Raw genomic sequence first — 144179 nt, forward strand, 5'->3', positions numbered from 1 at the left:
CATGTCCTCCTTTAATAGGATACTGTTTAGTAAATACTGGTGGAGTATGGGGCAATTTTACTGGATCAATCTTTACTTGACTTAAAATTTTTGTTTCAAAACACTTCAATCTCTTCAAAGGTAACCATTCACCATATAATAACCTGAGTTCCTGAATTCCTAATACTCCATGTGGAACTTTGCCTACCAATACTTGTATTGTATAATCCAAATCATATATTTTAAATGTTACCCATTCTTTTCTCATTTCTGCACTATGTCCAGATACTCCTTGTACTATAACTTTTTCCTTAGCTGGTTTATTATTTACAAAATCATCTCTGACTATTGTTACCTCGCTTCCCGTATCTATCAGGAAGGAGTCTGTATATTCTTGATTATCAACTATAAATTTTAATTGTATGAACGGCCGGGTGTCTGGCCGTTTTGCCATCTGGGTGTTCCAAACCTCTGCATTGTTAAACCAAACCTTCTTCTTTGGCCCTGCACCTGACTTCCTCGCGGTACCGGCCTTTGTGGGTTCATTCTCCTTCCTATCTGTCTGTTGTTTACAGCAACATTTCCTTGTGTCCAGGCTTGTCCTGGTCGCACCTTTCTCCAGTCTTTGCCATTTCCCAACATATTTCTGTTTCTTGGGAGGCTCCGCTGGCCAGGCGGGCCTCCCAAACGGAAGTTTTTTGTCTGGTAACATTTAATATTTCCGTTACCATTTGTTGGAAAACAGACTGGGTTTCGGGCTTTAGCTTGAAATGTCATTGCAGCTTGAAATGACATTTTGTGCTCTTGTTGTAATTCTCGATGTTGCTTTAAGAACTCAACTACATCCCATAGGGTGTTGGCTCCAGCTAGCATGGTTGCCAACATCATTCTATGCTGTTCTGGTGCCCCTTTTATAATTATTCTCCTAAGCGCGGCTGTTAAGTGAGCACTTAAAGGGGATCCTTGAAACTGATTATAAATTTTGCTAAAAATAGCTAACTTCTTTACTATCTTAATCCCTTCACTGGGATTCTTCCACTGTACCTGGCCTTCAAAGGCACCCCAATCTATATGTGGGATGGCCTCTGCCCAGGCTATTGCAATCCAATCCCAAAGTGTGCGTACCCTGTCAGGTTCCTCTTGTATAATCTTTGCTAAAGTGTCCGCAACACTCGGATTGTCTATCTGGATATTAACCACCTGCATCTCCTTGCCTGCGAGTCTTATAGACTCGCCTCCCTTACTATGAATTGTAAACAAAAAGTCTCCGTCGGTCTGACCTTTCTGTGAAAAATCTTGCCTTAACTGAACCATTTCAGGTCTAGTTAAGTCCCTAGTTTCAATAACTTGTTCCAACCCATCTGGGCGTCCCCGTCCGGGTGTGGATGTTTTAATTACTGAAACTGGCATGCTGGCCTTATCAGGAGCTTCCAGTTGGTTCAATATATCTTTCAAAAATGGGTTATTACTTCCATTTTTAAGGGCTTCTTTTACTAACCTTTTGCCTCTTAGCCTGTCATCATCTATATCATCTATAATTTTACATAATATTCCCGGGATTTCTTTCTTGTCAGCCCGTTCCATTATGGGCTCGACGATCTGAGGATTACTTAATGTTACCTCAACTGTGGTTCCTTTCTGGAACTCAGGCATCTTTGCCTGAACAATTCTTTCAATACCTCGCCATGGCGATTGAGATTTTAATTCCTTTTGCTCGAGCTTTAGTTCTCCTATTCTACATTTCTGCCTAAATCTTTTTATTACTTCCTTGAAGCCCATGTTGCTATTTTTAAGAGGATCCTCAGTTTAGCTATATGAATTTTCCAAGCAATAAACCCGTTTGTTTCTATCTTATAAGGTATCTGACTTATTCCCTGATGCCAGCTATATAGTGCCCAATTTTCTATCCTTTCCTTAAGCCACCCCATGCACAGGGACCACCGTCCTCCTAAGGATTTTGGTGGGGGCACTCCCCTTTCATTCCACCTTCAGCCTAGACGCCGGACGATCACGGTCATTCTAGGTTTTCAGTAGAAGAAATTGTGCATTGCCATGTGGGTTATATTTACCTGCTCCGGAGCTCTTCTTCCGTATCCTGCCGACTACGCCAACTGTCACGAGCAGCTTCTCAGCCTTGTCTGGTTACCAGGAGTTCCCTTCCGGATATCTGCACTGGACCCCGGACCGCGACGTACGCGAACACCAAGCACGAACTCGATTGCCTTTTGAAATGCTGGTTTATTCGCACACCACACAAAGCAATACACGAGGTGGCTGGCTCACACTGCACGATCTTACTCTCAGGCGATGAGAGTTGATTGTGAGCAAATACATGGAGTTTCCCTCGCGCTTATATACTCTATATGTTTACAACAAACTTGTTTGTGTCTAACTTATCTAACATAAGCACACTACCTAGTTACATCATCAACTTATCTAACATGGGCATACTATCTAGTCATCCTATAACCAAAAACATGTTTACAACTAAAAAGTCACTTAGTCACTGCAAAGTCCAAAACAAGTCCAAAACAAGTCCTTTTGCTGATTCATGTTGTTTGTTCATCCTTGATGTTTACTCCTGTCAGGGGTCCAGCATGCTGGGGCTCCAAGCCTACCTCAAAGAGGTAAAGAGCAAAGAGCCCGGAGAACAGCTTGAGCAGAGCTTATATACATTCTTTGAAAAGGGCAGGGACTTCACATACAGCATAACAAATCACCTCACGACGAGGGAAAATCAAACAACTCTAAAACATGATTAGCACATTCACTGGCGGGAACAAGTTAGGTAGGGGTGATTGGTCAGTACAAAAGGGGTATTCGTTTGAACTGATTGGTTTAAGCCAAGAGGGGTGTACATGCTGAACTACATGGTTTCCCAACACGTTATCAACCACCATAAACTACTGGGAGGGTTATCTGGCATCCCAGGTATTTCCCTGTCTCATGCTGATTGGTGGCTGCTAGGGGGCTGCTATGGATCCCCACCTAGCCTGACTGAGTCAGGGACACCTGGCGCAGCAGATCTCTCCTGTAGATAAACAACTTAGCAGGGTGGGAATGTCCCTAGGAGTGCTCTGTGGGTTTTTTCAAGGACAAAGGCCATGTCCCTTCCTTGGACAGGCTTTGCTCTGAGATGGAGGCTGGTTTTTCAGCAATAGAGCCAAGTGATCATGAACTGAAACCTCTGAAACTGTGAGCCAAAAATCAACGTTTTCTCTGTTATATCTCAGGTATTTTGTCACAGTAATGGAAAGCTGAATAACAAACTTCCTTTCCTTTGATTTCTTTTGGATACAATCTTAATATTTCATTCCCATCAAAATGGATTCCCCCAAGTTTTAGGTCTTCAACCTGAAACTGCCACTTAACAGTAGATACTTTGTCTCCAAATGTTAACCCCTTCCCTCTATCTAATCTCCCAGTTTATCTTCTGCCTGGCAGCTTCCTGCCCCATCTTCTTAGCTCTACCTGCCTTGTGCAAAGACGAGGTAAAAATGAGAATTTGTAATCACAATGTCCTTCAAAGAAGGGTAGAGCCTTGTAAGTAAAAGCCTTTTTGTCCTCTTGAACATTTGAATGGGTTTGAATATGCAAAAATGGGTCCTGATCTTAGCTTGGAATTAGAGGCCAGTGAGAACTGCTGTGTTCCATATAAAGAATAAGAATTTGAATTTAGGGTCTGCAATACAGGAAAAAAAGGATACTAAGGTAATATGGAATCCAGAAAAGAGGAAGAGAAACAAGCAAGCTACTGTGTTGCTGAACCCCTATACATTTAAGAAGCCAATAGAGTAATTCTTGGAAACAGGACTCGTAAAATATTCCAGATATTTAAGGAGTTCATATTCTTGAGCTGTGAATATCCATATCCCATTCATCTTCCTCAGTTTTCACTAAAGTAAGATTTAAAAAAACTTTATGTTTACAGATACTCCTGTGTGGGTCAGGGTGGGGTAGGGGTGTTATGCATATGTATCAGTTGAGAGCCCCAATAGAATTGACCAATGGATTCAGGTGGTGCAGAATGAGACAGCCTGTGGAAAACACAATGAGACAATCTATTAACTAACCATGTCCAGTGGAAGCAGGAATCAGAGTCAGAGGTCATAACAAAGACAAGAAGGAGAAGGAGGAAATAAAAGAGGAACAGGAAGAATATCCGAGCGGCTCAGGAGGCTGAGACAGGAGGACCAAGAGTTCAAAGTCAGCCTCAGCAACAGGTGCTAAGCAACTCAGTGAGACCCTATCTCTAAATAAAATATAAAATACAAAATAGGGCTGGGGATGTGTCTCAGTGGTTGAGTGCCCCTGAGATCAATCCCCAGTATGAAAAAAATAAAATAAAATAAAGGAGGGGGAATAGATGATATAAGGCATCCAGGATTTGTTTTATATGTAAGGATGGCTGGGAGAAGGCCATACCTACCCCCAAGAATGCACCTGCCTCCCCGCATTAGAGATTCACAGAAATCCTAGGGAGGGCTTTGGACTTCCTACAGTAAAGCAATTTGTATCCAACTCAATCCTTTCTAGAGCTTATAACATAGGAGACTTAAGCCAACATTTAGATAGTTTTTGTTATTTTTATATTTTAGAAAGAAAAAAATTATTTTTGTTTCTTTATTTGCAGCCAAATTTAAACGTTAAAATATTGCATTTTCTTGTCAAGTTTCATGTTTTATAGTTTTCTTGCTATTAACATTAAAATATGTAAACAGATACTTATGTATTCTGAAACCTGTAAAAAAAAAATTTATTGTGTACTAGTTAATCAAACTGCTCTAGTGGTCACCAGTGAAGAACCAAAGACTAACTGTAAATACTGCATAGTTATGAAAATATTGAGGACAACAAACCATTCTTGTTTTCTTTTTCTTGGTATGTGTTCATATAGTCAACTGTTCTCCCTACAGACAGCTTTAATCATTAGCCCTTACTCCCAAACAGGGAGGCTAGGCCATGGTATAAAAGTGTATCCTAATTTCCTTCCAGCTTCTAGTCCTAAAAGTACCCTCAAATTCATCATGAGACCATATTTTTATGGTGTTTTTCATGAATATCATAATCATTATAAATATTTTAAAAGGAAAAATGAGGTTTACCAGTCAAAATGTTTCTTCTGTGACCTTGAGTTTTGTATCATCTCTTTCTAATCCCTGACTTGGACACTTACCAGCAACATTCTTCTTTTCCTTAATCGTACACTACAGTGCTGCATTGTTACTTAGCTTCCTCACTAACTTTCATTGCTGGTCTTTGCAAGTTTGAGCTCATCAGTCCCCAAACTGGTCTTACACCTCTCTAGGACTTTCCACAATGGACAAGAAACAGTTTTATAATTATCCTTCAAGGACTCATCTGATTATTTCCTCAATAGTTAAGGCAGCTCTTGGCTGCCCTCTTCTGGGATCAGGTCCCCAAGCCACCCATTCCTGTTGACCAGCAAACCTTTAAGTCCAAGGTGCCCTAGGAGATGGATGGGACAGGTGTAACAGTCATTTGGCTATATGTTTTGATTTTCTTCTGCTGCTGCCATAGGATCTGAGTAATGCTATTTTACATATATGTATCTATTTTTCATTTCTTAAATACCATAGCTATTTTACCAACAAGAAATATTATAGATGTGTACTATTGCTCGCAGCTAAGACATTTTTTAAAACTCTGTGTGTGTGTGTGTGTGTGTGTGTGTGTGTTGCTGGGGATTGAACCCAGAGCCTCACATCTGCTAGGCATTCATTGTATCACTAAGATACATTCTCAGACTCTTGTAAATTTTTCTAAAAGATAACTTCTCACATTATTCTGGGATGGCTATTTTTGTTTGTTTGTTTGTTTGTTTGTTTGTTTTTGGTACTAGAGATTGAACCCAGAGATACTTAACCACTGAGCCACATCCCAGCCTGTTTTTATTTTTTCTTTTGAGACAGGGTCTCTCAAAGCTGCTTAGGGCCTTATTAAGTTGCTGAGGCCATCCTTGAACTTGCAGTCCTCCTGTCTCAGCCTTCTGAGCTGCTGGGAGAGGTGTAAGCCACTGTGCCTTGCTGGGATGAATAATTTTTAAAGATTAAAAAAAAAAAAAAGAATATGCTTCTTTTCTTTTTTTTTTTAAAGAGAGAATTTTTTAAATATTTATTTATTTATTTTTTAATTATCGGCGGGCACAACATCTTTGTTTGTATGTGGTGCTGAGGATCGAACCCTGGCCGCACGCATGCCAGGCGAGCACGCTACCGCTTGAGCCACATCCCCAGCCCCAAGAATATGCTTCTTAAAGTTTCCAGTTTCTAAGTTGGCCCAACTAATCATCTAAGAACATAAAAGGCGTGCGCGCGCGCGCGCACACACACACACACTTTTCTTTGAGATATAATTAATAATTAGATTGCATAGGATCTTTAGACTTTTACTTTCATCTATTCTTAAGTTAAGGACATAGTTTTTTCCTAAATTAAGAGCTCTCTTCTTGGTTATGTCAAGGCTATTTTGAGGTTGGAGAAGTGCAACAACAAAACAAAAAGAAAAGAGAATTCTCATACATTGCTGGTGAGAGTATAAAATTACATAATTAGCAAACTCTGTGGCAGTTTCCACTACAGGGACATGTTTGCCATTCTATAACGCAGCATGTATACTCCTCAGTATTCACTCAAGAGTAATGAAAATGTCTACATAAAGCCCTATAAGAGAATGTTCATAGCAGCTCAATTTATAATTGCTCCAAGCTAGAAACAACTCAATGTCTACTAACCTTTAAACAAATAAACAAATTCTGATACACTCGAAGAGTAGAATACTAGTAACAGTAAAAAGAATAGCAAGGCATGGTGGCCCAGTCCTGTAATCCCAGTCATTCATAAGGCTGAGCAGGAGGATTGCATGTTCAAGTCCAGCCTCAGCAATCTAGCCAGATCCTGTCTCAAATTTTTTCAAAAATGAGAGAGGAGAGGCCTAGGGAATGTAGCTATGGTAAACTATTTGCTTACCATATGTGAATATGTGAGACTTGGGTTCAATCCCCAGTGCCACAGGAAAAAAAAAGAAAAGAAAAGAAAAAAAAAAAAAAAAAAAAATATATATATATATATATATATACACACACACACTCTTTGACCCTATTTAGTATAATGTTCTAGAAAAGGCAAATAGGCAAAACTTCTAGGGTATAGTGGCAACCTTTGGTAGGGATTTGATAGTTACTGATGGGAATCAGCAGAGAAGAACTTTCTGAGAAGATGGAAATATTCTATATCACAGGTAGGAACCCATTTGGTACCTCAAAATTGGTATAAAGATTATTTTGAATTAAGACATTTGAGATTCAAAAAATGCAGAAAGAAGTTTTCTTTGAATATGCCTTATCTAATTAAAGGCCAAAACTTCTGAGAAATGAGACCCACCATCAATTTCCTCTTCAGGGAAGTTTCTACTACTAGAAAAGAGACCAAGGGAAAAAAAATCTACCATAAATCCCCTCTCCAAGGGAGTTTTGTGGTCCTGAAAAAGACAGAAAGACATGCTCATACCGGTGTCTTTTTGCTTAAAGACACCAAGTTTTAGCATGGTTTGTTATGAAGAAATAGATAACTGATAGACTCTTGGAATGACCATGAAGAAATTCTACTCCGGGAAAGGCAGGCTTGAGTTGGGCTGGGGTTGGAGAATTTCTGCCTGTGGGAGGTCAGTAGAGTACAGTGGTTAAAACAGATGAACTCTGCAGCCAAACTTCTCTGGTTAATAATCCCTGATCCACTACCCACCTGTTGCATGACTGTTGGCAAGTCACTAATCCTCTCTGTACCTATGTCTTCTCATCCAAAAAATAGGAAAGGCTGGGCACAGTGATGCACATCTATGATCCCAGGAACTCAGGAGGCTGAAACAGGAGGATCACAGAGCCCCTGAGCAACTTAATGAGACCCTGTCTCAAAATTGAAAAAAAAAAAAAATTGAAAAGGGGTTGGGGATGTGACTCAGTGACTAAGCACCCCTGGGTTCAATCCCCTTTACCAAAAACAAACAAAAACTAAAATGGTGGAGGGAAGGTGCGAAATAATGGTAACGATTGTTGGGGTGGCAGCCTTCCCTTCCCTCTCCCCTTCCATGGTGGCCATGGGCGGGGACTTTCCACCTGGCTGAGGAGACAGGAACTGGCCAATCAGAAGCTGACATGACAACCGACCTCCACCACCACGGGTTCCTGCTGGCTGAAACAATTGCCCTGTCAACTCATATCAGCCCTGACCAACCAGCGACAGACAGATACCCCGTACTCGGCTAGGCCAACTTGCTGTCGGTAGCTGCAATTTAGATGGCATAGGCCTCCTACCTCCAGCTTCCCTATTAGCATTGTTCTTGCCTTTCCTGCCTATGACTTACCCAGCCCTCACCCTTTCGCAGACCAGTGAACCTCACCTGGGAGTGCCCCCCAATAAACCTTCTTATTCTTATCCCTTCTTATTCCTGTTCTGTGGTTCCTGATCTCACGCACTCTTTCTGCTTTACAGTGATAACGTTCCTCCCACATTATTGTTGTGGTTAAGTAAGTTAACATATATAAAGTAATTAGAGTAGTGTTTGGCATAGAGTAGGGTTTGGGGTTTTTTTTTGTTTGTTTGTTATTTGTTGTTCTGTTTGTTTGTTGGCTGGTACTGGGGATTGAACCTGGAGGTGCTTTACCACTGAACTAAATCCCCAGCCTTTTTATTTTTTTTTATTTTGAGACAGGCTTTCACTAAGCTACTTAGGGCCTCACTGAGTTGCTGAGGCTGTCTTTGAACTTGTGATTCTCCTGTGTCAGCCTCCTGAGCCACTGGAATTACAGGCAGCATATGGTAGGTTTTATCTTTTTTTTTTTTTTTTTTTTTTTTTTCAGAGCAAAGGTATCTTCATCATCTTTTAAAATTATCAACTGTGATTTACTCTCTATAGAGTATCTAGGCTTATGAAAATACTGTTTTGCCCTTCACATACTTAGTAATATTAAAAGGGTCTGGTAGTGTGGCTCAGTGGTACACAGGGCCCTGGATTCAAACCCTAACGCAGCTAAAAGAAAGTAAAGTAAAACATGTATGAAAACATAAAATTACACCAAGTTTAGTTTAAAAATCTAGTTGATTTTTATTTGCAATTCTGGAATCAGGCAATACCTTTTTCAATAAAAGAGAATGAAAGTTTCAATCGGCTGAGCACAGGAGGCTGGTGTTGTAGGCAGAATAGTGATGAAGAAAGCAGAAACACAACAAAAAGAGATTGTCATTGAACTCAGGGGTGCGTTACCGTTGAGCAACATTCCCAGTCCTTTTTATTTTAATTTTGAGACAGGTTTTCACTAAGTTGCTGAGGGTCTTGCTAAAATGCTGTCCCTGGCCTGAAACTTGTGACTTCCCACTTCAGCCTCCTGGGTTGCTGGGATTATGGGCGTGGGCCATCATGCCAGATTGGTCCTTTCAAGGTTATTTTCTTTATAAAGCTTAAAACAGGTGACTTTCTTATCATGCTAAAACTGGCCTATTGGGGGACTTGGCTATTCTCTCCTTCTCAATATTAGATAAACAACTTAGTCTTAGCTTGGTGGCATGGAATTTTAGCATGAGTGACTCCATTTTGGTTTGATCTGTTGGGCCTAGTACAGGATTTCAGTCCAATCCAATAGTCTCCTTATAATTTTATTTAACACATTGCATGTGAAAAAAAAATGATATCAGGTCCTTCCAAATAAGTCAGTTATCAAAAAGGAATACTTGGTTTAAAGGCAGAAAGGTAAAATTTGAAGACAATCAGAATATTATAATGCAATGGTAGAAAACATACACTACACTTTTAATTCTATATGAATATTTCATAACTTTGAAATTCTCTTTTCTTTTTTCCTTCTTTTCTTTTTCTCTCTATTTTCTTTCTCTTTCTTTTTTTCTTTTTTTTTTTTGTGGTACTAGGGACCAAGGGACCTCTCACATGCTAGTCAAGTGCATCATATGCACTGCCAGCTCTTTTTATTTTATTCTGAGGCAGGGTTTAGCTAAGTTGCTGAGGCTGGCCTCAAATCTGTAATCCTCCTGCATCAACCTCCCAAGTAGCTGGGATTTCTGGTAAATGCCACCACACCTGTCCAGAATTTTGCCATTCTAATTAGCAGAACCATTCACTTCATGAAATATCCGTTCTCATAAAACAATTTTTCACTTTTTCTTTTTTAGTCTATAGACAGAATATTTTTTAATTTTTTATTTGTTTTAATTAGTTGATGGTAGAATGTATTTATACACTTTGATATACATAAATGAGGTATAATTTCTCATTTTTCTGATTGTACAGGTTGTTCGGTAGGCAGAATTTTTTTATAAATTTATTTCTTTACTCATTTTATGAGTAATAAAGTTATCTCTATAGGTATTTTTACCAGTTTATTTCCTTCAATCCAAGTGGATCTTTTGGGTGTTTAACATTATAATTATAATTCTGTTTCTCTCTAGATGGGAAAAATGGTGTGGAGATTTCACTGGAAGAGTGGTTTGGCTACCTAGCTTGCAGCAGAGGCAGAAGGAAGACAGGCTACTGAGGCGGTGTTGCTGAAAGCTCCATTCTTGTCCCCCAGGACAATCCAATAATGAGGACATGATTTTAAGAAAAAAGAAAAATGTTTATTGCTTTGCTAGCAAAGGAGAAATACAGGGGACTCCTGTCCCAAAAGCTGTGATTCTACTCATCAGCAGGAACAGGGAACTTTTGAAGAGGTGACTCAAAGGCTACATTCCTCCTATTCTCTGTCTGAAGTTGTAATTCACTTGTTAATTTGGGGGATAGTCATTTCTGAGATCTTCTGGTACCATCCCCAAAGTCTGGATTACTTCATTCCCATGGTGGGACAAATAACTATGCCTAGGTTGGGGAATAAAGGGAACACTGTTTCCCCAGAAATTAGGGAGGGGGAGAGATTAGGGAGAAGCAGAGAAAGGAAGAGAAAGAAACACATTCATTTAAAAAGTAAGTTGTAGGGGTTAGGGTGGTGGCTCAGTGGTAGAGCGCTTGCCTAGCACGTGTGAGGCACTGGGTTCAATCCTCAGCTCCATGTAAAAATAAATAAATAAAATAAAGGTATGTATCCATCTAAAACTAAATAAAATTTTAAAAAAAAGTTGCAGTGGCAGAGCAGCAAGGGCTTTATTCAAAACATAAAGTGGACCACTGTTAGGTCAGGACCCAGACAAACAGATGACACACAGATGGAATAGACCACCTCTACCCCTAATCAAGCCCCAGATACTGCCAGCTCACCAGCAACACTGTCCTAATAATACACGGTTAGAGACAGTGTCTCTAACCATGTATTATTAGGACAGTGTATGATTTTGTGGTGTTTTTTGTTTGTTTGTTTTGTTTTTTGCTTTAAAATACTATGCCAGCCTGGCGCAGTAGCACTCATCTATAATCCCAGTGGCTCAGGAGGCAGAGTGAAAAACCAGCCTCTACCTCAGAGCAAAGCCTATCCAAGGAAGGGGCATGACCTTTGTCCTTGAAAAGACCCACAGAGCACTACTAGGCACATTCCCACCCTGCTAAGTTGTTTATCTACAAATAACAGGAGAGATCTGCTGCACCAGGTGTCCCTGACTCAGTCAGGCTAGGTGGGGACCCATAGCAACCCCCTAGTAGCCACCAATCAGCATGAGATAGGGAAATACCCGGGATGCTAGATGACCCTCCCAGTAGTTTATGGTGGTTGATAACGTGTTGGGAAACCATGTAGTTCAGCACATACTCCCCTCATGGCTTAAGCCAATCAGTTCAAAGGAATCTCCCTCTTGTAGTAACCAATCACCCCTACCCAACTTGTTCCCTCCAGTGAATGTGCTAATCATGTTTTAGAGTTGTTTTATGATTTTCCCGCAGTGTGTGATGATTTACTAAGAGATGCTAAGATGTATGTGAAATCCCTCCCCTCCCCAAAGAGTGTATAAAACTGAGGCAAACCCTGGGCTCGGGGCCTCTCAGCGTCACCAGTTGCTGTGTGCGCGCTCGGAGGACCGAGCTAGCTCACAATAAACACCTCTTTGCTGCTTACATCGATCTTGGTCTCTGGTGGTGTTTTGGGGGTCCCAAATTTGAGCATAACAAGAGTCAGGAGGATCTCAAGTTCAAAGCCAGCCTCAGCAACAGCAAGGTGCTTAGCAACTCAGTGAGAACCTATCTCTAAATAAAATAGAGCTAGGGATGTGGCTCAGTGGTTAAGTGTCCCTGAGTTCAATCCCCAGTACCTCCCTGCCAAAAAAATACTATGCCATTTTCTTTCTTCCCAAATCTCATTTCCCAAAGACCAGATTCAGCTAGATGGGGATCACCCTGCTTATGTGAAATCTTTTTCATTTTGCATTCCATCTTTGGTCTTTTAATTTCCTTGACAGAATACAAGGATGCATGTTGATACAGAAAGTTGTTTTGGTGAGACAAGGAAATGGATTATCTCAGTGAGGTAGGACTTGAGTTTTTCCTTTGTTATGATGGATTAGCTAGAAGGGCTGAAAACAGGGGTAAGGGGTAGGAAGGATAAGGGTGAGGAAAATGGAAGAAAATGACTCAAGAAAAGAACACAGATCCATGAGAACTGAAATTAGAGGCTGGAAATTTGTAATAGGGACAGTTAGCATGGTTCTGGAATTTTTCTACAGAAAAGTCCCCAAATTTTGTCCCCAAACCATCAAGAAATGGTTGAAAACAGTCATTTATAATGATGAGTATGTGAGTGTGTGAGGACTGGAGAGTTTTACAACCTCCAAAATTCAATTTAGTTTTATGAGATAATTATATCTAGTGATCTCAGCTCATTAGCATTTAAAAAAAAAGTAGCATTCTCCTCAGCCCAAGGCATTCTTCAGAATGAGGAAAGGTGGGAGGGAGAGGTAGGCTGAATTGAGAAACCTGAGGGAGAAGTGGGAATGCCCTTCTCCACAGACCCACCCAGAGATTAGTGGTTGGACTGTCCCCTCAGGGTGATTTGGAAATTTATGAGAGTGTTTTTGATTGTTACAGGGACAGCATTCAGTGAACCTAAATTGAACAGCATTTCTTATGTGACTTTAACATACACTGAATTTTCTAAGAATGTAATACTGAATAAACCGAAGAAAATGTGCTCCACACTTTCTTATATGAGAAACTTTACCAAGAAACATTGAGAACTTGAGAAAATGATACCACTAATAACATGTCAGCTAGTTTAAGTCAATATAATACACTGTTTATTTCTGCATTTGTTGCTTTTCAGTCAATGATTTCCAAGTATGGGTACAGATGGATGACTATCCCAGTATGTATTCAAGTGAAACTGTGACTAAGCCTAAACACACGTGTGGAATTGTGTATTTTCTTATCCATCACTTCCAGTTTATTTATTATGATAAAGGGAACAATATCTATGTATGAGCTGGGTGTGGTGGCACACGTGTGCAGTCCCAGCTAATCTGGAGGCTGAGGGAGAAGGGTGGCAAGTTCAAGGCCAGTTTCGCAATTTAGAGAGAAACTATCTCAAAATGAAAAGGGAGGGGGATGTAGTTCAATGGTAAAGTACCTCTGATTCACTCCTCTGTACAAAAAAATACACACACCTCATACGAAAAAAAGAAGGGTAACACACACACACACACATTATATTTATATATAATACAATAAAGAGCAGGAGGTGTAAGATCTACAGAGTTGAAACCCATTGGCCTAGAGAAAGAACTTTTCACTTTGGGATCATCGTTTCATTTTGACAGTATGAAAATCAGGAACCCATCCATTTACACAGAAGCATAAACATTTGCATAAACAGCCTGTGCTGTAGTATATAAAAATACATGCACTTTTTTTTTTCCTAGTGCTGGTGATTGAACCTAGGGCTTCATGCATGCTAGGTAAATAATCTAAAGCTGAGCCATGTACCCAACCTGAAAGTAATGTCACACTTAGGAGGGATATTTGGAAGATAGGGTCACAAGAAGAGCATATGAATAGTTCAATAGCTATTTTAATAGCTAAACTTCATAGGGTACAAACAAACAAACTTTATTCCTTCCCACTCCTGTGCATTCTTGTCTGTCCCAGGACAAATTTTTAGGCATATTCTATAGTATTTTTACTTCTGGGGCATGCCCCATGGTATTCAGATAATAAATCTAGTTCAGTCCAATAATCTATATTCCAAGCTCTCACCAATTCAAGTTCTCCTCTCCTTCAAGCTCAAACCTGTTTTCAGGTTTAAAGCTTTGATGGGGAAAGAATATGGCTAGTGTTGTTATTGCTGTTTACCGTTGATAAGTCCTTGCTTCCCCGAATGCTGAAGGATAACACCAGAGAAGCACGAGAGGCAAATGAAAAGTAGAAAGTGGAAGGCTTTATTAAAGGATAGCAGAGAAGACTTCTCCCAGAGGAAGAATGGGACCTGAAAGGTGGAATCCATGGAAGGGGGAGGTCTTCCCATTTTTGATAGCTAAGGTCTTCTTTCAGCTTTCCCACACTCCTGTCCTTTGTTTCCCATTATCTTGCAGTAACAGAATGCAGGTAGGAAGGTCTAAAAGGTGGGGGATAGGTGGGCTGAAGGAGATATCTGGGCAGGAAGGGCCTGGTACGGTTTTGGATTAGCACTTTCCTGTTTGCAGGTAGCTGCTTCATTAACAGTTCCTTAGGATGGGTTCTGGGCCTTGGGGACATTAACATTTCAATTTCCCAAGTGCTGCTCTGGTTTCCTGGACTCTATTCTCTATAAAGGCCTCCATTTTATTTATCTTACTCGATATTAGACCTGATTTACCTAACTACACTAACTACCTATCTGTAAATCTGGCTTCAGTGTCGTCCCAATTTTCCACTTCAACCCCATCCCAATTTCAAGGTTGCATTGACTCCTTATATTTTCTTGGGGATGGGGGTAAAGAGAGGAAGCAGAAGTAAGGGATGGGAGGGTTTACATAGTTGAATCTGGTTTTGGTGCCCTTCAGATTGGACAGTCTTAATGCTGATTCTCTCCTGTGATGAGCTTTCCTAGATACTTTCCTACTTTCCCACTTGGAGAATTTCTCACATTACAAAAAAACCCCCCTAAAACGGTTTTCTAGGGCAATGGCTCCTCTAGCTGGTCACTTGTGGTCTTCTCTTGGCTCCTGGTTTCCAGTGTCCCATATCTATACCGAAATCACCATTTCTTCCAAGCCATCTTTTTGGACCACATCCAATTCTCTTCACTACTGAGTTTACACCTGGCTCATCAGTAACTACTAAATTTTCTACTCCAAGAACTTTTAGGTGCAGGTAACTCTGTTGTCAGAAAAGTGGGTCACCACAGCCTCCAGAATTTCAAGTGTCTTGTGCTCTTCAAGCTCCAAGGGCAAATGTGAAGCTGAGTTTTTTTTTTTTGTTTGTTTGTTTTGTTTTGTTTTTGTGGTGGTGGGGATTGAACCCAGGGCCTTGTGCATGCAAAGCAAGCACTTTACCAACTGAGCTATATCCCCAGCCCCTAAAGTCCTTTTTATTGGCTTGAGGAAACTAAGCACCTTCCATCCCTTTCCCACTGCCAAGGGTAATGCCTGTCTATCACACGATCATGTAGTGGATGTTTAACATTCATCCTTCTTTCCTTCCTAGAATCAAATTTGCCTTTTGTAACTACAGATGGAGCCATAGGTATCTCTCTCCCTGTTGTACTCATAGCATTTATCCTAGTTCCTGGGCCACAGTAGGCAATAGCTGACTCTGTTTAAAGGATGAATGACGACTTCATTGGTAAAAATGTTTTCTGCATGTAATTTAAAGGAAAGACCAACACAGAAAATCCTAAATAAGGTTATTTTATGATTTTAATTTTCTTTATTTCTAATCCTCCAATTTTATCTTTTTATTCCAATTCTACTTTTCTCTCAACCTTTGATTCTTTTCAACTTCTTTTTCCTCAGGGCATATTCTATGGTACTTTTACATTTCACCTATTCATTTTACACTTTTGGAAGTTTGGCTGAATTTATCCTCTGCAGTAGAAAAGAATGTGAACAACAAGGAGACTTCTCAGAATCTTTGAGATTCCCTTTCATTCTGCTAAAGTAAAAAGAGCTTCTTCCCTGGATGACAGAGGAAAATTGCTGCCTTTTAAATTTCTTTCTACAAAAGGGACCCTGCTTTAAAGGGGAAAGTATTTATAAGTAGAATAAGTGGATTTGATTCTTCTTTTCGTGACTCATGTTGTTGACACAAAAGGAAAGAAAAGCATCAGAATTGTTACACTTACCTCATGGGTTGCTGCAGATAGCCAGTTCCTTCCCCAGAAGCTGAGGTCTTTCTCAATTGACTTTGGATACCAAAGATGAATGAAAACACTGCACAGTATCAGTCACCTTACTGGACAAAGGCCCTGTATTCATAGACACTCCTTAGAAAGAAAGTGACTGAAATCCAAAACACACTGTAAAGCTTTAAAGGAAATTCATTTGCTTGTGTCAATGTGAAGTCCAAAGATGGTCATTGCTTCAGGAAGGACTAGATCTAAAGACTAAAAAGATTCTAGGGCTCTGATTATGTTTGTGTCTGAGAGTTATGTGATAGGAAGAATGGGAAATTCAGATTTTGTTCTATTGGAAATTTCATATTTGCATTCTTTCCATCTTAGTAACCTACAGACAGAGAATGACCTCCTAATAGCCCATATGATAAAGTTTTCGAGAATGTTCTGATTGGTCTAGCTTGAGGCATGTGCCTCTAAATTACCACTTGTGGCCATGGAGATGCATGTTTCTATTAGGCAGGTCAAGGACCCATACCTGCCCCTGGAACTGGAGTAGACATGGGGGAACAGGTAGTCAGGTGGGATCAGCTTCACCTACACTACACAAATGGGTTCCCTCAAGAAATGAACATTTTGATATCAGAAAAGGTTAAGAAATGTTGATCAACCCTGGAAAGGTTTTAAAAATTTTAAAAGTCTCCACTTTAAACTCCTTCCCAAGTTTGAGGATAGCAATTCTTCATACTATTTTATTATCCACTCCAATATTTAATATATTCCTTTATATCAGAAATCATCTCTAGGGGATAGGAGTATAGCTAAATGATAGAGAACTTTCCTAGTATGCAGATCCCCAGCAACAGAAGAAAAAAAGAAAGAAGGAAGAAAGGAAAGAAAGAAAGGGGGAAAAATTTCTTTATTTTTATTTCTAATCAAAATCTCTGGTTTTGATGTTCTGATTTACAAGGATATTTTCTTTTATTGGAATCTAGATACAGATATCAAACTTTCTCTCTTTTTTTAAAAAAATATCTTTTTAGTTGGACACAATACCTTTATTTTTATGTGGTGCTGAGGATGAACCTAGCACCTTACACATGCTAGGCAAGTGCTCTGCCGCTGAGCCACAATCCCAGCCCCAAACTTTTTATCTCTTGATAGAGATATCAAACTTTGCTTTAATAACGTTATGTCTTGGAAAAGGGGAAAACTAGAAAGAAAAGAAAACCAAAAGGAAAAGCGACATAAATAAAATCAGATGCAAAGTAGCTGTAAGTGTGACATCATGTGTTTAATCCCCAGCACTGACAGGGAAAAAGTAGCTATAAAAATGAATGTGAGGGCTGGGGATGTGGCTCAAGGGGTAGCGCGCTCGCCTGGCATGCGTGCGGCCCGGGTTCGATCCTCAGCACCACATATAAACAAAGATGTTGTGTCCGCCTAAAACTAAAAAATAAATATTAGAAAATTCTCTCTCTCTCTCTCTTTAAAAAAAAAAAAAAAAAAAAAAAAAAATGAATGTGAGAGGCTAGGATTGTGGCTCAGTAGTAGAGCGCTCGCCTGGCGTGGGTGGGACCTGGGTTCGATCCTCAGCACCACACAAAAATAAAGTTATTGTGTTGTGTCCATCTACACCTAAAAATAAATAAATAAATAAATATTTTTTAAAAAATGAGTATGAGCCAGGCATAGTGGCACACTCCTGTAATCCCAGGTAGTCAGAAGGCTGAGGAAGGAGGATTGCAAATTCAAGGACCTCCTCAGCAATTTAGTGAGACACTGCCTCAAAATAAAATTAAGCTAGGTGCAGTGGTGCAGACCTGTTTGTAATCTCAGTACCTAGGAGACTAAGGCAGGAGGATGGTGAGTTCAAGGCCAGCCTTATCAATTTAGCAAGGCCCTAAGAAAATTAAAAGGACTGAGGACATAGCTAAGGACATAGTAAGTGATAAGACATCTATCTGCCTAGGGTTTGAAGCTCTGGGTCCCCTCCCCAGTACAAAACACACACACACACACACACACACACATCTTGTCAAAATGAGGAGTGTGATTCTGACTGAGATAATCAGAAGTATTATCAGAAGTACTATCACTGGGGTGAGCACTGGCAATATGGACAAAGACTTCCATGGTGACACTAAGTAATACTGATGAGCATATCAAGCAATCCTTAATTACTGCTGGAACAAGAAACCAGGTATTGGAAATCCACAGGTAATCCAAGCATTTCATTTTCATCATTCTTTCAGCTCTTTGCAAGCCTTTAATTAACTTTGTTGATAAGCACTAAAGCTATTCAAGTTTCAATTCCTGTTCCTTTACCTGTCAATTTTGAAACAAAGATGTTATTAACAGTTGAAATTGTTAGCAGGAATTCACTTGATACTTTGACTATATCCCTTGTCACTTTGAAACTTGCATTTTTTTCTTTTTTTTCCCCCACTCTTCTTTTCCCTAAACTTCTCTCCCTCGATTTCTTTTCTCTAGCCTTCTCCTTCCTGATCTCTGCTCCCTAATCTCATTTTCTCTGAATCACCTCTATAAATGCCCCTGTTCCTGCTGATGGGCAGAATCACACAGCTTTTGGGACAGGTGTCCCCTGTTTTTCTCCTTTGCTGGCAAAGCAATTAATCTTATTTTTCCTTTTTCTCAAAAGCATGTCCTCATTAATGGATTGGCATCAGGGATAAGGACAGAGCTTTTGGCAACAAAATGCCTGAAAATATGGTAGTATAAGACAAAAGAAAAAGAAGTCAAGAACTTTTATTGTTCACCAAATGGCTCATAGCTGAATAAAACAGTAAAGTATAATATGGGAGGGTGAGATGATTATAAAATACTTTAAATAAAGTGGGGGATTTAACAATCTATGGATTATTTGTTATATAATTAGGTGGTAGCGAAATAAGCCAATACCCCCAAACAATGTGGAATGTTCTGATATGTGGATGCTAACACAAAACAAGGTAGGGAGGGGTAGAATAGAAATTCAGTGGATTAGACAAAGGGGAATGGAAGGAAGGGAGGGGGCACAGGAATAGGAAAGACAGTGGAATAAATCTGACAAGTTTCCTATGTACATATATAAATACACCACAGTGAATCTCCACATCGTGTACAACCACAAGACTGGGATCATAATTAGAATAAGATGTATTCCATGTTTATATAAATATGTCAAAATATACTCTAGCCAGGCATAGTGGCACACCTGTAATCCCAGCAGCTCAGAGTTTGGGGCAGAAGGATTTCGAGTTCAAAGCCAGCCTCAGCACAAAGTGAGGCACTAAACAACTCAGTGAGACCCTGTCTCTAAATAAAATACAAAATAGGGCTGAGGATGTGGCTGTAAGAATGGCCTTAGGTCTTAGCCTAAGCAACTCCATTTTAAAACTCCAGTTTGAAAACTGCAGTCTCACCAGGCACAACTATGGAGCCCTCCAGTATGGCCCATGGGCACAAATAAGTTTCTTCTCCCCTCCCTGACAAACTCAGAGTGAAGTCTCTGGCATGTTGCTTTCACCCTGATAAGAGCTAAAATCGACAAGCAAGAAAATCAGGGTGGGGACCAGCAGACCAGATGCTTTAACCTCAGGACAAATGATGTCACTGAGAAATCTGGTAGCAGCTGGTAGGGATTGAAGGGATGGTTGGAAGCCCCAAAATTTAGTATAAATGATGGAGCAAATGAACAGACATTCAGCCAGCCAACGCTGATGCACAAAAGCCTGAGAGCCTGATGAGGATCTAGACTGACATCCCAACTCTTTTCATTTGCCTGATTCTCTGTGTTGTCTCACAATCTTAAATTCTCAGCAGCCCCTTGACTCTGGTGAGAAAAGGACTCTCCCTATGACAGCTTCCTCAGCCAGCCATCAGCTCCACCCCAAGAGAAGCCTCCCTTGGTTCCTGAGCTGATCACCTCAGCCTGATTGAGTGTGCATCTGCTGGACTTAAAGCCTAAGTCTTGAGACTTTTGATCTGACACTTGAGCTTAGCATGTAGAGGAAATTTCTGTCATGAGCCTGTCATGATTAAGTGTGTTTGCAGTGCTTAGAATTATTTGCTGTGAAGTGATTATGTCAATTGCTGTGCCTAGCATTAAGGATTGTCATTTTCTTGATTAAGGGCCTATAGAGAGAAATTGTATTGAGTGATTGGAGTGAATAAAGCATTGAAAAGGGCAGAAGTGCGTGGCCATTCTTTATTTCTCCCCCTGGACTGCATAAGTTTCAACTTTTGCCCATCGGCGACAATGGCTCAGTGGTTGAGTGTCCCTGAGTTCAATCCCTAATACCAAAAAAAAAAAATAGCATTCCAATTTTATAATAAGCCCACCTAGAGAAGAAGTTTTCCAACCTTACATTATTGATATTTTGGTCCAAAGGATTCTTTACTGTAAGTTACTTAGCAGCACCACTAGTCTCTTTTCACCAGTCTCCATCCAACAGGACAACCAAAAATGGTTCTAGTCATTACTAAATGTCCTCTATGGGACAAGACTACCCAAGTTGAGACTACTCACCTGGATGTACATATTTGTTAAGTATCACTGACTAGACTCTTGTGATAACCTTCTAAGCAATCTCTCAGATTCCAGGCTCAATTGTTTTCAATTATTTCCAGAATATTTGTATTAAGTGTAAACATGACCACATCACTTTTCCACTTAAATTAATTAAAGTCTCATTTTCTCTATCTCTTTTTAAAAAGAAAACTTTTCTGTACTATTGGGAATTGAATCCAGAAGCACTTTACCACTGAGCCATACCTCCAGTCCCTTTTTTTTTTTTTTCTTTTTTGGTGCAGGGGCTCAACACAGGGCTCTGTGCATGCAAGGCAAGCACTCTATCAGCTGAACTATATCCCCAGCCCACCCTTAGCCCTTCTTATTTTTTATTTTGAGACAGAGTCTCACTAAGTTGCTTAGGACTTAACTAAATTGCTGAGGTTGTCCTTAAACTTGTAATCCTCCAGCCTCAGTCTCCCAAATCATTGGGGTTACAGGTCTGTGCCACTGTGCCTGGAAAAGCTCCTTCCTTGTATAGAAAAAAGTCAAAACTACTTTGAATAAATTTTGCTTTCTTTTGTTTGACAATGCTGGGGATCAAACCAGTGCCTTGTGAATCCTAGGTGAGCACCCTACCATTGAGCTATATCCCCAGGCCCTTAAAACTACTCCAAATACCACAAAGACTTTTAAGATATATTAATTGGAAGTTGAAGTTGAACTCAGGGGAACTTAACCCTTGAACCATATCCCCAGCCCCCCCCCCTCTCTATATATACATATATATATATATATATATATATATATATATATACATATATATATTTATATATACACATATATATGTATATTTATATATTTACATATATACATATATTTTTTAAATGAGGTAACTTTTTTTTTGGGGGTATTGGGAACTAAACTCAGGGGCACTCAACTACTGAGCCATATCCCCAGCCCTATTTTGTATTTTATTTAGATACAGGGTCTCACTGAGTTGCTTAGTGCCTCTCTAAATTGCTGAGGCTGGCTTTGAACTTGTGATCCTCCTGTCTCAGCCTCCTGAGCCAGTGGGATTACAGGTATGCACCACTGTGCCCAGTTAACTTATTTTTTATAGCTTTATTTTAGTCATTTATATTTTTTATGTGGTACTGAGGATTGAACCCAGGGCCTCACATGTGAGAGGCAAGTACTACCACTGAGCAACAACCCCACCCCCCTTTTTATATTTTCTTTAGAGACCGGGTCTAAGTTCCTTAGGGCTTCACTAAATTGATGAGGCATGCTGGGAGCCATTAGCCAAGTAGGTATGACAATTTCCTTGCCAGCGTACCCCATGTTGCAGTGACATTGAATGTAAGTGACCTTGCTCAAGGACCAAGGCAGATTAGGGTGTTCCCGGTTTTAAGATAATCTTGTTTAGGGCGTTCCCAGTTTAGGTTCCAGGTTTAAGGTTTAAGATTATTCCTGCTGGGAATAGGGCGTATCCTGCTGCCTGAGTTCCCCTTGAGTTCTCACGGGATTCAGACAGTATATTTTGGAGATAGAAGCCCAGTGGAGGTGAATTTGGGCAGAGAAGGTGGATTTGGGCAGAGAACGTGGATTTCCCCAGAACATGATTGTAGACGGCTGGTGTGAGTTCGGGAATAAAGAGTTGCTGTTTGAATCTACAAGCTGTGTGGTGGCTCGTGATTTTGTGCCCAGCCAGACTGCGGCAGAGGCAGGCTTTGCATTTGCAACCCTCCTGCCTCAGCCTCCCCAGCCACTGGGATTATGGGCATGCACCACCTTGCCTGCACTTTCTTATCTTTCTTTGGTACTGATCCATGTTGGAAGTTATTAGTAATTATGTCTGTCTGTCTCTCTCTTTTCCTTTTTGTGGTTCTAGGGAATGAGTTCAGAGGCACCACCATTCAGCTATGTCCCCAACTCTTTATTTTTTTATTTTGAGACAGGTCTCACTAAATTGCTAAGACAGACCTCAAATTTGTGATCCTCCTTGCTTCAGCTTCCTAAGTCACTGGGATTACAGGCGTGCACCACCATATCTTGTTCATCTTTGTCCTTTCTTGCTTCATAAATATCCTAATGCTGAACTGCCTTCTAAATCTTTCCATGGTACTTTTTGGAATCTTGGTTTCATGGGACATTACTAAGGAATGACTTAACAGTTGTAACTTTTATGGGCCAATAACCAGCATCAAATCAGGATGAGGATCTCTAAGCAGATTCCAAAATTGATAGGTGATTTAAAACTCTGCCCTTCCCTGAATCCTTAGCACTTCTCTCTCCAAATGAGATGCAACTGTTGGCAAGCAGGGAGGACCACAATATGGATTGAGATTTATGCCAGCTTATAGGGCTTATTATAGAAATTTAGCTTAAGTTTTATTTCTTGCCCCTTTGAGTTTATGGTATGAGATTCATACCCACATGTGTCCCAAATAGAACTCTTGGTTTCCATCTTCCACCTAACCTGTTTCTCAGCCTAGCTTTCCTTTCTCAGGGAATAACACCAATATCCACCCAAGTATGCAAATTAGAAACCAGGCATTATTTCTATTTTCTCTGCCTTATCATTTAGCATATCATTCTTGAAATTCTGTATCTTACTCTTAAATCTGTTCATATTGTTTCACCTCTCTCTGTCCATTCTTTGTTCACTCAGATGTTGTGGCAGATAACATGCAAATAACATTAATTTTTAAATTATGATCAATGCTATAGGGGAGTACAGGGGAACCAAGGGGTCAGGACCACCACCTGTGGAAGTGGCATTTGGGGCAAAACTTGAAAGCTTGTAATGTTGCTGAAAGCCAGGATCCTTATCCCTGATGCCAATCCAATAATGAGGACACAGTTTTGAGAAACAGGAAAAAGGTTTATTGGTTTGCTAGAAAAGGAGAGACACAGGGGACTCCTGTCTCAAAGGCTGTGATTTTGCCCATCCACAGGTACAGGTTTTTTTTTTTTTTTTTTTTTTACAGAGGTGACTCAAAGTCTACATTTCTCATGTTCTGTCTCTGGAGTTGTAATTCACTTATTAATTTGGGAGATAGATAGTCATTTCTGAGATCTTCTGGTACCATCCTCACAGTTTGGATTACTTTGTTGCTATGGTGGGTTTGTACTCAGGGACAGATAACTCTGTTTAAGATGTGGAATAAAGGTAATCCTGTTTCCCTTGAGATTAGGGAGGAGCATGGAGAGAGGGAGAGAAAGAAAAATAAATAAAAATAAAAATAAATTACAGTGGCAGAGTAGCAAGGGTTATATTCAAAGCATAAAGTGGACCACTGTTACAGTAAAAGTTGGTGGCAGAAGGTAGGAGAGCACATATGTTCTAGAAAAAACCATTTGTGTGATAACTTTCATCAGGGTAAATTGTAGTATGCAGAGAAACCTGAAGGTGTCCAGGACAATCCCAGCCCTCATCAACTTTCACCTGAATTACTGCAATGGCCTCTTACCCTCTTTCCCTTCCTGGAGTCTAATTTTCCTTATCCCTTTTCCAGAGACTCAAAAGAACACTCTTTCTAAAGTATGAATCCAATTATGTGTCTCTTACTCAAAACAAGTCTCATTATCCTTAAGGCTAAGTATCTGATCTCTTTAGCATACCACCGAAACCCCTGTGATGTGGTATCTGTGTTGTTGTCTAACACTTTCTCATGGTTGCCAGAAACCTGGGTGGTGGCAGGCACTTCTCTTTGCATTTTTAGAAATACCTCACTCTGGCTTATCCCTGTATCTTTGTTTGTGCAATAGCTTCTAACCAGAAAGACTCTCCCTCCTGGAATTATGTTCAACTTTCCAGGCTTAACCTTTTAGGCTTCTTCATAGAATGTCCCCTTATAACACCCTGTACATGCCTCTACCATAGCACTTTGTACAAAGCCTTAAAATTCATTGACTCAATAAATAAATATTCATTCATTGGCTTCTTTTGGGAGATGCTAGAGGATACAGCAGTAAACAAAACAGATGTTACTCCTCAGGCTGGGGAATTTTAAATTTTAAAAGGGCTGGGGAAGCAGCTCAGTGGTAGGGTATTCCTGGTTTCAGTAACTTGGTAGGTGGGAATTGTTGCTTAATCATTTCCATATCCTCAATGGGTAGTACAGAAACAGTACCTAATTAAAGATAAATCTGATAATCCCAGTGGATGGGAGGCTGAGGCAGGAGGATCGCACGTTCAAAGCTAGGCTCAGCAATGGTGAGGTGTTAAGAAATTCAGTGATACCCTGTCTCTAATAAAATACAAAATTGGGCTGGGGATGTGGCTCAGTGGTTGAGTGCCCCTGAGTTTAATCCCTGGTACCAAAAAAAAAAAAAAAAAGATAAATCTGAAGTTGGGCATGGTGGTGCACACCTGTAATCCCAGAAACCTGGAAGACTGAGACAGGTGGATTGCAAGTTTTAGGATAGCCTGGGCAACTTAGTGAGACCCTGTCTCAAAATAAAATTTTAAAAGGGCTGGGGAAGTAGCTCAGTGGTAGGGCATTCCTGGTTTCAATCATCAGTACCTAAAAAAAAAAAAAAGGAAAAGAAAAAAAAAAAAGAAAGAAATATAAATCTGCAACCTGCATGAACTTGTAGCACAGGTGGAGCAGTGTTGGATTCTTTGTCTTGTGAATTTAAAGCATAAAATTCATGAATAGCAGTCTGTAAAGAAAAATGTAATTTATTAAAGCAAAGTAAAGTAAATCTCCTGTGACTAGGAGGGGACCCACGAAGGTTGTCAAAAAATGGCTCTTGTCTAGGGGTTTATATGGATCTGTAGGTTTAAGGAAGTCAACCCCTGGCCCAATACTGGGAAAGGCACTCAGTATCCATGAGGCATTCATAAAGTCTTTAGTCCAATCAAAATACTGATCAGGTGTTTTTCCTTCTTCAGAGGAATTATGGCCTCCAGGTCATGTATGTTCCTATGGACTCCAGGTCACATAAGTCCTGATTTAAAAACAACCTTTTTGCAACTTCATCAGCAAAAACCTGCAGTTGTTTGTGCTCTGATGCCAGGGAAATTCCCCTAGGGCCCATTTCCCTATCTGCCTAGCCTTACCTCTTCCTCCTGACCTCAAACTGAGGTAGGTTTCAGGCTCAGGTCTGTCCAGCTTCGAAGTCTATTCTCTTTCCATAACTATGTGGAGCCCATATTAATCTGAATAATTTAAAGGAAAAATAGTAACACTATTCATAAAAATGGTAGCACAGGTCATACATAAGTAGGATCTGGTTCATCCTAAGTGCTCAACAAATCATGCCATTTTGCTACTTTTTACTTTTTTTTTTTGTACTAGGAATTGAACTCAGGATCACTCAACCATTGAACCATATCCTCAACCCTATTTTGGATTTTATTTAGAGGCACTGTCTCACTGAGTTGCTTAGTGCCTTGCTTTTTGCTGAGGCTGACTTTAAACTCTCCATGCTCCTGCCTCAGCCTCCTGAACTGCTGGGATTACAGGCATGCGTCACCTCACCTGGCTACATTTTAAATTTTTTTTTTTTTTTGGTTTGTTTTTGGTACCAGAGATTGAACCCAGGGATGGCTAACCACTGAGCCACATCCCTAGCCGTTTTTTATATATTAGAGATAGGGTCTTGCTGAATTGCTGAGGGCCTACCTAAATTGCTAAGGCTGGCTTTGAACTCGAGATTCTTCTGCCTTAGCCTCCTGAGCTGCTGGGATTACAAGCAAGTACCATTCTTGTAATGCCTGGCCCCCAGCCCATTCTTATTTTTAAGTTGCTTAGGGCCTTACTAAATTGTTGAGACTGACTTTGAACATGCCATCCTCCTGCTTCTGCCTCTTGCGTTTCTGGAATTACAGGCATGAACCACCATGCCCAGCTGCATTTTACTTTTTAAAGAGGTGATTCTGAGAAAATGAGATTAGGGAGATCTGGAAGGAGAAGATCAGGAAAAGATCAGGAAAGTTAGGGAAAAGAAGATCAGGGTGGAGGTCAGGGAGAAGAAGGTTGGGAAAAAGAAAAATACATAGTTTCAAAGCCATAAGGAATATAGTCAAAACATCAAGTGAACCCCTGTTACAGTGAGGGCATGGATGAAACTGATCATTATGCTAAGCACAATAAACCAGGCACAGAAAGACAAGTACCACATGATCTTTCTCATGTGAGGTCTAAATAAATTGATCTCATAGGGGTTGAGAATATAAAAGTGGATATCACAAGTTGAGAGGTAGTGGTGGAGGGAGAAAAAGAGCAAAAGGTTGATTAATGGGCACTAAGTTCCAGTTAGATAGGAATAAGAAATTCTGGTGTTCTATTGCACAATAGTGTGACCATAGATAATACTTATGTTCCCTGTACTTCAAAAACCTAGACGGATTCTGAATGTTTTCACCATAAAGAAATCATAAATGAGGAGAGATATGCTTAATGTGATTTAAACATCACACAGCATATACATGTATTGAAATGTCACAGTGTTCTCCATAAGAACATACAATTATGAGCCTGGTGCAGTGGCACAAATCTGTAATCCTAGAGACTCTGGAGGCTGAGACAAGAAGATTTCAAGTTCAAGGCCAGTCTCAGCAATTTAACAGAGCCCTAAGCAACTTAGTGTGAGACTCTGTCTCAAATTAAAAAAATAAAAAAGGTCTGGGGATATGGCTCAGAGGTTAAGCAACCATGGGTTCAATCCCCGTGTATTGCCAAATAAATGCCAATCAATAATGAGGATACAGTTTTGAGAAACAGGAAAAAGGTTTATTGCTTTGCTAGCAAAGGAGAAACACAGTGAACTCCTGTTCCAGAGGCTGTGATTCTGCCCACCATAGGAACAAGGGGCTATTAAAGAGATGACTCAAAGGCTACATTCCAGGTATTCTCTGTCTGGAGTTGTAATTCATTTGTTAATTTGGGGGATAGTCATTTTGAGATCTTCTGGTACCATCCCCAAAGTCTAAATTACTTTATTCCTATAGTGGGCATGTATTCAGGGACAGATGACTCTTCCTAGGATGGGGAAAAAAGGTACCTGTTTCCCCTGCCATTAGGGAAGGGGAGAGATTGCGGGGGAGCAGAAGTCATCGTGTGTGCGCTGGGGATAGATTGAACCCAGGACCTTGTGCATGCAAGGCAAGCACACTACCAACTGAGCTATATTCCCCAGTGTGTGTGTGTGTGTGTGTGTGTGTATATATATAATATCTTTTAGTTGTGGATGGACCTTTATTTTTATTTATTTGTATGTGGTACTGAGAATTGAACCCAGTGTCACACATGCTAGGCAAGCGCTCTTCCACTCAGCTACAACCCCAGCCCACAATAATAGTTTTTGATATGAGAGCAACATGATTATATTTTCACTTACATCTTTGTTTTTTGGTACTAGGAATTGAAGCCAGGGTGTTTAACCATTACTAAAACCGAGCCCTTTATTTTTTTCAGACAATGTCTCTCCAAATTTGCCCAGGCTGTACTCAAGACTTCCATTTTCCTGCCTCAGCTTCTCTAGGAACTGGGATTAGAGTGCGTCATCATGTCTGGGTAATCCTTATTGATTTTAATAAAAGCCAGTGTGAACATGGCTCCTAGGCTCAATAAAGTTTTAATGACTTGTGATTACTCTAATTTTGATACTTAAAGGAAGGAGAAACTGAAGGGAAGAGCACTGGAGTAAGCAAGAATATGTACTCAAAGACCCACATCCAACTAATGCCCTCCTCCTAAATTTCCACCAATTCCCAGTAGCCAGTTTAGTTATAATGGATTAAGTCATGGATAAGGTTACAGCCCTCATGATCAAGTCACTTCTCAAGGCCCCACTTCTGAATACTATTACAATAGGAACCAAGCCTTTCACACCTGAGCCTTTGGGGAACATTTCAATCCGAACTATAAGAACTGATGGTCTCCTCTTCACCCCTAAGTGCTGGGAATTGAATCCAGGGCCTCACCCATGCTTGCTTGACTAGTACTCTTATCTCTGAGGTACACTCCCAGTCCCTCCCTTATTTTTAAATTTTTAATCAATGAATGAATGAATTTTTTGGTACTGGGAATTGAACCTAGAGATGCTTTACCACTGACATGTCCAGCTCTTTTTAGTTTTTATTTTGAGACAGAGTCTTGCTAAATTGCTTAATTCTTGCTAAATTGCTGAGGCTGAGCTTGAATTTGGAATCTTCCTGCCTCAGCCTCCTGAGTTGCTGGGATTATAGGCATTCACCACTGGGAAGGGCTCTACTTTCTTTCTTTTCTTTTTTTTAAACAAATGGATAATTTCTATAATATGGATATACCTTAATTTTTTAAACTAGTCCTCAGTTGGTGAACATAAGTTTTATGGTTTTTACTACTACAAATACATGTGAAGTAAACATGTATTGTTTACACATCATTGTATTATACTCTGGCTAATATAATTTGGACCAAGTTAATTAACCTCTATGTGGCATTTAAAATCTATAAAGCTTTCAGTTAGTTCAACTAATGTATGTAAAATTTCTTGCAGACACCTTGGCTAAAGAAATGTTAGTTCTCATCTCAAAAATCTACATAATGTTATGCTCATTTATGTTACTGAAACCTTGTTTCTTGTCCCCAATACCAATCCAATAATGAGGATACAGTTTTGAGAAAAAGAAAAAATAAGTTTTATTGCTTTGCTAGCAAAGGAGAAACACAGGGACTCTTGTCCTAGAGGCTGTGATTCTGCCCATCAGAGGGAACAGAGCTTTGTAAACTAGATGATTCAGAGGAATCCTATTTCCTGAGACTTAGTGGGGAGAGATTAGGAAGGAGAAGACAAGGGAGAAGAAGATCAGAGAGAAGATCAGGGAGGAGGTCAGTTTAATTTTAGAGCAGCAAGGGATATATTCAAGGCATAAAGCGGATTAACATAATTAACATAAAGATTAACATAATTAACACAATTATTCTCATTTACTATTATTCTAAATCCTTTGTTTAGATTTCATTAATGAGTAAAATGATGGAACATTTGTTACTGGGTGGCAATATCACCAAGTTCCTGGGTTCTTGTACTATCAGAAGATTAAGATAAAAGCACAATTAAGATGGGAATGAGACTCTATTCTTTTTCTTTTTCTTTTTTTTTTAGAGAGAGAGAGAGAATTTTTTTTTTAATATTTATTTTTTAGTTTTTGGCGGACACACATCTTTGTTTGTATGTGGTGCTGAGGATTGAACCTGGGCTGCACGCATGCCAGGCAAGCGTGCTACCGCTTGAGCCACATCCCCAGCCGGAGACTCTATTCTTTTTATTGGTACAGGGAATTTAACCCAGTCAGGCAAGAACCCAGTGGCTCTACCGCTGAGCCACATCACCAGCCTCAAGATTCTATTCTTATGGTTGGACATAGGGCAGGTAGCACTTGGGGCACAAAAAAAAAAACCCAGGTTGACTCAAATAAAGGACAAAAGTATACAGCTTTTATGGCACTTATGGAGTAGGCAGGTGCTCATTCTCTTGATGTAATCACATGTAGAGAGAGTTTTAACTGCTACCCATGGTCTTCTACATCGTGGGTCTTCATTTGGCTTATATCTCATTACCATCTCCTCTCCATTCAATAGTGAAAAATCATAAAAAAAAATCAGGTAACAGTTTTTTAATTTACTCCTTTTTTTGTACTGGGGTTTGAACTCAGGGCTGTCCACCACTGACCCATAACCCTAATCTTTTTTTCTTTGAGACAGGGTCTCAGAATAATTTCTGACACTGGGTTCAAATTGCAAGTCCTCCTGCCTCAGCTTTCTGAGTTGCTGAGTCAGGTGAGCGCCATGGCGTCAGGCTGCCCCTTTGACTTGTGGTGTTACCATCTAAGGGTGCTGGGGTTGTTGTCTCTGTACAGCAAAGAATTAAAGAACAGGACATAAAGAGAGCAAGCAAGCAGCAGGTCCAACCTCTCCAAAGAGAAGGGGCACTCCCTGCCCCCACAGAGCTGGGAATCAGTGGGGAGTTTTGGCTTCTTTTTATGATCTCTGGAATTTCCTCTTTTTCTTATCTCCTCTACTCATTTCTTATCTCCTCTAATATTATTGATTGGTGCTCCCTCTCTCCATGGGTCTGTTTTAGTTTTTCTATTGGATCCCACCCACTTAGGAGCACAAGTACAGGTCCCCTGCTGGTGTCCACCAGCATTTTTGTCAACCAGGAAGTTGACTTCCTTAGAAAACCATCTCCATGCTTCTTTTTTTCTGGCCATGCTGTAATAGCAGTCCACTTTAAGTTTTGAATATCACCCTTGCTGCTCTGCCACTGCAACTTATTTTAAAAAGGACCTGTTCTTTCTCTTCCTCTCTCTGCTCCTTCCTAATTGTTCCTCCCTCCCAAATCTGAGGATTTGGATTACCTTTCTTCACCATCCTAGACAGAGTTATCTGTCTAGACAAAGTTATCTGTCCTTGAGTACACACCCACCATAGGAATGAAGTAATCTAGACTTTGGGGATGGCACCAGAAGCTCTCAGAAATTACTATGTTACAACTCCAACAGACAACCCGAGGAATATAGTCTATGAACCTCTTTTTAAAAGCCCTTGTTCCCTCTGATGGGCAGAATCATAGCCTTTCGGGCAGGAGTCCCTTATATTTCTCCTTTGCTAGAAAAGCAATAAGACTTTTTTTCCTTTTTCTCAAAACCATGTCCTTGTTACTGGATTGGTATTGGGGACAAGGACCAAATTTTCCCTAACACTGACACTGACCTCCTCATTTGCCACCTTGCCCTGGCTGCCTAAGCCCTTCCATATCTCCCTCAGTGGCACAGGCCTGTAATTCCAGAAGCTCTGGAGATTGAGGCAGGAGGATCACACGTTCTAAGATTAACCAGTGCTACTAATTAAGACCTTGTCTCAAAATTAAAAATAAATAGGGCTGCAGATGTAGCTGACCTGTAGCGAGCCTCTGGGTTCAATCCCCAATACATGTGCCCCCCAACACTGCCCACCGCAAAAAAAAAAAAAAAAAAAGAAAGAAAGGAAGGATAGTGTGGTTACCTTCCTAACCATTTGTAAGATCTCTAGATGTATGCAAATCAAAACTAGATACAAGGATAGTGGCCAAGTATATGTAATTAAATATTGATCTATTTATTGGACATGCTACAATTATTTGTCCATTTCATTGTTTTTCACCCTTTGTCTTTGGGCATATGAAAAGCACAGCTTGTTGAGTTCAAGTTAGCAATATTTTCCTTGTTTCTTGGTTGGGCATCTTGATTAGAAATGGCATAAGCCGGTTTCTCCCATTATAGAAATTATTTCCACGGTCACAATGTGGTGTGGTGAAAAGAACGTGGGTAAGATGTAAACAAACTCTTACATCTTGGTGCCCAACTTTCATACTGTGCAACGATAAATGTCAATTTAACATTCTGACCCATTTCCTCATCTGCAAAATGAGGAAAATAAGACCCACCTAAGAGGTCGGTAAATGATCGAAATGCCTAGTATCTAGTAAATTGCGCCCAGAGGGGCAGATATTGTAAAAAATGGCAATCTCCCTGGTAGAAGACTAAAAAGTTGAGGCGCAAATTTTGGTGAGTTTACATTCCATACGTCTTTCTGGGAGCTTTTTATAAGTACTCCATTAAACTACAAACCCTATAATGCATGTAAAAGTTTCTGTGTATGAAACTCTATTGGCTCGGGGTAGGGCAAAGAGCTAGTCCCCCCCACCCCCCGAATTTTACCTATTTAAAACACCCTGTCTCCACCTTTCCTTTAAGCGCTTGCGGTACTTTTTCTTTCTCCCCGAATGCCAACTGTACAGGTTTCAAAGTGAGTCTTCCAATTAGAGAAACTGTGACTATCATAACATACATTTTTAACAACATGGGCTGTGTGAGGCCCTGAGATTCTGTCTAAATAATTCATTCTGTAAGTTTAGAATGAAGTATAACAATCACCACGATCATATTTGGTAGTGCTTTTTACCCTCTGGGAACCTGGGTTCGTTCCCAGCCTGTTTCCTTCAGGAACCACCCGCCTCCTACACTTATTATTGATATTCGACACACTCCCTATTTGCATACGAAGGTGGACTGATTGCTCCAGAGCGCCCCATCACTGCTGCGCTCCGCTTGCGCAGTGCCAGTAGAGGCGACGTGCGCTCTCCGTTTCACCCAGGCGCGAGCGCGGCGGCCGGGAGAGAGGCGAGTCGCGGCTCCGGCGAGTCCGCTCTGGGGAAGATGCCACAAAGTGTGTTGCCCAAGCTCGCGGCGTCTGCTGGGCGCCAGCGTTCCCCTCTCGCCCTCCAGCGGCCCCACCAATTGGGGTCGGGCGGCCGCGGGTAAGGGGAGGGGCGGAAGGTGCGGATCCTCTGGGAGCGGCGGGGAATTCCCCCTTCCACCGAACGTTCCCGATTGTTCACCGTCTTCACGTCAGCAGCAGGGGGTAATCCCCGACTCCAGCTGCTCCTGACGTCACCGAGCGGAGCCACCGCCCCCCCACCGCGTCCCTGCCTCCCGGGCCTCCTGGAAGCCCCGCCTCTAGTCGTAGCCCCGCCCCGCCCCCAGCCGCCCGACGTAGAGGGCGGAGCTTCTCTGACCGGGGCGTGTGCTGTTGCTTGGGCCAGAAGGTTCTCTGGTGCAGGCGCTCCTCCTGCTGCCCCGCCCAGTAGGTTCGTTCGTACCGTTTCTTGTACACCCTTTCTCCCTCCTCCTTCTCCTCGCCCCGCCTTCCCTCCTCTTCTCCTCAGTCCCTCTAGTTCTTTCCCCGCCTCACCACCTTCCACGATCTCGCGAGACTTGGCCCAGAACATTGCGGATCGGGTCGGCGCCATTTTGGGACTGAGACTGGTTGTGGGGGAGGGAAAAGCGGCAAAAGGGGATTATTCAAAGTACCGAAAACCTCCTCCCGGGATCGAGCGCAGCGGCACCCCCAGGCCAGGGACACCTCTGGTGGGGCAGAAGGTAATATCGTCCTCTGTGCTCCACGCCGGAGTCTGGGGGAGGAGGGGGCTGCCCGTGTCGGCGTTGGGGTTTGAGGGGTCGGGAGCTGCGTTGGCGGCGCGAGGTGTGAGGCTGCCCGCGGCCGGGGGGGGCGGCGGGGAGCCAGAGGGGCGAGGAGAGGGAGGCGCGGGGAGGCCTCGCCTGGGTGTTGACTCAGCCCCGGTGGCGCGGAGGTGGCGGTTGTGGGAGGGGGTGGGTGCTTTGCCTTGGCGGCTGCGTGGTGGGGGGAGTGTTTGGCGGAGGCTGGAGCGGTCCGGCGCCCTCCGCGCTCTGTCTGCCTTCCTCAGGCCTCTCGCACGCGCCCGCCTGCTGTGCACCACTACCCTTCTCCGAAGCTGAGGGAGTCGAGGCCGAGTTGTGGCCTTCGGCTGTTTTCTTCAGCAGCGCTTCCGCGCCTCCCGCCTCTCTCGGATCCTTGGCTCTTGCCGGGGACCGAGGCCAGTGCTACCTTGCTCCTCACGAGTCCTGAGGGGACTGAAGAGACTAATTCTTTCGGGAGGCGAGATCTTTTTTTTTTTTTCCGGTTTAGGAGATGGGCCTGGTACCTCTCACTAATTTGGTTTTTGGGAAAAACCTGTTTTCTGTATTTTAAGGAAATAGGAAGCTATACCTTTATCCCACTGCCGCCCTCCAGAGCGGAGAAGTCTGACCCTCAGGCGAATTTAAGAAACATTCTTGGTCCACTCCTCCACCTCTCTAGCTTAGTGGAGAAAACATGCCTCTTTTAAACATTCAAATTGGAGGGAGCGTCTCTCTCATGTCCCTCATTCTCCCAAGTTACACATTTACTAATGCTTCATGGTAGCACAACTATTAGTTTTCCTTTGGAACATTGAATAGAATTGGAGAAAATCTTTTGTAAGATTGTCAATTTCATAGTTTTAGTATTTATTCAGAAAGGTTAGTTTCGCTCATGATCCCCCAGTTCCCCAGTATTACATCCGCACGCTGTTCCCAGTTCGAATCAGTACTTGTCCTCCTGCTTCCATTACCCACTGGTGCCCCCCACTCCCTTCCTTTTCATTCAGTAGACTTTTTATTTAAAGAGTGCTTGCTTTGGCAAAGCCCTTTTCCAGGTTCCTGTAGGATTATACAGAAGTGAATTTTGCTTTAAACGTTGATCTTTAAGATGGGGATAGATTTTTTTTTTTTTTTAGTTCAAAACCCAAACTCTGTGTAATTTAATTTTTCAAATAACTTTTCACAGGTGATTGAATTATTCAGATATGAAGATCATCTTCTAGGTTTTGTGTAAAAGGCCCCGGATATTTCAAGTGGCCATTTTGGAATTACAATGTTTTTGGATAATTTTGCCCCTGAAGTTTATTAAAATTGGCAAGAATCATCTCTGAAGTGAATTGATAGTAGTGAACAGATTCTACAAACTACTTAAAAAGAGACCCAGGCATTTCTTCAGTATTTTGGTTCAAACGGATTATATAAGTGGTTAAAAGTATTTCAGCTGGTGATATTTTTGCCCCCCCACCCCCATCCTGTTGTTGTTCTTCAGCCAAACTGTAAGATATGTTTGATTTGTGTACTGAGTAGTTTCAGCAGCTTCAAATTACTGTTTTGAGTATTGCTAAAGTTTCATGGCAGTTTATTTTTACCTTTATTAAAACTTTAAGGAATTTTTGACCTCAGCCCTTTTCATGTCACAATGGGACAGCTTTTCTAAATGAAGACATTGAAAGAATACAGAGTTTTTTTCTTTTTATCTTTTACTTACGTGGAAATTTAAGATGTTGCAGTTTTCCACCAGCATGGTAGTATTGAGATAGCTATTTGTGTCTTTATGTGCTGATGTTTAGGAATACTCTTCAGATGTGAAATTTTCTGTTCGTTTCTGCTTTTTGGCTCATAAGTTGGATATTTCATCTGGATAAGTACAACAGTTACAAGTACATGGAATAATAAAGAAGACTTTGATCTTAAATCCGAGGAACTTGGCTAATTCTGGAGATAGCCATATGAAAACTTTAAAACAGAAGTATGGGTAGCTGACTTGAAATAACTCTATGTCAAATAGTCATAGGTTAAGCATCTTCAAAGAACTTGGATATTTCAGAGGATACAAAATAAAAAAACAAACTGGAAAACATAAAGATTACAGAGAAAGAACCAACACCTTCGTGGGCAGTCCTGTTGGAATTTGTAAGTATTATGGTGAGCAAATCAAATATTCATTTGTTAACTGTGATGAGAGTCAAATTTATCCTGTATTATTCTTGGAAACCTTTCATTTTCTTGCAATAGTATTGCTTGGCTTCAGTTTCCTGGACAGTCTGAAAAACAACCATTAACCATTGAGTAAATTGAAATGCAGAGAAAAGATTTAAGGATTAGAAATATTTCAGAAAAAGTCCTAAGTTAAAGGTCTTGTGCTTTTAAAAAACTAAATCCATATGGTCAGTGTTCACTTTGGGCTTGTGGATTCACAGAATAGTAGAAAATTAGGGAAAAACGCAATTAATATTTCACAATTCTCTAAGCTGTTTTACGTATTAAATGTATGTTTTTTGATAGACAGTTTGCTTTCTAAATGTGGGCTTAGACTTGCAAATAAAGTTTAGTGTTCCATATTAGTTGATTAAAACAAATTATAACAGCTCTCGGTTTTTAATCTATTTCATGAAATAGCTTGTTTTAAGGCACAACCCTTCCATAACATTTTAATCCGTTATTGGAATTAACTTTTTTTTTTTTTTTTTTTTGGTACTGGGAATTTAACCCATGGGTGCTTTACCACTGAGCCAGGTTCCTGCCCTTTTGTTATTTTGACAGGGTCTCCCTGAGTTACCTAGGCTTCACTAAGTTGCTGAGACTGGCTTTGAACTTGGCAATCCTCCTCCCTCAGCCTCCAGAGTAGTTGGGATTACAGGCATATGCCACCATGCCAGGCCAGAATTAACTTTTTGAAACAATTTGTTGAAGTGGTTTTGTATTTCAAATTGAGTTAGAATTTTAATTTTAAAAAGGAAACAAATGACCAGGAAAGAAAGAGAAAGGAATGGAGCAAGCAGAATTAAGAACCTTTAAAATCTATGACTGTATTCCCCCCCCCCCCCCCCCCCAGGAAAGGTATGCTGGTTTAAGATTATAAGCAGTGTTTTTTTTTTTTTTTAATGTTGTGACTATTAATTGCTCTAGTACAAATCCTTTGGCTAATTATGTTTTAATAATATGTTTTTCAGCAATGAAAGTTTTTAGTGACCATTAGTTACTATATTTAATTTTTCAGTGTATTGTGGGCACTCATGGGTGTTGTTTTTAAAAGAAACTTACTGAAGTTTATGTTAAGGCTGTTAATATTAGTGAACAGAGGGCTCATCTGGCATGTGAGATGAGCATCACATAAAAATAAAAGTATTGTGTACACCTACAACTAAAAAAAATGTTTAAAAAATAAAGTACTTTAAAAAATATCAGGGAACAGGTCAGTGTAAGTAAAATAAATTTGAGCTTATTTCATCTAATTATTTTTCTGAGAGAAAAGATGACTTGTCAGTTGCTCCTTTCATTCTTTTTTTGGGTACAGGAAATTGAACCCAGGGACACTTTACCTTGGAACTACATTCCCCAAGCCCTTTTTTTAAAAAATATTTATTTTTTAGGTGTAGATGGATCCAACACAATGCATTTATTTTTATGTGGTGCTGAGGATCTAACCCTGGTCCTGCCCTTGCTAGGGGAGTGCTCTACCACTGAGCCGCAATCCCAGCGCCCCCAAGCCCTCTTTTTATTTATTTATTTATTTTTGTTCTTTTTTTAAAAAAATTTTTATTGTTGGTTGTTCAAAACATTACATAGTTCTTGATATATCATATTTCACACTTTGATTCAAGTGGGTTATGAACTCCCATTTTCCCAAGCCCTCTTTTAATTTTTTTTTTTTTTTTTGTAACAGTCAGCCAAGTTGCTCAGGGCCTTGCTAAATAGCTGAGATTGGCCTCAAACTTTATGTTCCTCCTCCCTCAGCCTCCTGAGTCTCTGGAATTACAGACCTGTGCCACCACGCCTACCTACTCATTTATTACTAAAGAAACTTTTGCTAACCTGTTGAATTCTGTTAGCTCTGCTAGAGCAAAAGAGGTAGTAAAGTCCAAAAGAATGTAAGTAGTCAGATAATCATTGTAGGATTACTTTCTGTTCTAGAATTGAGATCAGAGAGTTTTACAACACTCTTTTGTCATAATAGACTGGGTTGTCTGTGTTTTCTTCATTACATATGTGTGTAGTATTTCTAATTTGAGTTTCTGTTTCAATTTATATAAAATTTGAGAACATTCTACTCTTCATCTGGGGGAGCTTGTATTTTATGCATTCCAACCTAATGACTTTTCAAGTTGTCTAAGAATATACATTTGAGATGTGATTATGAAGTTGGACTGGAATCATATGACCTTTATTCATAAAGAAGTTTATAGCATTTGTTGTTTATGATAGTTTTTCTTTAAATTCCCTTATTGTTAATCTCAAGCAGTAGTATCAGAATAGAATAGTCTATAGATACTAAAGTTTTTTTTTTTTTAACAATTTAATCCTTGTATAGTCTGACATTTATAAACTTTGCTTATAATAGTTGTTCAAGGACACATTTACTTAAATTTTGTTTTGTTTTGTTTTGTTTTTGGATAGTGTGAATTGAACCCAGGGGTGCTTTACCACTGAGCTACATCCCAGCCCTTTTTTAATATTTTATGACAGGGTCCCCCTGTTGCTGAGGCTGGCCTTGAACTTGTGACCCTCCAGCCTCAGCCTCCCTAGTCACTGGGATTACAGGTGTGTTCCACCATGCTGGCCTACTTGAATGTTTTGGTAAATGTTTCCAACATTTTATTTTCTGAGGGTTAAAATAATGGTATCACTAGTAATTGGAGCGATTGCTGGACTGCTTCCCCTCTTCTCTGCATACCTTTTTTTAAAAATTCCTTTTTGAGTCCCCCTACCCCCTTTCTCTTATGTATAAACTATAGGTCTAAATAATTTACAAGGTATATGGGTGATAGTGGTGACAGGTGTTTTTTCAGTGGGCTTTATGTGATATATCTTTGTTTTGGTACTGGGGGTTGAACCAAGGGGTGCTTAACCACTGAGCCAGTGGTTTTTCTTTTTCTTTTTTTTTTTTGATACCTGTGATTGAACACAGGGGCGCCATAGTACTGTTCTCTTTTTAAAATTTTTTGAGACAAGGCCTTGCTAAGTGAGCTTGCTCAGACCCTTGCTAAATTGCTTAGGCTGGCCTGAACTTGCTATCCTCCTGCCTTCTTAGCCTCCTTGGTTTCTGGGTTTATAGTCCTGTGCCACCACCCCTGATTGAGAATTATTTCAAATTGATAATTTTGTGGAATTTGTATGTGATTTTTGGGAAGTAGTTCTATTAATTTCAAGTCAGACCCTCATGAAAATGTTAATTACAGGTAAACCTTTTTGTGAGGTGTCAAATAATCATTATAGTAGGACAAACCTTTTTATGTGGTAGGGTCTCTCAATTTTACCTGCTTGCTTTTTCCTTTTTTATCAGCTGGTGGGGCAGCTAGCCCTTGAAGTAATTGTTACACAGGGTTTCCCACTCACTTTTTAAATTTTTGTTATAGGGAGAATTGAGTGAAGGAGCATTCCACACTGAGCTACTACACTCCAGCTCTTTTTTATTTTGAGACATGGTCTCACTATAAGTGGCCTCAAACTTAGGCTTATCCTGCCTCAACCTCCCAAGTAGCTGGGATTGCACCACCATGCCTTCCTCATTATTTCAACAGTGAATCTGGGATTCTTATGTCTCCCCTCTCCCCACAAATTTAACAGTTTTATTTATAATTGTTATGAAGTTGAACTGCTGAAGCATGTTCACTGAAACATTTTGACCACGTTAATGCTTTATATCCCATATTTATATTAAAAATTCACACAAGTGAAAATAGAAAAATGGCCAGTACCTGATTTCTGTACCCTGTTTTTCCCACTCAGTCATATATGTAGGTACTATTTGACCCCATAGGGGGAAATGTCTAATGTTCAGAACTAACAATAAAAGAAGAGAATGAAATCTTAAGCATGTTCTCCACTTATGCTGCGTGCTAGTTGGATATCTTTTGGCATAGTTGTTACTTGTTTGGCATGTATAGCACACAGGTTGGTGTCTTCAAAAAGGCTAAAAACCAGGTAGGCCTCACTTGCTTCCCTTCAGAGCACTAATAGCTGTGCTCTGCATGTGCAGGTCTGTTTTGAAGTCCTGAGCAATTTGACACACAAGACACCAGAAGGGGAGTTTGTGAATCAGAAGTTCAGTGGACTTCTGGTAACTTGTAATTTCAGGGAGTGCTACAGTACCAGTGCTGTAACAATAAGGTTTCTTCACCACTCCAGTAGAGGGTGTATTCCTGTGAGTAGCTTTTGTAGTCATTTGTTTCCTGGGTACTTTACCACTGATTAGAGAGTGATGGTGGTGCCATTGCAGTGGCTGTGAACACTCTTAAAAATCTCTTTGAGTGCTAGTTATGCTAGACAACTCAGCAAATGAGTGTCCACTTTGTGGTGTACTATCATTTAGTAGTGAACATAGCAAAAATGTTAAGATCTTTCTGTTCTGAAGTTCTGTGAATATAGAATAAAAGAATCATTGAATTTAAATCATTATTCCATCCCATTGATTAGGTAATAAATATGTGATGTTGATCAAGGCAGGCTTTTAATTTTTTTTATTTATTTTTTTGGTACCAAGTATTGAACTTGGGCATTAAACCACTGAGACACAGCGCTAGCCCTTTTTGTATTCAATTTAGAGACAGGGTCTCACTGAGTTTCTTGGGGCCTCACTAAGTTGCTGAGGCTGACTTTGAACTCTCTATCCTCCTGCCTCAGCCTGCTGTGATTACAGGTATGTGCCACCATGCCCAGCCCAGATTTTTTTTTAGATAAGAATGTTCTTGTTATTCAAAATAATGCTTCATAAGGTTATCATTAGAATAAAGTGAAATAATGAGTGCTAAAATGTATTGCAGTTGTAAAATGATAATAATAGTAGTATATAGCTGACTACACAGATGACAGTGATTGAGGACCATGTGATGATCCAGGAGGGAGAGTTTGTGAATTTGGAACATAAAATAAATATAGAATGGACAAAATTCATCAGAATTTAGATTTGCATTTTGTGACATTAAAATTGTTAAAATATGCATTATACTTTTCTGGAATCATATTATTGTAATCTGTGATATGACATCATAGCTTACAATGGCATCTTTATGCAGATTATCTTAAATCTCCAATCTTTGCCCCATATTCTATACTTACATTTTAACTACTTTCTTAAATGCCCCACATGTTTAGATTAACTTCCAAAACCATGCTCTTCTTTCCTAGTCTTGTACCTTTTCCATTCTTTCTTAGTAAATGGCTCTATCATCTATCTTGTCAGATTAAAACACCTGAGAACCATCTTCAAATTTCTTCTTTCCTCCATCTAATCTATTTGTTCTATCTCCATAGTCTGTCAAATATATCTATTTCTATCCTACTATCACTAGACTTGTCCAGTACACTATCTTTTCTCATCTGAACTATTGCAGTAAATGCTTTCTTCCCTGACCATTTGTGCTGTATAGTTTATTATTTATAACAGAGTAAACCTTCAGAAATGATAATCAGATCATGTCATTTTTCTGCTTAAAATCCTTGTCTTCTACTGGGCACAGTGGCGCATGCCCATAATCCCAGAGGCTCAGGAGGCTAAGACTGGAGGATCATAAGTTCAAAGCCAGCCTCAGCAAAAAGCAAGGCACTAAGCAACTCAGTGAGACCCTGTCTCTAAATAAAATACAAAATAGGCTGGGGATGTGGCTCAGTGGTTGAGTGCCCCTGAGTTCAACCCCCAATACCCCTTTCCCTCAACAAAAAAAAAGCCCCCAAATAACTCTTGTCTTCCGTTGGACCTAAGTAAAATGCACTGTATCCTGCAAGGATCTGCATTGTCCCCCTACTTTTTCTACAATTCTGTTTATATTACAGTCTGACTGGTCCATTGAACTTGTGGCTTTTCTCTTCCTTGAACACACCATGCATTTTCCTTACTGTCTTAAGGCCTTTCTGTTACTTTTCCCCTCTTTTTTCTTTCTAGCTCAGGTTTGAATTTTTTTTATTCTTTTATTTATTTATTTATTTATTTATTTATTTATTTATTTTTTGGGTACCAGGGATTGAACCCAGGAGTGCTTAACCACCGAGCCATATCTCCAGTCCTTTTTTTATATTTTATTTTTAGACAGGGTCTTGCTGAGTTGCTCAGGCCTTCTCTAAGTTCCTGAGGCTGGCTTTGAATTTGGGATTCTCCTGCTTCAGCCTTCCCAGCTGCTGGAATCACAGGCGTGCCTCACTGTGCCTGACTGCCAGCCCTTTTTATTTTGAGATGTCTCACGTCTCACTAGGTTGCTTACAGCCTTCTAAATTGCTGAGGCTGGCTTTGAACCTGGGATTCCCCTGCTTCAGCCTTCCAAGTTGCTGGAATTATAGGTCTGTGCCACCACACCTCTTTCCTTTTTTCTTTTTAATATTTATTTTTTAGGTGTAGATGGACACCAACACAATGCCTTTATTATTATTATTATTTTTTTATATGGTGCTGAGGATCGAACCCGGGTCCCGCCCGAACCTGGGTCCCGCCCATACTAGGCGAGCGCTCTACCTCTGAGCCACAATCCCAGCCCCTTTCTTTCTGTTTTTTTGTGGTTCTGGGGATTGAGCCCAGGCCTTGTGCATGCGAGGCAAGTGCTCTACCAACTGAGCTATATCCCTAGCCCTCTTTCATTCATATTTGACACAGGGGTCTTACTAGGTTGCCCAGATTGGCCTAGAATTCCTTGAGTCAAGAGATCCTCCAGCTTCAACCTTTTCTTTCATTTTTTTTTTTCTTTCTGGTACTGTGGATTGAACTCAGAGGTGCTAAGCCACGGAGCCAACCCTTTTTATTTTGAGATAGGGTTTAAGTTGCTTAGGGTCTTGTTAGGTTTCTTAGATCAGCCTTGAACTTGTGATCCTCCTGCATAGCCTCCTGAATTTCTTGGATTATAGGCATGTGCCACTGTGCCCAGCTCTACCTTAGACTGTCAAAGAAATGGGACTATGGGTGCCTGCTACCACACCTGACTAGCTCAGTGGTTCCACTTTGATACTTTCTCTGATTACTGTATGTAGTTGGGAATCCCCTCTCTATATCCTTTTTTTTTTTTTTTTAATTTTTTGTTTTAGTTGGTGATGGACCTTTATGTATTAATTTATGCTGAGAGTTGAACCTTGTGCCTCACATGTTAGGCAAGTGCTTTACCACTGAGCTACAACCCCAACCCCTCTGTATTGTTTAATTCATTTTATTCTATTTAGACCCTAGCTTATAAGTATCATGTTTATTCTCTTTTGCTTGTTGTCTTCACACAAAACATACTGTCTGAGGGCAGGGACCTTGTCTCATTTGTTTACTGTTGTATTCTCAGTGTAGGTATTTACAGAGTAAAAGAATTACTTATGTCTTAGATAATTTAGTCTTTTTGAACTGAGTAAACAAAATTGGTATTTTTATCATAGAGCCACTGTTAACTGCTTGGGGACTAGGTGAAATTTGTTTTTAATGGATATTTATAGACAGGCTGGTTTGTTGTCAGATAATTTACAAGATATTTTATTTACTTAGATTTAAATAATTTGTTGCATCTGCTTTTAAAGTTTGTTTACTAAATTCAAGACTGGTGTTGGGTTTGCTATTATCTTTGTGCAGATATTGCCTGGTTAAAGAGTTCTTTACCATGAAAAATTTAAAAAAATTTAAAAAATCTTTAAAAAAATTGCCCCAATTTTCAACTGTTGAATCAAGGATAGAAACCAGGTAAATTGCCCTCCAGTTTAAAAAACAAAAACATTTACTTTTAGGTTACAAGAAATGGCTTTGAAATATATGGGTGAACAGAATTTTCAGTTCCTCATATTCAGAATCAGGAAGGCCATGACTTTTTATACTAATAAGAAACATGAGGGAGATTTATGACTATAGAGTTTTGCTTTCTTGGTGTTTAAGAATTTTTCAGTGCAATCTTGTTTTGGTTTCTGTGAGAAAAACATGTTTACAAATTCCTTACAAGCAAGGGGCTTTCTTATTAAAGTTTTACAAGACCATAAATGTGAAGCTCTTACAGTATCATAAAGTTTATTATTCTTGGGACACTCACTAGGTTGAAGTCTACTGCAAAAGTGGATTTGCATGATAATTAAGATGTCTTAGAGGATTTTCCCTATGCGATATAGGTAATTTTGTTTTTTCCCTTTAATTCAGTTGGTTGTTTTATATTTTTCACAAGTTATTCTTCAGTTGCTCTACCATTAAAATGAGTTATGTGGAAAACATGGGAATGGGGAAAATTTGAAAATGTTTTTACATTAGTCCTATTAAATTAGGACCTTCCAAGTACTTAATTTTCAGGGAAGACAATAGCCTAATTTGAAGGTGAAGGTGACTGAGTTAGTGGAAACTGATTGCAGGTGGCAGCTTATACTCCTTTTTTATTTTGGCACTTGGGATTGAACATGGGCTCTTAATCACTGAGGCCCCATCCTCGTTTTTATTTATTTATTTTTTTACTTCAGTCTCACTGAGTTTCTTAGGGCTTCACTAAGTTGCTGAGGCTGGTCCTGAATTTGAGATCTTCCTGCCTCAGCCTCTGGAGTTACTGGGATTATAGATCTGCACCATCGTGCATGGATCTCTACTCATCTTTTATTTGTATAAATTGATTCTTCTGTTTTGTATGGTTTGATATAACCATAAAAAATTGAGTTTCACCCTTTCAGGTAAGGCTAAAACTTAAAATTTCAGGGAATTTATTTATGTAACTATTAGGCCAGTGTTTTATACTATTGGATAAAACGTCTACCTAATGGGTACTGTATTATTTGTAGTATGTATAGGTACATAACAGTGATTAACATTTTTGACTACTGCTGACTAGCATTGGGATCTTGGGAACTTAAAATGTGCTTTGCATCTATTTAAAAACCTGTTTTTCTTGTTTTAATAAGTATATCAATATTCTGGAAATGTAGTGAGGACTATATGAGATAATGAGATCTAAGCATATGCCTAGGAAATAGTAATTGTATTCAGTATATATTTTTAGTTATTTTCATGGCCATTTATGTCCTTAAAGTAAGGAACTTTAATTTCCGTTTTTTTACTCATATAAAGGATCCTGTTTCTGTTAGCATTTGTCCAGACTGAATTGTTCATTGGGTTAAACTCATTTAAAAATTCATTTTTTGAAACTTCTTTGCTGTTCTTGGAATGATTGATCTTCAGGCTAATTTAGCTTCACAAAAATATTGATTATGTTGAGTTGAAGGAGTCATATTAAAAGGATTTAAAGTTATTTTGAATCCATGTGTACAATACAAATAAAAGAAGATGCAAAAATTTTTAGGGGAAAAATCACCCCAGCTGTTTGCCTTTGAGGAAACTGCTGTTATTCTTATCTGTTTCCAGAGACCAAGGAGAGGTGTGTGTGTGTGTGTGTGTGTGTGTGTATTTGCGTTATAAGCAATAGCATGGGGCTGGGGTTGTGGCTCAGTGGTAGAGCGCTTGCCTAGCATGTGTGAGGCACTGGGTTCGATTCTCTGCACCACATAAAATAAATAAAGGTCCATTGACAACTAAAAATACTAAAAAAAAAAGCAGTAGCATGATATTTAACTGCTTACTGCCTTTTTAAATTAAGGACATGTCTTGGAAAATTATATCAATGATATCCCCTCCCACCCCCATGCTGAGGTATGATGCAGAGCCTCCTGAATGTTAGGCAGCTGCTCTACCATTGAGCTATACCTCTGCCTCATTGCTTTTATTGACTGCATAGTGATCTGTTTAACTCTACCTTATTTATGTACTTTAGGTTATTTCTTGTTCATTCTTGTTTTGTTTTTGCAATTAGGAACAATGATAGTGAACATTCTTATGAATTTGGGGTGAATGCCTATAAATGATTATTTTTGTGATTTTTGAATGATAGCAAAATTAAGAGGTATGCCGCCTTACATTTATAGCACTAATGGGATGTCAGATGTTTTTCCTTTGGCATTTTGCCTTTCTCTTTCAAATGAGAATGAAGATTTTTCATCTGTAAGGTGTTTTTCTGTGGACCTCGTTTATATCCTTTGACCATTTTTCTGTTGTTCTTATTTTATTGATTTATAGGAACATTTTAACTCTGAGTGAAAGTCAGTTTTGTATGTAATAGATATGATGATTATTTTTCTCAGTATTTTGCTCCCTTTGACTTGTGTTTAGTGTATTTTGTTATTTTTTTGTTGTGCAAATATATTTGAATATGTAATTTTTAATTTTTATAGATTTTGTGGCATACCTGCAAAGGCCTTCCTTCTTTCTATCTCCATTCCCTTTCTTTTCTTTTTTTTTGGGGGTATTGGGAATTGAACCCAGGGACAGTCTTGCCAAGTTTCTTGGGGCCTTGAAAAGTTGCTCGGGCTGGTTTGAATTTAGGATCCTCCTGCTTCAGCCTCTTGAATTACTGGGATTACAGGTGTGTGCCACTGGGCCTGGCACAGCAATATAATTTGACCAATATCCTCTTTACCTGCCCTCCTCCCTTCCCCTGGTCCTATTCCTCTACTGTTGTGAGCCACAGCCAAAGGGGCCCCAGCAAACTTCCAGCTGCCAGCAAACTTCCAGCTGCTGGCTGATGATTGGCTCACAGCGGCCCCAGCAACATCTAGCTGATTGGCTCCTCTGCGGTGATGCTCATTGGGCTGTTTCCCTGCCCTTTCAGACCACGGAGCTGCTCATTGGGGGACTTTTTTGGCTCCGCCCACGTGACCCAGCCAATCGGCCTCAAGAGCAGGAGGATTGTGGGAGGTGGAGAGAAGCTTGTGTGGGAGAGAGAGGCTTGTGGAAAGCCGGTGGTGGCAGTTGAGGCTCTGAGGGTTTTTCCTGAGAGGCTGTTTTGTTTGGCGTGTGTGGTTCTAAAAATAAAGTTAGTTTCTTTTGACAAGTGGCTCCTGGTTGTGCCCAGCCAGACTGCGGCACTCTACTGTGCTGATTTACTTTTTATGAGATCCTTCTCCTTTCTTTTCCTTTTCTCACTCTGGCTTCCACATATGAGAGAAAACATGACTCTCTGAATTAGGCTTATTTTGCTTAACATGATGTCCCCAAGTTCCATCCATTTTCTTAGAAATGACATAATTTCATTCTTCTTTATGTGTGAATAAAACTTTTATCCGTTCATCCATTAACAGACACCTAGGCTGGTTCCATAGTTTGGCTATTGTGAATTGTGTTGCTGTAAACATGGGTGTGAATGTATCACTTATAGTATGCTGATTTTATTTAATTTTTTAGGATAAATTTCAAGGGTGTATAACTGAGGCATACTGTGTTCACATTCCTAGTGTCTTTTTTCTTTTGATAAGGATTGAGCCCAAGGACATTTAACCACTGAGCCACATTGCAGCCCTTTTAGTTTTTATTTTTTAATTTGAGGCTGGGTCTCCCTAAGGCTGACCTTGGATTTGAAGTCCTCCTGACTCAGCTTTCCTAGTCACAGGGATTATAGATATGCAGCACTATGCCTGGTTGGTGACTTCATTTCTTGTCTTTTGAGGATGCTCAATACTGATTTCTGTAGCAGTAGTACTAATTTACAATCCCTGGTGTATGGACTTTTTACTCTTTTTCTGTCTTATGCTGTAGCTATGGTATTTTAATCGCTTCATTTTTAAAACCATGTAATATTAAATAAGAGTGATTTAAAAAATTTAATATAAAAGGAAACTGTTAATAGTATTCTATTTAAAGATTTTGTAATTCTAGGAAGTTGGTTTAGCATTTGACTTGCAGATTAAAACCCATTTTGTTGCAAATAGAAGTTATATTTTCGTAAATGAATTCTGGGGGGGCGCAGGGTGTGAGGGGGTTGTGTAGCTTAGTGGTGGAGTACATGTTTATTATGCAGGAGGCTCTGAGTTTGATCCATAGTACCACTACCACCCCCCCCCCCCAAAAATAGGTACAACTTCCATAAGCCAAAGGTAGAAAACCCGTTTTAAAAATTTTGTACAGTGGGAATGAAATACCTTTATTTGTAAAATGGAGGTGAAAATACCTTTATCTCATGAGGATCAATTGATATATGTGAAATGTTAATATGATTTTTTATTTCTAAACCAACTTTTTTTTTTGAGACAGGGTCCCTAAGTTGCTTAGGGCCTTGGTAAATTGCTGGGTTCTCTGAACTTGTGATCCTCCTGTCTCATCTTCCGAGTTGCTGGGATTACAGGTGTGTGCCATTACACCCAGCTTTAAAACAACTTTAAAGAAAATTGCACATTAGATTATACCATCTTCACAGTATTCCTACAGAGCCACCATGCTATCTGGATTCATGTTTCACCACTAAATAACTGGTAAATTAAAAAAGTAACTATTTGTTAGCAGAGCTGGGTAGCACACACCTGTAATCCCAGCCGTTTGGGAAGCTGAGGCAGAAAGATTGCAAGTACAAAGCCAGCCTCAGCAATTTAGGTGAGACCCTCTCCCAGAATAAAAAGTAAAAGTGCTCAAAATATGTGGCTCAGTGATTGAGCACTCCTGGGTTTAATCTGCCGCACAAATTTAAAAAAAAAGTGGTTGTTAGATTACAATTTAGAGCATGTTCTTTCATGTTGTTTATCTTCATTTGAGAGAGTCATTATAATTAGTCTTAATTTGCAGACCCTGATCAGGAACCTTAGTTTGCTCAAGGGGCCCAGTGAATATCTTTTTTTTTGGTACTGGTGATTGAACCCAGTAGCACCTAACCATTGAGCTACATCCCCAACTTTAAAGACAGGGTCTAGAGAAGCTGCTGAGGCAGGTTTTGAACTGGAGATCCTCCTGCCTCAACCTCCCCAGCTGTGGGGATTTACAGATGTGTCCCATTGCACCCAGTGAGTATCCTGTTTTTAAAGGTGTGTAGATCTCCCAGTGATAGGGGAAATTGAAAGAGAATGATCTTTTTAAAAAATAATGTTACTACTGGGTCTAGGGTTGTAGCTCAGTTGATAAAGCGTTTGCCTTGCATGTTTGATGCACTGGGTTGCATCCTCAGCACCACATAAAAAACAAATAAAATAGAGGTATTGTGTATGTCTACAATTAAGGAAAAAATCTTTTAAAAAGTTACTGTATTTTTTTATACCTTTATTTATTTTTATGTGTACCTCTTAAATGCTAGGCAAGCACTCTACCACTGAGCTATGACTGCAATTCTGAATGAATAATTTTTTTGCTTGGTATTTTATTATTTTTGTTTTGATTTAAATCATTTTATTGTTTTGCATGATGTCTCCTTTTTTCCCCTCTTTTTAGGAGAATACTCTTCTTTTGTTCTAGAAGTTATTTGTTTTCTTTAAAATTTTGAAAAATTATATCTTGCTAGTTATTTCTTTAAATTACTTGTTTTTGTTCCTTTTAACTATGTATGTATTATGGTACTGGGGATTGGACCAGACGCCCTCTACCATGGAAGCTTTCTTATTTTGAACAGGGTGTGGTTGTGTTGCTGAGGCTGACCTTGAACTTGTGATCCTTCTTCCTCAGCTTCCAGAATTACTGAAATTACAGGTGTAACCATGCCTGGCTTGTGTTAATTTTATTTATTTATTTATTTTGGTGCTGGGGATTGAGCCACATCCGTAGCTCTTTTGTGTATTTTATTGAGTTTCTTAGGGCCTCACTAAATTGCTGAGGCTGGTTTTGAACTCATGATATTCCTGCCTCAGGCTCCTAAGCTCCTGGGATTATAGGCATATGCCATTGCATCTGGTGTGTTACTATTGTATTTTTTTGGGGGGTGGGGGAGTGGGAGTACTGGGGATTGAATTTGGGGCACTCAAATACTGACACACATCCCCAGCCCTATTTTGAATTTAATTTGGAGACTGTCTGAATTGTTTAGTGCCTCGTTTTTTACTGAGGCTGGCTTCTGCTCCAACTTCTGAGCTGCTGGGATTACAGGCCTGTGTTACCCCGTCTGGCATGTTACTGGTTTTTAATGATCTCTAACATGTTGCTGCCTACCTTAAAACTTCAGGTGATCCATTCCTATTGAAGAATGAGGTGATAAAAATCTGGGAGTTGTGTGTATATTTGCTTATTGAATGGCTGCTAGGTTGTAGCACCCCGAAAAGCCACAACTGTTTGTTGTGCTAGCACCCTAAATTAGCTTGTTATTTACATTATGAGATAATCTACTTTTCTTTTTTGTATGGTTGCTATGCTTGTGTGTTTAATCATATTCGTGTACACTATGATATGTTGAGTTTGTTCATGTAATTTCCTTTCAATCATTTGTCCCACTCTGCCTCCTTTTGTATCAGCTATACCTAGATTTTCTCAGTCCCAAATATCTGGGCTTTCTACATGTATATGTGTTTTGCCTTCCACACCTGCATTTAGGCCATGGCTCCATTGTCTTATTTCATCAGTTATTGGGCCTCCAGACAGATCAGAAATGACGAATGGCCTCCTTTTCATTATCACAGTTTTACTCTTTTATAATGATTGAACGTCTTTATTCTTTTTTCCCCCTTTTTACTTTTCACCTTTTGGTTTTGGGAATTGAACCTAGGGCCTTTAACATGCTAAGTATGAGTGCTACCACTGATGTACCCAGTCTTTTTTTCCCTTTTTCTTTTTTGAGTTATTGCATATTGAACCCAGGGGTGCTCTACCACTGAGCTACAACCCCACATCTTTTTATTTTTTGAGAAGGTTTCACAAGGTTGCCGGTGTAAGCCTTGAACTTGCCACTGTCCTGCTTAGCCTCCCTAGTCACTGTGATTACAGGCAGTCATCACCATGGCAGGCTGTTTTCCTTTTTATTTATTTTTTATTTTTTTTAAAGAGAGAGAGAATTTTTAAAAATATTTATTTAGTTTTTTAGTTTTCGGCGGACACAACATCTTTGTTTGTATGTGGTGCTGAGGATGGAACCCAGGCTGCACGCATGCCAGGCGAGCGCGCTACCGCTTGAGCCACATCCCCAGTCCTCTTTTCCTTTTTAATAGACTGGATGCCATCATGAACTCCAAATGTATTTGTGAGGATACTAATGAAGAGACTAAACAAGTCCAGTATTGCCGCAGTCCGGCTGGCTGCAGCAAAATAACCGGGGGGTGACGAATAACTTGTGTACGTTGATACAGCAGGAGTAGGAGCCGTTTATTGCAGGACAGGAGCAGTATTTATACATTCCACAGAGCTTATCTAATTAGCATAAACTAGATACATCAGTCAACCAATAAGGAATCTCCACACTTAATGGCTTGTTTTTGTTACTTCTCAAACCACCCCCTCAGGCATTTTGCCAGGCACCATTCAGACTTGTTTACGAACTCTAACATTCCCCTGGCAAAATGCCAGGTGTTATTTTTGACTTGTTTACAGACTCTAACACAGTATCTGAGTTTTTATATTTTCGTTATGACAGTGATCATAGTTTCCTGTAGTTTTGGCAGTATTGGGGTTTGAACCCAGAGCCTTGCACATGCTAGCAAGTGCTGTACCTCTGAGCTAGGCAAGTGCTGTACCTCCTTTTTAAAATTTTATTTTTGAACAGTGTCTTGCTTAGTTGGTGATGGTGGCCTCTAACTTGGGATCTTCCTGCCTCAGCCTCCCCAGTTGCTGGGATTATAGGAATGCGCCACTGTGTCTGGCTTTTTAAATTCTTTTGGGGGGCGGTGGTTGTGGTGGTAACTGGGAGTTGAATTTTCAGGGCTTTTAGCCATTGAACTACATCCACACACCTTTTTATTTTTTTATTTTGATATAGGTCTCACTAAGTTCCTGAGGCTGGCTTCCATCCTCCTCCTTTTGTGATCCTCCTGCCTCTGCCTCCTGAGTCTTTGGGATTACAGGCATACGCAGCCATGCCTGGCTGCTTTAAGTTGTCTTGCTTGCTTTCCTGCCTTTCTCTTTCTCCTTTCATCCTCCCTCTGTCAGAGAGATACAGTGATTAATTCCATTGCCTTTCTATATATCATTTTCTGCTCACTTAAAACAGTATAAAACATTGTAGTTTTGAGTCAGAAAGTTGAAAAATATTAATAATGGCCACCTTTTTATCTTAAAAGATGGTTCATTAGCAAACAGCTCAATGGTAATTATTGATTCTAGTGTATAAACCCTGTTTTTAAAAAGAATCCCCATGTCAGTCATCAGTTCTTTTTGGTCGTACCATAGCCATATAGACATATAGTTTTTGTACATGTTGATATTCTAGTTGAATTAAGCCATTTCTGGGATTTACGCGATCTATCAGTGCTTTCTCATGATGGAAGAAACTCAAGAGTATAAAAGTGCTTCTTGCTTCATGTCATATTAGTGTGGTTAACTGTGTGTGTGTGTGTGTGTGTGTGTGTGTGTTGGGGGGCACTGGAGATTGAACTCAGGGGCACTTAACCACTGAGCTTCATTCCCAGCCTTTTATTTATTTTTCGAAAAAAAAAAAAAATTGTAGTTTTAGATGGACAGAATGCCTTTGTTTATTTTTATGTGGTACTAAGGATTGAACTAGTGCCTCACACATTCTAGGCAAGTGTTCTGCCATTGAGCTGAAGCCCCAGCCCCCCTTTTAATTTTTATTTTGAGACAAAAATAAATTGCCTAGGGCTAAGTTGCTGAAGCTGGCTTTGAACTCATGATCCTCCTGCCTCATCCTGTGGAGCCAGTGGGGTTACAGGTTTGTGCCACTGGGTGGGGCTCATTAAAATTAACATGTAGATATAGCACATTCAAAATTAACATGTACATATAGCACAAATTTCATGAATTTATAAAATAGAACTCAAAGAAGTTTTGATTACTTTCTGACAGTTTTTTTTTGGGGTCAGGGTACTGGGGAGTGAATCCAGGGTGCTTAACCACTGAGCCAGTCCCCAGCGCTTTCTATTTTATTCTTTTTAATTTTGAGACAGAGTCTTGCTAAATATCTTAGGGCCTCATTCTCCTTAGCTGCTGGGACTACAGGGATACAGCATCAATCCAGCTAAATAGGCCATCAAAGCAAATAAATCTAGAGGGTTTATTCAGGTTTTTCCTTCGGTTTCATGACCTGTTGCATATCTGTTGTTTGGATTTGGTTGATTACTCCCTCTGTTCCTATGTCCTTTATCTTCTTCTTGAATTTCCTGCCAGATTGGTAGTTAGCTTGTATTCAAATTCCATTTGGGGTGTGGGCAAGAATACATCATAGGTGGTACTGTGTACTTCTTAATGTATGATGACATCAGGAGTCACTTGATTCTAGTTGTCTATTTGATCTTTAAAAATGATCTTTATGGAAGTATACTTTACAAAAAATTTCTCCAGTTTTAAGTGTACAATTTGATCAATTTTGACAAATGTGTACAGTGGCATAACCATCACAATCAAGTTATTGACCTGTTGTCCCCAAAATTCTTTTTTTTGCTTTATAGTCATTCTCTTTACTCTCTGCAACTGATCTAATTTTTATCACTGTAGTTTTCCCTATTCCAGATTTTTATTTGAAAAGACAAATTTACAAATTTTAAAATATTAATTGGCTTTATTTGCTATTCTAGAATTGGGCAACATTTTTATAAAATAGAGAACAAATGTTCTAATGGGTTGAGTCTATGTTGGTTTTATAGACTGAAAAGGGTTGGAGGAGAAAAAGCTTGTTAGTTACTTCAAAGTTAATCTTATAAGGTGGGGGGGAGGGGATAAAATAGGTTACTTCACGTTTTTTAAAGCAGGGAGAATGTCAGTATTCTTCTGCCAGTTTGAAACTGGTCTGTTTGGAAAATTTGGCTATTACCTCTCTTCCCTTGTTATTTGGAAGGCTTCATAATAAAATTTATTTAGTTTGGTGATATGGAACTTTAGTATGAGTGACTCCCTTTTGATTTCTGTTCTGGTCTTTTAGGGCGTAGAGCAGGAACTCAGTCCAAAAATAGTGGCTTTCTATAATCACTACTTAACAATTAGATGAGATGGTATCTTATAGTAGTAGGATTACTGTAATTTAAAGGAGATATAGTATAAGGAGATGATTTTGGCCAGGAGCTAAGGTCTAATTCCTTCCATTTTTGTATGACAGGGACTTGCCATGAGGTGTTGAAGCCTTGTTTCACTGAGTTGGAGAGACTGGACCTAAATGGCGCAGCATGACTTTGCTCCAGCCTGGCTTAATTTTCCTACTCCACCATCATCAACAAAGGTACTCTTTCTTGCATCTCTCTTTCTACTTCGCTTTTGGTCATGTTATACTCAAATATATTCAGAATGTGAAGGCATGGGCTGGGGGTGTGACTTGTGTATAGGCCATCATGCTGATGATTTTGATTCTGAGAATTTGGAAATGGCTAGTCTAAAGTCTGAATTCTCCTAATTGAATATTATCTCCTGAATGTGATTATTACTCTGAACTCCTAACTTTTGAGTATTTGAGATTTTTTTCTCCCTTACCCAAAGTGTTCTGACAAACACAAGCATTTGCTGCCATTTTCTTTATTTTTGCAGTGCTGTGGCTTGAACTCCGGGCCTCAAGCACGCTAGGCAAGTGCCTTACCACCAACCTACATCCCCAGCCTGTGATACTTCTTTTATAATGTCTTCTCCCTGCTCTGTCCTTTCATCTTTTAAAATCACTAGTCCTATATTTCCATTTGTAATTACTTGTTCTCTGCTGGAGACTTTTGCTTGCCTGTATCGTTTCTCCCCTTTTAATCTTGTCCTGAATAAATGGAACAGACATTAATAAGTATTGCATTCTCTTTTTTAGTGTAATGGTAGTCTTTCATTTATTTTTGTTTGGAATGGAGATATAAAAACTTTTGAATTATGAGTAAAAATGTTTTCAGAACTACACCTCTGTGGTTTTCTGAGATGTGTAGAATTTTAGCCCCATCATGTGGTGAAATGCTAAATTGCATGTGACTTATTTTTTCTATGGCTCAGGGCCTTGGCTTTTGAATTGCTGTGAGTATTCCTATAAACGATTTAATCTTTCATTAAATTGATTTAATCTTCTTGGCCTGCAGTTTGAAAAGTAACATCTTGACTATTGGTAGTTATAGATGCTGAAAATTTTAGCTAACTGGAAAATTCCCTTGTTTTAGATGATTCTCATTTCCATCAGTTTACTTTAGGACAGATGCTAAAATAATTCTGTAAACAGGCAAATCAATCTTTTCAGAATAGTAATTATTCTGAAAGGAGATACCAGGAGTGTTGTTTGTATTAAACGGTTAGATGGGTGGTAAGAAATAAAAACAAAGTAGGGAAAGTTTTCTTCTTTCTAAACACAAAATAAACATGTGAAGATATTCTGCAGTGGCTTCATTTTCATATTTGTATTTTAATATTCTGTAATTATTATTCTGTGGCTGGAGAGTGTAGATTCTTTTATGACAGTGTTTAAAAAGTAATGATCGGGGTGGGGATATAGCTCAGTTGGTAAAGTGTTTGCCTTGCATGCGCAAGGCCCTAGGTTCAATCCCCAGCATCATCACAAAAAAGAAAAAGGAATGATCAATAATATTGTACTAACACTTTAAAAATATAAGCAATGTCAGCATGCATTGAAAATGTGTTTCTATTGATATTTTTAGACTTAAAGAGAATTAGCAAATTCAGTGAGCTTGATAGTTGATCATTGAAACTTTTGAGTTCATTGAAACCTTAGATAGAAAATTTACTATGTAGGTTTTAAAAAATTCTAGTCATCAGAGAAAATTGTAAAATAAACCATGCCCTGCTAGTGTTTACTTCTTCATAGTACTTTTTCCAGCTTTAGTTTTTTTCCCCAGTGATATTCTCAGTGCACGTTTTTATTGCTATGTGTTGAATATCCATAAGTAGTATTACAATAAATAGTTTAAAATTTTAAACTATTTTTAAAAAATCTAGAATACAATAGTGTAAGAGAGTGGATGAAGATGATCTCTTCCTTGCCCCTTATAATAATATTTCTTTAAATATTACTGCATGCCAGTCACTGTGAAAAATAGTTTATATGAAGGTGACAGAAATCATAAGTGGTAGGCAGTTGCTTATCACCCCATTTACAAACAAGGCAACTGAGGTTGAGAGCATCTAAGTAACTTGCCTGAAAGTATTAGGGCCGGAATAGGTGCCTATATGTGCCCAGAGCTTGGTACATGGTAGGCATCATTCTGCCAGTAAGCCACATCCCTCAGTCCCAAAATGCATCAGTTTAATAACTTTCTTATTAGGAAGTAGACTCATTTTCAAAAGTGAAGTGCCATGATGTTTTTATGCATATACTTGAATATTTTTTTGCTGTTTCCCTCCACACACAGTACATGAAACATGGTACTACTTTGTTTTGATCTGCTTTGTTTAATTATGATCAATATTTATATGTGTGGAACTGTTTCTTGATGATTTGTAATAACTTTTTATATTAAGGGACTCATTTGCCATTTATGTTGCAGATATTTTTCTTTCTTTCTTTTTGGTACTTGGTGTTGAACCTGGGGGTACTTGGGCCACTGAGCCACATCCCCACCCCTATTTTATATTTTATTTAGAGACAGGGTCTCACTGAGTTGCTTAGCACCTCGAATTTGCTGAGACTGGCTTTGAATTTATAATCCTCGTGTGTCAGCCTCCTGAGCTGCTGGGATTATAGGCACCACCATGCCCTGCTAGTGTTTACTTCTTCATAGTACTTTTTCCAGCTTTAATTTTTTTCCCCAGTGATATTCTCAGTGCACATTTTTATTGCTATGTGTTGAATATCAATAAATAGTATTGTTTATAGTTTAAAAACTTACATAAAGGATTTTTTGTTTTGTTTTTATACTGGTTATATCTTTGACCATTGTTACCATGTTAATACCTGGAGATTTAGTGTTAATTTTTTCAAACTTTGCGTAGTATTCTATTTTGTGTCTTTCTTTCTCCATTCAAGTTTAAATTATTTATAACTTTTGTCTACTATAGAGAGAGTATTGCATTGAATATTCTTGAAATAAAAGTACAAAAAAATTTTTTCATGCCTGATTCCTAGACTTTAATGGATGTGAAGAAAAAACAAAAACAAAACACAAAAAACTTTAATGGATGTGAAAATAACCTGGAATTTAAAAAAATTATTTATTTATTTATTTTAATTATAATTCTTAATACACCATTATACAATAATTTATCATCTCCGATTATATATAAGGTATGTTGACACCAAATTCACATCTTTATACATGTATTTTGTATAATGATGAGAGTCTCCTTTCAACATCCATGCTATTCCCCTTCTCCCTGCCTTTCCCTCCCGCCCCTATTCCCTATCTAGAGGTAATCTTCCTCCCTTGCTCTCCCTCCCAACCTCATTTTGAGTCACCCGCCTTATATGCCTTATATCAGAGAAGACATTCGGCGTTTGTTTTTTTGGGATTGGCTAACTTCACTTAGCATAATCTGCTCTAATGCCATCCATTTCCCTGCAGATGCTATGATCTTATTTTTTTATATTGCTGAGTAATATTCCATTGTGTATAAATGCCACATTTTTTTTTAATCCATTCATCCACTGAAGGACATCTAGGTTGGCTCCTCAGTTTAGCTATTGTGAATTGTGCTGCTATAAACATTGATGTGGTTTGTGTCCCTATAATATGCTGTTTTTAGGTCCTTTAGGTATAATCCGAGAAGAGGAATAGCTGGGTCAATGGTGGTTCCATTCCCAGTTTTCCAAGGAATCTCCATACTGCTTTCCAAATTGGCTGCACCAGTTTGCAGTTCCACCAGCAGTGTATGAGTGTACTTTTTTCCCCCGCATCCTCTCTCCATGGAAATTTTGTTAAAATGCAGATTTTGATTAATTAGGTCTCTGGTAGAGCCTAGATCTTAATAAACTACCAATGTGATGCTGATTTCTGCCTGTGTATAGACCATATTTTGAATAGTAAAGCTCTAAGTAGGGGCTGAGGATTGGCTCAAGTGGTAGCGTGCTTGCCTAGCATGTGTGAGGCACTGGGTTCGATTCTCAGCACCACATAGAAACAAAATAAAGATATTGTGTTCACCTAAAACTAAAAAATAGATATTTAAAAAAATTAAAAAAAAAAAAAACTCTAAGTAATAGAAGTGAAATTGCTGGGACTTAATTTGACATTGCCAGATTCTTTTCCCATGTGATGAATTAATTTATACACCTATGCTATATATAACTGTTTTCCTTATGTTCTTGCCAAATTTTTTCAGATTATTAGAAGTAACATTTTGCTAATTTCTGATACAAAATTTCTGTGATTGCCTGTTTGTAGCCTTTGTAGTTTTTCTTTTGAGTTACTTTCACTACTCTTCAGGAATATGCACAAAGGCTATATATACTTAGGTACATATCATCTTTAATGTCTTTAAAATTACAATTTTTTTGTTTTGCATATATTTGAGTAGAATTTATGACTTTATAGGACTTGCTACTATTTTAGTTTTTGGTGTTGGGGATTGAACCCAGGGATGTTTAACCACTGAGCCACATACCCAGCACCCCCCCCCCCCTTTTTTTTTTTTTAAATTTTTACTTTTGATACAGGGTCTTGCTGAGCTGCTTCGGGCCTTGCTAAATTGCTGAGGCTGGCCTTGAACTTGTGATCCTCCTACTTTAGCCTCCCAAGTCCCTAGGATTACAAACGTGTATGCCACCATGTTCATCATTGTTGCTATTTTAAATGTTTTAAAAACTTTCTAGTAGATATATTCTATCTTATGTTAGTCTCATATCTAGCAACCTTGATTAATTCATAGTTTGTAATAGTCTGTGTTGGCTTTTGATGTGGATGATAATATTTTATCTTTCCATTCACTCAGAGTTTACTGTTTGTGAAGAGTCTTTGAAAGGTCTGGATCCCTCCCTCCCCCATACACACACACACACACAAGCTAGGCTGTTACTATTTCAGGGATGCTGGTGGAAGACAAGAGATGCTTTGGGCATAGACAAGTTTATTACTGAAGATGTAGCAAGCAGTAAAAATGCATGATGTAGGCACTGGTTCTTCATGTCTCCTGAGATCCTTGGGAGTTAACAAGAAGGGGCCTCACTGGAGACTGCCTTTGCACTGAGTTTAGGGAATCCGGTAATTACATTTATAGTCAGCCTGGTCTCTTTGTTCCAGAGGAGAATATACTTATACTTCAGTGTTGCTTGCTGCAAACATAGCTCTAAGAAGTGACCCACACAAGAGTGGTCACGGATTTGCATTTTTGGTGTACAAAGAAGAATGTATAGGGATGTTCAGATCTCATGATAGATTGCCTATCCCAGCAATCTACTTGTCAGCCCTACATGTTCTTGGCCTATTTTAAATTTTCACATGATGTTCCACTCTTGTCAGCCACTCTGATTAATTGACAGATACTAAAACCAAATCCATTTGATTTTGTTGCACAGCATTTAATTACGGCTACTGTCAATAAACCCAAACAACAAGGGGAGACTGGGATCCAGGCAACTGTGAAAAAGTCTTTGGCAGTGGAGACAGTATGACATTTTCCAGACAGCCACTACAGGGGCTGGTCACTATATTAGCCATTAGAACCACTTCAGGAGAGTTTAAATTGACTTGGTTTTTGGTGGTGTTACGTAGAAGTATAGAGCCAATAGTTGGGTCAAAAAACAACCCATATTTGTCAGAGACAAATATTAATAGCTCATTCTCCCCTACATACAAACTTAGCACTCAAAGGGACATGACCTAAGTCACTCCAGTTAGGGTTTTATTGTTAAACATAATTTAGGTTAATATTTTATTATTTTGGTTAAGAATCAGTGTCACAAAGCAGTTGCAGCCCTACTTTTTGTCGTATATGCTACAGCCTAAGATTGCTTGGGTGTTTGGAGAAGCATATGAAGTTTTATCAACCAGAATGAAACAGGGTTATGCTGTTCTAGTGTTTAAATGCAGAGTTAGGAGCTGCTTTTGATGTCATCAGGCCTACATGAATTTTTCTGAATTGAAAACATGTGGATAGGGGTGATGAATCCAGCATTGTGTCAGTGTCATCCCCAGCTCTTGTGTGTCTCAAATTACGGTGTGTGTTCTATGGGATGGTTCACCTTTCTCTTCAATTTTGGGGGTAAGGCACTTTCTCTCTGGGTATTGGGGCTATTGCTCTCCTTTTACAGCTATGCTTTTTTTTTTTTTTAATATTCCATTCCAATAGCTGTGACTTTGCTTTAGAAAAAAGTCATCTCACACCTAGACTTTTTTTCTGAAATAAGTGGGATTGGGAGGGTTATTTTGGCCTAATTCACATTGATCCATTATGTCTTCTCCCTTGATTCACATTGGACACTATTACATGGGAATTTGGTGCTCAGTATGCTTAATCAGATGATCAGTGTCTTCATGATTTAGGACCATGTCAATTCAAGAGAATCTTGTGGCTGAACAGAATAAATTTGAATTTCTTAAATTTTACTCTGGCCAAGCTATCACCCATTGGAATGAGCTGGACTCTTATGATGTTAGGGGGAAGAAAGAAACCATTATGTCTGTAGACAGTCAGGATATAACTTGAATTATAAAATGTCTATGTAATTTTGTAATTCCCTTTTCTTGTTATGCTGATTGTACCTAGGAAGTGGTTGTGAAGATAAAATCCCTTGGTTATGCTGCCTTCACTGAGTAAACTGTTAAGTTGTGTGAAGAGGTGAAGGAAGATGAGTTTTAAACTTTGAGTTGAATTTTGAGAAGGTTGTTCCAATGCTTGACAATACTGGATATGCCATTGGATGGTAGGCAATATAGAGTGTCCATTGGATATGTGTAATATTGGCCCTATTTGTTCATTTAAAGTAGACTAGCCTCTAGGGAATTACATGGGTGGCTAGGAATCTTTTTGTTCCATTTCTGACTCCCCAACTAAAGATTATGATTGCCTTTTCTTCTCTGGCTCCAGCTAACAACCTAGATTTGGGCCTTTCCTAATTCCCTATTTTCTACACTGCCATGGCTTTTGCCTACGTGATCAGTAATTTTAGCTACCCCTGTGCTTAGCTCTGTCTTCTGCTATGGAAGTTTTTAGAAGAGAGTTGGGTACTTGTGTCTAACAGAGCTGTGAATGTTAAGTTTCTCTCTTTCCTTTTGAGTTCTTTTACTGAACTTACTTGTCAAAGCAGGTGGGGCTAAAGTAGAAGGGGAGCAGAAGGTGTGAGTTTTTTCTCCTTCTTTGGACGTGAACTAATTTTGATACCAATTGGATGTTTTAAAGACTCAAATCAGGGGCTGGGATTGTAGCTCAGTGGTAGTGTGCCTGCCTAGCACTTGTGAGGTGCTGAGTTTGATTCTCAGCATCACATAAAAATAAATAAAGGTGTTGTGTTCATCTACAACTTAATAAAACAAAACTCAAATTCAATTCTGATGCTACCCAGAGTATCATTAGACTCCTTAAGTTTAAAGGGTTAGTACTATAGAACTTACTTTAATTGAGACATCAATAGTGGCTCCTTATGATACCCATACTTCTGTCGGATTTAGCTACAAAGTCAGGGGTTTCCATACTACTGTTGATTTCGATAGTTTTTCTTGAACAGCTCACAAAACTTAGTGAAACGTGTTTACCAGTTTATTATAATAAGGGTGCAAATGAACAGCCAGATGAGGAAATTCATAGGATAAAGTCTAGTATGGTACTGAAAATAGAGGTCCTGTCATGTGGAGTTGGGGTTACATTACCCTCCTGTCTTGTGAATGTGTGCAATAGTCAGAAACTCTTTGATCCCAATTTAGGGGGTTTTTAGGGAGGTTTCCTGTTAAAAGCAAAATTGATCAAATAGTTGGCTTTTGATGATTAACTCTCCAACCCCTCTCCCCTCAGGTGAGGGGGAGGCTTTGGGGGAAGAAAGAAACCATTATGTCTGTAGCCGGTCAGGATATAATTTGAATTTTAAAATGTCTATGTAATTTTATAATTTCCTTATAGAGTTCAAGTTCCAAGCCTCTAGTCTGAACCTTGATTAGACCATTCAGGAAATTCCAAGGGTTTTAGGAGCTTTGTCTCAAGGAACCTCAAGACAGGATCAAATTTTTTTTATATGATAACTACACAGAGAATGCTCCATGGTAGGAATCAAGGCACTATAGTTTCCAGCAGGCCACAGCAGAGCTCAGGCTCAACAAATTTGCTTCTTGGCAGGGAGGTGGTACTGGGGATTAACCCAGGTGCAGTTTACCACTGAGCTGTGCCCAATGCACTAGGTTGCTTAGGACTTCCTTAAGTTGTTGAGGTTGGCCTTGAACTTATTGTTTTAATCTACCCAGCTTCTGGGATCACAGGCATATATCGCTGTGCGCCTGGGCCATAACAAATTTATTTTTGATGTTCTTAGTCTTTCCGAAACTGTCCTCACTGCCTACTATGTTTATTTGCAACTTTGGGGACCTCTTGACCTAACATCTGAAGCCATATTGCCCTTGGGCTGGAACAGTTGTCTTCCTCCTGTATCTCAGAGGAGAGTGATCAACAACCCAACCATCTTTTGGACATGGTATATAATCTTAACCTTTCCTGTCCTCCCCTCCCCAGGGCCTTGTGAATGCTACATGTCTATTTGACTTCCTAAGTTTATTATTTTTCAGGCTTTTGTAACATAAATTTCAGTTTATAACATTTGTTTTCCAGCTTTAAACTCTGTATGCAAATATTTTTATGTAGCATAGTTTTTTCTTAGGTGAAATTTGAGGCCTTACTTTTTTCAAGATTATACAAAATAATTTACCAACTCTTCTAGAATTTTTAAGATTTTATTCCTAAATTGAAGTTTTAACTTTATCTGGACTTTTGTTGTTGTTATTGTTGCTACTGGGGATTTAACTCAGGGATGCTTTACTACTGAGCTACATCTGCAGCCCCTTTTTATTTTTTATTTGAGACAGGTCTCTCTGGTTTGCTTAGAGCCTCACTAAGTTGTTGAAGCTGGCCTCAAACTTGCCTCAATCGCCCCAATCACTGGGATTATGGGCGAATGCCACTGCACCCAGCTAGATAGTATCATTATTCTTAACTGACCCCCAGATGATCACAAAATTTATGTCTGGCATGGTGGTGTATGCCTGTAATCCCTGTGACTCAGGAGACTGAGGGAGGAGGATTGCAAGTTTGAGGCCAGCCTCAGCATTTTAGGGAGACTGTCTCAAAATAAAAAAATAAAAAGGGCTGGGTATATAAGTTCTGTGGTAAGTACCTGTGGGTTCAATCCCAGTAACAACAACAACAACAACAAAAAATGGTGGTAACTAATGGTAGTATATAATGAGGTACTACTTTATATATTGGGCACTGCCCTGTTTGGTCACATCATTGTCTCATTAAATACTTCAACACTTCATAAGAGCAAGGAGGGTATTTTGATGTATATAAACAGAAGAAATGAAATATTAGAGAAATTTAGTTACTTTGGGAAAACTGTAGTTAGTTCCTGTCTTCATAAGACTTTGAACACAGCATTGATTATGGAACCTTTTCTCTATAATGCTTTAGAATATCAATGCTGTTTAGTCCTCTAAGTTTTTCTTCACCCTTCTCTATAGTTCCAAAATCCAGAAATCTGAAAAAGGAAACTTTTCATAAATTAATTTTGCTTTAAAATCTGAGGCTGCACATTGTCCCTTCCCCTTTATGAAATTCTAATAGGTATGCATATTCATGTTTACTGTCAAAAGGTATTGTACATATTTGATTGTGGGGTATTGCATCATATTACATTTTTAAAACCTGTAAAATTTTCAGGAGTTTTAAGTGAGGAATCAACAAATACTCTTTTCCTAGCTTTATTTGGATCTATTGTTAGAAATACTATTGTTTAATGATATGTTCCTGTATCAGAACCAAGCCCTTAATTATGGTGTTCATATGATTCATTTTAATATTCATTATGGCTTGAACTCTAAATTTTCAGTATTTTTTCTATGACCCTTTCATGTTTGTATTTATAGATAAACTTTAATTCATTTGGCTCTTCAGAGGATGATAACTTATTGGTGTGTTGGTTAGGATTACAATGAGTTTGTAATCAAATTTAGGGGAGAAATTGGTATCTGTGATATCAAGCTTTCTGGGTAGCTGGAGGATTCACATTTTCATGACATTTGCCAGGGTTCTAAAGTGGTTCTTTGTTTTTTAAATTTTATTTCTGTACATCCCTGGTCTCTTGCTTCTTGGGATTATTTGGTTGCCGTTATGAAAGTCAACTTCCATTTTACTCTTTGAGTTTTTAAAGTAGTCCTGTAACCTTGACTTTGCATTTAAAAAAAATCAGTTAAAATTAATTAATTACTATGTTAAATTTGATTTATGGTAAATAAATACCACAGTGCAGCCATAATCACAATCTAATTTTATATTTTTTTTGTGTGGTGCTGGGGATTGATTGAACTCAGGACCCCTTTCATGCTAAAATCTCTACCACTGAGCTACATCCCCAGCCCCATAATGTATGGTCCCCATGCCCCCCCTTGGGTACCAGAGATTGAACCCAGAGTGGCTTAACCACTGAGTCACAAACCCAGCCTTTTTTTTTTTTTTTTTAATTTTGAAATAGGGTCTCACTGAGTTGCTGAGACTGGCCTTGAACTTGTGATCCTGTTTCAACCTCCTGAGTTTCTGGGATTACAGGCATGCAACACTGCATCCAGCCAAAATCTAAAAATTTCCAAAATTTAAAACATGTAACCACCATACACAGTTCCTCTATACTTTATCAAAACCCAAGTTTGTTTATTGCTGTTCCAAAAGGTCCCTTGATTCTGAGACAAATTGTTGGGGCAAGGAAAATGATTTTGGAAAGTCAGCAATCCAAAAGATGGCAGGCTATTTACAATAAAGACCATCTTAATTCAGCATTAGTTTCAAGTACTTTTTCTTTTTTAATATTTTTTAGTTGTAGATGGACACAATACCTTTATTTTATTTATTTATATTTATGTGGTGCTGAGGATCGAACCCATTGTGTCAGATGCTAGGCAAGCTCTCTACCACTGAGCTACAACCCCAGCTCTCAAGCACTTTTTTATCCTTTGATAAAGAGGACTTAAGAAGGGGGACTAAGGTGAAGAATGGATTGATGATTGGAGACTTTAAGGCATCACTCTGGCAATCTGAAAGGAGGTGTTGTGAAACCTGGCAGCTGCATGTACGTGTGGGGTCCTGGGATTTGTGTGATAATTGGAAAATATTTTAGTTAACCTTAATCTTGTCATCAATCTGAGGAGGAGGAGAAAGGAAATTAGAGAAGTTTCAGTGCATCAGTTTGCACTTCAGGTTTTGGACAAACATTCCTTAAATGATTACTAACATGTCTGCCTGTGGAGTTGAGCAGAAATCTGGCTCAGAGGTTAAGAAGACTGATAGAATAAGAAGGCATAAGTGCCAATAATTTTTACGCTGTTTTAATTACCCATTGGACATCTGTAGGCTCAAGTGAAGAGTCAGTGCTTTCAACAAAAGTGGCCAAGTCCTTGAAAAGTAATGTAGGCAATCTTTACTCATTGTAACTCACACAGCAGAGGTGTTAACCACAGCAAAGTTAGTGGGAGACAAATTGCTCAGCTTTGTGACCTCCAAAATCAGTGATTTGGCTTTTTTAAAGTCAAAATAAAGCTAGAGGGTTTATTTTAGTTTCTGTCTATTACAATACCTGTTTGCAATCATTTCCTACTTGTTTCTGGCAAACCAGGCAACTATGAATCTGCTCTTTCTACTGATGTGTCTTTTCTGAAAATTTCACAGAATGGAATCATAGAGCTGGGTGTGGTGGCCCACACCTATAATCCCAGTAATTTGGGAGGCTTGATACAGGAGGATCCCAACTTCAAAGCCAGCATTAAATAAAACTTCTTGAGGCCCTAAGTAAGCAACTTTAGCAAGACTCTGTGTCACAATAAAAAAAAATTTAAAAAAGGGTTCACTCATCATGATTTAAAAAAAACTTTATTATAGTGTATCATGTATCAGTACTTTTAAAAAATGATATAGTTATACCATAGTTTCTTTACCCATTCACAAATTGATTGACATTGAAGTTTATTGCAGTTTCTTGCTATTATGAATAATGCTCTTTAGAATATTAGTATGAGTTTATGTAGTTTCCTGGAAGTAGAATGGCTGGTTACAATAGTGTATAAATATATATGCCCAGCATGGTAGTCCACTCCTGTAATCCCGGCTACCCAGAGACAGTAGGATTACAAATTCATAGCCAGCCTGGGTTATTTAGCCCCCATTCTCTGTAAAAGGGCTGGGAAGGTAGCTCATTTGGTGGAGTGTTTGTGTAGCATTTCTACTGATTTGTCCTGAGTTCAATCCCTAGCCCCATTAAACAAACAAACAAAAAACAGTGACTTTATGTTTAATGGTTTAAGTGTTTTAAAAGTTACCAAACTGATATGTAAAGTAGCTGTACCATTTTCCAGAGAGAGAAAGATGGGGGGGGGGCAGAGAGGGAGGGAGGGAGGGAGGCGAGGAATGAGAATGTGAGATTACACATACAGGGTCTTACTCCCATAACACTTTTACTGTTATACTTATTCCTTACTTTGTATTTGAATTTTATTTTGATTTCATTTTCTTGTAGCCCAAAAGGTAGGTCGGCTAGTTACTGATTATCTTGGGTTTTGTTCATCTGTAAATGTTTTGCCTGTATGACTGATAAAATTGTTTTTCCCCCCGTATAGGCTTAGGTGACTCAGATGATGGTAATATTTACTAAGACATAGAAACATATGAAATTGATGCAGAAGTTTTGAATATGCTTAAATTTGAGATGTTCAGGAGACATCAATCTGAAATCAACAGAGTTCAGGAGAAAGATCTGGACTAGAGAGAGGATTTGGATTATTCAGGATGTACTTCAACGTTGGAAGTAGACAAATGCATCCGAGAAGATTATACAATGAAAGACCCGGGGCTGGGGCTGTAGCTCAGTGGCAGAGTGCTTGCCTAGCATGTGTGAGGCACTGGTTTGATCCTCAGCAACACATAAAAAATAAATTGATAAACAAAGATATTTTGTGTCCCTCTACAACTAAAACACTATTTAAAAAAAAAAAAAAGGAAAAAAGGAAAGATCCTTGGTCAACATTTAACATCACAGAAAGGACAGATTGGTTAAACATTAAAAGAGGAACACATGGTGGCACATACCTATAATGCCAGCCACCAGGGAGGTTGAGGCCATGGGAGGATTGCATATTGAAGGACAGGCTCAGCAGTTTAGCAAGGTCCTAAAGCAATTTGGCAACCCCGTCTCAAAAACGGTCTGTGGATGTAACTCAGTGGTAAAGTGTTTGCCTTGAATGTGTGAGGATATGGGTTCAATCCCTGGTACTAAATAAATAAATAAATAAGAGTTCACAATTTAGCATAAAAGACAAGAAAGGCTGCATAAATGAATTGGATTGGTTAGGGACTCATGCATTTTTCAAATTGCAGTTGTGGCATATTTAGTGCAAATGAGAGACTCCTGGAAATGTAATGGGAGAAATAAGGTGACAGCAGTGGAAGATGTGAAAATAGTAATGGCTTTTTACTGCTGTCCTCCCTAGAAAACAAGTAAGGTATACCTTTGCTTCTTCCTGTTGACAGTATTGTTGGGATAAAATAACTGCTAAAGCCATTATTTGGAGAGTAACAATTTGTTTTAAAATATTTGATGTAACCAATGAAACTTCCTCTCAGTGCAGACAACCCACCTTAAACAATGGTTGTCTTTACTGTGTAATTTTAAATTTATGTCAGCTTTCAGTAGTTAAGTCCCATTAAGCTTAATACAAATAAACAGTAGCAAAGTGGAATTATCGGATCATTTTTCTGGTGGATTGAGTGCAGTCCTAGTAGGAAATTAATAAAACTATTTCATCTTCAGCATCATTTAAAATTTTGTTATTGGTGGACAGAATAAGTCAGTCTCCCTCCCTGTTTTTTCTCTCATTTAATGGTCAGAGTATGTTTTCTATGGATGGAGGGATCTGTCTCATTTGGTAATGCAAAATAGCTTACTGTATTCAGAGATCATGATTTGGCATGGGGAGAGAGTACAAGAGTACCCAATCCTTTCAGAGTTTTCAACCTGAGCAGAAGGAGCTGATGGGAAGTTGAAATTTTGTACTTGAGAGCAGATTTCAGTGATGGATATCAAAGTATGTGAAACTGAATTGGGAGAATGTGTAAAGTAATAAGCTGTTGAGAGGTACTATTAGGACTTCTTTTATTTAATCTAGTTTGTGGTGAAAGGGTTAAAAAGAGTAACATTTGGCCACAGCTTTAAGAGATGTAACTACTATGCTAGATGATTTAACAAAAATAAAAGAATTTATGCCATTCCAGCTGGTCAGTAAATGAGAAAACAGAATAAAGAAAATAAGTTATATGGTTGATCCTGGGTTAGAGCTTGATAAGAGGATGATGAAGATAATCTTGATTATGGAAATATAGGCGAAAGTTTGAGTATACTACTCATGTTGGGCCTGAAAGATTTCTAGCATTTGGAGGTCTCTTTTGATGATTATTATTCTTCCTCACAAAAACAGATACTATTATTTACATCACCTTAGCTTTTACAATAGCTGAAATTCACTGGTTGTTTACTAGTGTATCTAAGGCTGAGAAACAGCAAGGTTGAATTATGTGGAGTAATGTCTAGGACCTGGAATTTTACTGTTAACTTTTTAGCTTTGTAATATTTCCACATAAATATGTGTATTCTTCCATATTGGTGACCTACTAAGTTTAAATTAGATGATGATGGTATTGGAAGACTGTACATTTGGTAGAATTGTGACCATGTAGATTTTCCACTCTAATTTGCTGAAGACTTAAAGCGTTGTTAGTTCGAGGCTAGCCTGGGCAATTTCATGAGAACCTCTCAGAAAGAAAGAAAAAAGAAGTAGTACATTTATAATTCAGTAAATATTTCTAAATTAGGATTTTCCAGTTTAGAGTAGGACATGGTTTTCAAGCATTGTCTGTAAATAAGATACTAACAGAGAAGTCTTTTGTAATTCAAAACTTCAGGTACTCAATCCAGATTTTTTTATGGAGTTAATTCAGAAGTAGGTATAGGAAAAGAAAAGAATGGAGAAGAAAGAGAAGGGCAACTTGAAAGCTCTTTTTATTTTTCATCAACATCCTTGCCATTACCTGATTGACATTCAAGTAAATTTAATTGGCCAATCAGTTACTTCCTAACTTTATGAAAATTTCAAAAGATACTGGTTTGACTACTTCACTTAAGGTGTTTGGGCAGCTGGGTAATTCCTCCCGGTTTCGTTAGACAAACCTTACCTCTTTATACTTACACCAGCAGCAGATTATATCATTAGATTTTGTCTTTTTCATTTAAGCCTGTTTGATGGACAGGAAAATACTACCTTGTTCCAATTTCATTTTCTTTTTTCACTTTGTTTCCAATCTGTGTTTTCTTTATTGCTAAAGAAACTAGGGTTTTCATTTGATTTTACCTCCCTTCATTTCTTTGAGAATTGCTTTTTGTATTCATTTTTTTTTCTTTTTGGTTATCCTTATTTGTTTGACTTATACAGGTCATGTATATTTTGTTTAAAATTTTGTGTTGAGAAAATTTTTTTTCTCAATATGTACATAAGCTTTATTTGTTGTATACTGTATCAGGTTTTTCGAGTCATGTTTATTATAGTTTCTGCATTTTAGATCTCGCCTAAGAAGACCTTCCCCAGGAATATGAAAGTATTCTTTATGTTCTTTGCTAAACAGTGCTGTTTCAGACTTTTTTAGAAAAAGTTGTTTTGGGGAATTCTTTTTTTTTCACCCTTACCTGTACCAAGGATTGAATCCAGGGGCATTTAACTGCTCAGCCAGATCCCCAGCCCTTTTTATTTTGTTTTATTTTTTAATTTTGAAACAGGGTCTTCCTAAGTTGCTTAGGGCTCACTAAGTTGCTGAGGTTGGTTTTGAACCTGTGATCCTCCTGCTTTAATCTTGAGAGCTGCTGGGATTACAGGTTCATTTGTGAAGGTCAAACTTTAATAAATTATTGGGAATTGTAATTGTGATTTTATCTGATTTGTAGATAATTGGGATAATATTGGTACTAAATAACAACCATTATAATTAATGGAGTTATCTGTGTTGCTAATTTTTTGGACTAGTTATTGGACATTTTATCCTTTTCATATTTTGTTTCAAAATTTCAAAATTCTTTTCTTTTTACATTTTTATTTTGTATAAAGAGCCTACAAATAAATCTCGGGAACTTAAAATTAAAATTTCAGCTGACAGTTCTTCTCTGTTATAGTAGGAAACTTTGAGTTAAACATTTGAAGTTCTTGGAAATAAGTTGGAGCGTTACTAATTTCTAAAATTATATTTAGGCCTTATAAGCATATTTATCTACGTATTTATAATTTTTTTAGTCATCATTGAATTTTGAGAAGCATTCTGAAAATTTTTCATGGACGGAAAATCGTTATGATGTGAATCGTCGAAGACACAATTCTTCAGATGGCTTTGATTCTGGTATTGGACGTTCTAATGGAGGTAAAATTTGCTGAGAAAAGATTTATGGATAATTTCCATAGTTTTTAAAGGATGCTTTGATTGCTATCAATCTTTATGCATAACTATCTTTGAATTTATATTAATTTACTGTTATCAAATGAAGGTAATTTTGGAAGGAAAGAAAAAAATGGATGGCGTACGCATGGCAGAAATGGTACTGAAAACATAAATCATCGAGGAGGATACCATGGTGGAAATTCCCGTTCTCGTAGCAGTATTTTCCATTCTGGAAAAAGCCAAGGTCTACATGAAAACAACATACCTGACAATGAAACCGGAAGGAAAGAAGATAAAAGAGAACGCAAACAGTTTGAGGCTGAGGATTTTGTAAGTTTCTTGTTATTTTAATACAAAGGATGTTTCTGCAAGTGTCTTTGTAGCACCAAGACATGCTTAGGTTTTATTAGTACAAGTCATTTTCTGTAAGGATCACACTTGATAAGCATTTGTCCAGTTATTTTGTAAGCCATACATTTTGCAAATATTTTTTTTGCTCACTATATTCCCCTCTGTTCCCAACCAATTCTTGCCCTCTCCTTCAGTGTGGTTTTGAAAACATTTAGTATATTCATGTCAACTTTTATTACTTATAGAAAGTTGAACAGTTTCCCTTAGAATAGTAGCTGGCTTCTTTGCTAGTATAATGTAAAATTATGTTTAATTTTAATAACCATAATGTAAAATTATGTTTAAGAAGCTATCAACCTTTTGGAAACAGAATGTGATCAGTACTTTTTATTGATCGAGAACTAGTTCTGCTTGTCTCCAACAAGTGGGCTCAAGTGATCCTTCTGCTTCAGCCTCTTCGGTCGCTGGGGCTACCAAGAGCTACCAAAAGCCAGGTGCGGTGGCACACTCCTGTAATCTGAGCAGCTGAAATGGCCAAGGCAGGATCGCAAGTTCAAAGCCAGCCTCAACCAAAAAGTGGGGTGTTAAGCTACTCAGTGAGACCCTGTCTCTAAATAAAATAGGGCTGGAGATGTGTATCAGTGGTTGAGTGCCCCTGAGTTCAATTCCCAGCCCCCCCCCCCCCCAAAAAAAAAATGGAACTACCATGACTGGCTCTGCAATACATTTATTTAGATTGTTGTCTTTATTTATTTTTTTATTTTTATCTTTATTGTTTTTGGTATTGAGCATTGAACCCAGGGCCGCTTGCTTAACCACTGAGCCACACCCCGAGCTCTTTTTATTTTTTGAGACAGGGTCTCACAAAGTTGTTCAGGGCCTCCCCAAATTGCTGAGGCTAGTTTCAAATTTGCAATGCTCTTTCCTGATCCTCCTGAATCATTGGATTACAGGCAAGAGCCATCACACCCGGTTTATCTGTTTATTTTTAACAGTATCTAAAAAAATTTTTTGCAGTGCTGGAGATCAGACTTAGGACCTTGCCGTTACTAGGCAAGCAATCTACCATTGAGCTACATCTCCAGGCCTAGAATTTGCCTTTTAAATAAAACTTGATTATTTAAATACGACTCTTAAACTAATTCAAGGATAGTGCTTTCATGTTTTGCACCTATTTCCTTCCCAATTCAAAGTTAGTTGGTTTTTTTTTTTTTTTAATACATTGTTCAGTTGTAGATGGACAAAATACCTTTATTTTATTTATTTATGTGGTGCTGAGGTTTGAACCCAGTGCCTCACACATGCTGGGCAAGTGCTCTACCACTGAGCCACATCCCCAACCCCCCCACCCCCCTCCCTTTTTTTTTAAGAAGGGATGGAAGACAGATTGTTTTTCTAGGCCAGGTGCAGTTAAGAATGTTGACTCTACTAATAATAAGTAAGTTAACAAAAAGCTGGGTTTTCATATTTTTTTCCTATTCTTAAAATCTAACAGTGTGGCTCATCTAAACGGTGTGCTGCTCAAGTCACAGTAAAAATGATGTAGTGAGCACTTCTGCTTGTTATTCTTATGATTCATTCCTGATAACTTAAATCTTATCCACTGTAGGTAGAGACATTTTGCACTTTTACCTTTTTTATATATTTGCTGTTAATTCTTATTCATTATATATTTTGAGTGACTGTGTGAGACAGTTGCTGTTCTTGGTACATAGAATATATATGTGAATAAGACAAGCAGTTCCTGCTCTGAGTTTCTATTCTAGTGGTAGCATTTAGAACATAAAAAGAAAAAGTAATTTATATTTTGGAGAGAATTTTGACAGGAAATAAGTAGGTGGGCTCTTTGGGAATTTGAGAGAGTCTTTTCCAGGAAATTGGCATTTAATCTGGAACTTGATAGGGAAAAGAATAAGCTTTGTTAAGTGGGAGAAGGTTGAGGGTGGTAGCTCATTGATAGAAGTGTGCTTAGCTCTGGGTTTAAATTCCAGCATCACCCCTCCTCCCCATGATTAATAAATAAAGACTGGAAGGAATAAAGAAATAAGGTAGTGCAAAGGATTTTAGGTTTGTACAAAAACTATTCCAGTTGTTAGATCTTGAGTGTATTTTAGTGGTAGAAGGAAGATTTGTTAAAAAAAAGTGTTTAAAAAATGGGGCTGTCCTGGGCTGGGGTTGTGCCTCAGTGGTAGGGCGCTTGCTTAGCATGTGTGAGGCTCTGGGTTTGATTCTCAGCACTGCGTATAAATAAATAAATAAATAAATAAATAAATAAATAAATAAATAAAGTCCATCAACAACTAAAAAATGGGAAGTAGTTTAGACTTTAAGCAAGGAAAGATCCAAGGTAGGTTGGATCTAGGGCAGAGGAGTGATAAGAGAAAAGAAGAATAAAAGATTACTTTTAATATAGAATCTATTTGCCTTTCCATTTGAGTATATTTTTTCCACTTGATAATCACCATAAAGTTGAATTTTTATAGCCAAACTGAGAAGTAATGCTTTCTGTTAGTGTTGTGAGGGTTAAATGAATGGTCAGATGAATCAAAAATAGTGAACAGCATATAACAAACATTTAATAGAATAGTTGTTGTTATTATCCCCCACCTCCTCTCCCAAGGTGGTGGTTATCAGTTATTATAATCCTAGACTTGTAATGTAGGCAGTCTAATTTCTAATTATATATTTAATAGTATAATTAAGACATACACACATCCATCCACCAATAAAGTATTAACTGTATTTAGTTTATATCTATGAAGGAATGAATCATACTGATATGCACATATACTATTGAGGCTTTACAGTAATGTCAGTTCAGTGCTAATAATTGTTTTACTTTGGGTGATTAAAATGTTTATATTTAGGTTAATTTTATTTGATATGTATTGAGTGTTTTCTTTTATCGAGAGAGGCTGTGTTGCTAGGTAATATGAAGAATACAATACTGGAAGTTTTAAGATTATAGTTATCTAACCAGATGAGCATCAGAGCTGGACATAGTTCTGCACACCTATAATTCTAGTGGCTCCGAAATCTGAGGCAAGAGATTTGCAAGTTCAAGGCCTAGCCTCAGCAATGTAACGAGGCTCTAAGCAATTTAGGGAAATCCTGCCTCACAATAGAAAAAGAGCTGGGATGGAACTCAGAGTAAAGTGCCCATGGGTTCAGTCTAACTGTATGAAATGAATAAACAAATAGATTAGCTTTGGAGTGCCCATACAGTGCTCATCTCTTTTCTTGTTAATGATCTAGAGCACCACTTGTTGAAATAAAAATCTGCACCTTTTGAGAATGACTGTATTCACTAAAGCAATCCAGTGATAAAATGCCAGTAGAATTGGGAAGTAGTCTAATTTTTCTCTTATGTGACCTCAGTTTTATGCTGAGTAGTGATTAAATCTGAGATTGCAATGACTACTTGTATTGTTTGCTGCTGTGTTGAATTCCTGGACTACAGGCGGTGGTGGTATGTGAGTGATTTAGTGGTGTTTGGGCTTCAAAGTTGGGGCCTTCATCCATGCTAGGCAAACACTCCGCTACCACCAAGCCACACTCCCAACATCTTCTCTCTCCCCAGTTTTCTTCCTCTCATAGCCATGGATAAGGATAATGCTTATAGTATAATTAAGACTATAAGAGTCTAGTTCCATAGACACTGTTACTTTTCCCCTTTAAGTAACAGTGAATATAGACAAGGATTTTAATTGTTAACATCAGTTGCAAAGTAGGGTTTACCAGTAATTGGTCATTATTAATAGTAAAAGAGTTAATATAAAATTGTTTTTTATGAGGAAATCTGTTTATAAATGGGAAATGTTTGATTACTTTAAAAGATTTTTTTTTTTTAATTTCAATTTTCTTCCAGCCATCTTTAAATCCTGAATATGAGAGAGAACCAAATCAGAATAAATCATTAGCTGCAGGTGTATGGGGTAAGTGCCTTTTGATCTATCTTTGAGGGGTACAAAATGTTGATACTTTTAGGTTTCCCTTTCTTTTCTTTCTTTTTTTTAAGTAAAAAAGTTAGAATAATACTTTCTTTTAAATACCTGTTTTTGATATGCTAAGCTACAAAAAGGTAACACTTTTAAAGAGGAAATTTGAGGTAGAAGGAAAGTTTGATTTGAAATAGTTGATTTGCACATTAGCACCAGTAAGTATACTCAGTTTGATTTGGGTTTTGGAAATAATTGTTGAATTGATGTAACTTTGAGCACAGTGTAATAATTATAAACAACAACAACAAAAAAGTTTAAATTTTTAGTTTATCATAGTTGAAAACCTAGTTAACTGGAAAGATAAGTACTTGTGATTGATTATAGTTTGTCATGAAATTAATCTTTACCTATGAAAATGGATTAGACGTAGTGTTAAAAATAATTCTATAAATTTGTCTATGGAAATAGACTCTTTGAAATTATTTGCCTTTTTGAATTTTCAAAGATTAATGAGAGTTTCTGGTAATATTTCCCCTTTCTTTAAAACTGCTGAGTTTTTAATTTGATAGCATCTTACAGAAGAGTATATTGCACTCATAGTACAAATTAGACAGCTTTTAAAAAATTCAAGTGAAGTTTAAAATAATGGAATATTTTATAATAAATTTTTTTAAAAATCAGATTTGACATCTGAAAAATAAATTTAGTCATTTGAAACAAATCCAAAGTGGTGTATCCACTTTGAAACTTGTGCACATGTTCTTTGTATTTTTTCCATTGAATATTAATAACTTAATAAAACAAAAGGATTGTGGCTTATGATAGCATACTCCTCCTAATAATAAAGGCATTATTTTAAACTTTGCCACTTCCTGTGCTGTTCTTAATTGTATTTATGGGGTGAAACTCTTGGGAATTATTTTGTTTTCTTTTATCTCCCTCTTTACTTATGGGCTTTTTGAGGGTGAGGGGTGGGGGTGGTCAGACACTTTTGTTAGAACCATGTGAATGGCATTGTTTTTTCTGTATTGCAAATTAGTATTTCTACCACTCTCCCCAGGCCTACACGCCCAGACACACACATACCCAACCAAAAAAATCTCCCAAGCTCCTCTCTTAGGTATGTTTCCTTATTATTCAGTTTTTCTGGGAACAGATGATTGCATAAGAATATAGAACCACCTGGAAGGTGTTAAATAGAATTTCTAAGAAATTAGGAATAATTTGGATTTTATTAGACTGAAAGTAAATTTAAAAAGTCAAGAATTTCAGTGAACATTTGTCATATAAAACTACCTGTCGATACTATTGGTACTGATCCTTGGTTGATTTAATTTTAGAAATGATTTAAAGGCAAAGACATCTTTTGAAAATAATGAGACTAAAATGTATTAATATAAAGATTTTTTGGTTCTACTGTTTCAGTGTTGATCTAAGAATTTTTGAGTGTTAGTTGAAGAGATGTTTAAATGGAAGGTGTACTCTGTGTTTAGGTAAACTAAGAAATGTGTCTGCATTTATAAAAAGAAAAAAAGAAAACTGGTTAATTATGGCATGGTTAATTGTTAAATTCCCAGTACTTCCCATAAGAATACAATGAAACTTTCATTGTATGGCACTTCACTATTCCTCTCTCACTTTCCCCCTGGGTTCCCAAGTATTGTTTTCCTCATTGCAACATTTAGAATAGCTATGTTCCTGAGGAAGACGAGAGAATTTTAGGAAAGACTTCAATAGAACTTTTCTAGTGCTACCTCCTTCCAGGTAAGTAAAAATTTACTAATGAAAATGTAATCTGTATAAAAAGAAAAAATGATTTATTCTTGAAACTGTGACTTTATATAGCAAAAATTGGTAGATCCTGAACATAGTGTCACAATTTAAAATAAAACACCTTGAGGGAAAGTAAGTCATTAAAATAAAGTTCACATTAATTTTAGTTGTATTTAGAACTCAGTTGATTATTGGAAATGCCTTCATGCAGCTTATACTTGTGACTTCCATAGTGTTTTGTCTTAACCAGGACCACAGCTGTTTGGTACATAAGAATAATGATTATTAATAATCTATCTCCATGTTTTTAATAATTTAAGATTAAAACAACCTGCTTGAGGGCTGTATTTTGAGGATGTCATGATACAGACTATGATTGTGTGTATATCTAGACCAAAATATTCACATAGCCTTATGATTATGCCTTTAAATAGTTTTGAAATACTAAGCTATTAAAAAAAAAGTTTAAAACAGGAACTCAACATTCTTTAGTGTATTCCTGAGAATTTAAAAATAATTGTGTTAAATTATTTGGGGAGTGAGAAAGAGAAAGAGTGATGAGTGTTTAGTTATATGTATGCAATTTGAGATTCAATTAGTAGCTCTTGACTTGTAAATTTTCATAAGCCCTATTCCCTATTTTTATGTCAGAGTGACCCAGTATTCAGCAACATATCTTTGGCAGAGCTTTCTTAATATTTATTGCTTAAGATAATAATGAAAAATTTCAGTCACTAGTAATTATCTTAGTAATAAAAATAGTTGGCGTCTGTTCATATGTGTGTTCCTTGATAATTTGATGAATTTTCCTGAATGTTGCTTTTATTTGATATACTACTTACAAGTATAAAGGTTCCTTGTTATTATTTATTTTTGCTTAGCTTTCAAAATCAAAACATTATCTGGATCGGTTATTTTAAATCTAAATTCCAATAATAACTAGCCAGAATCATTCATGTAGAGTGAGGTAGTTGTATTAAAAAAGGTGGATAGTGATGAAAAACAGTGAGATTGTTTTTAGGAAGTATGATAAATAGAGCTAAAGAAAGGTAATAATTTTTGGTATTGTGCTGATGGGTCATTTTGTTTATATATTGAAATTATCCCATTTTCCTTAATGTCTTTCTCATATGAAAACAGTTAAAATTATAACATTGGAAGAAGAAAAAGGGTAATATAACACATGTTCAAAGGTTGAGAAGGGAAAAAAAGGTGCAAGTAGACAACTTAATTCACATACATTTCATTTGATCAGAGTTATAAATGTCATTTGTTTATCATGTTTACATTTTCATGGTATATTTCTTTAAAGCTGTTATTTATGAATACTGTTGAATCTCATTTAAAGAAAAAATTACTGTATTGGTTGCTATTGACAACAATTAGTGAAATTCCTTTGATTAAAACTTTCATAATACTATGAACCAAAACAGATTCATTAATTTAAAAAAAAATCCTAGCAAAATTGACAAAGCATCAAGATTTTAAGATACCTTTTAAAATAATCTTATGACCAGCTATTATAGCATGTGCTTATAGTCCCAGCTACTTTGGATGCTGTAGTAGGCAGATTGCAAGTTTGAGGCCAGAGTGAAAACCTTTCTCAAAATAAAACAAAATGAAAATGACTGGGAATGCAGCTCTGTGATATAGTGCCTGTGGGTTCAAGCCCCAGTACTGCCCCCCCTCCATCTGCTAATAAAAATTGTTAAGGAGATAATTTTTCTATACTAAAATTTTTATTCACATTAGGAGTTCAATTGCTTGGTATAGATCCCCTGAATCTGATAGGTGGAGATTGTATTATGACCAAGTTTTCTTCAAATTGGTTTGAAAAATTAATCCAAATACAGATTAAAATTGCCTTTTGTGTTTAGAGAGTAACTGTCTTCAACGTGTAGTGACCCTGACTTCACTTGGTAGTGCACGCTTAGAAGCCTCTTATCCAGACCATTCAGTATAGTAATTTTGGTTGAGAATGGTAAACATTGTTAAATATCTGGCATGGTAATATCTTTTAGTTTGCATTTTCACCAGTAATGTAGTGGCTAAGGACAGGGGTTTGGAATCAGGTAGGGAAAGCCCTAACATTAGATCTTTTACTTATTGGTTATTTGGATTTGGACATATAATTTAATTTCTGTGAGATGAGGATGATTACAATAATGAGAAAAAGCAGTGTTAAATTGTCTACTTAAAAAACTTTTCAGGCCACAGGTGCTTAGTAAATGTCAGCTAATTATTTTGCTCAAGTCCAGCAATTGGAGGGAGAGTCTATTTGGGATTATTAAGAGGCAAAAATGAAATTTCCGGATTATTAGCCAAAGAAGGAAGTTCTTAATGTAGTGATTGAATCAGAAACTTAGTGTATATAGTAGGTAGCTGTGCAGATAGTATAAAGAAAGAAGTTTGAGAAGTCAGCTTTGAATTATCTGTGACCAGATAATAATATGTTTTATTATATGTAGCATTATTCTAATTTGTTTTCTCAATAATGTGATTGCTTTTCTTCTACTATTGATGTCCTATTTAAGGAATAAAACTAATGCTTCTATTCATAGGTGTGGGGAGAGCATGCAATACAAAATGGTACTTAAAAGTCATTTATTGTCAGAGTACAGTTATTTTTGAGGCTAGAGGAAAATGATTGAAAATCCAAGACACGTTTATTTTCAATTTTTTTTAACTTAAAAAATTATCTGAATATCTGCTTACAAGAGATTGAGATAATAAACATGCAGTTTATGGAAAGAAATCACTAAGGTCATTTATTTTCTAATTCTTTTATAGGTGTTAATATTTTTTCAGTAATAAAGGACTAAGCACTCTGAGTTCATTATGTTTGCCAATTGAGAAAACAGACATTGGATAATATTTGAATCTAAAAGCTTAAATCCTGCTGGGTTTGAATGGCACACATCTGTAATTTTTTAAACTGCTTGGGAGATGAGGCAGGAGAAACCAAGTTCAAGGCTGGCCTTGAGCACTTACTAGATCTCCTCTCAAAATAAAATTTAAACAAAGGGCTCGGTATGTAGCTCAGTGGTAGAGAGTCCTTAGGTTCAGTACCCAGTATTAATATAAATAAAAAAGCTTCAACACCTCAAAAGTTTGTTCGAAGGCAGTTTGTGGAGATAACCTGTGAATAGATAGAAAATAATAAAACATACAATAGATATAAGTGATGCAAATTGAAAATTTCTTTCATCCCTTTAGGCAGTTACTACCGTTAAGAATAATTTCTTCTTAGGGCTGGCTTTGTGGCTCAGCAGTACAGCGCTTGCCTAGCATGTGTGATAACCCTGGGTTTGATCCTCAGCACCACATAACAATAAATAAATAAAATAAAGGTATTGTGTTCAACTACAACTAAAAAAGAAAAATACATTAAAAGCAAAACACTTTCTTCATCTTAAATGAGGTGTTAGGTTATTCAGAATAATTAATTTACAACATGGATTGATTTTTATCAAGTCTCTCTTTTTCTCATTCTTCTTTACTCTCTAGTGTTAACCTAAAATTCGTGGGAAAAGACACTTTGAATTGTAACTATATTGAAGAAAGTATACGGCTTCTTTGTCATTATTTAAATGTTAAACATTTTGCATTAACTCTCTTGTAAAAAACTGTTCCGATTTATAGTTGAAAGATAAAGTAACATGCAAAGTTGTACATTTAGTAAGGTTGGAGCTAGTATTGAAATTTGGATAAATCATTTCCAAAAAGCATATTAACCTGAGCCATGATGTTTTTATATGAATGCTTAATAAGCCCAATAGTTTTGTCTCTGCTTCTCTTATCTCAATCACTGTCTTCCTTCAGGTACCTCTCTTCATCTCTTACTTTGCCACCTACTCTTCTGTGAGTAATTTCTTAGGCTTCACCTTTCTTCTTTATAGGGTATTCCATCATTCTTGCACTGAGGACCTCAATGAAGAAACAGTAAGAATATTTCTTGCTCCAAGGAATCCAATTTTAGGAAAGGTGAAATTGCTAGTCAGAAATGATTTGAGGCTTGAAGATTATATTTGCTTGCTTATTTACCTTCCATTTCTTTTGTCTCCCTGGTTTTAATCATTGATTGCATATATATGATATTTTTTGTTTCTTGTATCTTTAACCTTCCACATGGGATCCTTTTCTTTCTGTGTAAAACATATTCCTTGGAATAGGATCTTCTCTTGGTGCATTATTTGATTTTATTTATCTGGAAAGTTTCTTTTCTGCTCCCTATCATATTTGGCATGTCCAAATCTCAATCTTTTGAGATTCTGCAGGGGAGAATGGATTGCTTCTGATCTGTTAAATTTTTTGGTGCAGATTCTAAAGCTGAAGTTTTCCCTTTATATGTCCCTTTGGAAATGTGTGCTGAGATCATTCCCTTGATGATGATCCCAGTCCCATTTATACTGTTTTGACTTCCTTCCCCATTATAAGGGAAGAAAGATATATTTGTGTACTTTGCCACATTGAACTAGAAATCTTCATCAGTCATATTTAAACTTAGATAATTTTGGCATACAAAAAGAACAGCCCCGTGTTTCAACATCTGGATTCCTCTGAGATGAGGCCTTGCAAACATATTACTTTTTCTTGTTTTCTAAGCAATTATTCAGATTCTTGGGTTTTATCTAGATTTTAAGTTATAAGCTAAGTTTTTTTACATATTGTTAATTAAAAAGTTTCTTGAAATTAATTTGGTGGTATTTGGTGTACTTTGGCCTGAACCCAGGTTTGATTTACCACTGACCCCCCCCCCCCAAACACCCCTCCACTTCCTTTCATTTATTGTTTTAAATTTTGAGTCAGGGTCTTGCTAAGTTGTTCAGGTGGGCCTCAAACTTGTGATCCTCTTGCCTTGATTTTCCAAATAGTAGTTGTGTGCCACTGTGCCCAGCCAAGAACCTTTTAAAAATACTCTATTCATGCGGTCATCATCTATTTACTATAAGTGATCATTGGAAAATTTGTATTATTTAGTATGTTTTAGTGTTCATTGTTCTGTTATGATGCCTTTGTTATTTTTTCATTTACTTCATTGTATAATATCTTCAGAAAAGCTATGTACATTGATAGTAATACTTTTCTGAGTAATTGTGTGCTTGAACTTTTTTTTTTTTAAAGCTCTTTAATCGGGCATTTTTAGGTAGCCAAGAATTTGGACTGATTGCCCTAGCAGATCAGCAGGTGCTAATTTTTGGAAAAATGAATCTTTTCTCAGTTTGTTCTAAGCCTTTATTCTCTTCAGAATGGCAATAGGCAAAGTACCATACCAGCTTTATTTTTTAGAGAGCTTGAAACTTCACATGAACCTGAGATTTCCTCCAGGTGTTCTTATATAGTTACGGTGAGGTGATCCAGTAGGAAGTTTGGTGTAGTTTTAGGGCAGTGGAGTACCACAGAGGTCTACCTAGCTCACTGGTTCATAGGATATCTTTAGTATGTGGAGCTATTTTTTTAGATTTAGATTTTCTGAGATTTCTTAAGTTGATTCTTCTGAATTTTTCAAATATGAAACCGGTGCTTTCAGAATTTTTTGAGGAAAGAAAGACATACTTCACATACAATAAATGTGAACATGAGGATATGTAACACATGTTTGACTACACATACAAATTGATTGAACTCTAGGAATAGTGTTTCATACTTTTAAACAAGTGGAAGTCTTGAAAAGAGCCTCCAGTTAGCAGTTATTTCTTTTAGTATCTTCATTAAACAAAGTTGTTGGTTTCTCTTGAACTTATATGATATCTTGAATGTATTTGGATGGTTAGTAGTATTTGAATGTATTACTATTATGGAAAATAGGATTCTTTTTATTACTTATTTTAAATAATTTAATTCAGTATTTAGAAGGAGAGGGAGTGTTGGCTGGGGCGCAATGGCTTACGCCTGTAATCCCAGCGACTTGGGAGGCTGAGACAGGAGGATTGTGAGTTCAGAGTCAGCCTCAGCAAAAGCAAGATGCTAAGCAACTCAGTGAGACCCTGTCTCTAAATAAAATACAAAATATGACTGGGGGGCTGGGGATGTGGCTTAAGCGGTAGCGCGCTGGCCTGGCATGCGCGCGGCCCAGGTTCGATCCTCAGCACCATATACAAACAAAGATGTTGTGTCTGCCGAAAACTAAAAAATAAATATTAAAAAAACAAAAAACAAAATAGGACTGGGGATATGGCTCAGTGAGCAAGTTCTCATGAATTCAATCCCTGGTACCTAGGAAAGAAAAAAAAAAAAAGAACCCCCCCCCCAAAAAAAATAGAGGGAGTGTTGTTCCTTGCTTATTGATAATTTTATAAGTGAAATGAATGAAAAAGGAATTGAAAATTTCGTTCTTTTTAAAATGGATGAGGGGGCTGGGGATGTGGCTCAAGCAGTAGCGCCGCTCACTTGGCATGCGTGCGGCCCGGGTTCGATCCTCAGCACCACATACAAACAAAAATGTTGTGTCCGCCGAAAACTAAAAAATAAATATTAAAAAAAAAATAAAATGGATGAGGGGAAAATGCAAATGTATTTTATATTCTACATGTTAAGAGTCATTAGGATGAAATTTGCATTTTTAATAAGTTAATAAAATGTTAGAATTTCATCTTGGCTTTTCATTTATGTGTAACTAAATTCATCTGTATTGACATTGCTCAGTTCTTGCTATATTCTGTGAGATTATGTTCTAGTTTATTATGTTCTAACTGATATATAGTTGTACTTATTTAGCTTAATAACTTTTGCCCATGAAGCATCTGCTGTTAGTATTGTTTTTAAAATGTAATCAAGCTTTGAAATATAATATTCTTAGGTGGATTTATTTTAATCTAAAAGTTGAGACTGTGTGTAACTCTTATTTGTGCTTTATTTATACAGAATATCCTCCGAATCCTAAATCTAGAGCTCCAAGGATGCTGGTCATTAAGAAAGGTAATACAAAAGACTTACAGCTATCTGGATTCCCTGTAGTAGGAAATCTTCAGTCACAGCCAGTTAAGAATGGAACTGGTCCGAGTGTTTATAAAGGCTTAGTCCCTAAACCTGCTGCTCCACCTACAAAAGTAAGTTCTAAATTGCTATACATGCAAATTTTGAGTGTTTTTTTTTTTTTTTTTTGAGTTGTTTTAATTTTGGGGGGGGAATTTTAGAAGCATGATATTACGATGTGGGTTGTTCATGGGGTGCTAGCAGACTTCTAGGTGGAAAGAATTGGCCATTGCGTACTATAAATTTTAATTCTCTCTCTGTGTATTCCTATGTGTTTTTGTTGTTGTTTTTATAGTAGTAAAGGAAGTTTATATGAGTTTTGTTGTCCTTGTGGTACTTGTGATATATTTGCTTAAAATGTATATATTGTATATATGTAAGTTTATGTGTATATGTTTACTTGGTTTTTCAGTTTTACGTTTTTGAAATCGTCATGAGTTGAAAAATCCCCTGCCTTTGGATTTATAAAACTTTGAAAAAATAGTGAATTAATTAGATGTTTCTCTCTCTCTCTCTCTCTCTCTCTCTCTTTGATTTGATTTTTTTTTAAATACACAACAGCGGAATGCATTACAATACTTATTACACATATAGAACACAGTTTTTCATATCTTTGTATATAGAGCACGTTCATGCCAATTCAGGCTTTTATACATATACTTTGTTTTTTCTTTTGCATTACAATTCTTATTACACATATATACCACAATTTTTCATATCTCTATTTATATATAAATAAGTATCTTGACACCCAATTTGAGTCTTCATACATGTACTTTGGATAATAGATGTTTATATCTCAATATCAAATTTTGAATTTATTTATAGGAAAAGGAATAGAAAACCATGTAGGGATGATGGAGTAATATTAAAAAAAATTTTTTTTAAGCCAAATGTAGTTATCTTTATTGTGTTTATTTCCTCTATAGTCTGTTACCTGTGTTTTTTCTAACAATTTTTAAAATTGATTTTATTTTTTTAAATACACCACAGCGGAATACATTACAATTCTTTTTACACATATAGAGCACAATTTTTCATATTTTTGTATATAAAGTATGTTCACACCAATTCATGTCTTTATACATGTACTTTGGTTTTTTTTTTTTTTTTGCATTACAATTCTTATTACACATATATAGCACAATTTTTCATATCCAAGTAGGTTGACACCCAGTTCGTGTCTTCATACATTTACCTGTTTCCTGTTTTTGATAACCATTAATGTTTGTGTGTTTTTCTTTAGCCTACACAGTGGAAAAGCCAAACTAAAGAAAATAAGGTTGGGACTTCTTTCCCTCATGAATCTTCATATGGTGTTGGCAACTTTAATGCTTTTAAATCAACTGCCAAGAATTTTAGTCCATCACCAAATTCAGTGAAAGAGGTAATGTCATTAAAAATCATTGAGGAATGTAAATTTTGTTGTTATTGAGATGGATTTTCCTTGTGTTGCCAAGGGCTGGTCTGAAACTCCTGGGCTAAGGTCATCCTTCTGTCTCAGCCTCTTGAGACTACAGGCATTTGCCATCATGCCCATCTGCTCAGTTATGATAATTTGATAGCTGATGTTCTCTTTTTGCTAACTTGTTTGTATTCTGAAAAAGTAGGAATATAATGTTAAATCCACTGGTCATTGTGGAGTATGCTTGTTATCCCAGGGGATTGGGAGGCTGAGGCAGGAGGATCTCGACTTCAAAACCAGCTTTGGCAAAGTGTGAGCCCCTAAGCAACTCAGTGAGACCCTATCTCTGAGTAAAAACATGGGCTGGAGATGTATGTGGCTCAGTGCTTAAGTGCCCCTGAGTTTAATCCTGGTATTAAAAAGGAAAAAAAAGGTAAATGAAAAATTCCAAACATCCTCAGCAGTAAAGAAAATAATATAGTGAAGCCTCCGAATACCCATTAGCTAGAAAGAACTTTTTTAAGTAAAATAGTGAAAATTGTAATTTCATTTGATTTTTGTGATAGTTATTCTTATAGGGCTAAACCTTGACTAATAATGAGAATTTGTGTTATAATCCTGTTTTGGAATGATGAACATTTTATTAGTGTTAACACTGAGGCAAGGAGAGAGGAAGAGGGAAAGGTGTTAATTTTTCTTGCACCGAAATTGAATAACTGGTAGCTCAAATATCCCCTTAACCCACCCATTTGATTAGGATTTTGAAATTCTTAGATCAGGAGTTACCTGAAGAGTTGAAGGTCACTTGACTATATTGTTATACCTGAAATTGCTTTGTATGCCATATTGGAACATCATAATACTTCTATTGTATTCCATTATGAAAACACCAAAGAACTGAAAACAAAAGGACTCAAGTTAACATCCATTTTGACACCCTCTCCTGCAGAAGTTTTGTTTGTTGAAATCTAACCGAATACACTCTGTGTGTGTGTGTGCGTGCATATGTATGTGTTTGTGTGTAATCATTAAATAGGTCCTTTTGAAGCTGTTAATCAAATCTAGAATTCTGGAATGTAGCTTGAAGAACTACTCCTCTGTGCATTATAAAATATTTAAACTATTCCAGGATACATTTATAAATTAATATTTAAATCCCTTATGTAGTATCATAGTTCTGAGTATCCAGGCCTTCATTGTCTTTGGGTAAGAAAATCTTTTGTTGACTCATTGAATGGGAAAGAAAAAAATTTATAGACGGAGAAAACTAGATGTTGAAAAAGACCTTAAATCAATTTTGCATTGTGAATAATGGTAGAACAGGAAACTGTGATAATTGTGAATTTATATTGGCATCAGTTCTCTGGTCACATATTCATCAGTGTTTCTGAATTTCCTCTTAGTGTAATCGTTCAAATTCCTCTTCACCTGTTGACAAACTTAATCAGCAGCCTCGTCTAACCAAACTGACACGAATGCGCACTGATAAGAAGAGTGAATTTTTGAAAGCATTGAAAAGGGACAGAGTAGAAGAAGAACATGAAGATGAAAGCCATGCTGGCTCAGAGAAGGTAATTAAATTTGCAATGCATGATTTTATATTGACATGTTGTTAAAATACATGAGCAAATATTTAGAAACTTGGAATAAATTCTAATAGATTTTCACCTTAGAAAATAAAGGCCTAGCCAACTATTTGCATAAGTAATGGCTTCTTAGTTTTCCATTCATATGAGACTGTCTTCTAAATTTAGTGATTGTAAGTATACTTTTATGTATTCTAAATGGGAATTGACCCAGGATCTATTAAAAACGTTCTTAGTAACTATATATACTTTTTTTTTTAAGTTGTGGACGGACAGTATATCTTTTTTTTTTTTTAACTATTTTTACGTGGTGCTGAGGATTGAACCCAGTGCCTCACACATTCTAGGCAAGTGCTTTACCACTGAGCTACCACCATGGCCCAGTAACTATATTCTTCAGAATTAATTTTTTTTAATCCTCCCAAATTAGGATGAAGACTCATTTAATTTGCATAACAGCAATAGTACTCACCAAGAAAGGGATATAAACAGAAACTTTGATGAAAATGAAATTCCACAGGAGAATGGCAATGCCTCAGTGATTTCCCAACAGATCATTCGGTCTTCAACCTTTCCACAAACTGATGTTCTTTCCAGTTCACTTGAGGCAGAACACAGGTTAGTTTTTATTTTTACTTTTTTTCCTCTGGCATTTTTAGCATAAGAATTTTATATTGTAAAACTCTTATGTAATTGATTGATTTTTGTGATGCTAAAGATTTAACCTAGGTTGTTGAACATGCTAGGCATTTTATCACTGAGCTAAGCCCCAGCCCCTAATTTATTTGTTTTTCTAACATGTTCATTAGGTGCAATTTATATACAGTAAATTTTACTTCTTCTGATTAGTACAGATGAATTCGATCTATTCAGAGTTGTGTAGCTAATTAGTTTTAGAACATTTTCATTATCTTTGAAAGCTATGTCCATTTGTGCTTATTCCTCAGTTTTAGACTCTGTCATAGATAATCAGTAATTATTTTCTAACTATAGATTTGCCTTTCATGGATGTATTGTGAGTGGAATCATATAATATGTGGTCTGCTGTGTCTAGCTTCTTGGACTAACCATATTGTTTTCAAGGTTCATCTGTGTTTCAGCACATGTTACTTTTTTATTGCTGAGCAGTACATTGTATGACTGTACCTCTTTTTGTTCATTGATTAATGGATATCAGTGTCCACTTTTCTGTGGATAGTGTTACTATGAACATTTCATGTACAAATTTTTGTGTGAACATTCCTTTATTTCTTTTGAGTACATTCCCAAGGGTTGAATTCTTGACATAAGGTAACTGTGGTAACCTTTTTTTTTATCTTCATCAGCAATATATAGAGTTCCAGTTCTCTTTTATTTTGCCAACAATTGATATTGTCTGTCTTCATTTATAACCATTCTAATGGTTTGAATTGGTTATCTTTTTGTGGTTTTTACTGTGCATTTTCTTGATTTCTAACAGTATTGAATATCTTTTGATATGCTTATTTACATGTTGTCTTTAGGTGAAACACCTATTGAAATACCTTGCCTGTTTTAGAATTATATTTCGTTTCTAAGTTCTGAGAGCTTTTTATGTATTATTTGCATAAGTCTCATATATATGACTTGACAATATCTTCTCCTATCCTGAGTTGTCTTTTTACTGTATTTATTTTTAATTTATTTCTTACTTAGTTGTAGCTGGACACAATGCCTTCATTTTATTTATTTTTATGTGGTGCTGGGGATCAAACCCAGGGCCTTGCATGTGCCAGGTGAGTGCTCCACCACTGAGCCACATCCCCAGCCCCTCTTTTCACTTTATTAATGGTGACATTTGAGTTTTTATCTTAGTCCAGTTTATGCATTTTTTTCTTGTATCACTTAATGCAAATGTTGGTGTGATATGAGGAATTCACCTATTTTCTAGGTGAATATCCAATTACCTCAATAGGTGATTTATTTTTTTATTGCAAACTCTTTAGCACTTTTGTTTCTATTTTTATCATTTCTAATGTTTTAAAATAGTAATTATAAGGTTTAGTATTAGAATTTAGAAGAGAATTCAAAAGAGGATTCCCTCCCATGATTTTCTTTTTTAGTTGTACTTGGACATTTATTTTATATGGTGCTGAGGATCAAACCCAGTGCCTCACACATGTTAAGATGAGCGCTCTTCCACTGAGCCGTGGCCACTGTCACCATTTCCCCATGACTCGCAGAAATGTTATACCTTTACTATTGAATTGAAACAACAGCCACATGGTTCAGCAGCAAAACATAATTCTTCTTCTCTCCCCCTTTTTGGCATTTGGAGTCAAACCCAGGGTAAATACAACTGAGCTCTATCCCTGGCCCTTCTTATTTCAGTTTTTTTTTTTTTCCCTTTTGGTACCACAGATTGAACTCAGGAGCACTTGACTACTTAGCCACATTCCTATCCCTGTTATGTATATTATTTAGAATTGGGGTCTCACTGAGTTGCCTAGCGCCTTGCCTAGCTTTTTTGCTGAGGCTGGTTTTGAACTCAAAATTCTCCTGCCCCAGCCTCCCAAGACACTGGGATTACAGGCATATGCCACTGTACCTGGTCCTTTTAATATTTTGAGAGACAGGGTCTTGCTGAGTTGCCCATATTGGCCTTGAATTTTGTCTTTCTGCTTTAATCACTCAAAGTACTTGGGATCACGAGCATGTGCCACCATATCTGGTTTCAGTTCCCTTTTAATTACTAAAGAGTAAGCTAGGAGCAACAGTGCATTCTTATAGTCCCAGCTACTGGGAAGCTGAAGCAGGAGGATTGCTTGAACCCAGGAGTTAAGGACAGTCTTGGTAATAATAGTGAGACTCTTCTGTCTCTCTACCCCCAAAAATTAAATTAGAAAATTAATAAAAATAAAAATATCATAAGGATTATAACTTTTGAACAAACAAGAAAGTTAACTTGTTAACATATTGCTCTACAATTTCTTTATGTATATCAAATTGTTTTCCTACCAAGAATTCTTAACATACTCTAAGAGCAGGCTTAGCATGGGGAAGTCCTTGTCAACAGTTCATTAACTTTTAAGTTTTTGCCATTTCTTTTGTAACCTCATTTGATTTTAGAACAGTAAGGAACTGCTGATATTTACTGTGGAATAATTTTTGTGGAATTCAGCCTAAGCTCCACAGGACAGAAATTTTGTGTATTTTATTGCTGTATCTAGCACTGAGAGTGGTGTACCTAAATTAAGTGAGTGAGTGAAGTAAAAGCTGAAGTATTTTCCTACCTATTTAGTAAAACTGTATTCATTTTTAAAGGGAATTCTTTAACTTTTTATTTGTTTCAAGTTTCCCTTCCCTTCTATTTTCTTAAAGCTTTTCCCTCTTTCAGCTTTTTCTTTCCTTATCCTGGGGAGTGAACCCAGAACCTTGACCATGTTAAAACACATGCTCTACCACTGAGCTATGGTCCCCGGCTATCCTTGCCCACTTAGGTTTCTTACATTCTAGTTTACATTTCTCCTCCCATGAAACTATTTAATTTAATTAATCAAGGTTGTACCTTGATTGGTTGATGCCAGCGATTGAACCCAGGGACTTAACTACTGACCTGCACCCTCAACCCTTTCTATATTTTATTTTGAGACAGAGTCTCAATGAATTGCTGAGGCTGGCTTTGAGCTTGTGATCCTCCTGCCTCAGCTTCCCTAGCAGGTAGGATTATAGGCATGCACCACCATGCCCTGTTACAAGATTGTACCTTTAAAAGTCTATAAATCTTTATCTTTATGGTTTGAATTTTACATTATTATTATTTTATTTCTGTGATCACTTTTGTTCCCCTTCTCCAAATCAGGTCCTCTATGTATGTGAGAATGTAAGCATGTGGTTTTATATAGTCTTAGACTTTTGCCTTTAAAAAGGTTTGCTTTTTCTTTTTTTATGTGGTGGTGATTGAACCCAGGGCTTCATGCATGCCAGGCAAGTGTTCTACCAATGGGCTTTATGCCCAGTTGTGCCTAAAGTAATATAATGGGCTAATGATAAATGTGAAAGTCCATTTCATGAGAGTTAAGTTTAGCTAGATTAATTTAGAGAGAACTCATTTGTGTGATATCTATATTTAATTGCATTTAATATGAATAGATGAATGAGTTACTACTATTTTAATCCTTCTCAGCTTGTGGAACTCCTCTTTATCACATAATCTGGTTTATGACTTGTAACTGATTTAGGCTGTCATGGCAGCTTTGTCAAATCATAGAAAATAGTAAACATCAATTCCTTTTACTGTTTTATTTTTGTGTTTTTCAAAACTGTGACATTTTGTTCTTTTCAAAAAGACTATAGCATATAGGAATTCCAGATCCCCCATTCCATCATTCTAAGGTGTCATCTTGTATCATCCTTCTTGAAACTATTCTGTACTGTAGATATAAAATTGTGAAATTATTTTTCTATTGACCTTAGTCAAGTTTTGTACATCATGCTGGTATTAATATCCTTGTATTTGTGTCCTCGAACATGTGCATAAGTGTATTTGATGCTAAATTACTAGGTGTGAAGTTGATTGGTCCAGTGGCATTTATTACTCAATGTCAACCAAAAATGCTCTAATTTTCACTCTCAATTAGTCAATTAAATATTTCTAGTCAGAATTGGTAGAAAGAATGCCTGTGTATAAAAAGGAAAGTATACAAATAAATCTCATGATAGTTAAAGATGAGCAGTAAAAGTTCTTTACCTAGGGCTGTAGTAAGAAAGTTAATGTCAGAATGCATGCATGCATGCGTGTGAGAGAGAGAGAGAGAGAGAGAGAGAGAGAGAGAGAGAGAGATGTGATGCGATTCGATGCTGGGGGTCAAACCTAGGGCCTTAAGTATGCTAGGTAAGTTTTCCACCACTGAGTTCCATCCCTAGCCCTGTTGAGTGCCTTTTTGTGACCTTCATGTTTCCCATCATCAGTACTTAGTAGTAAAAAAAAAAAAGTAAAAGGTCCACACCCCTTAGAAATATTCTTAAAATTCCTAAAAGTCACATTGAATGTTTTAACTGTTTTTTTTTTCTTTCAATTTGTAGAGTAGATATTTAGTACACAAAGAATTGTGGTGGTTTCTTGTCATTCATGAAGACTTAGGGACAGGAGACCTGAGTTCCATACTTTGACAGTGTTTAGTTCCCCTCAGTACTAACAGGAAAAAAGGAGAGAGTGGGATTTAAGAACTAAGCCAAATGAATTAAGCTGAAAACATTCTAAATTAATAACCTCTGGGGAGAAAACAAACAGACCCATGCTGTGTATATATAGTAGAGATGATATCAGTGATAACTAAAGACATATACATATCTTTATTCTTTTGGAGACCTTAAATATTATTATTTTTGTCCTTTTTAAAACAGACTTTCTTCCTTTCGTCCTTCATTTCTTCATGCCAGGGATTGAACCCAGGACACTTACCTATTATGCTACATCCCCAGTCCCTTGTTATTTTTTATTTTCAGACAGGGTCTCATTAATAGTTGCTGAGGCTGGCTTTGAACTCGTGATCCTCTTGCCTCAGCCTCCTGAGTTAACTGGGATTACAGACATGTACAACCATGCCTGTCCAGCTCAAAGCTCCCTCCCACCCCTTATAGACAATGCCAGTTTTGTTCTAAAATTAGATTTATTGAATTCTGCATAGGAATGCAGTTGCCTAGTGTAGAGACAAAGGTGAAGAAGACAATAAGAGCATTTTTTTTCTTTTTCTTTTTTTTTTTACTATTCATGTAAAGAATAAAGTTACATATTCAAGATTTCAGATTTGGTAGGTGCTAGAATTTAAGTTTCAATAAGTATCTATCAAATAGAGGAGTAGTTGTGGAAATGTTAGACATGTTCGAAAATATCCCAAGGTGGAGAAAGTAAAGGTGTTGGTGATATGGAACCACTTTAAATTCTTAGTTTGAGTTTTGAGTGCCGAAGTATAATATACATTTATAATCCAAAAATATATCCATATGTTTTTTTCCTTAAGCTAACAAAGGTACAGCTTCTTTTAGATTTGAAATCTATTTTTCTCCATGAATATAGTGATACATCTTTTCCATGGCTTCAAGTTTTTGGTAAACTTTAATTTGTAATTCTTAAATTATATACCTATTACCTACTCATGTCAGTTGACTTTAGCAATAAAGTGTTAGCAATACAATTCTTAAGGATAATTCTTTTGTAAATGTTAGGCAAAAGCATAAATATTAGGTACACATATCATTCTGAAGAGTTAGGAATATTCACTTCCCTTTTCCTCCCTTTTACTTATTTTTTGTTTGGGGGATTGAGCCCTGGGCCTTGTACATGCTCAGCATGAGATCTACCACTGAGCTACACCCTCAGTCCAATACTTGCCCTTTATTATATTCCCTTTATAATATTAAAGGTATTTTTTCCATCTGTATTATTGTTTAGTTAATGTTCGGTTTTTAAAAATAAGTAAAAGAAAAGTGAACCTAGCAAAAAAGTTTTGTTTTACTAGTCAAGATCTACACACTAGAATAGTGGTCTTGAATGATGAAAGTTTGAGTGGAAATGTCATTTCAAAGGAATGCATCTTGGCTAAGGAGTAAAAACAGTGCTCGAGAAAAGAAAATTTTAAGTCATGAGTAGGAATGAAAGAAAGAAATGATTAATGCTGACTGTGACATTTTGGTTCAGAGACTAAAAATAATTGGTAAAACATTTAATTTGGTGACAGAGAATCAGAATTCTGTTTCCTTCTTTGCTAACAAAGTTAAATTGTTTTACTTATGAAATTGATTCTTCTGTAAAATATGGATAGCATTTAAGTTTTATTCAGGGTCTTTGAGAACTGAAATTCTATAGATTTTTTAAAGGGAAAAAAAGATATGAAAGTGTATAAGCAGTTAACACAATGACAGGTGCAAGGTGAAAGATGAGTAAGTATAAATGGAATTAACAGAAATACTTAAGGAATACAATTCAAAACAAAACAAAACAACACATCATCAGATCAGTATAAGACAAGTGACCTGTACCAAGGGTAAACTTGTCATTGAGTTAAATACAATAGATCCTGCTATAGTGTTCACATTTACTCAAATAGAGAAAAGTGATGTTTCCTGTCATTGTTTTCATAGCTCCACTTGCCTAAGATGGAAGTATCTTCAAAGAATATAACTTTATGGTCTTTTTACTTATTTAAGATCCTGGTTTAGAGCTTTCTAAATTCATTATTGTAGGATTTAACTTCTCTTTCATATTTATTTGTGTTGGGGAATGATGATTGGCATATATCTAAGAGGTGATATCAATAGAGGTATAAATTATAAAATGCAAGATAGGTTAGGCTGTTTCACCCTTTCTTTTCAAAATAGAAAAACTAATGAATAGGCCACAATACATTAGATTGTGGTGATACTGAGAAAAGGGAGAAAAATATCACTATTAATCTTAATGGAGTAATTTGGAAATTTTTCTTCAGGTCTCCCCTATTGCAAGTTTCTAGCCTACCAAACCTTTGACACCAAAGGTTAAAAATCAGTTCATTCTTATTTTACTTCCAAGAAGGTTTATTTAACTTAATCTATTAATTTTTTAGAAAGATATTCAAAGCAAAAACACAAAAGCCCTTTCAATATATCTTGAGAACTGTATACAATGGATCGTGGATTATTATTATTATTATTTTTTGTACCTACTCTAAATGGAATTTTCCCATGCAGGTTAAGATCTGATTAAGCTTAATTATCTCCTTTCTTTTTAGATTGTTAAAGGAAATGGGCTGGCAGGAAGACAGTGAAAATGATGAAACATGTGCTCCCTTAACTGAGGATGAAATGAGAGAATTCCAAGTTATTAGTGAACAGGTAAGAAAAACGGAATCATTCAAGTGCTTTTGGTGTTTTTTTTTGTACCAGGGATTGAACCCAGGGGTGCTTACCACTGAGCCACCCCCTGTTGGCCCACCTCCATGCCGTTCCCTTTCTCCCCCAATTTTATTTAGAGAGACAGGGTTTCGCCTCAGCCTCCTAAGCCCCTGGGATTACAAGTATGTGCAACAATGCTTGGCTTTAAGTTTACTTTTAAAGTGGCCTTTAAAAAATTAGGATAGCGTGATTTTTTAGTAAGCTTTCAGGTGCTGGATAACAATTTTATTTATTAATTTATTAAGATATCACATTGGAATTATCTTTGTTTTAAAATCTCCAATAGTTAGAAATGAATAGAAACAGTATATCTATGATTGAGCATATTCCAGGTGTTTTTATTTGGTGGTGGTTTTGATTTGTTTTGGGGTGGCAAGTCTTTATAGCTTCCTAAGGAACTTCACCTTTGATTTTCCTTGCATAAGAATATTTCAAATTCTTATATGTTTGTGTAATTTCCTTTTTGATAAAGAACATTGGGAGATGTTTAGTAGAACATAAAGAAGTTAAGATGTTATTCCAGATCCATTAAAGAATCTTTGTGACATGCAGAGCTAATTTTCTTTATGGAGGTAACATTTTCAGAGCCACTTCAAATGGAATTTTTGAGTAAATTAGTCATTAAAATTTAAAAACATAAGAGACTTAATCCCCATTCCTTCCTTCTGTGCTGAGGTTAAACCCAGGGCTTCATGCATACTAGGAAGTGTTCTATCACTGATCTACATCCCCAGCTATTTTTAAATTTTATTTTGACTCAGGGTCTTGCTAAGGTACCCAAGCTACCCCTGAACTTTGGATCCCTCTTGCCTTAGCTTTACAAATAGCTGGGATTATAAGCATGCACCACTATATATATCTGTCTATTCTTCTTTTTTTAAAGAGTAAATTTAATTTATTGACTTTACCCCCTCACATTGTACTTTTGAAAATTTGGGTTTAAAAACATAAAATTTACTGTTTTAACCATTTTTTTTGCATTTACTGTTTAATGGCATTACGTTCATTCATCTTGTTTTGTATCCATCACCCACCTCCGGAATGTTTCTCATTAACTTTTGCAGTTGAATCTTCATACCCTTTAAGTAAGAAGTCTCCATTTCCTATTCCTTTTGCACCAGAAGCTGCTACTCTTCTACTTCTGTCTTTTATGAAATTGACTGTTTTCCATACCTCATATGTGGAATCAGAGAGTATTTATCCTTTTGATGGGCTTATTTCACTTAGCATTAAATTCTCAAGGTTCACATATTTCGCCTTCTTAAGGCTAAGTAGTATTCCATTATGTTATATATCACATTTTGTTTGTCTATTCATCTATCAGTAGACACTGGGTTACTTCTTACTTTTTGCTATTGAGTATAATTTTTCTATGAAAATAAGGGTACTACAGCTCCTTACTTTCCACTATTTTGAGTGTATATCCAGCAGTAGAATTGTTGGATTTAATGGTAACTGAAAACATTTTTTTTTGTTTCTTTTCTTTCTTCCTTCTTCTTCTTCTTTTTTTAAGAGACGCTCGCTGCCTTACTACTTTTCCATAGTGACTGCACAGTTTTATAGTGATGCACAGGAGGTCATTGCACAACTGAACAGTGCACAAGAGTTCCACTTTCTCTTTGCTAATGCACAATTTCTGTCTTTTGAAAAATAATAATCATTCTAGTTCTTAAGTTACTGTGCTTTGGATTCATGATTAATGGTGTTGAACATTTATTAGGCCATTTCTTTGGAGAAATGTTCATTTAGTTCCTTTGCCCTCCCCTCCTCCCTTTAATGGTGCTAGAGTGCCACACACATGCTAGGCAAAGTGCTCCATCACTGAGTTTAAAACCCCTAGCATTAGCACACAACTTCCCATATTTTAATCAAATCGTTGTTGCATAAGATGATTTATTTTAGATATTAACGATCACAAAAATGACTTGCATATATTTTCTCTCATTCTCTGAATTGCCTCTTCACTTCCATTGTCATCATCTTTCCCTGCCCCCACCCTTTTTTTGGAGTTCTAGGTATTGAATCCAGGTATATTCTGGGTATGAGCTACATACCAGTCTTTTAAAAATTTGATTTTAGACAGGGTCTGGCTAGTTACTCTACCCAGGCTGACCTCAAACTCCTAGGTTGCTGAAATTACTGGCATGGGCCACCATGCCTACCTGGATTATCTTTTGATACACAAAAGTATTTAATTTGATACAGTTTAATTTCTTTTTTAAATTTAGGTGTCATATACAAGAATGCCACATCCAGTGTCATGTTTTCCCCTTATGTTTTTGAAGGGTTTTATAGTTTTTAAGCCCTTATGTTTAGATCTTAAGTCAACTTTGATTTGTAATGGTGTGAAGATTCAGCCTCATTCTTTCGTGTGTGGATTCTTTATCTCTAACACCATTGTTGCAAAAATTGTCCTTTCTCTATTTAATGTCTTGGCATGGCTGACAAAGATCTTTAGGGTTACGTAAGGGTTTATCTCCGTTTAATTGGTCTGTGTCTTTTTATGTTAAGACTACACTGTTTTGATTACTATAGCTTTGTGATAGTTTTGGAATTAGGCTCATACAGTTAAATAGTAGAGCTGGAATTTGAGCCCTAACTGGGCTGATTTCATAGTTTGAGGATATAGATATGAATAAAATATTGTATTAAAGAAAAATATGTTAGGATCAGATTATGAAGGACTTTAAATGTTAGTTCAGGAGTATACAGCATGTCTGTGATAGTCAGTATTTCATCCCTGTGACTGACACACCTGATAAGAACAATTTAAAGGAAGAAAGGCTTATTTTTGGGCACCTCATTCAGAGGCTCAGTCATGGTTGGCTGACTCCATTTCTCTGGGCCAGAAGTGAGGCAGAACATCAGGGTGGAAGGCATGGAAGAGGGAAACTACTTAGATTGAGGAGCCAGGGACAAAATACAGCCCAAGACCACATTCTCAATGATGGTGTCTCCATCCCCATCCTACCTGTGTAGTCACCACATAATAATCCACTCAGATTGTTAATCAGTCAAATAGATCCACACATGAGGTTTCATCTCTCATAATGTTATCATTTCACTCTAAGAATCACTACATTGGGGGATCATGGTTTTTTTTTTTTTTTTTAATAACACGTTAGCCTTTTAAGGACACTTCACATCCAAGCTATAACAATGTCTATATAGTTTCTTCTTTGGAGGTTTTTTTTTTAAATATGAAATAATCATTTTTGTTTCTTTTTATACATGAGAAGGTGCAGTTGTAGTGTGAAATATATTTTGGGAGTATAATTTCTAAATTTCTAAGAGTAGAATCAGGATAATGAATTGTGAATATATTGTACAAATCAGAGGAGGAATAAATGGAGGGCCCAAACTAGGGAAATGATAGTAAAAATGTTCTTGATTAGCAGAAGAGATTTGAAGTAGAACCAACAAGATTTTTAAATTCTGGCCTTTGATCTGCTGATAACATAAATAGGAATGGAAGAGGAGGAACTAGTTTTAGGAGGCTTTAAAAGATGTTAGATGTTTTAAGGATGTCATCCAGGTGTTTAGAAAATTGAGAAATAGACTCTTAGGTTTGGTTTTCATTAAAATTCTCTTCAGTTGATTTCAAGGTATGGCAAGATTAGGTGTATCAGCTGATAAATCGCCCGAGGCAAGGATGAAATTTTGGTGAATGAAAAAGAGACACCTTTAAGAGGGGCCAGATGTCTTTCTAAGTATCATGCTGGCTGAGAACATTGGAGTTGCTTGATTGTGTGGCTGCTTTTATTTTTCCTGGTAAAAATGATGAGGTCCTTTATTCAATTTGAAAGGAGAGGTAGCATTGGCGAGTTAGAATTAAAGCATGATAGCAAAGAAAATTACTTAATTAAAAGGGAAGAGAAACTTAGAGTCAAGACTGTAGACATGAATTGTACATAAGTATTAGCCATGGTGGAAGTGGCATTGGAATTGAATTTTAACAAATTATTTGTAAACCTCATGATTAAAGAATTCTCTGGAATATAAAATATTAGATATTTCCAACTATTAAGTTAGTTAGGTAAAATTGGCTTTATAGAAAATTGCATTTAGGTATTTACTTGAAAATCACTTATCTCTCATTGTTAGGCCTGATTTTATTTATCTACATAAATAACAAATATTATCATTTTATTTATACATATATAACATTATCATTGTTTTGTATTTTTATTTCTACATTGAGCTTACCATCCGATTTTCCTTCTGATAAATGATCTTCTGACTCAGTTCTTATTATTACCAAAGTCTTTGTTTCTCATTTCTCATTTTCAGAAATAAACAAATATTATTTTTCTTGAATCTTAATTTCTCTGGCTAGGCAAAGAACTGTATTTGATTTTGTTAATTTGTATACCTCATTCTACTTAGTCTACAGAGTATGAATAAAGCAGATAGTGAGTTGTGTTAACTTAGATATTAATAACTTTAGGTATATAGTTTAATCGATTACTGATTACATGTTTCACAGCACTTGAAGGTGTATTTGTTACAGTGTTCATGTTAAGGAAATGAGGAAAGGTCTAATGCCTTAGTGGGATACTTAATGTTCTCACTACCCTGTTTGGATTTAAAATCTGTGCTTTTATATTACACTATATACTTTTTTTTTTAATGGTCTGATAGAATGATAGAAGGTATATATTATATATTGGTGGTTCTTCAAAAGAAATAGATTGTTTTCTAGTATTTTGTTAGATCAGTTGGATCAATTACCTGTATCTATTTAAATAGCTTATTTCTAGACATGTTGTCATTGCCTGTGAAATGCTGAGGATAGGTTACAAGTTAAATTTTTTTAAAAAAAATTTTATTTGTGGTTATACTTTATAGATAATTTTGGGGGAAAATAATTAATTTATTTATTTTTGACATTTTAGTTGCAGAAGAATGGTCTGAGAAAAAATGGTATTTTGAAAAATGGCCTGATCTGTGACTTCAAGTTTGGACCCTGGAAAAACAGCACTTTCAAACCCACAATTGAGAATGATGACACAGAGACAAGTAGCAGTGACACATCAGATGATGATGATGTGTGAAGGATTTCCTAACAGCTTTAGAATTTTTAGTGTGATACATCTCTCATACAGTTTGGGGTGAATTGTAAAAATGAAGAACTATAATTTATGTAGTGAAATACCCCATTAGAAGATGATTTTTTTGGGGGACTTCAATATGAAGAAAACCAAGAATGTTTTGTTGGGCTGGGTTGAACATTATTTCTTTGTAAATGAATGTTGTAGAAATGAGGACTTTGGTTGATCCAACATTGACTTTCTTCATCACTGCAGCATTTCTCTGACTAGCAATGTGACGATGTAACAAATGAGATTTTCTCATTTAATAATAAAAAATTGTGTAATGTTTTGCAAAGCTTCTGTCTTAAAATGTCCAGGTCTTAAGGGAAAAAAAGGCAGCTTACACTGTTTTGCTTGCAGAGTCATATCTTTTTCATATAGTGGAAATCTTCAAGTCCGCTTTGTGCGCCTCCCCACCCCACCCCACCCCCAAACAAAACAAAACAAAAAAACGAAAAGGAAAATGTAGCATGTTGGCTGAAAACTGGTGCAAAGTGCACTAAAACATTAATTTCCTGAACTCAGCTGTTGTACTTGTCACCTTTTAAAACAAATTGCTGTTTAGCCATTTGTAGTGCAGTAAGTGTTACAGGAGAGACTCGCCACATTTTCTTCCAAATTTTAAGAGATGTTTTTCAAGAGCTTTATTCGGGTTATGTTGTCAGAGCAGGATTTTCAGACTTGGTGGAAAAGACTCTTGGGAAAACTTATTTTGATAAATTATTACACATGCAGAAAAAATGATCAAACTGACTGGATCTGTCCACAACATGGAAAATAAACTGGATTTTCAGAATATTGCTCTCTGTAGTGTTCAAGGTATTGGTCTATAACAACATGCTTTGTTCACTTCTGAAAGTTATACTCTCTTCATTAAAAATGGTGGTTATTTTCTGAGGTTAGAAAATCAAAATAAGTCTTTCAATATTGTATACACAGGTTTATTGAATGAATTTTGACTTTCCATTTTCACATTAGTTTTGGAATCAATTTGTTTTATGGCTGACTGCAAGAGTATTTTAGCTCTGTATAATTTTATTTTGATTTTCTTGACTTTGTTTACCCTTAGTTGGTTTTAAGCTTCTTGCATTCCATGTATAAATATATTCTAATTGTTAAGAGTGTTACGTTTGAGTGAAAATGTGTGAGGTTATATGTTACATTGATCTAAACCTATGAGGTTTTTTTTGTTGTTGTTGTTGTTTTAAGGAGGCGGCTGTTTTTTTTCCGTTTCCGCATGATTTCCCAGGCTTCCCAGCTTTCACTAGAAACTGTTATTTTTTTCCTTGTATGTTTTTGTTTTTGTTGTTCCCCTGAGATTGATAGGTGCATGGTTGCATCCTAGTAAAAATTCTGAGGAGAAGTTAAAAGTTAAGAGAATGTAGTAAATATTTGAATTTTTAAAAAGCCCCCCCCCCCAATGTAATTTGCCACTTTCAATCTAATCAGCACCTGCTTTGACAAAGCTGTCAGTATCATATTGAAAGTCTTTGGAAGTCTTAGATTGCACTATTTAATAGGATAATGAAATACTGTTAGGTGCAAACTAATATTTGCTAAAACAAGTATAAGAGAATTGAGAAATATGATTTATGTTTAAAATTTTGGGGGGTAATTTTTGTTTTCTGGCATTTTCTTTATATTCAGACAGTTCTTTCTGCCATAATTCCCCATTTACAAGCTGTTAACTAATGTTTATTGTGCTTCCATGAATTGTGATATGGAATATGTTTGGTAGTTTACTTTTTGTAAATATGGTAAAGTGCATTGGCATAGTTGTTCTATCTAGTAACTGATGACATTAACAAGTTTAAGGTAACTAAGGGGACAGAACCATATACATACAATTTGAGAGTGGCTAAAGTTAACATAGTTTTAATTTTATGTCCAAATAATGGACAGCTATTAAAAGAGTTTGGACCTTATTGCTGGGGAGGGAACCCAGAAATACAGAAAGTAGTTAAACTATAAATCTAGTGTGGAATTATTAAATTCAGAATTGGGCCGTGGTGATCGGGAAAAAAAAGTAATTTTGACCACTTAAACTCAGTAACTCAGTGGAGGGTTCCCCCGCCCCCTCATATAGACTAGCATAAACATTCCTCTTACTGTTACCCCCTCACCACATTTTTTGTAAAAATTGTAATTAGCAAAATTCATATAACAGTGATTTAAATTAGTATTTCAAGAATTGTATATTTTTCATTTAATTTTAAGATAAAGATTAGAATAACTGATATCCACTTATTTTTATTTGAAATAAACAACTGATGACATAAAAATAATCACTTGATTTAATAATATATTTGTATTAAGTAAAATTAGTATGTTGAAGGATCTGGTTTCTAAACACTTTTAGTTCTTTTTGCTAGGGCTTATAATTAATTTTGTTAGAATATGGTTATATAAACAGTACTAAGAAATTTATTTAGGGATATGTTAAATGACTTTTTCACTTAAAAGTTACTCTATCAGATTCTATTATCATGCTTGATAATCTCTTAGAAATTTTATAAAAGTTGTTTTAAGAATTCAGGTCACTTAGAAAAAAAACACTTTTTTCCGTAAGGGGAGATTTTTATTTTGGTTTACATGATAGCGGATGTAAACTACAGCTTTAAAATTTTAAAATATCACTATTTGAGAGCAGGGTGTTGTGACTTTTTCTTTTGGGCAGTTTAGTTTCCTGAAGTTAATGGTTACTTGGCTGTTGGGGAAGGCATGGGCAGGGGGTATTTCCAGTAATAGCAAAATCCCTAAAAGCCTCCAGTGCTGCCAAGAAGCTGGGATTATTCCTTTTTGCAGCCTAATTCTGCATTTCTTTAGACAAGGCTGTGAGGACATACTATATACTATATGGCTGTAATAGCATACTTTAGTGGCCTGAGCTGTAGAATAATTTAAAATTCTGGTGATTGTAATGTATTGATTTTGGCTGTATAATCATCTTAAATTTACAGTAGGCTGTGAGTACATACATACTTTAGTGAATTGAGCTATAGAATGTTTTAAAATCCTCCTAATGATTTTAGTGTATTTAATATGGCTATATATGTTGTTATTTTAAATTTATTGACTTGCAGTATTGTAGAAATAGTCACATCTGGTTTGGAACTTGGCTTTTGCTCCTTATTAGCTTGGCCCTTAATTCAGATACTTAACCTCTGCAGACATTAGTGTGTCTTCCTCTGGTTTATTAGGAAGATGAAAAGCCTCATTAGAAGCACCTGGTGTAAATCCTGGCCCATAGAAGACATTTCATAAATCTCTCATATTATTCAGCAGGAACCTGTAGCATGTAGTACCTGTGTATTTTTCAAACAAATTTTTTAGTTGTAGATGGACACAATACTTTTATTTTTATGCAGTGCCAAGGTTTGAACCCAGTGCCTCACACGTACTAGGTAAGTGCTCTTTCACTGAGCTACAACCCCCAGCCCCTGTAGTACCTTTTTTTTTTTTTTTTGGTGCTGAGGATTGAACCCAGGGCCTTGTGCATGCAAGGCAAATACTCTATCAACTGAGCTATATCCCTAGTCCTCTATAGTACCTATTTTTGAAATTAATTTTAAATAGGCAGCTATTATTCTAAATGGTTGTAAATAGTGTGGTCTGAGTTCTCAGTAAATTTAAACTGAGCTGTGTGATATTTCCTTCGTTTATTTGGCATGGTCAGTTACAAACTAAGCATGGTAATCTAATTTTTTAAAGAGAGAGAAAGTTTTTAATATTTATTTTTTAGTTTTCGGCGGACACAACATCTTTGTATGTGGTGCTGAGGAACAAACCCGGGCTGCACACATGCCAGGCGAGCGCGCTACCGCTTGAGCCACATCCCCAGCCCAGCTTTCAGATCTTTAAAAATAGAATTATCTCATCATATTTTTTTGTGGAAATAAGCATTCCAAAAGGTAAAGTGGTTTTGACTTGCTACCTCTGCTCTTCCTCCCAAGATATGTCCTATTTTCTGGAATGCTATGGGTGAAAAAAGATAATGGACTGGAAAAGTTTTACAAGAGGGAGATAACACTTCAATCCTATTTCAGTTACTCACTTTTAATGGACATGATATTCGAAAATAAGCAAAATATAGTGAAATTGGTATCTTGAAAAAATTAGATTATAGGTGTTAAGTCTTGTGTAATATATTTATTCTGTAGTGTCTTTTCTGATGCTGAGAGTATCTTGGACATACACTTTGATTATAGCTTTAGTACCATTTTAATATGGTTTTCCTTAATTGCTAGAGAGAAGGGAAAACAATTTGATGAACCCAATGAAATTTCTCTTTAATTAATCTATAGTGGTTGTAGTCGTAAGAATTTGATTTGGCGAGGTCACAGGGTGTTAATTTTATTTGGAGTTAATATTTTTCTCCTTGAATCTGAACTTTATGTTCTGGCAGTGTTCAGTTTTTAAAAAGTAATTTTGATGGATTTAGTAGTAAAGTCTTTGGCAGAATAGATCAAACCTGGGTAATGAGAAGTGAGTGTAGGAAACTCGGTCTATTTCTAGATAGTGAGGCTTCATTCTGTCTATTAAGATGGCTACAGTTTCAATTTTGAAAATTATTTTCTAAATTAGGTGTTGGCAGACTTTCAGTGTTAAGGAACCAGCGTAGACAAAGTGATCTCTGGTGCGTTTGTGTTCCAACAAAACTGGCTTACTGGAGGCAGTAATTTGCAGTTCTCTGTTCTAAATCTTAATACCTAAGCTTTTGGAAACTTCATTTGTGTTTTGGTACCACGGATTGAACCCAGAGGCACTTAACCACTGAGCCACATCCCCATCCCTTTTTATTTTGAGAGTTTCACTAAGTTTCTGAGGCTGGCTTTGAATTTGCCTTTGCCCCGAGTCTCTGGTATTACAGGTGTGTGTGCCACCATGGCCCACTCCACCCCAATTGTAAAACCCGATTGTAATGTGTCTACACAAGACAAAGTATATATGTATCCAAATCACAAAGGTAAATTTATCAGTGTAATGCAAAATAAGATCTTCTGAGAAAATGGGAAAACTGGTGAAACAGAAGCAGTTTTAAAAATATTTTTTTAGTTGCAGATGGACAAAATACCTTTATTTTATATATTTTTATGTGGTGCTGTGCTTGGAACCTAGTACCTCAGATGTGCCAGGTTAAGTATTCTACTACTGAGCCACAACTCCAGCCCCACAGAGGCATATTGAACGACAGACTTGCAAAAGTGAGGTTTTTTTTTTTTTTTTCTTGGATTCTGCAGCTTTTCCCAGCATTCTCTACTTAAGTATTTACTGAAATAAAACTGTCTCAACTGGATAGTGCCAGTAATAACCTGGACCATTTATTTTAAAGAAGAGCCTTAACCTTTGGTGGAAATTACATCTCATTTTTCTCCACAAAGTTGGGGAGTTTTTGGTGAAGAGAATGTGTTCCTCTTTGTTTTGAAAATGATGAGAACCAGAACATCTCTTTACTAGCAAGAGCATATACATAGGATAAGAATTTTGAAACAAGGGTTGTTTGGTGTTGAAGGTTGATTTACAAGGTATTGGTTTCTAGGATTTTGTTTTGAGGTCTAGCAGATGTTGGTGTTGAAACTGATGTCTTGCATGGTCTACCAGCAAACAGAACTAGGCACATTGTAAAAATTCTTTCTGGGTAGAGATGAGCAGAAAAATCTGTGATGGGGCCAAGTGAAACACAAGAATTAGAGAATGGGAGCATCTTCCTCACCAATGAAGCCATTGTAGAGGTACCCCATGGGGTTCTACTTCACAAGACAGAATACATAATCATCTTAGCTAGAGTCAGGTCTAATCAGTTCAACTGGTACCCAAGTTTAGTCTGCACTACCCATCCTGGACTAAAAAGGATATGATCTAGGAGGAAGCAAAAGTGCAGAGTGAAAGCGTCCCCTAGTTTTTCTTATGACCAGTCAACTTCTTTCGTAGTGAATATTTCTTGTAACTGCAACTTCCCCAGTTAAAACAACTAAGTAAAATGAAAGCTGTCTAGGCCAGATCCTGTGTTGAGTACAAAGAATAATGATTAATGTATGTATTTATCATATGTATGATATTATGTATATATGAAAACTTGTAGACCTAACAAGTTTTCAGGTGTGTGGTGTACGGTTAGCATTAGTACGGCTCAGGAAAGCTTTCCAGAGGGTATCAGTTGGTTTTAAGGAATGAGCAACAATTAGTATTAAGGCACATAACAGGGTAGAAGTGAATTTTAGGCAAAGGAATTGATGTGTGCAAAAGGCATGTTACAGCTTTGGAACTGTAGGAGAATATAGATGAAAAGTGGGAAATGAGGGTGGTGAGGCAGCAGGACCAAATCATGAAGAAGCTTTATTATTTTGACCAGACTTGTCTTGCATGCAATGGTAGCCATCAAAGATACTAAAAATTGAATGTCAAGCTTAATGACATTAAATAACATTGAGGGTGAAGCTTAAAGTTTCAGGGTGAAGCTGGGAATGCCGGTCCGCACCTGTAATACTAGCTACTTGGCAGGTTGAAGCAGGAGGATCCAGACCAGCCTCAGCAAATTAGACCCGTCTTCAGAAATAAGAAGGGCTGGGTGTTTAGTTCAGTGGTAGAGTTCCCTGGGTTCAGTCTACAGTGAACAAAAACCCAAAAGCAACTACAGGGAGAGGCAGAAAGGAAAACGTGATTGCCTCTTTCAGGTATGATTGGGGAAGTCACATTGGTACATGTTGGCCATGAAAAGCAAACCATTCCTGGCACACTGGGATGGAGAGAAGTTGAACAAAAGATGTCTGAAGTTGCCTGAGGCAGTCCATCAATAAATAACCTATCAAAATGAGCTCACATATGAAGCCATATTTGTTCTAATAATTTTTGCTTCTCTTATGTTAAACAACAAGGCCTTTATTATTGCATATACCATAACGATGTGAGGCAGACAGTTGCCAGGCCTATGACATGACTTGAATTTGGAATGTCTTTCAAGAGTTCATGTGTTAAAGGCAATGCAGCAATGTCTGGAGGTGGGGCTTCTAGGAAATGATTGGATCATGATGATTCTAACCTCATTTGTGCATTAAAACTTTTGATGGACTAATAATCTGAATGGACTACCAGATGGGGTGGAAGTAGGTCACTGAGGGTGTGCCCTTGCAGACTATATCACATTTTTGCACTCTCCTGTGGTCTCTCTCTCTGCTTCCTGGCTGCCATGCCTTTCTGCTATGATGTTCTGCCTCACTCAGGCCCAAAGCAATCGACCCAACCAATCATGGACTAAACCTCTGAACTGTGAGCCAAAATAAGCTTTTCCTCCTTAAACTTTTTTGTGTTAGGTATTTTGGTCACAGTGATGAAAAGTTGACCCAGAGACCAACAATGGTGCTTATTGCTGAATGTGTCCCCTTATCTACTAAAATTAGTCCTTCTCCAGCTTGGATTTTCTGATGCTGAACAAATGTGTAATGGAAAGCCTTCCTGCATTCAACCACATTTGTAACTCTTTTCATGCTGAAAGGCCTCTTCCAACTTGGTCACACTGTGTAGCTTCATCCCTTGTAAATGATCTGGTTTTGAAAAAGGCCCCCATTGAACAGGAAGTCATTCCCAGTCTTCCCACAGGTGAAGGGCTTCCCTCATGCACAAATGCTGAAGCTCTTCACAGAGGAGGCCTGGCCCATGTCCTTACTATGGGGTTTCTCTCATTTCTAAAATGCCACTGCTCCCTTCAGATATTAGTGACTGAAAATTTGCATGGAAACAACAGTTTCCCATATGCCCCACTTGTGCACAATTTCTTCCTTGGTGTTCAGCCAGGTATGAAATATCTTTCTTTATAAGGACACATATCTCACAGAGATGAGCTTTCTTCTCATAGGCACTCCTTACTCAGATAGGTGCCTCCTCTATTCTCTCCAGGCCAACAACAGCCAGGTGTAGACATAAGTGCAAAGTACTCCAGCATCATACAGAAATACAGGTGTCAGCCTCATCAAGGAGACTCCATTTTTCCCAGGTGAAGTACCTGGCCTCATCCTCAAAGTTTACATTGCTTTTAGTGGAGTCATTCAGCACTACATTGCCATCAGCCTCTGGTGCTGAGCAGGGGCAGGATCAGCAGGCCACTGGGAAGAGCCCCAACTACTGCAGTCTTTGCCAAGCTCTGGCATGAGACACCCTTAGTGCTTTTGCCTCAGACCTGTCTCTATGCAGTGGAGATACTGACTCTTCTCCTTTCTTCTCAGTTCATCACCTCTGTCCTCATTCAGTGTTCCAAGGCCAGAAGAGCAATTTTCTTTTAATTCTATTTTCTCTTCCCTGTCTAAAGTAACTCATTAAAAATCAAGTAATTGAATAATTATTGAGCAATTACCATAAACAAAATGTCCTAATGAATGAGGAGACTCAAGATATAAAAATTTGTACCTTTATATATCAGTAAATCCAGGGACTATCAGCCTTGAATCCTCATTGTAGCTAAGTACATTTGCAATATTTGAAAATTTGCTTGTTTCCATAAGACTCCCATACTTTAAAGAGGTATGTTTGTCATTTCTGAAAATATAATGAATATTTAACACATGTCCAAAGTGCATGTTTTATGCATTTTTTTTTTTTGTGGTTTCAAAATGAGGAAGAAAGAATCCTACAATTTGCTAAGCAAGGTCCTCTGAGGCCAAACAATTGCGATATCAAAAATATTTAAAATTTGTCTTGACTTCAGGGACATACCCCCACAATAAGTTCCAAAAATATTCTAAGGAGCATCACCAGAATCATTCAAACACTAAACATTTTCTCTGTGACTGATGCTATGCTGAGTGTCATTAATAAATGTGTAGAGCTCTGTAACAGGGCTACTCTGAAAATAGCAACTCACTTAGATGGTTGAGTTTCAGTGTGTTAAAAAATGAAATCACATAACTTTTATAGGGTGTGGTTTTAGTAAGAAAATTCTAAGTAGGTGAAAATTTCAACTCATACTTTAAAAAATTGTCAGTTTTCATTGTGACTTATCAAAAATCATAACCTGCTTCTTCAGATGTGCTGGTATAATTTATTTGCCTGATGCCTTCTAAACAGCAAAATCTGAGTAAAATGACCTGGAATATTTAGTATTAGGTGCATGTTCTATTGCATCAAACAGATTATTTAAAAGATGTATGCTCAAGGTTTGAAATGTAATAAGGGTAATGATTTTTATTGTTTTATATAGAACATTAAGTGAGGCTGGCATTTTCCCCCTTTTACTATTAAGTATCTAGGAATGAAGAATGGAAGAATGTAATGATTGCTAACACTGTACTGTTTGATACCACTATCTTTCTTTTTTTTAATATTTATTTATTTTTTTTAGTTTTCGGCGGACACAACATCTTTGTTTTTGTATGTGGTGCTGAGGATCGAACCTGGGCTGCACGCATGCTAGGCAAGCGCACTACTGCTTGAGCCACATCCCCAGCCCGATACCACTATCTTGACTTGTACTAAAGCACCGTCAATTCACCCATTTCTTTTGTTCTAGTAAAAAGCATGTGATTCAAACAAGATACTCAGTGCTTTGACTATTTCAGCATCACTTGAGGCTGTTGGCAAGTACTCACACAAAAGAAGATATCTTTCCATAATTAGTCGGTGCTGATACTAAACAAATATGAGTAAGACAGTGCATCCAGCCACATCTGTAAATTTGTCCACTTGTAAGGGCAAGTACGATTTTGCAGATGATCTGTTATTGATTCAGTTTGCATGTTTGCAACTAAGTTTTTAATTTTATGAGTTGCTGTGTCATTTGGAAGTAGCACATGTATGACTTCTGAACTTTCAGGCATTCAGCAGTGTCAATTAAATAAGTCTCTAATGTATGGATTTCTCTAGTCAGTGCAGTGCAATAACCTGTAAGGTGCTTCCATGGTTATTTCTAGTCTTTTAAAGAGCTAATGTTTAAAATATTTGCTATTAGTTTCCTAGGGCTAAGACACAGAAACTGGGTGACTTGAAACAATAGAAGCTTGTTGAATCACACAGTTCTGGAGCAGGCGGTAGGAGATCAACTGATGGAAGGGTACTAGAAGAGGATTCTTTCTTGCCTCTTTCTAGTGTCCTGCAGTCCTTGACATTCCTTGGCAGTATGATTCAGAGTCTCTGCCTCCATCTTCACATGGATGCTTTCCCTGTGTGACTCTGTTTTCTCTTGTAAGGATGCCAGTTGTTGGATTAGGGCTCAATCTTACATAAAGTTATATTTTGAGATTCCAGTGAGACATGAGTTTGGGGAGGATACTCTTTAATCCCATATAGTATTTAATTCCTTTTTCTTTAAACTGTGGTCTAAAAACAACGTAGCACCTTACAAGCACTACAACTATTTGAAAATGTTCTGCTGCATAAGACATAATAAGTAATTAACATGAAGCCAAGGGAGCGATAGCTGTATTAGTCAGGGTTTTCCAGGGAGACAGAACTAATATGATGGATAGAGAGGGAATTTAAGAGGGGAATTGACTCATGTGACCAAGTACCATCCAGTATGTGGCACTTGGTTAAATGAGCTCTAGGAAATTAACACAAATGTTTTAAACAGATGTGATGAGATCTTCAAAAACTAAGAATAATTTGTTGCAGTTTTTCCAAACTAGAAATGAAATAGCCACCAAAACATCTTATAGGTTATTACATAACACTGACTACTGAAGCTCGTACTTTAGCTAAGATTTTATAGTTAAAGACCTGATTCAGTTGTCATTGCTGAATACCTGAACATTCAGTAACGAAATCACAGGAAGCAGAGAAGACCCACAGTAGGCTCCTACAAGGTTGAGAACTAGGGAAGCTGGGAGCATGGCTCAGTGTAGGCTCTAAAGGCCCAAGAACAGGGAAGCTGATGGCTTAACTCTTAGTACAAGGCTGAAGGCCTGAGAAACTGGGTGGGCAGAGGGGAGTTCTGAGAGAACTTGAGCTCTGGTGTCCAAGGGCAGGAGAAAATGGGTGTTCCAGTTCCAGAAGACAGGATTTGCCTTTTCTCTACTTTTTTGTTTTTTCCAGCTGAGTGCATGGTGCCCACCAACATTGGGTGAGGACGGAATCTTCCTTCCTGTCCACTGATTCAAATACCAGTGTTATAGTTAAAGCTTCCTCCCAGGGTTTCATAAACTGACTTCCAGACCACTCACGTATTATTGAATTAAGCCTTTATTGAAGCACACCGGTGGTGGCTGACCAGAACATAAAGCTGTTCCCCTGATCAGCCCCGAACAATTGCAAGGGCACTCCTTATAAGCCTGAAAACCACAAAAGGGATGTTCAGGGGGTCTAGCCAATGCAAGCAAGCCAGGTTACAGAAGTGGGACAGTGCAGTCAAATGGAGGGAAGCCTAACCAATCACAGTTAGCCCAGTCACCCCAGTTACAGAAACAGAGCCCTGTTACCCTAGTTACAGAAACAATACCCCATTAGGTACTTCCATGTTCTTAAAGGTTTCTATAGCAAAAGGAAAAGAATATCTTGCCCCAGTCATGACTCTTCTACTTGGCATGGTTGTTTTACCGGATGAAGTCATAAAACAAAATGGAGTCACATTTGCTCCTACTATCACATTCCCCACTGGTTTTAGTAGGTTTGATGTCAATCTTGCACATCATTAGGCCTCAGTTTTTGTTCCAACCTTTTGTGTCTAAGGGACTATACTGGGCTCACAAGACCATAAGTTTGACCTCACTTACATTTTTTTGTATATGGTTTAGGAGGGTTTTTAAGAGGCAGGGTCCTACAGTAATCCCAATCAGGAGAAGGACTAGGGGCCTAACTATGGCTGAAATGATGGTATTCAACCAAGGGGACCATGAAAATAGGTTTTGGAACCAATTGCCTGAAGTTTTTAGTGCTTCATCTCTTTCCTTTAACCTGTTTTTCACAAGCGCCAAACAGTTCTTTATTATCCCAGAATGGTTTGTATAGAAACAAGTTTTTCCTGGAGCCATACAAAGTCCTCCTTGTTTCAGAAAGAGATCATCTAGACCTCATCTGTTTTGTAAGACTTTCTGTCAGAGAGTCTAGTGAAACCTTTACTTTGGAGATTGACCTTTCTAGTTTTTTGAAATCTATATCTATTTGACAGCTGAGGGACTTCCCAAACAAGCCAGGAGGGAAACTAAGATGGGGGCAGCCAGTCTATGTTGATAAATCAGTGGGCCCTGGCCTTTTAATAAGTCCAGGTGTTTTTTTTCCTTTACTCCATCAAAATAGTAGGTTACATAGTTCAGGGTTATTGACATTTTACAGATTTAGGCAAGGAGTTTGAAGTGGGACCCTGGAAGCACAATTTTTGGTGAACAGGGTGATCTTGGGAGTAGTTTCCCAGGTACATCTTCCTGAGATAGACATATTGGCGAACATCTACGTTGACCGTAATTTTTCCTCTAATATTAGGGACCTCCTACTGCTGTAAGGGAAAAGGGCGATGACCGTTCTTGCTACTTCCAGCTGAAAAGGGGCGATGTGCAGTGGGCAAGCAGTTTGGAGTCCCTTTTTAGAAACTGAGTGGGTCAAGGAGTCCATGGTAAAAATCTGGCTCAGGAAGAACAGGATGTAATTCACCTGGGGTGGGCACGTCTAAGAGAGAAACAAAAAGACATGAGTGCTGAAGTAAGATGAATACAAATAGCAGTTGTAGCATCTGGAACCTGTCCATGAATATCATGAAAATGACAGAGATTAATAATTGTTTACCAGGAGGCGGAAGAAAGACCTGAGAATTTGTCCCCATAACAAGGCCTAACAAAGCTTAATAAGGCACTTTTTAGGGAACATAAATTTTTAACATTGTCAGAATTATCAGGAATGTAGACACAACATTTAGTTAAATTAGTTAATGTCATCTGATTTTTGTAAAAATACCTTTTTGGCATGACCTCTGTATTTAGTAAAGATCCTTTTGTTACTTAGGGCTAGATAATTATATTAATAAACATTGATTACATCTATCTACGTAGGAAGTTAGTAAGATCTGTAGGCCTTAAATTGACTAAAAACTTCTGGCATTTATTGGTAGTTATCAGGCATTTTTGCCTAAGAATTTTTTTTTGTTGTTGTTGTTGTCTTCAGTCTTACTTATTTTGGGGGATGCTAACACTAGAGTACATTTTAAGTTACATTAAAATAACTGTTGTTTCTTTTTAAATGTCCAGGAATGGCTGTGCTTTGGTTTTAACTGTTTTTGCTAGGTGTTTAAGACCAAGCTGGTCAAACTGACCTTGTTTCTATCTATTGGTAAGAGTCAGCTGAGTTTCCTTGGAAGACATTTTTGGGGAACTTGTGAGCAATATTTTAGCTCTGTTAGTGTCATCTGCATTAGGATGGGTCAAGGTCTTGCTGACCATATGGCTTCCCTTGGAAGCTTTAGGCATGTCTCCCCTTTTCAATGACCCTCCTCTTTTGCAGCATGTACACTCATTGGCTTTTTGTTCTCCAGTGGTCTCATTAATTTCCCTTATCAGGAGGTTATGTAGCCCGGAGTTGCAAAGCTTTCCCCCTGTCCTGGGTTTAGGCTGACTTAGAGGGCAAGAGCCAAATATTGGTTTTTTTGTCCCCTTTATTTTAACCTTAATATTTAAATTTGGCCTTAAACATTTAGCAAGTTAGTTTTTACCAGTTTTAAAGTAAGAAAGCTGGGCTTTAACTTTAATGTTTATAAAATTTGCAGTTAATTTTTACATAACACAATATCCTTATTTTATTTATTAATTTATGTAACATTGAAGATCTGCCTGAAGGCAGAAGATGACACCTTAGCATCTACTGTATGATCCAATCACTATACGCCAACAAAGCAGCTTGCAGACCCAGAGACCCCATTACATTTTGGCTATAAAAACTCTCTCTTGCCAGGTCCTCCTCTCTTGCTCTCTCTTTTTTTCTCTCACTTTCTCTGTCTCTCATTCTCCCTCTCACTTTTTCCTTCTCTCTCTCTCTCTCTCTCTCTTGCATTTTTTTCCTCTCTTTTTTTGTTTTAATCAGACACTGTCACAGTAAAGGTCTCTTGGTTGCTCTGAGTGTAGTGGTCACATTTTTTTAGTTATAATGAAAATACAAAGTGAAATTAACAATAGTAAAAACACATTTAGCTTATATATAATTTTGAACTTTGGCTGAGTTATATATTATATTTTTTATTTGAGATCACAGTAATCTTTTTAATAAAATTAATCTTTGAATATAACTTTAAATTAACTGAAATCTGGCCTACTTTAAAGTTATTTTGACATACTGTAAGGTGGGAGGCAGAGCCTTATCTCAGGTAAGGTGGGGCTCTTTACAAATCTTAGGTAAAGTGTTTTAGTTCTAAAGCTGATCTTTGTCTCTCTTTTTAGATCTCATTTTATAAAGTTTACATATATTGTTTCCTGACTCTGTATGAATGTTAGCTAGCACAATATGACATACATCTGAAACATTAATTAAGGAAAGGCTGAGAGCCCTTAACATTTTTTTTCATGTGTTAAGTGGCAAAACGTTTTATAATATTAATCTTTAAATAGGTTAGGCTCTCATTACTTTTAAAAATATCTTTAAATTTTTATATTTTAGTGTAAAAGGTAACATAACATTTGCTTACAAAACATCAAATAATATAAATAAATTTTTAATAAAATGTATTATCTTTATAAGTTTAAATTACCATTACAGAAAATTTTAGTTTGGAGAATACCAGCTTGATAAAATGTTTCTTTAAATCTTTTACCTTAAAGACTTGTATACCTAAAAGATATGAACACATTTAATCTGTCAAGAAGAGTAATGTACCACACTTTTATTAATGTTTTTATATTAACCAAGGTTAGCTTTTAAAGGAAAATCTAGACTTTATAATGTAGGACAATACTTTAAAATAACAGTTGCTCTTTAGCCACAGATGTATAAACCTGAATTTTTTTTAAGATTACTTGTTCTAGGGGATAAAACTTAACAGACATAATATAATTAATATTTTTAGAAGTTTTTGTCAATTTAACATATAAATATATCAGTACATTATTATTTGTCCTTAGGGAACAACCTTGAATAGTTTTAACTATTTGTGTTACATATATAACCAACTTAGTTACATATAAACCTTTTAATATTTGTTTTTTATTTATAGACCTTTATATTACTTAATTAGACCCTTTTGTTGTTTACTTAGATGTATTATAATTATACTTTACCACATAAAGACTTTTTACCTGGAAACGTTTTTTTTATTAAATATATTTTTATATTTAGAACTTTTTAATAATTTTTTAACCCATTGATCCCTTTTTTTGTTTGTACCTTGAAATAACCCTTATAAATTTCTGAGTTTAGATAAATTAATCTATTTTAATAAGATGAACTATTTGTTATGTACAGTACTTTAATTGAAATACAGTTGAAACATCTTGACTCTTTGTATGTAGAATTACACTTGTTGGGACTTTGTAATTTATAGTAATCTTATTTTTATAATAACAAAAATAATTTAAAAAAATTTTTTTAGTTTATCAATTTATGAAAACACCAACATTGTTTAAATATTTTACCTTATGGAATTTAAGGAGTTAAGAGTACTTGGTATTATATTTAACAGTCAGCATTTTAACTTTGTAAACTAATTAGATGTTTCTAACAAACATATCCATGATTAATTTCATATACGTTTAGATGAAATTTACGTATCTTTTTTTAAAAACAAGGTATCAGACAAGTGTATTGAATAGTATTAGTAATCTTTTTTTGTTGTTGTTGAATAAGAATCCTAGAGATGATGGATATCAGACACTTTATAGACATTAACATTTTAACAGCTGTTTAACCATCCAGAAACAAAACTGCATTAGTAACTTTAAAGACATTTGTACTTTTATCTATTTTTTCAATTTGAATTGAACCTTTTAAATCATATTAACCAAAAGTATTTGGATCCATTTTTTAAAATTTTAATTTATGAGCTCATATGTCAATTTTTTTGTACCAAATATATAGACAGGCAATACATATAGACAGACAGTACACCGGTGCACCCACACAAAGCAAACAGACAAATAAAAGCCTTGTAGCTTATTTTTTAAAACCTATTAGATTGAGAGTTAACTTTTGTAAATTGGCCTTAGAATAAAGCAGAGCATAATCAGAAAAACATATTAACTTAGGCATATTGGATCAAAATTATGAGTTTAACAAATATAGAATTTTAAAAGTTTTCTGACCTTTTTTTCTGAGGTGGTCCTGTTCATCAAAGTTGAAAAGAGTTGAGGTAACATAGACAAATGAAGGGGGTTTATTTCTCCCTGGAGGAACTTCCCAAAGACGCAGCTTCATTGGTCTCCTTGGGAGAGTCCCCCAGGTTGGGGTCCCATTTTAAACTGGTTTTTCTGGTTTCTTGAATAGCGGCCACCAACTTTTAGCCTGACATTGAAAAATCTTTGGACTATTTTTTAATAGTTGGGAGTTATTTATGTTTGCAAATACTGAGAGACAAAAGCCAAATTTTTAGACAAAATTATGTTTTTTGTTATACAATTTAGGAATAATAATTTTACAAAACAATTTAGTTTTAATCTGTCCTCTATAGGAAGTGACATGATTTACCCAGTTGGCCACCTGGCCCAGTTCCTAAATGAAGGCAATCTCTAGAATGCCTTTTTTTTTTTTTTTTTTTTTACCTTTAGCTTTTACTTTTGACAATTTTTTTAGTCCTGTTGGCAGCACTTTACATTTTAATGCAAGCTGTAGTGAGCACAGTTAAAACCATTTTAACCTTTTTTTTTCCATTAGAAACAAACTGAGGTAGAAATTAACACAGAACACAAAGGGAACAAACAAAAACCAACAGACAAAGTCCTGAAAATTATTAAGAAAACAAGTTAGAGGGGCCCAGGTGGAGATCTCTGTAGCGCTTCCTTGTCCCTGATGTCGGTGGAGCGAAGGAGTCCTGATGAAAGAAGAGCGGTTATGAGAACAAGAAAAGGGCCCGCGCACAACACTTGGACAGATACACACAAGACAAAGGGCCGGCGAACAGACACTGGACAAATGACAAACAGCAAGAAGACGCTGGAGAAACGACAAACAGCAGAACAGACACAGAACAAGCAACAATCGCTGAGATCACACAGAGAGACCTCTAATGGGGCAGAGATCACGTTTTGTCTTGCCCCCAGACAGATGAGGCCCCACAGGGAGGCCTCCAGTGGGTCAGAGACCACATCTCGTCCTGCCCCCAGACAGATGAGGCCTCCCAGGGAGGCCTCCAATGGGCCCCAGATACAGACAGATGAGGTCTCACAGGGAGACAGTGACAACATCTCATCCTGTCCTGGGGAAGGTGTAAGCGACTGCGTCCAATCTGACCTTTTCCCCCAGAGAAGAGTCGGCTCACCAGAACTGACAGCTGGCAGGAGGCTTTTCAGAGCATCCTAGGATGGATTGGAGTCACCCTCGGAGTGAGGCTGAGGAACGTCTCTCAGGAGCTCCCCTCTACTCCGGGGCCAAGGTCCAAAGGCAAACTTGGCGGGAGGGTAGGGAAGAAATGGATCCAGGGCGAGCCCCCAAATGTTATAGTTAAAGCTTCGACCCAGGGTTTCATAAACTGACTTCCAGACCACTCACGTATAATCGAATCAAGCCTTTATTTGTTGTGTCCGCCGAAAACTGAAAAATAAATATTAAAAATTTAAAAAAAAGGAGATTGAATGTACTCAGACCTAATGTCAAGAATTAATTCAACAGGACATTTGGTCTGGGATGTAGCTCAGTGATCCAGTGCTTTCTAAGCAGGCATAAGGCCATGGGTTCAATCCCCAAACACCCAAAATGATCTATGACAATCTCTGCAGCTCTAAGCCCCCAACCCCTACCCTGCTGCCACCTGATTTAGATAGAGCTCACTGACCAAGGACTATGATCATGTTTAATTTACCATTTTATCTTAATATAGCTACCTGTCTACGAAACATAACAATCCTCAATAGATATTCATTGAAGAATTTGAAATCTTATTTCAGCAGAATACATGGTAAAAAGATTTTTTAGAGCTTTGCCGCCCCCAGGTGGCATAATATTGCAAAGCATCTTAGAAAACATTTTTAATATCATACCCTATTTGGATTTTGGTTGCCTCTTCTAAGTATTAAAAGGACTTTTCTTCCACTCCAAAATATTTTGCACATCAAATAAGTTATTATTTACATCCCTGCTTTCTATTTCATTTTGATACAGGTTGAAATGATGGTGTTTATTATGAAGAAATTTCTCATTAGATTTCCCAAACTGACTAACCTACCATAACTCTTTTATTTATTACTCTTCCATTGCAAAAAAAAAAGTTGAGTGGTTCTCACTGTCACAGTTTTCTAAGAGGAATGTGCTGTATACTTGGCAGTGCTCTTAAGCTACCTATGGTCTTTTACTCCAGTTTTGTTTTACCCACCTCTTCATGGATTCTCATTTCTTTTGAGAGTATACACATATTTCATAATAGGAATGTCAAGCTTTTTTTGTGTTTCTGCTTTCATTTAACTTTTTTTTCTTGTTATGCTTCTTCCAAAATAGATGAATATTTTACTTTATGAATTTGTAGGTTTATTTACTTCTATTATTTACTTCTGTTTACCAAGAGTGAGGGTGACTATATTCACAGGTAACTTTTAAATATGTGGAGAATATATGGTGTTTGTCCCAGTTATTACTAGGAATTCAGCAAATCTGATGACATGCTGTAGACATATTGAGTTCTTTTTATTTCCCAAACTATTAAAAAGACTTACAGTTCACTCAAACGGCCAGAAATGTCAGCCCTCCATTTCTGCAAGTTCCAAATCCACAAATTCAACAAACTGTGAATTGAAAATATTTTTTTAAAAATTGTGTCTGTACAGAGCATGTATGTTTTAGTCTGCTTTTTTGCCACTGTTACCAAAAGATTTGACGAGAATAATTTTAGAGGAAGAAAGTTTATTTGCATCTCATAGTTTCAGAGGTCTCAGTCCACAGACAGCTGACTTCATTGCTTTGGACCCCAACATGAGGCAAAATATCATGGTGAAAGTGTGGTGGAGGATAGATAGCAGCTCAGGACATCACACCAGGAAGGAAAGGGAGAGGGAGAGTAACAAAACTAGGTATCAAAGGAGTAGAATACCGGGTATTTGCCCACGATGCAGTAGAGGGTACTCCATTATCAAAAAACGAACAAGGACCAGGTGTTTATCCACAATATCATGGAGAAAGGCATTGGGCTCCGTTGCCAAAAAATGGACAGGGGGGCCCAATGCTCCGGGGCCCAAGACCACAAATATATGGAGCACTGGAGGAACCCAGCAACCCCATCAGGGTAGTGCCCAGGACACATTGTCCATTAGATCCCTCATCAGACAAACCAGAGGGAGCGCAGGGTTGGACATCTGCGCCTCCTCCAGAGCAGTACTAACTCCAGAGATGGGAGTTCAAATCAGTCCCTCAGGGGTAAAAGGACCTCTTCCCAAAGGAACAGTAGGCTTATTATTGGGACGCAGTTCTTCTACTCTAAAAGGACTTATGATAAGTCCTGGGGTAATTGATCCCGATTATGAAGGTGAAATAAAAATTATAGCCAGTTCTCCAAAGGGTATATCAGTAATTTCACCAGGAGATAGAATAGCACAGTTACTAATAATACCCAGCCTACATGATAAATTTTCCAGTCGTACTGTAGAAAGAGGTTCCAAGGGATTAGGCTCCACAGGTGTAGATTGGGCTATGCTTTCTTTAAATTTAGATTCTCGCGCCATGCTAAAACTAAATATTCAAGGACATGAATTTAATGGACTACTGGATACAGGTGCAGACCTTAGCATCATCTCTCATCAAGAATGGCCAAAACACTGGCCATTACAACAAGCCACTCAAATGCTTCGAGGCCTAGGAGTGGCGACTAATCCCCATAGAAGTGCAATGGTATTAGATTGGAAGGATCCTGAAGGATGTGAAGGAACTATACAGCCATATGTATTGGATCATCTTCCCGTAAATTTATGGGGACGAGATGTCCTAGATCAATTAGGTTTGACATTAACAAATAACATCAACCAAAATGCACCCACTATTATGACTAGACAAGGTTTTAGGAAAGGAAAAAGATTAGAAAAACAAGAACAAGGTATAGCAGCACCAATACAAATAGATCAAGGAATGGACAGACACGGGTTGGATTTTCAGAAAGGGCCACTGAGACAATAAAAATTACGTGGAAATCAGAAAGACCAGTATGGGTTTCTCAGTGGCCCTTGACTAAAGAAAAGATACAAGCAGCCCATGACCTGGTCAAACAACAATTAGCGGAAGGACATATACAACCTTCTGTATCTCCCCATAATACTCCCATTTTTGTCATCAAAAAGAAATCTGGTAAATGGAGATTATTGCAAGATTTAAGAGCCATTAATAATGAGATGGTTATTATGGGACCTGCTCAATCGGGGATTCCTTAATTGTCTGCTTTGCCAAAAACTTGGTATGTTTTAGTTATAGATATTAAAGATTGTTTTTTTTTTCAATTCCAATTCATCCTGAGGCTAGTCCACGTTTTGCATTTACTATCCCTGCACTGAATCATGAAGGTCCTGATCAGAGATATGAATGGAAAGTACTCCCTCAAGGGATGGCTAACAGCCCAACTATGTGTCAAATTTATGTTAACAAAGTAATCCAGTCACTTAGAAATCAAAATCCTGAACTACAAATATTTCACTATATGGATGATGTATTATTAGCACAGAAAGATAAAAACACATTGCTAGAATGTTATGCCACACTTACAAACTTATTAAAAAATTATAATCTAGAGATAGCAATAGATAAAGTACAATTAAATTTTCCAATTAATTATTTAGGAGTTCTATTATCCTCAACCATGGTCCGTCCACCAAAAATTCAAATGCGAGTAGATCAACTCAAATCACTTAACGACTTTCAAAAGTTATTAGGAGACATAAATTGGATAAGGCCTTATCTAGGTATACCAACAGGAGAGTTGGGACTTTTATTTGATATCCTAAAAGGTCCATCAGATCCAAATTCACCCCGAATGTTAATGCCTGAAGCAAGAAAGGTATTAAAAATCATTGAAACATATATGGAAAATATGCATTTGGATAGAATTGATGTAAGTTTGCCTTTATTATTTATTGTACTACCAACAAAAAATATTCCTACAGGAGTATTTTGGCAAGAAGGTCCATTATTATGGATACATTTATCTTATTCTCCTAACACTATTCTTATTAGGTATCCTGAGGCTGTAGGACAATTAATACTCAAAGGAATAAAAGCAGCAAAGGGAGTGTTTGGAATTTCTCCCAATAAAATTATTACTCCATATACTATGAATCAAATTGATGAGTTAGCTAATGAGTTAAATACTTGGGCAATAATCATGTGCAAATCTAATGTTTCATTTGATAACCACTTACCATCTAATCCTTTATTGTCTTTTTGGTCATTGCATCCTGTAATTTTTCCAAAAATGACAAGAAAAACACCTATTATGAATGCTCCAAATATATTCACTGATGGGTCAAATAACGGTACAGCAGCAATAGTTACACCTGATCAAACTTTTACATTTTTAGTACCCAAACAATCAGCTCAAAATGTAGAGCTTAATGCAGTATTATAAGCCTTTGTGATGTTTACAGATTCTGTATTTAATTTATTTTCTGATAGTCAGTATATAGTTAATGCTAGTATCCCTTGAAGATGCTGGTAGGATTTCCCCTTCCTCTACTGTTTTCTCTTTGTTTTCCACTATACAAAGTCTAATCTGGGACAGAAAAGATCCATTCTTTATAGGACATATCAGGGCACATACAGGATTGCCTGGAGCCCTTAGTTTGGGCAATGATTTAGCAGATAAAACTACACATGACATACATATTTTCTCTACACTAGAAGAAGCTATAAATTTTCATAAAAAGTTCCATGTCAATGCTAATACTTTACAAAAGTGTTTTAAAATAACTAAGGAACAAGCTAGACAAATAATAAAACAATGTCAAAATTGTGTGACCTTTTTACCACAAGTTAATCTTGGAGTCAATCCTAGAGGACTGATACCTAACCATATTTGGCAGATGGACATCACACACTTGCCAGAATTTGGAAAATTAAAATATTTGCATGTTACAGTTGATACTTCTTCTGGATTTTTGATGGGCTCCCTTCATGCCAGAGAAAAAACTAAAGATATTATAGCTCATTGCTTACAAAATTTTGCCACTGTGGGCGTTCCAAAACAGTTAAAAACAGATAATGCCCCTGGTTATACTTCTACCTCTTTTAAACAATTTTGCTCATCATTTGGCATTACTCATATAACAGGAATCCCATACAATCCACAGGGACAAGGCATAGTTGAAAGAGCTCATCAAACTATTAAAATGTACTTATTAAAGAAAAAAAGAGGGAATTGGGAAGGGGTATATATTCCCCAAAGATAAACTTAAAATAACCCTTTTTACTCTAAACTTTTTAAATTTGGATTCATCAGGACTTAGTGCTGCGGAAAGACATATGTGTCCAAAATATGTACATAAGCCCAAGGTACTTTGGAAGGATATTCTAACAGGACAATGGAAAGGTCCTGACCCAGTAATTGTCTGGAGTTGGGGGTCTGTTTTTGTGTTTCCACAGGGAGAACAGCAGCTGATTTGGATTCCAGAAAGATTAACTAAAGCGATTTCTACAGACCAAAAAGAAGATGATTTGGCTCAAATCCATAACAACTGATATCCAAAACTCCAGTTTGGCTATTCTAACATCTGTGACAGAACCAGGATGCTTTTTTCAATATCTATTGTATTATTACCCTTTCCCACATCATGAAGTTCTATTTTGTTTTTTGAGCTCATACAGACCTAGGTTAATGTTTTGCTGATCAGTTCTATTTTTTGACTATAGAGTTTTTAAACATTGCAATGGAGATTTCACCTGTAAAAAGTTATAAGGCCTTTACTATTATGTTATGTGTTGTATGTATTATATTATGTGTGCACACTTGTGTTTTATGTTGTATGTTGGTATGTACATATGTCCATATATCATATATGATGAGCGCTCATGAAAAAATGGATCCAAATATTTTTTTTTTATTCACATGATTTAAATGGTTTAATTTAAATTGGGGAGACAGCTGTTGAGGATTGTTTTAATATGTGAACAAAAAAGGAGGTTAACAGATCTTTTTGCTTATTTTCACCTTTCCTTTTCATTATATTTAATAATTCTGTTCAAGATAATGTAAATTGTTCAGAAAATTGTTTTCTTTTAGTGCCTTCTGGAATGTTACATAATTTTTTTCTTTAGCCATTATTGCCAGAATTCCTATCTTCATCCCAGTGCCGGTGAAGACAAAGATAAAACCAATCTACAGCTTCTGCAACAGCCATCACTGAACTGTTTGCAGAACTTGCCTGGACTATGTATCACTTGTATGCATTGTGAACTCACTTGTATGCATTGTGAACTATCTGTTGATGCAGCGACTTGTGGTAGTGTTGGGGTATTTTTGCTGATGGTGTCATCTGTGGTACAATTTTTCCAAAAGAAGCCGTCAATTGGCTTGGTGTATCTTCCTCCCTTCTGCTTGTCATGGTCGTTCAGCTAAAATTTGGGGGCCAACAGAGGTGAGGCAAAGAACCTCACCCCCCCCACCCCGCTGGTACAAAGACCTATCCACAGGTGTGGCTGTATACTGGACCAGTAGTCAATGACGGGTAAGATCCAATTGCAATGGTACCAACCTAAGACAGGAGGCTGATGCCTTGAGGTCAGCTCATCCGATGACGGGTAAGGACCATATGTACTATTGGACAACCTAAGGCAGGCATGGTCCCTAAGCCACATGCTTGTTGTTTAAACAGAGAGGGGGAGATGTTGAGAGCCACAGCCGAAGGGGCCCCAGCAAACTTCCAGCTGCCAGCAAACTTCCAGCTGCCAGCAAACTTCCAGCTGCCAGCTGATGATTGGCTCACAGCGGCCCCAGCAAACTTCTAGCTGCCAACTGATTGGCTCCTCTGCGGCGATGCTCATTGGGCTGTTTCCCCACCCTTTCAGATCACGGAGCTGTTCATTGGGGGACTCTTTTTGGCTCCGCCCACGCGACCCAGCCAATTGGCCTCAAGAGCAGGAGGAGTGGGGGAGGTTGAGAGGCTTGTGGGAAGTCGGTGGTGGCAGTTGGGCTCTGAGGGTTTTTCCAGAGGAGCTGTGTGGTGTGGTGTGCGTGTTCTAAAAATAAATTTCGTTTCTTTTGACAAGTGGCTCCTGAATTGTGCCCAGCCAGACTGTGGCAGGAGAGGGAGAGGAAAGGGTTGGGGGCAGGGGGAGAGAGAGATAGAGATAAGAGAGATAAGAGATAGAAATATATATATATATATATATATATATATATATATATATATATATATATTCTCTTCACAAAATACATACCACAAAGACATGCCCCCATGCCTCTAGCCACACCCTACTTGCCTACAGTTACCACGCAGTTAGTCTCTATCAGGGAATTAATTCACTGCATAGGTTAAGATGCTCATAACCCAATCAATTCACCTCTGAACTTTCTTGCATTGTCTCAAATATGAGCTTTTGAGTGACACCTAATGTCTAAACCATAATAATGTACAAACTTTTTTCTTGTCATTATTCCTTAAGCAATATCATAACTATGTGACATTTACATTTTATCAGGTATTATGAGTAACCTAGAAATGACTTAAAGTATTTGAGATGTGCATAGGTTATATGCAAACAGCATGTCATCATACAAGGGATTCTTGGATTTTGGTATCTGTAGAGGCCCTGGTCACAGAGGGATGACTGTATAGTGGAAATGAGCAGGAGTGAGATAATTACTGTAGAGATGTGAAGTTCAGGTTCAGGACAAAGTGAAGAACCTGGAGACATTTATTTATTTTCCGCAGGTTCACCAAAGTGATTAAAAGGAAAGTTTAGAAGCACTAACATTCTGTGACTAGGGATGTCTGAGGTAGAGGTTTCTAACAAATACATTTACAAATGGCTGGTCTTCTGTTATTTAAACATTTAAACTTATGGAGAATTTGCTATGTATCTACCATCATGCTAGGCTCTGGGAACACAGGTAATGAAAAGGGAGGCCCATCTTTCCTTCATCTAGTGAGGAGATGGGGAAGTTAGTAGGGTGGCATCGTTAAGTGCTATGACATGCATAAAGGCCAGTAGAACATTCTCTGCAGAGATAAAAATTGGATCGTTGCTTTGAGGAGTAAGTAGGTGTTACCTAGAGGATGGAGGAAAAGGAGTTACAACAAAGGGGCTGGTGTGTGAATGGCACCAAAGGGACATGTAGAAATAGATACAGGCAAGAATGGCAGGCAGAGATCTTGACAACCTGAACATCTGTGACACTTTTTGGAGGCCATGAGGAATGAATGAAGGATGTTCAACAGAGTAGTGATGTGGTAGACACATGTGAAACATCGCTTTGGCTAAAGTGTGGAGAAAAGACTCCAGTGGGGGATACTGTGAAATGGGAACAGTTATGAATGTTGCAGCAAGACTGGCAAAAAATGAAAACAGCCTGCAATTGCAATGGCAGTTAAATTGAGGTGTTAAAGGGACAAATCAATAGGATTTGGTTGGTAAGGGAGTGAAGAGGTCAAGGATAAGTGTCCTGTATTTGGCTTAGATGGTTGTGCTGTTCATTAAGATAAGAAATTCAGAAAAAACGAGTATATAGTTCAATTTTGGATGTTGAATTTGAGATGTCCAAATGAAGTCAGATTTACAGATAGGTAGTTAGTGTAGTTAGGTAAATCGGATCTAATATCGAGTAAGATAAATAAAATGGAGGCCACTATAGAGAATGGAGTCCAGGAAACCAGAGCAACACTTGGGGAAATTGAGATGTTAATGTCCCCAAGGCCCAGGACCCATTCTAAGGAACTGTTAAAGAAACAGCTCCCAGCAAACAGGGAAATGCTGATCAAAGCTGCCCCAGGCCCTTCCTGCCCAGATTACTCCTCCAGCCCACCTATTTCCCACCTTTTAGACCTTCCCACCTGCATTCTATCACTGTAGGATAAAGGGAAACAAAAGACATGAGTGTGGGAAAGCTGAAAGAAGACCTTAGCTATAAAAAAGGGAAGACCTCCCCCTTCCATGGATTCTGCCTTTTGGGTCCTCTTCTTCCTCTGGGGAGAAGTCTTTCTGCTGTCCTTTAATAAAGCTTCTACTTTCCACTCTAAACTTGCCTGGGCGTGCTTCTGTGGTGTTGAAGCCAGATTTAAAAGATAGGTAGTTAGTGTAATTAGGTAAATCGGGTCTAATAATGAGTAAAATCGAAAATGAAGGCCATGTTGAGAATGGAGCCGGGGAAAGCAGAGCAACACTTGGAATGTTAATGTTCCCAAGGCCCAGAGCCCATCCCAAGGAAATGTTAATGAAGCAGCTCCCAGCAAATATGGAGATGCTAATCCAAAAGTCCTTGCTGCTCAGACTACTCCTTTGGCCCACCTGTCCCCCACCCTTTGGGCCTCCCCACCCATATTCCACCACTGAAAGATAACAGAACAAAGGACAGGAATGTGACAGGAATGCGGGAAAGCTGAAAGAAGACCTTAGCTATAAAAAGGGGAACACATCCGCCCTTCCATGGATTCCACCTCTTGGGTCCCCTTCTTCCTCCGGGGAGAAGTCTTTTCTGCTGTCCTTTAATAAAGCTTCTACTTTCCACTCTAAACTTGCCTCGGCGTGCTTCTGTGGTGTTATACTTCAGCATTGGGGAAGCAAGGACTCGTCACCGGTAAACAGCGGTAACAGTGTTATACTGCAGCATTCAGGGAAGCAAGGACTGGTAACAGCGGTAACACAAATGGCAGTGTCTGGAAGGCAGTTTAGTCATGTAGATTTGGAAATCAGAGGAGGGGCACTGGAGAGAGACCAGCCAGCAAAATCAGGAGGAGAGGTGACACTGCAAGAAATGAATGGCGCTACCTGGGTGTGGTGTGCACACCTGTAATCCCAGTGCCTGATAAGGCTGAGGCAGGAAGATCATAAATTTGAGGCAGGAGGATCTCAAGCTCAAGTACAGCCTCAGTAACTTAGTAACTTTATTCAAAAATAAAAAGGGCTGGGGATAGAGCTCAGTGGTAAAGTATCCTGGGGATTCAATCCCCAGTACCAAATAAAAACAAAAACAAACAAACAAAAACCAAGGCATTGGCTGAGTTTTTCCTGTTTCATGGATTCTAACCAGAGTCAGGCCTTAGTCAGGGACAGCTAAAACCCCAATTGAAGGCTGGGTTGTAACTCAGTGCAGAGTGCCTCCTGTGAGATGTCCTAGATTCCATTGCCAGAACTGCAAAAAACAAACAAATAAACAACAACAACAACAACAACAAAATCCAGCCGAAAACCTCCAGTCTTTCTGGCTTGAAGAATCACAGGACACAGGTTGAGGCAATTGTAGTTTTGGGAAAGGTGGGAGATGGAAATTCAAGAAGGAGGAGACTCACAGAGAGAGAGAGACAGCATTCTAAAATGGAGCCTGAGGTCGCACGTAGAGTCAAGGCACAGAGCTAGGCTGGGAGGAAGCATTAACCTTTCCCTGGGTTTTTTTCCTGGATCTGCACCTGGAGACTGCTGCTGACCAGTCAGCTTTGGAGTCATGGACTTCACACTCTCCTGCACCTTTCATTGTAGGTTTTGCCTTCTTAAACCCAGTCCTGTGTTCCTGCTTCAGAACACTGCTTTCATTTTACCTGAATTTGTGTCTCCTGATTGCAATTTCTGGGACTTCAAATAAAATGCTTTTATACTTTGCAGTCTCACTATTGATTAGTGATCAACATTAGATAATCTCCTTTTCTCAAGATGCTTACTTTAATCACATCTGAAAAGTCCCTCTTGCCAGGAAAGTAACATATACAACTTTGCCAGGATATATCATTCTGTCTGCCCCACCCCTCTGCCCCAATCAGGTGAAGGAGGAAGTAGATGCCAGACAAGTGAACTTGAGTTCTAGTTTTCAGCTAATTTATTTAGGTAGCTGTGTGATTTGGGTGAATAACTTCATGTTTTTAGGTCTTAGCTTGCCCAGCTCTAAAACAAGGAGGTTGTAGTGGGTGATCTTGCTTAGACTCCTTTCTAAAGCTTGTATCAGGTCATAGATGAAGAACATTCATACCTCGTGAGTGTGTGGGGGAAAAGGGAAACTTCAAGCAGTGTTGGTGGGAATGTCAATCTTTGGTGGGAATGTCAACCTTTCATTATCTATTAAAGTCATAAACATGTATCCCCCTTGACCCAGAACTCCTAGGAAAAAAGTGCTAGGATGTAAAGATAAATAGTTGTACTTTTAAAAATGTTCCAAATAAGTATATATTTCTATATATGTACCTGTATTTTCACCATACTATATATGAATTGCAAATGTATATATACCATTATACAAAAAGCACTAGAAACAGTTGAAATGTTCAAAAATAAGGAAATTTTGAATAAATCATGACATCCATATTATGGATTAGTATAAAACATTTCAAAAGATTGAAATATATCTATATATTACCTGATGAGATATCTTTGAAATCTTAAATGAAAGAAAACTGTATAATATTATGTATAGTCGCATCCTATCTTAGAAAATTTTTAAAAAGAAGAGAAATAGTATACGTGTATGTGTGTTTGTGTATCTTTGAGCACAGAGAAAGTTATGAAAGGCCTCTGAAGAGTAAGTACTTCTGGGAAGGTGGGATTGGATGAGGGTAGAGTGATAATTATCCTTACATTAAGTTTTTTTTTTTTTTTTGGCACTGAGGATTGAACCCAGGGGTACTTAACCACTGAGCCACATCCCCAGCACTTTTTTTGTATTTTTTTATATTTATTTTTTAGTTATAGTTGGATGCAATACCTTTATTTTATTTATTTTTATGTGGTGCCCAGACCCCTGCATGTGCTAGGTGCACACTCTACCGCTGAGCCACAATCCCAGCCCCACTTTTTTGTATTTTATTTAGAGACAGTGTCTTGCTAAGTTGCTTAGGGCCTTGCTAAATTGCTGAGGCTGGCTTAGAACTTGTGATATTCCTGCCCTAGCCTCCTGAGTTGCTGGGATTACAGGTGTGTGCCACCTTGCCTGGCTTTACCTTAAGTTTTAATACCCCAGTAATGAACAGGTTCATTATGTTCGTAAACAATTAAAACATTAGATCCAAAGCTGGCCTCTTTTAATGTCACTCCTGGATGTCTTTCTACTCCCTCCCTTTCTATCCATTTAATTTGTGTTCTTTCTTATATTTTCTGTGCATTTACCTATATACAAGTACATGTAAAGAATTTATAGCATTTTTGAAAATATATGATGCTGTATTGTATGGCTCTTTCTATAATAATGTATGGATCTTTCTTTAACATATCTTTCTTCTCACAAGTATTTTTCTTTTTCTTTTTTTTTTTGATAGATAGATGTTCCCCAACTTACCATGGTTTGATTGACTTGTGATTTTTTTGACTCTTACAATGGTGCTAAAGCAATACATGTTTGTATAATCCATAATTAACTGGTGTTTTGTGCTTTCCCTGGGTGGGTGATATGTGGTTTTATGTGTTATCTACAGTGCTCAGTCAGCCCTGTGATCACGAGGGGAAACAACCACACTGCAAGGTTTTGGGTGGCTAAGTGCCATGGTCAGAGGTTAGGCAGATCCAGTGCATTTCTACTTATGATGGATTTATCAGTCCATAACCCATCATAAGTTGAGGGTTGTGGCTTATATCCATGTTAGTGCATGTACATTTACCTTATTTTTCATTGCTGCATAGGATGCCATCTATTTGACTATTCCTCACAGTTAGATTTTTTTCCTTGTTTTAGTCCTTGCAAAAAGTGCCATTCTTAGTGAGGGGAAAGGGAAAAATAATACAAGGGGGAGAAATGAATGACAGTAGAGGGGGTAGAGAGAGAAGAGGGGAGGGGAGGGGAGGGGAGGGGGGATAGTAGAGGATAGGAAAGGCAGCAGAATACAACAGAAACTAGTATGGCAATATGTAAATCAATGGATGTGTAACTGATGTGATTCTGCAATCTGTATACGGGGTAAAAATGGGAGTTCATAACCCACTTGAATCAAAGTGTGAAATATGATATATCAAGAACTATGTAATGTTTTGAACAACCAACAATAAAAAATAAATAAATGAAAGAAAAAGAAAAAAAAAGTGCCATCCTTGGGGTTGGGGTTGTGGCTTAGTGATAGAGTGCTCGCCTAGCACATGTGAGGCCCTGGGTTTGATCCTCAGCGCCACATACAAATAAATAAATAAATAAATAAATAAATAAACTAAAGGTATTGTATCCAATTAACAATTATATTGATAATAATAAATTTAACAAGTTAAAACATTTTTTAAGTGCCACCCTCGCCACTCTTGTATGAACCTCCTTGAATATTTGTTCCTCTTTCTCTAGGGGATTCACCAGTATTGAAACTGCTGGGTCATTTTGGTGTGAAACTTAAAAAAATGATGTTGAAATACATTCTGTAGAATTGTCTTTAAAAAGAGCTGGGCCAATTTACATTTCATAATTCGAAGGAGATTTTTTTTTTTTTTAAAAACATTGTCTAGCTTTTAAAGTAAGTGTGCATTATTGTCAAATGTCACTTTATGGGAAAATCCGTAAAATAACTGAATTTCTTGAGGTCCTCCAGATATGTGGGAGATACTAGGTGAATTTATCACATTTCCTGGCTCCTGCAGGAAGTCCTCCTGGCTAGCAAGAGGTGGGGAGCAGCCTCAGCCTGCAATGACAAGATGGATGAGTCTCCAGAAAGCTGGCTTCTGAGCACACAGCCTCTAGTACTTACCTGACAAGCAAGAAAAAGTCACAAATTTGTTATGTGGTGTTCTACTTACAATCATAGAGTGAGAAAACAACATCTCTGAACTATGTGAATTATACTGGTTGAGGGAAAAATATGGCTTTTGGAAACCACAAAAATGGAAGTGCCGCCTTCTCTGACGTGACCAGTGCATGTAGAAATACCTGGAGAGTTCAATGGGATTTTTTTTTTTTTTTTTTTTTAACAGAAACAAAATTACTCAACTGATGAATTGGTTAGCCTAAGTGTGGTTGTTAGCTGAAGACACGTTTACTATTTCGCAAGTGCACCACTAACCAGCAGAGGGGGCCAGAGAGCTATCCATGATTTGGGTATACCTTAGGGCCTCTGAGTGTACTTTAGGAGAGAGGGCAGCATTGCTTAGCCTGCCTGATGGTGCAGCACATGTAATGATGTTTAAACTCGGAGTCCAAGAAGAAATGCCATAGTTTTTATTAAGGAAGTAAGTTTAATTTATATATAGAATGATATATGCACATTGTTAATACCAAATTTAGTACAAAATTCTAGAGGCTCGGGAGGCGGAGGCAGGAGGATTGCAAGTTCAAGGCCAGCTTTAGCAACTTATAGAGGCCTGAAGCAACTTAGTGAGACCTTTTCTCAAAATAAAAAATAAAAAGGACTGGGGAAGTGGCTCATTGGTTAAGGACGCCTGGGTTCAATCCCTGGTACTAAAAAACCAACCACACACACACACAAAACCAAAAACCAAAACAAAACATTTTTTTTTTTTGTATATAAAAATAAAAAAAATGATGCATAAGATCCTTTCCCTCTCCACCCCTTCATTCTCTCCAATCCTACTCCCTAGAAGCATCCACTTAAAATTCCTACTTCTTTTTGCCTTGGGGGAAAAACCATGTATCTTTTAAATAGCACAATAACAAAGTACAGATTTAAAAAGTACAGAAGAGAGCTTGATGAAATATTTTTCTCTTCCTCTTGGTTCTCCAGGTAACCATTCCCTTTCACTAGTGTCAATCGCTCTAAGCAGTTTGTTGAATATCCTGCCAGAGAGATCCCATATGATGAGTCTTTTGGCAAATATAAGAATTCTAAAAAAAGCTATACATTTGCATGGTCCAAAATCCAAAAAGCTTCCAATAGAATTCAGGTCTTTCTCCCACTTCTTTTCCCCAGAGGCAACATACTAAAGTTATAGTTGTCTACTTATCAACATGAGACATTAGCTACTGGTTTCCTAGTATGGTAGATGATTTATATTACAAATAGAGGGATAGAGGATGGTTTATATTCATATTATGGCAGTGAGGGTTTGACTCCTACACTTTCCATTCTCACATCTTTCTCCAACTTTTTTTTTTCTTTGTACCAAGGATTGAACCCAGAGGTGCTTAAACACTGAGCCTCATCCATCCCTGGACCTTTTAAAATTTTTATTTTGAGACAGGGTCTTGCTAAGTAGCTGAAGGCCTCACTAAATTTCTGAGACTGGCTTTGAACTCATGATCCTCCTGCCTCAACCTCCCGAGGCTCTGGGATTACAGGTGTTCATCATGGTACCTGGCCCTTTCTCTATCTTCTGATGGCAACATTTTTTGTTAACTAATGGTCAGGCTTTAAATATTATTTTGGTAGCTAATATTCACTGCTGAATTAGGTATGGGGGTAGTTTCCTTTCTTTTTTTTTTTTAAAGAACAACTTTTTTATTTGTACTCTAAATTAAATGTCAAATGCAATCTTTTATTTGTATGTGGTGCTGAGGATCGAACCTGGGCCGCATGCATGCCAGGCCACATCCCCAACCCCTAGTTTCCTTTCTTATGTATTTGATTTTCCTGAATAAAGGTACATCCAGAACTAAATATATAAATATATATATAATATTTAAATATATATTATAGAAATAGTTATATAATATATAAATTATATATATTATATAAACATATATTACATAATAATATTATATATAATATTTATATGTGATATAAATATTATATAAAATATATATTATATAAATATATATTTAAATACATATGTAATTTTTTTAAATTAAAAAAAATTCTTTTAAAACATCAGTGACATGTTTATTAAAAAGTTAAGCCTGGGCTCAATCCCTAGTAGCAAAGGAAAAAAAAGTACAATTGTAAAAAAAAAAAAAAATTAAAAACTGTTCTGGTCTTATTTATTCAGAATCTTTGGGGCTAAGGCCCAGGACTCTGTGTTGTAAACCCTGCTCCTCAGATGCCCCGCCTTGTTTGGAAACCAGTGGGGCAGCTAATGACTTCTCAGGTAGATCATTACTTTTTTCTTGAGAGACCCATTAGAATGGCATGAAAGGTGGCCTTGTTTTTCTGGATATTTGCTTCCCACCCTGTTGATGATGGCTGTGTAGGGGATCGTGCTTGTAGGAGAGGCAGAAAAAATGTTACAGTGTGAAGCAACTGTCATGTATGTGTTAGTTATGGATAAGAAGGTGCAGGTCTTTAATGAACACATGTTGTGATTTAACTTGGCTTTTGCAATGTTAGTCAAGAGATGATTAGCTTTGAATAGACTGGGAGGGAAAGGAAGGGGATACCAATTAGGATTTGTTCAACTCCTTTTTAATAAAAGTTGGCCGCTAGGGGGCAGCAAACTACTGCTCAGAAGAGACTCTACATAAAATTCAGTCAGGTCCAAAGACTTTTTTTTCCTGAAAAGGTGATATGTTTGCTAAATATCTTCTGAAAAGGGCTCCTTCACCTGAATGATGGTGCTAATCTTTATGCTATCTTTGTTTATTTAGTGTCCCCCCCCCCCAACTATCCTGATGTCTTTCAGGAAGTACTTTCAGGTTCTACATTTTACACATGGCTCCCCCATAGGGAACTCTCCTAGCTCCTCTCCAAGACAGCCATCATTGGTCCTCCAAGGACATGCCACCTCTTCTGGGGAAAGGCAGCTTAAGCAACTCATTTCCTGCATCCTGAGGGATGAGGAGCTGGAGATTTCTATCCACTGGGATTCTCAGTTAATGTGGATTTTATTAAGACCACATAATCACTTGGAGGATAGAAGTGATAGAAGATTCTAGAGCATTCAGGTGAGCACATTTATGGGGGATGATCCTGCACTGTCCTGAGGGACATTCTGTATAGTCAACAGCTAAACTGTGTTTGGCTAGATGTTTTATTCTAGATCACCTAAGACTGTGGTCTGCTCATTTTGAGAATGATCACCCAGGATATCTTCTTATTAAAACTTGCCATATTTCAGCCAAGTTGTATGTATGTGTGTGTGTGTGTGTGTGTGTGTGTGTGTAGATGTGCTACATTTTGATTGTAGAAGATGGCCAAATATAGTTGTTATGGCAAAGAGTGGAGCTTCTCATCTAGGACTCATATGGCCTTGGTGCTGTGATGTTTTCCAGTACAGGGTTATGGCATTGTTCTCCCATGAGCTGTGGGACCTTGAATAGGTCATATAGCCTTTATATCTTCATTTGTAAAATGAAGTCCGCATAGATAGTGGCTCCTAAACAAACTGCACCTCTGAATCTGATTGGAAGCAAATAGCTCCCCAGGTTCCATCCTTTCCTACAGAATTGCTTTTTGGGTGTGTGTCCCTTGGCATGGATTTGGGTTTATGGGTAGTGACTCAGGTCACTTCAGGTGACTCTAGTTTGCTCCCCAGAACATGAATATGCAGGCTAGATCATTGCTAGTATTCCTTCTAACATCCATGCCACTATCCATCCATCCGTCCTTTTATCCATTCACTTATTCACCAAATGTTTCTCAAAAATATGCTGAAGTACACTTTGGAATATATGAAGGTCTTCATTAGCCCATTTTGAATTCTGATCTAATAAAAAATTTCCAAGATTATATAGACTATGGCACACACACACACACACACACACGTTTTAGTGTGTTCAATTAGGGTAATACAGGGAACTTGGTTAGGTTACATTTTTATCATTACTTGTTTATTTTCTAAATTTCAGTGTTGTACTTTGGCAAAACGAAACCACTTAGAATGCGTTAGCAAAAAGAGTGAAATTGTGAAATTGAATGAAGAACTGGTTCATAAAGTGCTCTGGAAAGAGATGGGCAGCCCCAGCCAGGGCCAGTGGCTGCCATGCCACCTATTGGCGGGCCTGTCTTGGTAAAGAGTTCGGCAAAATCGATTGTTTCCTCATCTTTATTGATGATTTCAAAGGGGATTAAAAAACTCACCGTTTATTTCCTGGGATGAAGTGAGTAAGTGTGTGCAAAAGCACTTTCTACATTATAAGGAGCCACAAATCTTTTTTCCCTCTTTCCACAATTTTTTCAAATTGGTGTTTTATAGTTGTGCATAATGATGGAATTTGTTGTTACAGATTCATACATGCACACAATATCATAATATAATTTGGCTAATATTACCCAACACCTCCCCCTTCCTCCCTACCTCCCACTCCCTGGTCCTGTCCTCTACTGATCTTCCTTTAATTTTCATGAGATCCACTCTCCCACCACCACTACACCTTTCTTTTCCTTTCTCCTCTCTAGCTTGCACAAATGAAAGAAAATATGACCCTTGACCTCTGAGTTTGGCTTATTTCACTTAATATGCCAATAAGAGCCATAAATATTAATATTAGCATTGCCTTGTTACTATCACTCCTCCATCAAGTAGGGCAGTGGGATTTTTTCCTCTTGGGCTGTGGTTGTTCAAGGTAGCGGTAGACCAGGCTGTTTCAATTTGTGCATGGTGAACGCTCTCTCTGTCTCCTTGAATGCACAAACCCACTCTCCTGTTCTTTACCAGCTCCTCCCCAGAGCTCCCTTCAGCCAGCATCTGTTTCATCCACCTAAGAATGTACCCTGTGGTCTGAAGAACCTCAGCTGAAGATTCCCCATTACCGTAGTTTACTTTCTCTGTAAATGTAAGGTTTTGTGGTGAACTGTGGCTTTGGAGATTCAAAAGCTCCATCTTCATTTATTTGGGATCAGCTTTCTAAGAAAACACAGCCCAGTGGGTCTGAAAAGTGCTGACTTGAGTGTACCCTTGCATGGCCACCTTGGGCCTCAAGCCTTTCCTGCTTCAGATGCACAGGGTCTTTTTCCACACCCCCTTCCTCCTCTCTAGGGAGGGGAGGGGTTGCTGTCCTGTCTTGAAGGCAAAATCAAAGAACATATTTATTGGGGGCTGGGGATGTGGCTCAAGCGGTCAGGCATGCGGCCTGGGTTTGATCCTCAGCAACACATACAAACAAAGATGTTGTGTCCTCCGAAAACTAAATATTAAAAAAATTCTCTCTCTCTTAAAAAAAAAAAAAAAGAACATGTTTATTGAGAAGGCATTTGGGATCAGACAGACCTGTGAAGTGAGTTTGGAGGGGCACACAGGGGTCTAGCTGGCTCCAGGGAAACATGACACTCTGTCCCCTCCCATTCTTTTTCCCCAGGGAAAGAGGAGGCATTAGATGACCTTGTTCAGGGTCAGTTTTAGTTTAATATTCTAGGAAGGCTCCACAAGAAGCTGAGGCACGATTTCTTCCTAATTTTCCATATCTTCTTAGGGGGAACATTCTAGATCCCCAGAGAGAGCTCAGTAGATGGCCAGCTCTATATCTTGCATCACCCTCTTTCCTTTTTACAGGAGACATACTCTACCCTTGGCAGCAAGTCTTGCTGAAGACTTGTAGGACATCAGAGTCCTTTCAAATATCAGCATCGAACTTGGGGCAGGGGGTCTCTGAGCTTCAAGCTCAGAGCTCCCCACACTGTGTGGTATAAGACCAGCTTTTAAAAAATTCCCAATCCCTCACAGACTGATTGATACTTGTGCAAAAATGAATTTTTCCTTTGTTAAAAATGAAATGGAAAAAAAAAAAAAAACAATACAGGCCCAATTTAACTGGGGAATGATATTGGATAACTTATATTGTTATACTGTATATATCAACAAATCTGAATCTGAATCCTACCATTATGTACAATTATAATGCACCAATAAAAAAAACAAACTATGAGAAAATCCCTCCCACCCCTCAAAAAACCAAGTCCTCAGGGATTGCTGTAAATATGTGTGTGAATTAATACAATTTGTGAATTTATACAAACTAGTTCAGTTTATTTTTATTAAAACTATCCAGTTTCCTGGGCTGGGATTGTGGCTCAGTGGCAGAGCGTTTGCCCCACACTTATGAGGCACTGGGTTTGATCCTCAGCACCATATAAAAATAAATAAATAAATAAAGGTATTGTGTCCATCTACAATTAAAAAAACAACTATCCAATTTCCTATTGTTACCGCTGTTGGCCGGTGACGAGTCCTTGCTTCCCCAGTGTTGAAGAATAACACCAAAGAAGCACGCCGAGGCAAGGTCAGAGTAGAAATTAGAAGTTTATTAAAGGACAGCAGAAAAGACTTCTCCCATAGGAAGAAGGGGACCCAAGAGGTAGAATCCGTGGAAGTGCGGTTGTCTCCCCTTTTTATAGTTTTGGTGATGGAATGTAGGTTGGAAGGCCTGAGGGGTGGGACACAGGTGGGCCAAACAAGTAATCTGGGCAGGAAGGACTTCATTATCACTTCCTGGGATGGGCTATCTTCAAATCTGCTGGGGCTGTTTCCTGGGTTCCATTAACATTTCTTTGGGGTGGACTTTGGCCTAGGGCCTTTCTGGGACTTCATTAACATTCCATAAGTTGTCCTGCATTTCCCCGGAATCATTGTCAGCATGGCCTCCATTTGATATTAGACCCAATTTACCTAACTACACTGACTACCTAACTTTAAATCTGGCTTCACTATGACAAAAGAAACCCACTCAAATTATTTGATTTTAAAAGATAAATTACTCTGTCAACTTGTTGCCCAGGTTTCAGAAGACTTACTTTCAATTACTATATAAAACAGTTCTACAACAAACAGGTCTCCCTCTGGGGTGGGTGTGTGGCCCTCACTCTGTGAAGCAAGGCTCCGGAGGACCCAGCTGGCAGTCTCCAGTCCTCCACCATGTGACTATGGCATGGCACCCACTCTCTGTGCTTGGGGCTTCTTACCTGTAAAATAGGGGTCATGACAGTGCTAACCTCATCGAGAAGGGAAGAATAAATGGGCTGCAAACACACCTCGTAGAGTAGAACATTGCTGTTATTACTGAAGTGTGAGCCAGACCTGCTCAGTTCTAACTCACTATCAGCTCCTTATCTTGGAGGCTGTTTGTATCGCTGGGATAGTATTTGAGCTAGGAACAAGGGCAGAGGCTTTGATCCACCTGCTTTTGCTCTTCTTATTACATAGCAAGACTTCCATTTTCTTACAAATTCTCACTTAGGTGTATTGAAGCTTTTGGATCTGCAAATATTTCAGGCCTTTTTCTTTTTTTTTTTTGTATTTTACCAGTTGCCTGTAGTTTTGCTTGAAAAAATGAGAATCTATCAAGCCAATCTGTTTATCTTCTTTATTTCTGGTTAGTTTCTCTTTCTAGTTAAAATATACAAACAATTTTAGGCTCACAGTATGGCAGAGGGATGTTTAGCTCTAAAATAAACTGTTTTATCAGAACTAAAAAAACAAGAAATCATTTAATCTGTGTATCTTTTACTTTGGAAATCCAAGTTGTCTTTTAGAGTAGGAGCTCCATTCCTTTTAATTAGTATGAGTCATCTTATTTCTGGTGACATTTTAAGCTTTGGTATGCTCTAAAGCAGGACATTAGTGAGATTTTTGAAATTTGTTCTTTTTAGTTATACATGACAGTTGAATGGATTTTGACATATTATACATACATGGAGTACAACTTCCTGTTCTTCTGGTTGTACGTGATGTGAAATTACATTGGTCCTGTGTTCATTTATGAACATAGGAAAGTGATGTCTGATTCCTTCTATTATCTTTCCTATTTCCATCTCCCTCCCTTCCCTTCCTTCCCCTTTGTCTAATCCAAAGTTAGTGAGATGTTTTAAAGCATCTCAACGAGTCATCACCCAAGCTGAAATCTAAAGTATAAACAAGCTAAAAATTACTATTTTACTGTATTCCATCAGAACTTGGCCTCATCCATGTTTGAATTGGACTCTTCCTAAAATGCAACAACAACAACAAAAGAGTGAGAAATTTCTGTTTGCATGATGAACCTATTTCTCTACTGGCTTCAGTTTTGTTTAGAAGTTGCTTTTAGGTATTTTGACTCGAGCTCAAAATAAAGTCTGTGCTGTATTTTTGTGTTTCAGTGTCCCATTCAATCCTTCAGGGAAAAGTTAGCCAGATCAACAATTGGTCTTTGTCTCTCTGTATACCTACTGAGTAAATAAACTGCCATAAATAAACTACAGTAGAATACCATTCATAGGAATCTCACTTTTCCTGTGATGATTCCTGAGTTCCTCACCCATATCTTGCCAGGTTTCATCTGCTCATGAGTTTTGAAGTAGTGAGATGCAGGATAATAACTCACCATTCCAGGGCTGATGTCTGCTCCTTGCTTTGCCAAGGTCCCTGCCCAGCCCTATTTGTCTGCCCTTCCAGAGTTGATGACTGACTGCTTCCCTTTTCTTACGAATTCTCACTTAGGTGCGTTGAAGCTTTTGGATCTGCAAATATTCTTTATAGTCCTGGACCGAGCAATTGCCAAGCTATGTTCCTTGATGATCTGGGGACTGCCACATTGTCAACTCAGAGCTATTCTCAGCCCCATGTGTACCAAGGCAGTCTACACTTCCTTTGGCTCCCGCCAAAGGCCACTCAGACTAGGTTCCAGATCTGGGTCCTGACTGATCATGGGGACAGTGGGCAGACAGTGCTGGTGGCCCTCTCTGTCTTTCCCTAAGATCCCTTCAGTGTGTCCATTCAGCTGATAATGCCCTTTCAAACAAAGTTCTGCAAGTCTTTCTCCCAGTTTTCTAGATTTACTCAGACTTACTCTATGAATGTGGATAATAAATTTAATTAGTGTTTCTTTTAGGATATTGTTGTAATTACCCACTGGTACTGGATTTGTTTTTTGAAGTAGGCATAAAGAAATGGTTTAAATATTTGAAGCACTTTAATTATAGTGATTGAAAAAATATTTATTTGAAATGGATCAATGTCTCTTTCTACCCCCTTTCAAGTGCAGTGTCTTCACCAAGAAGCTGGGTGTAGGGTCACTTTAAGAGCCCCATGAAAGCTATCACTTTGCTTTACTGAAGAGGGAGGTCCCTTGAGGGTGTCTGCTTAGGGCTCACTCTCTTCCTTCTTTTGTGGATCTCCAAACATGTTTGATATTTTCACTGTGTTCTTTACTTCTCTTATCAACTTCTTTTTTCAATTCCTTTTATTCTCTGTGTTTCAATCTGTTTCTTCTGATACATCTTTTGGTTCACTTATTATTTTTTCAGCTTTGTTTAATCTGCCAGTAATCTAGTACATTATCTTTATTTTGGTTATTATTTTTTAGTTCCTGAGTTTCAATTTGTTTCCTTCTCAAATCTTCAATGTCACTTTCTGCCTTTTGTGATTCCTTGCTGAAATTGTTTGGTTTTGTTTCGCTGTCCTTGAATACAATCATCACAATGATTTCAGAGTCTGCGCCTGGGAATTTTACTATTTGGACTACCATGTGTGAAATTCTGTTATCATTGTGCTGTTGTTCATGCTGCCCTGCCTCTGAGGCCTGATTATATTTTATTGTGCATTGGACATTGTATTTGAAAAAAATTACTTATAGAGATGATTTGAAACCTAGATGATATCTTCCCCAGAAAGGATTTCCTTTGGCTTCTGCTAGGTATCTGGAGGTGATATTGCCAGTTACCAGTGACGAGTCCTGCTCCCTCACATGTTAAAGGATATCTTTAGACAAGCACACTGAGGCAAGCATATAAAGCAGGGTTTATTTATAAAGGGGTAACATAGACTTCTCCCAGGAGGGAGAAGGGGGCCATAGCTGGTATCCTGGTATCCCAAGAAGTGAGGGTGTTCTGCCTTTTTAGATGTCCTCGGCTTCCTTTGCTTTCCTGCTCTCTTCCCCTTATCTCTGTCCTAGACCCAGGAGATGCTCAGGTGGGATGGCCAAAAGGAGAGAAGTAGAAGAACAGGGGGAAGGGCCAAATGGAGCAACCCAGGACACAGTAATTAACAACTTTTATAACCCCCTATAGGAGGGACACTTCCTGAGACAGGTTACCTTAGCAACAGGTTGGAGCAGGGCAGATTATCTTTTTTTTTTTTTTTGGTGCTGGGGATTGAACCCAGCACCCTCCAAAGAAGGGCCTTATGCAAGCACTCTACCAACTGAGTATATCCCCAGCCCAAGGGCAGGTTATCTCGATAAGGGTGGAGGAAGTTCTCTGAATGCTTTAGCATTTCAATTTCTCAGGGAATTGAAAGTTGGAAGTCTCTAACTTCTGGGACCCAAATTGGCCTCCTTGATGACTGCCTGTCTAATTCTGGCTTCAGAAGTATTTATAATCTAGCATCATGTTAATCTAACTGCAGGATTTGAAACTTTGTGGGCCACCCAAATACTTCAATGGGGTTACATATGAGAGTAGATTTAGTGGAAGTTTGTATGTATTTCTAGGGTGCAGACCTCAGGAGACCAACCCCAAGCACGGGGTATCTTCCTGGAGCCCTCTTTGAGCAGAGTCTAGACTTTGACTTTACTATTCTCATAAAGTGTCAAAAGTACGACTCCACCTTTTATCTGTGTCTTCAGGACAAAGGCAGGCCCAAATGTGGGTCCCATCTCTGAATTTCCATTTTTTTTAACCTTTGTTTTACTTATTTATTTATTTTATGTGCTGAGGATCAAACCCAGGTCCTCCCATGTGCTCTACCACTGAGCCACAACCCCACCCCCATGAATTTCCATTTTTTACCAGATCATTGCCAAGTCATTCCTCACTCTATTGTTAGCTATTTGATCCTTTTTTTCAAAAATATTTTTGTATAAGTCATTTGACTTTTAAAAACAGTCTCTAGCACGAGAGTTGGTTTGAATTACCTACTCTGCCTTTAGTGGAAATGGAGTTTGGAAGCAGATCTGTAAAAGTTGCCTGGAGCTTGTCTCCAAAGAGAAAAATTTCCAGCTGCTTGCTCTGTGCTACTGAGCCCATTGGAAGTCTGCTTTGAGCTCCCCAGAGCCCTCTAACCACACAGACCCTCACCTCAACAAAGGAAGTATGTTACCTGAGGACCAGTGGTCTGTATCACATAACCAGGCACAATGAAATTTGAATGAGAACAGTACACTACTGTACTCTCACTGTGGTGTCAAAATTCCCAGCCTGCAAATGTTTTCTCTGATATGCTAATTAACAAGAATAGAGGTGCTTTGGATTAGGCAGAGGGGAGTGATGGGAGGGGAGGGTGTGTGGGGGTAGGAAGGATAGTAGAATGAATTGGACATAATACCCTATGTGCATATATGACTACATGACTGGTGTGATCCTACATCATATACAACCAGAAGAATGAGAAGTCATACTCCATTTATGTATGATGTATCAGAATGCATTCTACTGTCATGTATAATTAATTAGAACAAATAAATAATAAAAATAAACATTTTCATATATTTGTGGGCAAAAAAACCCCCAAAACCAAAAAAACCAAAAAAACAACCCAAAAAAACCACCAGCCTGTAGTGAGGTCCTAAGCGACTTAGCGAGATCCTGTCTCAAAATAAAAAGTAAAAAACCCTGCTGGGATGTGACTCAGTGGTAAAGTGCCTCTGGGTTCAATTCCTGGTACAAAAACAACAAACAAACAAACAAACAAACAAACAAACAAAATCCCCAGCCTGTGAAATGTAAGGCAAGAAGCTGAGCTCAGGCACAATAAGTACCTACTGTCACACTTCTGCCTGGTATGGACTGTGTGTGGGTTGAATGATTTTTCTTGAACTTCTGCATGTTTCTTTTCCACTGGCCTTTGAACTCTTGCATGTATGAGAAGATAGCAGAGCTACTTACAATGCAGATTGCTGGCCTCATCCTGAGTTTCTGATTTGGGGGTGTCTGGTGGGAGCCTGAAGATGTACATTTTTTTTCACAAATTTCCATGCGATGTTTCTGGTTTGAGGATCACACTTTGAGAATCCCTGGTCTACCCACTGTCTTGAAGTTGGGGCACTGTAATTCATCCTCTTTGGTCTTTCTCCAGTCAGCTCAGTGCTATGATCCATATAGAACCTGCATTTTACTACTACTCATTATTCATGGTGTGAATAATTCAGGTGTTGTTATTGTTGGACGTTGTTATTGTTTGAAACACCTAGTACTTCCCAAAGAAGTAGGTATTTCATGGTAGTTCTGCTGCCCTTGGTAAGACTCAGAGGAGCCGGGGTTCTGTAGGTGTTCCTCGCTGCAGTTGTAGAGACAGAGTTTGAAGCCAATATCTGCCGTGGAGCTACTCTCTTCTTGAGGACAATTCTTCACTTTTGCCTTAAGAAGGGATCATGCTCTCTTTAATGAACAAAGGCTAGTAGTGGCAGACCATAACTGATAAGTGGGAGAAGTCAGGGGTGTCTAAATTTAATCTAATCATAGGAGCAAGGGAGAGTGGAGCCAACAAGAGAAGCAAAATGAATGAGATGATAAGTAGTCCAAAAATGGAGGGAGAAAGAAGCTTTGGAGCCAGAAGTAGGTGGCCACACATGACCTCTGGGCACCACCTTCGTGTGTCTGGGATGTACATCCACAGGTGGGCCCTGGTCCTCAGCTGCCTGAGGGTAGGATGGTGAACCAGGTAAAACCTTTTTTTTTTTTTTTTTTGGCATTTGCTCTTCTTCTTTGTGGACTCTTTTGCCCTCCTGGCCTAGGGTTCCCCTGATGTTAGAGTTTTCCCTGTCTGGTGAGCTGCTAAGTGATTGGACAGTACAGTGCTAATGACCGAAGTGCATTTCAATTTAGTTACAAATGCTTGGCTGTCTACCACAGGCCAAGCGTCTCTAGCTGCTGGAGAGAGAGACAATGCATTATCTGTCCTTTCTAACAGGAGATGGTAGGCACTGTGGCAGGGTGGGGAGAGGGCAAGAAAGGTAAGTTGCCCATGAACTTTTATTTTTTGTTTTCTCTTTCCACGTTTTTTCCTTGGTTCCTTATAGTTGTCTATAATGATGGGATTTGTTGTTTCATATTCATACGTGCACACAATGTAACAGTTTGGTCAATATCACTCCCCAACATCTTCTTCCTCCCTCTTGCCTCTCACCCCTTGGTCTGTTTCCTCTACGGAGACTGTGAAATTTTAAATCCAAATTGGGACAATTTAGAGAGTGAAAAGGAATGCTAAAAAAAATGACAGTGAAATGGTGGAAAGGAGGATGTAGGTCACCTGTCATAAAAGGTTATGAGAGCAGAGAGGAGGCTTTTGTGAAGCGTGGCTCAGCCAGTTGATTGTGGGAGGGGTCCTGGAACAGAATCCCCAAAGCCCACTTAGTGGAGATTGTGCTCTGGTTGAATCTGAAAGCCTGAACCATTACATTATAAATCAAGACCCCCTTCAAAGGAGGAACATTTCCCTCAAATGACTGCTGGTGGAATTTAAGGTGTGATGACCCCTGGGAGTGTGCAAGGAGAAAGCTTCCAAATGATACTACCATCCTTGCTTCATGAGTATTTATCCTTCGTAGAGGCAGCAAAAGTCACTTGGAAGTTCACTTTTCCTATTTCAGAAAGAGAAAAGGTCAGTTGATTCTCTAAGAGCTCTTAGAAACAAAGAGGAGCAGCTCACTTCTCTCATTTCAATCTCCTTTCTCTCTCAGTTCAAAGTAATACAGCTCATTTTTGAGCCAAGGTTTTAGCAAGGTCAATTTTAGGCTAGAAGACAAGTCATCTCCTGGTATAGCTCTCAATATTTAGACAAAGTCACATTCTTTGAGCTAAATGTTGCCTATCTGGAGTCGTTTCCTCACCTTGTCTCTGCCCTAGTCTTCTCTCCACTGCTAGGCTAAGTTTCTTTCCTAATGATCTTGCCTGCATTTACTTTCTCACCTGCTGAGAACAT

General features: G+C 37.7%; 1 protein-coding gene and 1 long non-coding RNA gene across 4 annotated transcripts; both read left to right on the top strand.

The window, feature by feature from the left end:
* The first annotated feature begins 27510 nt into the window (after window positions 1-27510).
* Window positions 27511-28348, top strand: LOC124100678 (uncharacterized). The gene is made up of 2 exons (XR_006854381.1): window positions 27511-27605; window positions 28175-28348. It is a non-coding gene; the product is annotated as an uncharacterized LOC124100678 (long non-coding RNA).
* Window positions 28349-33394: 5046 nt separating this feature from the next.
* Window positions 33395-99636, top strand: Gpbp1 (GC-rich promoter binding protein 1). Of its 3 annotated transcripts, none has more exons than XM_046456258.2 (13): window positions 33395-33666; window positions 34913-35871; window positions 53865-53984; window positions 70186-70309; window positions 70434-70657; window positions 74547-74613; window positions 75680-75739; window positions 83257-83441; window positions 84614-84754; window positions 86176-86343; window positions 86789-86976; window positions 94086-94188; window positions 99144-99636. In XM_046456258.2, the coding sequence occupies exons 3-13, from the start codon at window positions 53922-53924 to the stop codon at window positions 99300-99302; spliced, it is 1482 nt and encodes a 493-aa protein (XP_046312214.1). In that variant the 5' UTR covers window positions 33395-33666; window positions 34913-35871; window positions 53865-53921; the 3' UTR covers window positions 99303-99636. The 3 variants fall into 3 exon arrangements, with proteins under 3 accessions (XP_046312214.1, XP_046312213.1, XP_046312215.1); XM_046456257.2 differs by having other exon boundaries at window positions 33397-33666; window positions 34913-35859; XM_046456259.2 differs by lacking the exon at window positions 75680-75739 and having other exon boundaries at window positions 33404-33666; window positions 34913-35859.
* Window positions 99637-144179: the final 44543 nt, after the last annotated feature.

Source organism: Marmota monax, unplaced genomic scaffold (assembly GCF_021218885.2).
Source record: "Marmota monax isolate L192 unplaced genomic scaffold, Marmota_monax_Labrador192_F-V1.1 WCK01_AAM20220418_F8-fsc00037, whole genome shotgun sequence".
NCBI classification, from domain to species: domain Eukaryota; kingdom Metazoa; phylum Chordata; class Mammalia; order Rodentia; family Sciuridae; genus Marmota; species Marmota monax.

What these genes read in the sequence shown, in the direction of transcription:
- Gpbp1 (XM_046456258.2), top strand. Translation starts at nt 53,922, where the DNA reads ATGGCGCAGCATGACTTTGCTCCAGCCTGGCTTAATTTTCCTACTCCA. An exon ending in GCCATGCTGGCTCAGAGAAG is followed by an intron (nt 86,344 to 86,788) that starts GTAATTAAATTT and finishes CTCCCAAATTAG; the next exon opens with GATGAAGACTCATTTAATTT. An exon ending in TCCAAGTTATTAGTGAACAG is followed by an intron (nt 94,189 to 99,143) that starts GTAAGAAAAACG and finishes TTGACATTTTAG; the next exon opens with TTGCAGAAGAATGGTCTGAG.